This window comes from Halichoeres trimaculatus, unplaced genomic scaffold (genome assembly GCF_033239565.1).
Source record: "Halichoeres trimaculatus isolate MK-OKI-2021-1 unplaced genomic scaffold, fHalTri1.1 fHalTri1_scaffold_15, whole genome shotgun sequence".
Taxonomy (NCBI): Eukaryota; Metazoa; Chordata; class Actinopteri; order Labriformes; family Labridae; genus Halichoeres; species Halichoeres trimaculatus.
The window spans coordinates 22,460,937-22,566,317 of NW_027437193.1; the positions used below are offsets into that span (position 1 = coordinate 22,460,937).

At 40.0% G+C, this 105,381-nt stretch overlaps 4 protein-coding genes across 11 annotated transcripts; 2 read left to right on the top strand and 2 right to left on the bottom strand.

Annotated features, from left to right (window-relative positions):
* Positions 1-23,958: 23,958 nt before the first annotated feature.
* On the bottom strand, positions 23,959-32,781 carry LOC141803923 (acyl-CoA-binding domain-containing protein 5A-like). Of its 5 annotated transcripts, none has more exons than XM_074688011.1 (14): positions 32,354-32,781; positions 31,956-32,038; positions 31,519-31,642; positions 31,147-31,219; positions 30,641-30,791; positions 29,511-29,549; positions 28,915-29,133; positions 28,024-28,239; positions 26,173-26,270; positions 25,359-25,539; positions 25,025-25,224; positions 24,780-24,851; positions 24,564-24,676; positions 23,959-24,482 (listed from the first exon to the last, which is right to left on the bottom strand). In XM_074688011.1, the coding sequence occupies exons 1-14, from the start codon at positions 32,389-32,391 to the stop codon at positions 24,470-24,472; spliced, it is 1,620 nt and encodes a 539-aa protein (XP_074544112.1). In that variant the 5' UTR covers positions 32,392-32,781; the 3' UTR covers positions 23,959-24,469. The 5 variants fall into 5 exon arrangements, with proteins under 5 accessions (XP_074544112.1, XP_074544113.1, XP_074544114.1 ...); XM_074688012.1 differs by having other exon boundaries at positions 23,960-24,482; positions 24,780-24,830; positions 32,354-32,772; XM_074688013.1 differs by having other exon boundaries at positions 23,960-24,482; positions 31,956-32,085; positions 32,354-32,512.
* Positions 32,782-33,228: 447 nt separating this feature from the next.
* LOC141803925 (abl interactor 1-like) lies at positions 33,229-68,587 on the top strand. 4 transcript variants are annotated; one of them, XM_074688019.1, is made up of 11 exons: positions 33,229-33,478; positions 43,133-43,300; positions 50,559-50,735; positions 55,718-55,732; positions 56,228-56,331; positions 56,478-56,618; positions 57,503-57,603; positions 59,825-60,040; positions 61,567-61,656; positions 66,941-67,126; positions 67,227-68,587. In XM_074688019.1, the coding sequence occupies exons 1-11, from the start codon at positions 33,362-33,364 to the stop codon at positions 67,400-67,402; spliced, it is 1,491 nt and encodes a 496-aa protein (XP_074544120.1). In that variant the 5' UTR covers positions 33,229-33,361; the 3' UTR covers positions 67,403-68,587. The 4 variants fall into 4 exon arrangements, with proteins under 4 accessions (XP_074544120.1, XP_074544122.1, XP_074544121.1 ...); XM_074688021.1 differs by lacking the exon at positions 61,567-61,656; XM_074688020.1 differs by lacking the exon at positions 55,718-55,732.
* A 1,139-nt stretch (positions 68,588-69,726) lies between these two features.
* LOC141803926 (amyloid beta A4 precursor protein-binding family B member 1-interacting protein-like) lies at positions 69,727-92,884 on the bottom strand. Its single transcript, XM_074688023.1, has 13 exons — positions 92,829-92,884; positions 87,593-87,652; positions 82,602-82,674; positions 79,453-79,673; positions 79,305-79,367; positions 79,065-79,224; positions 78,782-78,903; positions 78,595-78,669; positions 78,214-78,357; positions 75,113-75,223; positions 71,567-71,665; positions 71,336-71,423; positions 69,727-70,315 (listed from the first exon to the last, which is right to left on the bottom strand). Exons 2-13 carry the CDS (start codon positions 87,650-87,652, stop codon positions 70,224-70,226), a joined length of 1,308 nt encoding a protein of 435 aa, XP_074544124.1. The 5' UTR covers positions 92,829-92,884; the 3' UTR covers positions 69,727-70,223.
* A 3,460-nt stretch (positions 92,885-96,344) lies between these two features.
* Positions 96,345-101,482, top strand: LOC141804574 (uncharacterized). The gene is made up of 6 exons (XM_074689058.1): positions 96,345-97,281; positions 97,408-97,613; positions 97,968-98,138; positions 98,366-98,518; positions 98,729-98,795; positions 99,507-101,482. Exons 1-6 carry the CDS (start codon positions 96,615-96,617, stop codon positions 101,087-101,089), a joined length of 2,847 nt encoding a protein of 948 aa, XP_074545159.1. The 5' UTR covers positions 96,345-96,614; the 3' UTR covers positions 101,090-101,482.
* The last annotated feature ends 3,899 nt before the right edge of the window (positions 101,483-105,381 follow it).

A 105,381-nucleotide genomic window follows, 5' to 3' on the forward strand; every position in this document is an offset into this window, starting at 1 on the left:
TCATTCAATGCTGCGAGTGTTCATTTCGCTGGGATTGCTTTTGATTTCGCTTTGGATGTATATTTCGCTGAAATTGCTTTGGATTTTGCTCTGATGGTGACTTATTCGTGCTGTGCTTGCGGCCTTGGAGGCTGGCGCGCGCGCGCTACGCGTAGAGGAAGCATCAATGTGGTTTTTCATTCATTCATTCATTCAATGCTGCGGATGTTCATTTCGCTAGGATTTCTTTTGATTTTGCTTTAAATGTGGATTTCGCTGAAATTGCTTTGGATTTTGCTCTGCGATTTATTTGTATGTGAAAAATACATGTTGAAATGCTGGGGGAAACCGGGAACACTGATCAGCACTGTCGCTCTCACAGGAGCGGGATGTGCGATGTTTGCGGCCTTGGAGACTCGCGCGCGCACTCCACTTGTTGAAAGAAATGTGTGTAATGTTTGTTTTCATTTTTTCATTGCTGTGGAAATTCATTTTGCTGGGATTGCTTCTAATTTTGCTTTGGATGTATATTTCGCTGAAATTGCTTTGGATTTTGCTCTGATGGTGACTTATTCTTGCTGTGTTTGCGGCCTTTGAGGGCTAGCGCGCGAGCGCGCTACGCGTTTTTGGAAGCAATGTGTTTAATGTGGTTTTTTATTCATTCAGTCAATGCTGTGGATGTTCATTTCGCTGGGATTGCTTTTGATTTCACTGAACTTGCTTTGGATTTTGCTCTGATTTATTTGTATGTGAAAAATACATGTTGAAATGCTGGGGGAAACCTGAAACACTGAATAGCACTGTTGCTCTCTCAGGAGCAGGGAGTGCTGTGTTTGCGGCCCTGCAAACTGGCGTGCGCACTCCGCTTATTGAGAGAAATGTGTATAATGTTTTTTTGTTTGTTTGTGTATTGCTGTGGATGTTTATTTGCTGTGATTGCTTTTAATTTTGCTTTGAATGTGGATTTATTCTCGGTGAAAAACGGAGGGGGAAACAAGAAACACTGAACAGCACTGTTGCTCTCACAGGAGCAGGGTGTGCTGTGTTTGCGGCCTTGGAGGCTTGCGCGCGCACTCCACTTGTTGCAAAAAATGTGTATAATGTTCGTTTTCATTTTTTCATTGCTTTGAATGTGGATTATGCTGAAAATGCTTTTGATTTTGCTCTGATTGTGATTAATTTTTATGTGAAAAATAAATGTTGAAATGCTGGGGGAAACCTGAAACACTGAACAGCACTGTGCTCTCACAGGAGCGGGGTGTGCTGTGTTTGCGGCCCTGCAAACCCGCGTGCGCACTCCGCTTATTGAGAGAAATGTGTAAAATGATTGTTTCCCCTTTTTTTGGTGCTGTAAATGCTCATTTTGCTGGGATTGCTTCTGATTTTGCTTTGAATGTGGATTTCGCTGAAATTGCTTTGGATTTTGCTCTGATGGTGATCTATTCATGTGTGAAAAATGAGAGTTAAAACGCAGGGGGGAAACCGGAAACAATGTCATTTTATCACGTAAAATGAAGCATTTAATAAAAATTGTTAATATGAATGAAAATAAGTAGAAAGGGGTTCTCATTAAAGGTCAAAGGTATCTTGATTGTTACCAATGGGAAATTTGCTTAGATTACCATATGAAGACTGTGTTTTTGAATGATGGCATATCTGTTCTAAAATACATCAGTGATGAAACTTCAACAAAGTCTTTGTTCAGGTAAATACCACAAATAACTACAAAGGTGTTAATTCTTGAGGAAAAAAATACAAACCTTTTTTCACTGTATACAAATGGGTATAAACATACAATAATCATTTACTCAATACAAAGACAGTTGCCATGGAAAATCTGGAGGTCACACTCTGCAAAAAAGACGATGCACTATGTCTTGCAAACTTTTTGAGTCAAACAATTAAACAAGGATGAACGCAACACGTGAACTGATAAAAAGAAATGCATGTTTTTTCATGAAAGGAGGGAAAAAAAACAAATGCCTGACCAAGTAAACTATGCACAGGGTCCTAAACTGTGACTGAGAAGCTTGTATGTAATGTGCTTTCTTGGGGTAAAGAAATACAAACATTATTACATTCATGGTTTCAGAAGGGTTCTTTTTTGAATAAAAAAACATCAATAAAACACTCCACAAACACTTCAAAACAATGTGGAGCTCACACTTTGTTGAAAAAACTACACACCATGTCTTGCAAACGTATTGGGTCAAACCATTAAACAGAGGGTTAACGCAACACATGTACTGATCAAAAGAAATGCATTTCTTCTCATAAAAAGAAAAAAAACAAAGGAAATCTGACAAATAATCTGCGCAGCCACAGCCACAGCCTTCTGGACAGGAATAACTCCTAAACTGTGACTGAGCAGCGTCTTTACAAACTGTCGCTGAGCAGCTTCTCTCAAAACGAAGAGAAAGCATCTATGCCAATGATGGATTCTATCTAACCCAGTGGATGAGCATCAGTCACAAGGTGCTGACAACAATACCTCAAAAGGAAAGAGCAAAGGAGATCTAAGACTTGGACAACAACATGCTACCTGTTGAGAGAGCACTGGGACTGCGATGTTGTGGACAGTCTGATACCTTCAGGTTACATAAATAACAAGAAGAAACTCCTGACACTAAAAGGAATCCTTTCAATGGTCAGCGTCTTCTATGAACTCTGGAATCTTTGCCTCTGTGAATTTTACAGCCAAAAGGATACTTCAGGACTTGTGCAGGAAAAGTCTCAGAAGGGATGACACTGAACATGCAACATCAGCTGGAGAGTTGATTGACTGATTGGAGGGAAAACACTGGATGGAAAACTTTTTTATCAGAAGATGCTTTGAACCACTCAACTTTGAGAGGACTGGGACTCTCTCTTAACCAATGTTTTGGCTGTCCTATTGAAGATTCTATGTTCCTTCCATGAAGGGTTTCTGCTATGAGACAAAGGTAGGTGTCACAAAGAATTCAAAAGTGTGCTTTATTGGGTAAAAGAAATACAAACTTTTCCATTCATGATTTAAGAAGGGTTTTTTTGAAAAAAACATCAATAAAACACTCCACAAACACTTCAAAAACAATGTGGAGCTCACACTATGTTTAAGAAACTACACACCATGTTTTGCAAACGTATTGGGTCAAACCATTACACAGAGGGTTAACGCAACACATGAACTGATCAAAAGAAATGCATTTCTTCTCATAAAAAGAGAGAAAAAAAACCAAAGGTAATCTGACCAAAAAATCAGCAGCCACAGCCACAGCCTTCTGGACATGAATAACTCCTAAACTGTAACTGAGCAGCGTCTCTTTACAAACTGTCACTGAGGAGCTTATCTCAAAACAAAGAGGAAGCATCTGTGCCAATGATGGATTCTATCTAACCCAGTGGATGAGCATCAGTCACAAGGTGCTGACACCAATACCTCGAAAGGAAAGAGCAAAGGAGATCAGAGACTTGGACTTGGACAACAACATGCTACCTGTTGAGAGAGCGCTGGGACTGCTATGTTGTGTACAGTCTGATACCTTCATGTTCTACATAGGTATCCAGGAGAAAGCCCTGACACTGGGAGGAATCCTTTCAACACTCAGCCCTTCTATGACTTCCTGATAATCCTTGTTTCTGAGGTTTTTACAGCTGAAAGGATACTGGACTGGACTTGCGCTGGAAAGGTCTCAGATGGGATGACACTGAACCTGAAACATCAGCTTGAGAGTGGATTGACTGATTGGAGGGAAAACACCTGGTGGATGGAAAACTTCTTTATCAGAAGATGCTTTAAACCACTCAACTTTGAGGCCACTGGGACTCTCTCTCAACCAATGTTACTGCTGTCCTATTGAAGATTCTATGTTCCTTCCATGAAGGGTTTCTGCTATGAGACAAAGGTAGGTGCCACAAAGAATTCAAAAGTGTGCTTTCTTGGGGTAAAGAAATACAAACATTATTACATTCATGGTTTCAGAAGGGTTCTTTTTTGAAAAATACATCAATAAAACACTCCACAAACACTTCAAAAACAATGTGGAGCTCACACTTTGTTGAAGAAACTACACACCATGTCTTGCAAACGTATTGGGTCAAACCATTACACAGAGGGTTAACGCAACACATGAACTGATCAAAAGAAATGCATTTCTTCTCATAAAAAGAAAAAAAAACAAAGGAAATCTGACCAAAAAATCAGCAGCTACAGCCACAGCCACAGCCTTCTGGACAGGAATAACTCCTAAACTGTGACTGAGCAGCGTCTCTTTACAAACTGTCGCTGAGGAGCTTCTCTCAAAACAAAGAGAAAGCATCTGTGTCAATGATGGATTCTATCTAACCCAACGGATGAGCATCAGTCACAAGGTGCTGACAACAATACCTCAAAAGGAAAGAGCAAAGGAGATCAATGACTTGGACAACAACATGCTACCTGTTGAGAGAGCACTGGGACTGCGATGTTGTGTACAGTCTGATACCTTCAGGTTACATAAATAACAAGAAGAAACTCCTGACACTAAAAGGAATCCCTTCAATGGTCAGCGTCTTCCATGAACTCTGGAATCTTTGCCTCTGTGGATTTTACAGCCAAAAGGATACTTCAGGACTTGTGCTGGAAAGGTCTCAGATGGGATGACACTGAACATGCAACATCAGCTGGAGAGTGGATTGACTGATTGGAGGGAATACACTGGATGGAAAACTTCTTTATCAGAAGATTCTAACAACCACTCATCTATGGAGAAGTACACGTTGCTAATCTTCATCATTTTGCAGATGCAAGGGAGCATCCTTATGGTGTTTTGTTACTTTCCTGAGGCTTCATAATGACCATTGCTAATGAGAAAATCCAGGGTTGCACCTTTGAAGCCTGTAACAATCCTTGCATGGAATTGACTGAAGCGTGGCAGCTCAAATGGAAAAACTACAGAAAAAAGCTTGGATTGCTGTAGGAAGACTCTGTGTTTTGGACTGATAGCATATCTGTTCTAAAATACATCAGGAATGAAACTTCAACAAAGTGTTTATCCAGGTAAGTGCCACAAATGAGTACAAAATGTGTACATTTGTGGAAAAACATAAACAAACCTTTTTTTCACTGTGTAAAAATGAGTATTCTAAAGATACAATGAAAATTAACTCACTACAAAGACAATTGCCATAAAAAATCTGGAGGTCAACCATTAAACAAAGGATAACCACAACACGTCTTCGGATAAAAAAAAATGCATATCCTTTCAAAAAGAGGAAGAAAAAAAACATTTTGTCCAAGTTAACTGGGCAGCCACAGCCTCCTGGACAGGAATAACTCCTAAAATGTGACTAAGGAGCATCTCTTTACAAACTGTCACTGAGCAGCTTCTCTAAAAACAAAGAGAAAGCATCTGTGCCAATGATGGATTCTATCTAACCCAGTGGATGAGCATCAGTCACAAGGTGCTGACAACAATACCTCGAAAGGAAAGAGCAAAGGAGATCAAAGACTTGGACAACAACATGCTACCTGTTGAGAGAGAGCTGGGACTGCGATGTTGTGGACAGTCTGATACCTTCATGTTCAACATAGGTATCCAGGAGAAAGCCCTGACACTAGGAGGAATCCTTTCAACACTCAGCCCTTCTATGACTTCTTGATAATCCTTGTTTCTGAGGTTTTTACAGCTGAAAGGATACTGGACTGGACTTGTGCTGGAAAGGTCTCAGATGGGAAGACACTGAACCTGAAACATCATCTGGAGAGTGGATTGACTGATTGGAGGGAATACACTGGATGGAAAACTTCTTTATCAGAAGATACTTTAAACCACTCAACTTTGAGGCGACTGGGACTCTCTCTCAACCAATGTTACTGCTGTCCTATTGAAGATTCTATGTTCCTTCCATGAAGGGTTTCAGCTATGAGACAAAGGTAGGTGCCACAAAGAATTCAAAAGTGTGCTTTCTTGGGGTAAAGAAATACAAACATTATTACATTCATGGTTTCAGAATGGTTCTTTTTTGAAAAAATACATCAATAAAACACTCCACAAACACTTCAAAAACAATGTGGAGCTCACACTTTGTTGAAGAAACAACACACCATGTCTTGCAAACGTATTGGGTCAAACCATTAAACAGAGGGTTAACGCAACACATGAACTGATCAAAAGAAATGCATTTCTTCTCATAAAAAGAAAAAAAACAAAGGAAATCTGGCCAAGTAAACTGGGCAGCCACAGCCTTCTGGACAGGAATAATCCTAAACTGTGACTGAGCAGCGTCTTTACAAACTGTCGCTGAGGAGCTTCTCTCAAGACAAAAAAAAAAGACTTCTGTGCCAATGATGGATTCTGTCTAACCCAGTGGATGAGCATCAGTCACAAGGTGCTGACAACAATACCTGAAAATAAAGGGCAAAGGAGATCAAAGACTTGGACTTGGACAACAACATGCTACCTGTTGAGAGAACACTGGGACTGCGTTGTTGTGTACAGTCTGATACCTTCATGTTCTACATAGTATCCAGGAGAAAGCCCTGACACAAGAAGGAATCCTTTCAACACTCAGCCCTTCCATGACTTCTTGATCATCCTTGTATGTGAGGTTTTTACAGCTGAAAGGATACTGGACTGGACTTGTGCTGGAAAGGTCTCAGATGGGAAGACACTGAACCTGAAACATCATCTGGAGAGTGGATTGACTGATTGGAGGGAATACACTGGATGGAAAACTTCTTTATCAGAAGATACTTTAAACCACTCAACTTTGAGACAACTGGGACTCTCTCTCAACCAATGTTTTGGCTGTCCTATTGAAGATTCTATGTTCCTTCCATGAAGGGTTTCTGCTATGAGACAAAGGTAGGTGCCACAAAGAATTCAAAAGTGTGTTTTCTTGGGGTAAAGAAATACAAACATTATTACATTCATGGTTTCAGAAGGGTTCTTTTTTGAAAAAAATACATCAATAAAACACTCCACAAACACTTCAAAAACAATGTGGAGCTCACACTTTGTTGAAGGAACTACAAACCATGTCTTGCAAACGTATTGGGTCAAACCATTAAAAACAGAGGGTTATCGCAAAACATGAACTGATCAAAAGAAATGCATTTCTTCTCATAAAAGGAGAAAAAGAAAACAAAGGAAATCTGACCAAATAATCTGGGCAGCCACAGCCACAGCCTTCTGGACAGGAATAACTCCTAAACTGTGACTGAGCAGCGTCTCTTTACAAACTGTCACTGAGGAACTTCTCTTAAAACAAAGAGAAAGCATCTGTGCCAATGATGGATTCTATCTAACCCAGTGGATGAGCATCAGTCACAAGGTGCTGACAACAATACCTCAAAAGGAAAGAGCAAAGGAGATCAAAGACTTTGACTTGGACAACAACATGCTACCTGTTGAGAGAGCGCTGGGACTGCGATGTTGTGTACAGTCTGATACCTTCATGTTCAACATAGGTATCCAGGAGAAAGCCCTGACATTGGGAGAAGCTACTTTCAACACTCAGCCCTTCTATGACTTCTTGATAATCCTTGTTTCTGAGGTTTTTACAGCTGAAAGGTTACTGGACTGGACTTGTGCTGGAAAGGTCTCAGATGTGATGACACTGAACCTGCAACATCATCTGGAGAGTGGATTGACTGGTTGGAGGGAAAACACCAGCTGGAAAACTTCAGTGTCAGAAGATGCTTTATACCACTCAACTTTGGTTTCTACAGCCAAAAGATTACTGGACTTGTGCTGGAAAGGTCTCAGATGGGAAGACACTGAACCTGAAACATCATCTGGAGAGTGGATTGACTGGTTGGAGGGAAAACACCAGCTGGATGGAAAACTTCTTTATCAGAAGATGCTTTAAACCACTCAACTTTGAGACCACTGGGACTCTCTCTCAACCAATGTTTTGGCTGTCCTATTGAAGATTCTATGTTCCTTCCATGAAGGGTTTCTGCTATGAGACAAAGGTAGGTGCCACAAAAAATTCAAAACTGTGTTTTCTTGGGGTAAAGAAATACAAACATTATTACATTCATGGTTTCAGAAGGGTTCTTTTTTGAAAAAAAAAATCATCAATAAAACACTCCACAAACACTTCAAAAACATTGTGGAGCTCACACTTTGTTAAAGAAACTACCCACCATGTCTTGCAAGCGTATTGGGTCAACCCATTAAACAGAGGGTTAACGCAACACATGTACTGATCAAAATAAATGCATTTCTTCTCATGAAGAGAGAGAAAAAAAAAAAAGGAAATCTGGCCAAGTAAACTGGGCAGCCACAGCCTTCTGGACAGGAATAACTCCTAAACTGTGACTGAGCAGTGTCTCTTTACAAACTGTCGCTGAGGAGCTTCTCTCAAAACAAAGAGAAAGCATCTGTGTCAATGATGGATTCTATCTAACCCAGTGGATAAGCAACAGTCATAAGGTGCTGACAACAATACCTGAAAAATAAAGGGCAAAGGAGATCAAAGACTTTGACTTGGACAACAACATGCTACCTGTTGAGAGAGCACTGGGACTGCGATGTTGTGTACAGTCTGATACCTTCATGTTCAACATAGGTATCCAGGAGAAAGCCCTGACATTGGGAGGAACTACTTTCAACACTCAGCCCTTCTATGACTTCTTGATAATCCTTGTTTCTGAGGTTTTTACAGCTGAAAGGATACTGAACTGGACTTGTGCTGGAAAGGTCTCAGATGGGATGACACTGAACCTGAAACATCATCTGGAGAGTGGATTGACTGATTGGAGGGAAAACACTGGATGGAAAACTTCTTTATCAGAAGATGCTTTGAACCACTCAACTTTGAGATGACTGGGACTCTCTCTCAACCAATGTTACTGCTGTCCTATTGAAGATTCTATGTTCCTTCCATGAAGGGTTTCTGCTATGAGACAAAGGTAGGTGCCACAAAAAATTCAAAACTGTGTTTTCTTGGGGTAAAGAAATACAAACATTATTACATTCATGGTTTCAGAAGGGTTCTTTTTTGAAAAATACATCAATAAAACACTTCACAAACACTTCAAAAACAATGTGGAGCTCACACTATGTTTAAGAAACTATACACCATGTCTTGCAAACGTATTGGGTCAAACCATTAAACAGAGGGTTATCGCAACACATGAACTGATCCAAAGAAATGCATTTCTTCTCATGAAGAGAGAGAGAAAAAAAAAAGGAAATCTGACCAAATAATCTGCGCAGCCACAGCCTTCTGGACAGGAATAATCTTAAACTGTGACTGAGCAGCGTCTTTACAAACTGTCGCTGAGGAGCTTCTCTCAAGACAAAAAAAAAAGACTTCTGTACCAATGATGGATTCTTTCTAACCCAGTGGATGAGCATCAGTCACAAGGTGCTGACAACAATACCTGAAAATAAAGGGCAAAGGAGATCAAAGACTTGGACTTGGACAACAACATGCTACCTGTTGAGAGAGCACTGGGACTGCGTTGTTGTGTACAGTCTGATACCTTCATGTTCTACATAGTATCCAGGAGAAAGCCCTGACACAAGAAGGAATCCTTTCAACACTCAGCCCTTCCATGACTTCTTGATCATCCTTGTATGTGAGGTTTTTACAGCTGAAAGGATACTGGACTGGACTTGTGCTGGAAAGGTCTCAGATGGGAAGACACTGAACCTGAAACATCATCTGGAGAGTGGATTGACTGATTGGAGGGAATACACTGGATGGAAAACTTCTTTATCAGAAGATACTTTAAACCACTCAACTTTGAGACGACTGGGACTCTCTCTCAACCAATGTTACTGCTGTCCTATTGAAGATTCTATGTTCCTTCCATGAAGGGTTTCTGCTATGAGACAAAGGTAGGTGCCACAAAGAATTCAAAAGTGTGTTTTCTTGGGGTAAAGAAATACAAACATTATTACATTCATGGTTTCAGAAGGGTTCTTTTTTGAAAAAAATACATCAATAAAACACTCCACAAACACTTCAAAAACAATGTGGAGCTCACACTTTGTTGAAGGAACTACAAACCATGTCTTGCAAACGTATTGGGTCAAACCATTAAACAGAGGGTTATCGCAACACATGAACTGATCAAAAGAAATGCATTTCTTCTCATAAAAAGAAAAAAAACAAAGGAAATCTGGCCAAGTAAACTGGGCAGCCACAGCCTTCTGGACAGGAATAATCCTAAACTGTGACTGAGCAGCGTCTTTACAAACTGTCGCTGAGGAGCTTCTCTCAAGACAAAAAAAAAAGACTTCTGTGCCAATGATGGATTCTATCTAACCCAGTGGATGAGCATCAGTCACAAGGTGCTGACAACAATACCTGAAAATAAAGGGCAAAGGAGATCAAAGACTTGGACTTGGACAACAACATGCTACCTGTTGAGAGAACACTGGGACTGCGTTGTTGTGTACAGTCTGATACCTTCATGTTCTACATAGTATCCAGGAGAAAGCCCTGACACAAGAAGGAATCCTTTCAACACTCAGCCCTTCCATGACTTCTTGATCATCCTTGTATGTGAGGTTTTTACAGCTGAAAGGATACTGGACTGGACTTGTGCTGGAAAGGTCTCAGATGGGAAGACACTGAACCTGAAACATCAGCTGGAGAGTGGATTGACTGATTGGAGGGAATACACTGGATGGAAACTTCTTTATCAGAAGATACTTTAAACCACTCAACTTTGAGACAACTGGGACTCTCTCTCAACCAATGTTTTGGCTGTCCTATTGAAGATTCTATGTTCCTTCCATGAAGGGTTTCTGCTATGAGACAAAGGTAGGTGCCACAAAGAATTCAAAAGTGTGTTTTCTTGGGGTAAAGAAATACAAACATTATTACATTCATGGTTTCAGAAGGGTTCTTTTTTGAAAAAAATACATCAATAAAACACTCCACAAACACTTCAAAAACAATGTGGAGCTCACACTTTGTTGAAGGAACTACAAACCATGTCTTGCAAACGTATTGGGTCAAACCATTAAAAACAGAGGGTTATCGCAAAACATGAACTGATCAAAAGAAATGCATTTCTTCTCATAAAAGGAGAAAAAGAAAACAAAGGAAATCTGACCAAATAATCTGGGCAGCCACAGCCACAGCCTTCTGGACAGGAATAACTCCTAAACTGTGACTGAGCAGCGTCTCTTTACAAACTGTCACTGAGGAACTTCTCTTAAAACAAAGAGAAAGCATCTGTGCCAATGATGGATTCTATCTAACCCAGTGGATGAGCATCAGTCACAAGGTGCTGACAACAATACCTCAAAAGGAAAGAGCAAAGGAGATCAAAGACTCTGACTTGGACAACAACATGCTACCTGTTGAGAGAGCGCTGGGACTGCGATGTTGTGTACAGTCTGATACCTTCATGTTCAACATAGGTATCCAGGAGAAAGCCCTGACATTGGGAGAAGCTACTTTCAACACTCAGCCCTTCTATGACTTCTTGATAATCCTTGTTTCTGAGGTTTTTACAGCTGAAAGGATACTGGACTGGACTTGTGCTGGAAAGGTCTCAGATGTGATGACACTGAACCTGCAACATCATCTGGAGAGTGGATTGACTGGTTGGAGGGAAAACACCAGCTGGAAAACTTCAGTGTCAGAAGATGCTTTATACCACTCAACTTTGGTTTCTACAGCCAAAAGGATACCGAACTGGACTTGTGCTGGAAAGGTCTCAGATGGGAAGACACTGAACCTGAAACATCATCTGGAGAGTGGATTGACTGGTTGGAGGGAAAACACCAGCTGGATGGAAAACTTCTTTATCAGAAGATGCTTTAAACCACTCAACTTTGAGACCACTGGGACTCTCTCTCAACCAATGTTTTGGCTGTCCTATTGAAGATTCTATGTTCCTTCCATGAAGGGTTTCTGCTATGAGACAAAGGTAGGTGCCACAAAAAATTCAAAAGTGTGCTTTCTTGGGGTAAAGAAATACAAACATTATTACATTCATGGTTTCAGAAGGGTTCTTTTTTGAAAAAAAAAATCATCAATAAAACACTTCACAAACACTTCAAAAACATTGTGGAGCTCACACTTTGTTAAAGAAACTACACACCATGTCTTGCAAGCGTATTGGGTCAACCCATTAAACAGAGGGTTAACGCAACACATGAACTGATCAAAAGAAATGCATTTCTTCTCATAAAAAGAGAGAAAAAAAAACAAAGGAAATCTGGCCAAGTAAACTGGGCAGCCACAGCCTTCTGGCAAGGAATAACTCCTAAACTGTGACTGAGCAGTGTCTCTTTACAAACTGTCGCTGAGGAGCTTCTCTCAAAACAAAGAGAAAGCATCTGTGTCAATGATGGATTCTATCTAACCCAGTGGATAAGCAACAGTCATAAGGTGCTGACAACAATACCTGAAAAATAAAGGGCAAAGGAGATCAAAGACTTGGACTTGGACAACAACATGCTACCTGTTGAGAGAGCACTGGGACTGCGATGTTGTGTACAGTCTGATACCTTCAGGTTACATAAATAACAAGAAGAAACTCCTGACACGAAAAGGAATCCTTTCAATGGTCAGCGTCTTCTATGAACCCTGGAATCTTTGCCTCTGTGGATTTTACAGCCAAAAGGATACTTCAGGACTTGTGCGGGAAAAGTCTCAGATGGGATAACACTGAACATGCAACATCAGCTGGAGAGTGGATTGACTGATTGGAGGGAAAACACTGGATGGAAAACTTCTTTATCAGAAGATGCTTTAAACCACTCATCTATGGAGAAGTACACTTTGCTAATCTTCATCATTTTGCAGATGCAAGGGAGCATCCTTATGGTGTTTTGTTACTTTCCTGAGGCTTCATAATGACCATTGCTAATGAGAAAATTCAGGGTTGCACCTTTGAAGCCTGTAACAATCCTTGCATGGAATTGACTGAAGCGTGGCAGCCCAAATGGAAAAACTACAGAAAAAAGCTTGGATTACTGTAGGAAGACTCTGTGTTTTGGACTGATAGCATATCTGTTCTAAAATACATCAGGAATGAAACTTCAACAAAGTGTTTATCCAGGTAAGTGCCACAAATGAGTACAAAATGTGTACATTTGTGGAAAAACATATACAAACCTTTTTTTTCACTGTGTAAAAATGAGTATTCTAAAGATACAATGAAAATTAACTCACTACAAATACAATTGCCATGAAAAATCTGGAGGTCAACCATTAAACAAAGGATAACCACAACACGTCTTTGGATAAAAAAAAATGCATATCTTCTCAAAAAGAGGAAGAAAAAAAACATTTTGACCAAGTTAACTGGGCAGCCACAGCCTCCTGGACAGGAATAACTCCTAAACTATGACTGAGCAGTGTCTTTACAAACTGTCACTGAGAAGCTTCTCTAAAAACAAAGAGAAAGCATCTGTGCCAATGATGGATTCTATCTAACCCAGTGGATGAGCATCAGTCACAAGGTGCTGACAACAATACCTCAAAAGGAAAGAGCAAAGGAGATCAAAGACTTGGACTTGGACAACAACATGCTACCTGTTGAGAGAGCACTGGGACTGCGATGTTGTGTACAGTTTGATACCTTCATGTTCTACATAGGTATCCAGGAGAAAGCCCTGACATTGGGAGGAACTACTTTCAACACTCAGCCCTTCTTTGACTTCTTAATAATCCTTGTTTGTGAGGTTTTTACAGCTGAAAGGATACTGGACTGGACTTGTGCTGGAAAGGTCTCAGATGCGATGACACTGAACCTTCAACATCAGCTGGAGAGTGGATTGACTGGTTGGAGGGAAAACACCAGCTGGAAAACTTCTTTATCAGAAGATGCTTTAAACCACTCAACTTTGAGACGACTGGGACTCTCTCTCAACCAATATTACGGCTGTCCTATTGAAGATTCAGTGTTTCTACCACGAAGGGTTTCTGCTATGAGACAAAGGTAGGTGCCACAAAGAATTCAAAAGTGTGTTTTCTTGGGTAAAAGAAATACAAACATTATTACATTCATGGTTTCAGAATGGTTCTTTTTTGAAAAATACATCAATAAAACACTCCACAAACACCTCAAAAACAATGTGGAGCTCACACTTTGTTAAAGAAACTACCCACCATGTCTTGCAAACATATTGGGTCAAACCATTAAACAGAGGGTTAACGCAACACATGAACTGATCAAAAGAAATGCATTTCTTCTCACAAAAAGAGAAAAAAAAACCAAAGAAAATCTGACCAAATAATCTGCGCAGCCACAGCCTTCTGGACAGGAATAATCCTAAACTGTGACTGAGCAGCGTCTTTACAAACTGTCACTGAGAAGCTTCTCTAAAAACAAAGAGAAAGCATCTGTGCCAATGATGGATTCTATCTAACCCAGTGGATGAGCAACAATCACAAGGTGCTGACACCAATACCTCAAAAGGAAAGAGCAAAGGAGATCAAAGACTTGGACTTGGACAACAACATGCTACCTGTTGAGAGAGCGCTGGGACTGCGATGTTGTGTACAGTCTGATACCTTCATGTTCTACATAGGTATCCAGGAGAAAGCCCTGACATTGGGAGCAGCTACTTTCAACACTCAGCCCTTCTATGACTTCTTGATCATCCTTGTTTGTGAGGTTTTTACAGCTGAAAGGATACTGGACTGGACTTGTGCTGGAAAGGTCTCAGATGCGATGACACTGAACCTGCAACATCATCTGGAGAGTGGATTGACTGGTTGGAGGGAAAACACCAGCTGGAAAACTTCAGTGTCAGAAGATGCTTTATACTACTCAACTTTGGTTTCTTCAGCCAAAAGGATACTGGACTGGACTTGTGCTGGAGAAGTCTCAGATGGGAAGACACTGAACCTGAAACATCATCTGGAGAGTGGATTGACTGATTGGAGGGAAAACACCAGCTGGATGGAAAACTTCTTAATCAGTAGATGCTTTAAACTACTCAACTTTGAGACGACTGGGACTCTCTCTCAACCAATGTTAAGGCTGTCCTATTGAAGATTCTATGTTCCTTACATGAAGTGTTTCAGCTATGAGACAAAGGTAGGTGCCACAAAGAATTCAAAACTGTGTTTTCTTGGGTAAAAGAAATACAAACATTTTCACATTCATGATTTCAGAAGGGTTTTTTGAAAAAAAAAATACATCAATCAAACACTCCACAAACACTTCAAAAACAATGTGGAGCTCACACTATGTTTAAGAAACTACACACCATGTCTTGCAAACGTATTGGGTCAAACCATTAAACAGAGGGTTAACGCAACACATGTACTGATCAAAAGAAATGCCTTTCTCCTCACAAAAAGAAAAAAAAACAAAGGAAATCTGACCAAATAATCTGCGCAGCCACATCCACAGCCTTCTGGACAGGAATAACTCCTAAACTGTGACTGAGCAGCGTCTTCACAAACTGTCACTGAGCAGCTTCTCTCAAAACAAAGAGAAAGCATCTGTGCCAATGATGGATTCTATCTAACCCAGTGGATGAGCAACAATCACAAGGTGCTGACAACAATACCTCAAAAGGAAAGAGCAAAGGAGATCAAAGACTTGGACTTGGACAACAACATGCTACCTGTTGAGAGAGCACTGGGACTGCGATGTTGTGTACAGTTTGATACCTTCATGTTCTACATAGGTATCCAGGAGAAAGCCCTGACACAAGGAGGAACTACTTTCAACACTCAGCCCTTCTATGACTTCTTGATAATCCTTGTTTGTGAGGTTTTTACAGCTGAAAGGATACTGGACTCGACTTGAGCTGGAAAGGTCTCAGATGGGATGACACTGACCCTTCAACATCAGCTGGAGAGTGGATTGACTGGTTGGAGGGAAAACACCAGCTGGAAAACTTCAGTGTCAGAAGATGCTTTATACTACTCAACTTTGGTTTCTTCAGCCAAAAGGATACTGGACTGGACTTGTGCTGGAGAAGTCTCAGATGGGAAGACACTGAACCTGAAACATCAACTGGAGAGTGGATTCACTGGTTGGAGGGAATACACCAGCTGGAAAACTTCTTTATCAGAAGATGCTTTAAACCACTCAACTTTGAGACGACTGGGACTCTCTCTCAACCAATATTACGGCTGTCCTATTGAAGATTCTATGTTCCTTCCATGAAGGGTTTCAGCTATGAGACAAAGGTAGGTGCCACAAAGAATTCAAAAGTGTGTTTTCTTGGGGTAAAGAAATACAAACATTATTACATTCATGGTTTCAGAATGGTTCTTTTTTGAAAAATACATCAATAAAACACTCCACAAACACTTCAAAAACAATGTGGAGCTCACACTTTGTTGAAGAAACTACACACCATGTCTTGCAACAAATTGGGTCACACCATTAAACAAGGGGTTAACGCAACACATGAACTGATCAAAATCAATGCATTTCTTCTCATAAAAAGAAAAAAAACAAAGGTAATGTGACCAAATAACCTGCGCAGCCACAGCCACAGCCACAGCCTTCTGGACAGGAATAATCCTAAACTGTGACTGAGCAGTGTCTTTACAAACTGTCACTGAGAAGCTTCTCTAAAAACAAAGAGAAAGCATCTGTGCCAATGATGGATTCTATCTAACCCAGTGGATGAGCATCAGTCACAAGGTGCTGACAACAATACCTGAAAATAAAGGGCAAAGGAGATCAAAGACTTGGACTTGGACAACAACATGCTACCTGTTGAGAGAGCGCTGGGACTGCGTTGTTGTGTACAGTTTGATACCTTCATGTTCTACATAGTATCCAGGAGAAAGCCCTGACACAAGGAGGAATCCTTTCAACACTCAGCCCTTCCATGACTTCTTGATCATCCTTGTATGTGAGGTTTTTACAGCTGAAAGGATACTGGACTGGACTTGTGCTGGAAAGGTCTCAGATGGGATGACACTGAACCTGCAACATCATCTGGAGAGTGGATTGACTGGTTGAATGGGAAAACACCAGCTGGAAAACTTCAGTGTCAGAAGATGCTTTATACCACTCAACTTTGGTTTCTACAGCCAAAAGGATACTGGACTTGTGCTGGAAAGGTCTCAGATGTGATGACACTGAACCTGCAACATCATCTGGAGAGTGGATTGACTGGTTGAATGGGAAAACACCAGCTGGATGGAAAACTTCTTTATCAGAAGATGCTTTAAACCACTCAACTTTGAGACCACTGGGACTCTCTCTCAACCAATATTACTGCTGTCCTATTGAGGATTCTATGTTCCTTCCATGAAGGGTTTCTGCTATGAGACAAAGGTAGGTGTCACAAAAGAATTCAAAAGTGTGTTTTCTTGGGTAAAAGAAATACAAACATTTTTACATTCATGATTTCAGAAGGGTTTTTTGAAAAAAAAAAATACATCAATCAAAAACTCCACAAACACTTAAAAAACAATGTGGAGCTCACACTATGTTTAAGAAACTACACACCATGTCTTGCAAACGTATTGGGTCAAACCATTAAACAGAGGGTTAACGCAACACATGTACTGATCAAAAGAAATGCATTTCATCTCATAAAAAGAAAAAAAATCAATGGAAATCTGACCAAATAATCTGCGCAGCCACAGCCACAGCCTTCTGGACAGGAATAACTCCTAAACTGTGACTGAGCAGCGTCTTCACAAACTGTCACTGAGCAGCTTCTCTCAAAACAAAGAGAAAGCATCTGTGCCAATGATGGATTCTATCTAACCCATTGGATGAGCAACAATCACAAGGTGCTGACAACAATACCTCAAAAGGAAAGAGCAAAGGAGATCAAAAGCTTGGACTTGGACAACAACATGCTACCTGTTGAGAGAGCACTGGGACTGCGATGTTGTGTACAGTCTGATACCTTCAGGTTCAATATTAATATCCAGGAATATGCCCTGTCTATAAGGAATCCTTTCAACACTCAGCTTCAACTATGACCCCTTGATAATCCTTGTTCCTGCGGATTCTTCAGATAAAATGATACTGGACTGGACTTGCCCGGGAAAGGTCTCAGATTGGAAGACACTGAACCTGAAACATCATCTGGAGAGTGGATTGACTGATTGAATGGGAAAACACCAGCTGGATGGAAAACTTCTTTATCAGAAGATGCTTTAAACCACTCAACTTTGAGACCACTGGGACTCTCTCTCAACCAATGTTACTGCTGTCCTATTGAAGATTCTATGTTCCTTCCATGAAGGGTTTCTGCTATGAGACAAAGGTAGGTGCCACAAAGAATTCAAAAGTGTGCTTTCTTGGGGTAAAGAAATACAAACATTACTACATTCATGGTTTCAGAAGGGTTCTTTTTTGAAAAAAATACATCAATAAAACACTTCACAAACACTTCAAAAACAATGTGGAGCTCACACTTTGTTGAAGAAACTACACACCATGTCTTGCAAACGTATTGGGTCAAACCATTAAACAGAGGGTTAACGCAACACATGTACTGATCAAAAGAAATGCATTTCTTCTCACAAAAAGAAAAAAAAAAACAAAGAAAATCTGACCAAATAATCTGCGCAGCCACAGCCACAGCCTTCTGGACAGGAATAACTCCTAAACTGTGACTGAGCAGCGTCTTTACAAACTGTCACTGAGCAGCTTCTCTCAAAACAAAGATAAAGCATCTGTGCCAATGATGGATTCTATCTAACCCAGTGGATGAGCATCAGTCACAAGGTGCTGACAACAATACCTGAAAAATAAAGAGCAAAGGAAATCAAAGACTTGGACTTGGACAACAACATGCTACCTGTTGAGAGAGCACTGGGACTGCGATGTTGTGGACAGTCTGATACCTTCAGGTTACATAAATAACAAGAAGAAACTCCTGACACTAAAAGGAATCCTTTCAATTGTCAGCGTCTTCTATGAACTCTGGAATCTTCGCCTCTGTGGATTTTACAGCCAAACGGATACTTCAGGACTTGTGCAGGAAAAGTCTCAGATGGGATGACACTGAACCTGAAACATCAGCTGGAGAGTGGATTGACTGATTGGAGGAAATACACTGGATGGAAAACTTCTTTATCAGAAGATTCTAACAACCACTCATCTATGGAGAACAACACTTTGCTAATCTTCATCATTTTGCAGATGCAAGGGAGCGTCCTTATGGTGTTTTGTTACTTTCCTGAGGCTTCATAATGACCATTGCTAATGAGAAAATCCAGGGTTGCACCTTTGAAGCCTGTAACAATCCTTGCATGGGATTGACTGAAGCGTGGCAGCTCAAATGGAAAAACTACAGAAAAAAGCTTGGATTACTGTAGGAAGACTCTGTGTTTTGGACTGATAGCATATCTGTTCTAAAATACATCAGGAATGAAACTTCAACAAAGTGTTTATCCAGGTAAGTGCCACAAATGAGTACAAAATGTGTACATTTGTGGAAAAACATATACAAACCTTTTTATTCACTGTGTAAAAATGAGTATTCTAAAGATACAATGAAAATTAACTCACTACAAAGACAATTGCCATGAAAAATCTGGAGGTCAACCATTAAACAGAGGATAACCACAACACGTCTTTGGATAAAAAAAAAAAAGCATATCTTTTCAAAAAGAGGAAGAAAAAAAAAATTTATGACCAAGTGAACTGGGCAGCCACAGCCTCCTGGACAGGAATTGCTCCTAAAATGTGACTAAGCAGCATCTCTTTACAAACTGTCACTGAGCAGCTTCTCTCAAAACAAAGAGAAAGCATCTGTGCCAATGATGGATTCTATCTAACCCAGTGGATGAGCATCAGTCACAAGGTGCTGACACCAATACCTCAAAAGGAAAGAGCAAAGGAGATCAAAAGCTTGGACTTGGACAACAACATGCTACCTGTTGAGAGAGCGCTTGGACTGCGATGTTGTGTACAGTCTGATACCTTCATGTTCTACATAGGTATCCAGGAGAAAGCCCTGACACTAGGAGGAACTACTTTCAACACTCCGCCCTTCCATGACTTCTTGATGATCCTTGTTTGTGAGGTTTTTACAGCTGAAAGGATACTTCAGGACTTGTGCAGGAAAAGTCTCAGATGGGAAGACACTGAACCTGCAAAATCAGCTGGAGAGTGGATTGCCTGGTTGGAGGGAAAACACCAGCTGGAAAACTTCTTTATCAGTAGATGCTTTATACCACTCAACTTTGAGACCACTGGGACTCTCTCTCAACCAATGTTATGGCTGTCCTATTGAAGATTCTATGTCACTTCCATGGAGGGTTTCTGCTATGAGACAAAGGTAGGTGCCACAAAGTATTCAAAAGTGTGCTTACGTGGGGTAAAAAATACAAACATTTTTACATTCATGATTTCAGAAGTTTTTTAGAAAAAAACAACAATAAAACACTCAATCAACAAACACGTCACAAACAATGTGGAGCTCACACTTTGTTTAAGAGACTACACACCATGTCTTGCAAACTTTTGGGTCAAACCATTAAACAAAGGATAAACACACACCTTGGCACCGACACGTAGGATAATTACTCCTAAACGGTTTATACAGTCGGAAAAATCCTAGCGGTTTGCGAAAGCTTGAATAGTAATTCCACTCAGGCATTTAAGGAATTCCGTTATTACACACGAGTGCCGAGCAGATTGATGACGAGCGCACAGAGAATGGAGACGAGTTTTCTTATAAAAGTCAAAATGAAGATCCTCCTGGGCGTCAAAACCACTGAGGTTCTTGCATGATTCTGAAACCAAAGGAACACCTGAAGAGCCCCTTTCATTAAAAAAGGTAACGTTAGATGGGATGAACTTCATGATGAATGAGGCTCTCTCTATCTAGCTTTTACTTAATATGTGTAATTATACCTTTTGATTGAGACTTGTATCGTGTGGTGACTTTTTTTGCTTAAGTTACTTAAGTATATGTTTGACTTTGTTCTCATGTTCAAAGTTTATTCACTTTCAGTAAAATGTTCTAAGTTTGTGCATTGCTTTAGTTGATATTTAATCATGTAAAAATGTTATTTCCTCTAACTCCATGTTTTATGTGTATTCTTCTCTTTCCAGGAAAGTTGTGTTTCCTTATATTTGTGTTTGTGTGTTTTTTGTTTCAATGTACTTTATTTGTATTTGTATGTTTGTCTCGTCAGAGTTTGTCCTGTTCGCCAAGTATGTCTTGTCCTGTGTCCCCACTCATGGCCTGCACCTTGTCGTGGTGAGTGGGCTTTCAACTAAGTCAGGCCACCTGTGTTGAAAAGCTTGTTACATGTGTTGTTAAAGGTAGGAGAAACCTCACACAGTATACATATTTCTAAATTTTATTTAAATAGCCTCATCAGAAACAAAGTCAGAACAAGACCAGTCAACTACAGTTATTCAAGTTGTTTGAAAACTGTTCTCACAAAAGCCTAGTTGTGATTTTTGTCAACTAGCCCAGGAGTCCATGAGGATTGAAGTCATTGTGTTTTGTTGCTTATGTTAAATTTTGGGCTTTGTCTCTCCTTTTCCTTTGGTTCCTGTTGTCTACCCTCCCTAGTGCGTCATGTTTGTCTCAGTCTGTCTCTGTGTTGCAGGACATGGACTCTGGATTCCCTCCTCCTGCCCGCTCATCTGATCTACTGTAGCTGCTGATTCTTCTCCCCTGCACCCAGTCTTCTTATCAAGCCCTGCAGGATATAACCCTGGCTCAGACATCCAGACTGCTAGATTGTTCAGTCTCCTTTGGCGTACAGACAAATAGGCCTTTTTTTCTCGCTTTGATATTTTGGATTTTTTGTGTTTTTTCCTGGATAAAAGTTTATTTTAATTTTTTTATCTCTATACCTTAGGTCCTCCACACCTGCTAAACCATAATTCAAGCTTCAATCTGCCTGGCTTCATTCTTCGGCAGCCAATTTGGTTCACCCACCTTCAACCCTTGAACCCTTGCTGTACCGGTCCATCTCAGCCAAACCACTGTAGCCAAGCCTCTGGCCTGCTTTCATCCACCAGAATAAATCGTCAAAACCATTCCAAGTTGTTTCTCCTAATATTGAACTATTATAACAGTTTCACTTTCTTTTGACAGCTTTAAATATAAATAAATGGCATTTTTGTCTTTGATTGGTATTCTGAGACAAATACTTTACTCTGACCTAATTCAGCATGCTGTTTCTTAGGCCCTTTTTACGCGACAATTTCATCTGTAAACACTAAAACGCAGAGAAAGTAGAATAGAACAGAATATTTTTTGGTGATTCCCCCATGGGGGATTTTTTTGCCACAGCAGCTCACAAAAAGTGCAATAATGCAGTAACAAGAAAAAAATAGAATAACAATACATGAAAATTAGAAATTTGAAGAAATAAAGAAAAGTACTGAAATATTACTATTTACATATTTACAAAGGAACAAGGTAAGTACAAAGATCAATGAAGAGTGAGTACCGGGATGATGTGCAAAAAGGCCTGTAGAACTAAAACTCTAAGTACGATACAAAAATTAAAAAGCTGAAAGTAACAGTGCAGTAAATAAGAAGATAAATAGTTAGGTTAAGACACGTGAAAAAAGATAGATTTATATTGAACTAAAAGTTAGGACTTTAAAAAAACGAAGATCCAAACATAATTAGATAAATAGATAAATAAGCAAAAGTAAAAATAAAACTCAGTTAAAGTCCAGACAAAAAAGGTTAGTTTCATAATATTTTAAAGCTGCCTCACCGTGGGTCTTTGTGTTAACTATAAGTATTTTCAAATTTCCTTGACCTGAAGACCTGAGGGCTCTCACAAGCACATATGATAAAAGCTAGTCAGATACATAGGAGGGTGCAAGGCCATTAAGACATTTAAAAACCAGTAAGACATTTAAAAACCAGTAAGAAAACCTTCAAATCAATCTCAATCCTTGATGGTGATCTTTGCTAAGGGTTTGTCAGAGCACCTCAAGAATGAGTTAGCATCTAGGGCCGAGCCATCCTCTCCAGGAGAGTTAATTTCTCTTACTGTAAAAATAGAGAACAGGTTTAAGGAGAGAGCCAGAGAGAAATGACAGAATCTGCAGAATAGCCCCCTCTGCAGGCCCATCCACCTCAGCTATTCCTAAACCTGCTCTACCTCCCTCAGCTTCCCCCTACACTACAAGAAAAACTGGGCAGGGCTCGTCTGGATCCCCAGGAGCGTCAGAGGTGCATGAATCACAAACTCTGTGTTTGCTGTGGCCAATCAGGACATTTCATCGCTCATTGCCCTTGCTAAAAGAGAGGGCTCACTGTTGATAGACAGTGCAACTGTGAGCCAGACAACTTCCCCACCCAGCTCTCCTCCATGCATGGCTGTCTTGTCCGGTATCCTGAGGCAGCAAAGCTCCTATTCCATCTCTGTAATGGTTTCCAACCCCCTCTGTTCTCAGACCAGGCTGTGGCAGTGCCTTCAGTGAGGGAGCACCTGGGATGGGTCAGTGAGGTCTGGAGGACAGTCTGGGCGGCTGTCACTCGGTCATCAAAAAAAACCCAAACATTTAGCTAATGGGCATCAAGCTACATCTTTTTTCTTTGTCGTCCTCACCCTTTATTTCCTTATAAATAAAGATCATAAAGATGTAGGGAAATAACAACAATGGTGTAACTGTGTTAGGTGCTGTTAACATAAATGTTTTACTTCCCTGGTGTGGTTGAACAGCCTGACACTGTTTGATGGTGTCAATTATTTTATACATTTGAGGCTCATCGTAAGATGCTTTTGACTGCCTTAAAGGGAATTAAACACATTATATTAATTTATTGTTTCCATTTCTTCAGTTCATGGTTTTTCATGCTGATAGTGTTGAACAAAGCAGAGAGGAAACATCCAGTAATTCTTAGTTTTTAATCTTTGAGTGTTTTTATTGCACACCATATATGTCTGTTGTAACTGTAGATCTAATAGCATGACATCCTGGATAAACAGATAGTTATTCAATTCACCATACACCTAAAGAGACAAAAGAATAAATATATGGATTGTCTTGTACTTTTCTTAAAATGAGAGTTCAGTCTTTGCAAGTTTTGCACAGTAACCATCAAATAAATACAAAGTTTCACACAGAAAACATAATCTTTGTTTTCTCACATATGTAAAAACTGTCAAACATTTCTATATATCAGACCATAAATATATAAATAATGATGCCCTTAGTTGAGGAGAATTTTTCTGACAAAAATGACAGAAGAAAGCTTAATAAACAAAATGTACAATGATTAAAACAACTGATTTGAAAGGTGTTGCTTAAGTGCTTAACAACTACTTTTGTATACTTATCTGTGAGATATTTCATAAGTAAGATCATCTTGTACAAAGCATACTGGGAAAAAGAAAATGTGCTAGCATTCACTATGCTAAATCTTCTTTTCACGAACATCTAAATATTGTCCGCTGTCAAAATGCTACATTTTACTGCAGAATCTCCCTTTAAACAACTCTCTGTCATCTACATACTTATCTAGAGTAGAAGAGAGCAACCTTTTACATTTCAGTCCAGGCCTCATTATCCCAAGAGTGATGGCGTTTGTCTTGAAGAAGCCGTTACAGCAACCAAAGCGCAAAGGTCTCATCCAGGTTCATTTCCTGCTGACCAAAATGCTGACAGCAGTCAGGCAGTTCAGGGGATTTTCCTGTAAAGAGATAATCAGATAATAAGTTTTAAACCCCTGTCTTTAAAACTAAAAACAAAGAGTCATAAACACTTTTCTCACCTTCTCCTGCGTTGTAAATACAGCTGGACAAGCCAATGAGAAATCAGAGGCCAGAGCGCCGTTAACACCACAGTGAGCGGACAGAAGTCAAAAGGCCACCAGGAGGGTCTGGACTACAAAAACACAAACCTGCTTTAAACTGTGTGTCTATGTTCTTCAAAACATATAAGTTACTTGGTTGTCAAAAAATGCTTTAAAAATGGAAAATTAAAAAACCTTTTGTGCAACTGGTAGCAAGTCTTCCTGCCTTGGTGTAGGTGTTCTTGACTGAAAAATGTGAAAGAATGCCTGTTTGGTAATGGATCACACATTTATTAAATTTTTTAAATACTTTTAGAAAGCAAAATAAGGTCTACATTTGCTCTGATGTTATGCAGTCAAAAAATTGTGGCAAAAGAGCATTTCGATACCTATGACCAAAATATCCACATTGTGGTTAGTGCCCTGTGTGCTTTTCTTACCTGTGACACAGTCAGCATCTCCAGAGCGTGCAGCCTGTGCAGCACAGCAGCCATGTCATGCTGCAGCCTGAGCAGAGCCGTAGCTATTTGTTCATCAACATTTCCCCTGACAGGATGTCTGCTCTGTGACACACAGCAGCACGCAGTATCTACACTGACACAGCGCTGAGAGCTGCACGTTGCTCTTGGTGACTGGACACCTGAAACAAAGTCAGAATGTATGTTTGTGATGCCTTTAAATTCTGGGAAGTGTTGGCTAAGTGTGCGTCTAGAAGGAAAGGTTAATCAGGGACACAGCGTCAGTTTGAATCAAACTTGAAGACTGCAGTCTCACCTCTCCCTCTTCTTGACAAGGAGCTGCTGTGTTGGCTAATCCCTTCTTTAAAGTAGGACTCTCCCATGAGCTCCTGATCCTCTCCTCCATTCAGGTCTGTGTTGCTCTCATACCAAAGCTCCCTTTGCCTCACTGAGGAGGCTCTTGATCCAGGCGGCAGAGGTTTGGACGAACTTAGGCCCTTGGCAGGAAGACAAGACAGTAGGCCTTAGATTAAATAGCTATGTGAGATGAATTCAGCTTTTGTGGTATTTTGTTTTACATAATTTCTACCTAGGTGGAATAATTAAAGGAAAAGTTCAACCATTTTTGGAACTACACTTTTTAAATTTGCTGACTTGGATTGAGAAAATTGATACAGCTCTTTGTGTGATGACATAAAGCTACAGCAGAGAGACAGTAAATTAGCTTTGAGTTAAGATAAAAACCAAGAGGAAACAGCTGGCTGCAGGGTTAAGAGATTAAAACCCACAGACATTCACTTCACAGAACCTGACCTTCCAGGCCACAGAGAAAAATCTACATGGATGAAAAGTTGTGTTTTTAAGGGTTCAATGATGAAGTCTGTAGTAGAGTGAGCTCAAAAGGTGCCTGTAGACCTATGTCATATTGCATCCTCTGTTTCCAGCCTTTATGCTATAAACTAAGCTGAATGTCTCAGGCTGTAGAAGGTGACTGATTTAAATTACAGCCATGAAGGTGGTGTTGAGCTTGTCATCCAGCTCACAGGAAACAAAGCAAATATTTTTTTAGAGACAAATCAGAACCAATAATCAAGTAGAAATACACTGTTCAAAAGGAAATAAAAAAATACCTCCTCCATGGCCAGATGCTCCATTGAGTCACAGAATTCTTCATTATCAGAGTCTGTGGATCGGCGCAGGTTCTTCTCATGAGCAACATCACTATGATCTAAAAATGGCAAACACCCATGGTAAACAGATGAGTACAGCACTTTGGAGCTTTTATAAAGTCACAGTAGGAAAGAAGAAACTTCTTTTCACCAGACAGATGTACTGAGCTGAACTAGACTAATGATAAACACCCACCATCTGAGACTGTGTTGGACTTGGACAATAGAACAGAGAGATATACAGAAAGAGAGACATGAATAGAGATGGATTTAAAAAGGCATTTCCATGTGGTGCAGATTTAGCTCAGTTGGTAGAGCAGGTGTCCCATGGAGAGAGGTTACAGTCCACATCGCTCTGTGTATAGGATCTTTTGTAGCACTGTCAGGATTTCGTGCATCCCCTACTCTCATCCCACATGTCCTGTCTCTTCCAAGCATTACTACAAAATAAGGGCTAAAAGCCCCAAAATTCTCAGTTCAATGAAGCAATGTTTTCCAACCCTTTTACTGACACAGAATATTCTGTAGTTTAAAATATTTTTAAAAATTGTTTCAAAACTTTCTGCAGTTTTGGTAAAGTCTTGTCTTAAAGGCAGGGTTGGCAGTCCTGAAAAACTAGCATGAATTTGAATGTAGCATCTCGTCAGGACTCCGCCTAGCCCCTCCTCCCCTTCCCCATGGAGCTCCTCCAAAGCAACGCCCCCGCTCACATGCTAGAGCGCCACTGATTCGCGACTGCTAGCATTATCCACTTTTATCAGGGACTCGATATCAGGAGTAGAGCTATAATACAAGTAGTACATATACATTTTCTCTACTTACTAAATATCACAATTTTTTTTGCTTGTCAGAGCCCCTGTGGTGAGAGTTTATTAGACTCTGATCCAGACTACAGCCCAGAGCCAAGTACCTCATCGGGTCAGAGGGAACAGGCCTGAGGTCGAGGGAGAGGGGCAGTAGTTAGAGGCAGAGGAACAGACAAAGAAAAGAAAGCCTCCATCTTTCTTTTCTTGCTCAGTTTAGCTGAAGGAGCAGTTACCAATAATTGGGGTATGGGTAGTTTCTCTGCCATTCTTCTGCTGAGTGCGAACCTGTACACCGCTAAACTCAGGACACGCATTGAATCAGGGGCAGTGCTCGCAGGTGATATGTTCGTGCAGGAGGAGGGCAAAACAGCAGGAGGGGATTTGAATGGTTTAACAGATTGGATCCTAATCAATGTGATTGGCTGATGTTTTCCTGGGTTTTCACCTGCTGTAGATAGCGGATATTATTCGCTCTTATTTAAGAACACATCATGTATTGCTTGTCACCGGGATATATAGATCGTTTTAACCAGTATAACAAAGAGTGTATCTAAATCAAACTGCTAATTATACCTTTAATGCAATGCTAGTTAAAAATGAAAGTCTTCCAAGCACCAGATACAAAAAGGACAAAGCCATACCACCTATACGTTAAACATATTGAATAATTTACCAAATAGACACATAGCTCGCTTTTGAGTTGGTGTAGACCAAAAATGAGGTAAGAGGAGGATGGATATAAAACCTTTAAAATATAAAACCAGGGGAAAGGAATCTTGGTTCTAATGTTGCTTAATAGATCATTGGAAGATACATTTTTGTTTCAAAAACTTCTGCATGAACTTAAACAAGAAAACCCGCAGAGGCATCTGGAAGAGCAGAGCAAATATCACAAACTAGTTTTGATGCATGTTGTCTGTGTTGTTAAATATTGCCTTTTTATGTTCATGTTTGATGTAATTTGAAATACAATCATACTAAATTTTGCATCACTATGTAACCTTACCACTCAGGTGTCCATTAAAGTTCATGTATGGATTATATTGCACGCTGGGCTCCACAGAACAGGCCAGCTCCTCTTCCTCCACCTCACTGTTGAGGGAACTGTGCGTCCCATTGGTGAAGGAGGACACGCTGGGCTCAATGCTGCTACTGGATCCCCTTGTGTCAGACCTCCATCTCTTGTCCTCCACCATCAGCAGCCTCGGGTTGGGGCTCCGGCCTGGAACGATGTGGAAGAGGAAGAAAGCAAAGCAAGGGAGTACAACACAGTGTTTAAATGAACCTGATGTACTGCATAATTACAAGTTTTCCTTTTCCTTTTAAGGTACTCTTTTTGTTTAGTTAAAACACTGTGAAGTAAAAACATCATATGAAATTGCTCCCCTGGGAAATAATAGTTTGCAATATTTCAATGAAACAAATGCAATACTGCAATCAACAATAATTAATGGTTCAAAGAAAAAAAAGCTGCCTGGTCTTTAGTTTACTACCCTTAAGTATGTAGTCAATATCCTCCATCCTCCCCCTGTGAACCTGGATTCAACAATCTATTTGTAAGGGACTATTTTCAGCTGTTGCCTGATATTTGTACACCAGTGACTATTTATAGCAGCATTTGTTGGACTGACTAAAAATATTTCAGAGCTTTTGTAGTATAAAAGGAACACATCACTCAGTGCAGCAGTAGGGTTTACTGATGTGTTTTTTAATGACACCATGCATTGGCTTCAAGTTTTTATGGAGTTTTATGCTGTTTTGAAAAGAGTTTTTTTTTTTTTTTTTTGCCAGACTTCCCTTTTTAAAAATGTAGCTCAGTCTTCAATACTGTTTGTGTGTAACTTCCACAATACATCAAACTGTGTAGCAAAAAAACAACCACAACTACTGATGGTACCTTTTTCCTCCTCCTTGTCTTCATCTTCTGTATTGTCTTCTTCATCCCCATTCTCCTCCTCCTCCTCACTTTTCCTCCAATCATCACTTTCCTCACTCCTCTCCATTTCACTACTGTTGCTTCCCTCTGCCTCCTCATTACTGACACTTCTCTCATGAACACTGCTGTCTTTGTCATGCTCTTGGAGGTTTTGAACATCGTCCCACAGATCCCCAAAGCCTGAGCAGCGAGGGGAAACACGCTCCATTAACTCTTCATCGTTCTAAATATAAATTTACATCAAGCAAAGATATACCTATGGATGGTTGACAGAACAATTTGCGTTTCACAGCTTCTACATACTACATCTCCACCACAAAGTGCAAATAACAGCACAAGCCAACAGCAAACAAACTGACTCACTAGAGCACATATATACATGACAGATCACACAAGAACATCTCATCCATCCGATAATAAATGCAGTTCCAGTACAGATAATGCATATTTACAAACCACAAGACATTTAATTTAAACAACAATAAATTGAAAATCAGCTGAAGCACTACAGCACTCATCTATGAACTCCTCGGCTACTGCCAACACCAAAGACTTGCCTTCCATTGTTGGTTTCTTAAACGGTTTGATCAGCTCATCTAGTGATGAAAGGAAATGTAAGACAGGCTCAGTTTTCTATTAAAACCATCTCTGTGACAAACTAAGACGATTAACAGCGGTACTACATCCAGCTCAAGCAGCCCTCCTCAGACTGAACTCCATTTTTTTCTTTGACAGGCTTTCCAATATAAAAATTTCCTGGTTCAGCTGGTCATGTACCCCATTGCTTCAAAGTATTTTGGCTTGAAATCTTGGCCCTGAGTTACATAAAATCCTCTACTTCTTTAATATTTGCAGTCTATAATGTATAACAGTCCGTTTTGTGATTTAATTTGAACATTCAATTTAAATATTTACAGGTTTTAGTTGCTGAAGCAGAATATCTGAAAAATAAGCCAGTTACTCAAGCCAAACAATTACATTAGGCCATGGCTTAGCTAGCATTTGTTTATGTGTTTGAACTGTCTGTCCAAAGATCTATCAGTTCAAATTTCAAATTCATTACATTAGCCAATTATCTGTTAGCCAAAAGTTAAAACTGTTAGCCTAAAGAATCAACAGTTACTCAATTTCTAGAGCTATTTTAATTGTTTATCTCTGGCCAAGCTAATTGAACCAATTAATTTAAGCTAATGTTTTTAACAGTTAGCCGTCTATTTTAACCAGTAATCGATAATCCTACATTAACCACTTAAACAATTATCTATGCAGTTATCAATCTATCCGCTCTGACTGATTTCTCATTTTTTGCTGTTTTAATCATTTTGCCTGTTCTTAACTTCAGCAGTTAAAAATAAAAAAATGTTGACAGAGTTGTTAAGAGTTGTTATTGCTTTCAATAGTTGTTTATTCAGTGGCTGTGATAACTCAGTATTTCCCTATTAGCTTTTAATTCCCCCAGTTTTTTGTTATACTGTACATATTACGGAAAACATTAGCTATCTCTTTAGCTGTTATGTTAAATTGTTGATGTTTAACTTCAACTTGACTACTAGATATTTATTTGAACTATTTGCTTTATCTGTGCTTCAAATAATGCCACTATGCATTTGTCTTAGTAAGACCTACTCCCTGATAACAGCCCTGAACATGTAAGTACCCCTGTGCAGGAACTGCTGATGTACTGTACCTGCATGTTTTGCAAAAGGCCTGGTGAAGGGTCTCCTGTCCACCTCATTTTCCTCACTTTCTCTCCCCTCTCCATCCACCTCAGCGTAGAAGGAGCCAAGCATTTGTACCAACTCTGACACTTCTTCTGAGATTGGCATTGTCTCTAAAATCTGACAACACGTGGATGATACAGTAAGTGTTAGAAAAAAACAAAGAAGGATAGAAGTCTAGTTTGTCTACTGGACCAGATCCGCAATGATTTAAGACAACTACATGCCGTCATAATGTGAACATTTCTCTATAAAACTGCTTGCCTACAAGACAATTTGAATTTATAAAAGGACTAGTCTGTCTAAAAGAACTTATAAAAATGCATTGTATGGGCAAAACGCAAGCTTATGGCTGTGTTTCATTAAGAATTATGGTATTTCTTTCAGGTTTGTGGAAAAAAAAAACATATAGTTTAGCTGCTTATTATTCTGTGGGCTGCTTCTGTTCAGCTCTATTTTTCCTTGAAAGACTTACCAGCTGGATGTCCTCAACATAATTCTTCATGGCTTCCTCTTTTGTCATATTTCCCAGAGAGCTCCATGCATCCCTGGCAACACAAAGTCACAGTTTAACACTGAGCAGAAACGGAGCATGAAATATATGAAAAGATGCAGTTCATGAGGTGGTGTAGGAATCTCACTTAATTTCATCTGCATTATTGTGAGATTATACCCCAGAATGAATTTAAGTATTCAGTAATAATCAGGTATTATTATGTCAAGGTATAGGAGACATAAATCTTCTGCTTATACAGCAGGTGCCCCCTGCGTGGCCCCTGACATCTCTGAATACTGTAGGGGAAAATAAGAATTATATTGCATTTAGTCGACAAACATCACTACTTACCATTTAGCCTTGCCTCGAGTGTCCCAAAAACCCATTGGTCTGGGAATGTTGCAGGGCCCTAAGGTGGCCTGCTTGAAGTAACTGTAGAACATTAGCATCATGTCATCAGACGGCTGGAAAGGACCTGAGAAATAATGGAAATGGACATCAAAGAGTTGAGCACACAGGCGCAGGGAATTAGTAAAAACATTTGAAGTAATGCTGAGGTAAAAAATGAGCTTCAATAGGGGTTACTGGACCTGAAAAACGGCCAGTCAATCATCACTTATCCTTATAGTAATCTATAGGTTAGGCAGGTCTTCAGTAGCTTAAAATGCTCAGCATGTAGGATAATCACCTGCAGCGTTTACCATCAACAAATGCAGATTTTATACTATCCTGCACATTGTTTAAGCTTACATATATTTAAGCAGAATAAAATGATGAACAGTTATCACCTTCATCAGGCAAACTCCGGATCACTCTAACTGCTGCAGCAAATTTCGCCTCCAGGCTGTGTTTGTCCTCCTCCTGCGCCATGCTGACTCCCAATAAGGATGACAGGAAGGAGTGAAGGAGTGCTCACATCTTCACAAGAACATGAAACAGTTTATGGAAAAAATCATGGCAGTTCAGGTGGTTGGCGAGGAACACTTGACCCGGTTATTCTTCAATGAAACCTGTCGGGCTATTTAAGGAGGCGGGCTTTTTTGGTTTTGTTTGGGTTATTTTTTTTTTTTAAGCTAAGATGTTACAAGTAGATAATTTGCACGAAATCCTCCTCTCTTTGATGTCAACAGGCTGTATAATTTTACTCAAATAATGCATATCTGTCACTGGTCTGTGAGACACTTACCATAAAGTTCCTGTTGGCCGGTGCGGTAATAATAACATTAGCCGTTATCTGTCTGCAATATGCAGCAGAAAGCCAATCTGGAGTCCGGTCAAGGATGAGCCAAACAGCCATCGGTAGTCGATTAAACATACCTGGGAAATGTAGTCCTTTTTTTGAAGCAAACCTCGGAAAACGCTTGCTTGGCTCCTTCAATCCCAGAATCCCCTCTCAGACGGTATTTAAACCGCGGTGGTGTGTGGGAGTTGTAGTGTCTTAAATTCCTTTAGAATGAGGCTCTTTATGTAGGACACTGCCAATCGACACATATCGTGTTGATCATTAATTGAAACTCTTAGACGTAAAGATACAAGTACATAATATGACTCTTTGCATCACCTTTTTAGCCCTCTCACAATATTTTTTTTTTGCCAACTGATTTACTTTTCATGATTGGAGTCCCATAGAACACTGGAATGCAATGATATTTGCATAAAGGTTAATTGTACAGCTACTTCCTCATTGAAGTGCTTTAATTTCCTTTGTTTTAATAAGGAACACATACAAACCGTTTGTATTGAACTAGAAACATGGAATCAAAGAGGACCGAAGATAATTTCGGTAAATAGGAAAAGACCCAAAAACACTTGAATGAGTTCTATATATTGTATAGGTCTCTAAGAACTAAAACACCCGATATTAAAAAACAGATAACATTTGCAAGCGGTAAATATGTAACATTTCTAACAGCTTCTTCTTTATCCATTATTTTTCTTTTTTTAATTCTGGACTGAAGCGTCATCATCACTACAAAATGTCATTGGTCGACTGTGCTTCTCCCTCAGCCTCTCAGCCAATCACAGGCCTCCGTTTATAATGTAGCTGCCGTTTGTCACAGGCTGTTGTGAATCGGAGGCCAGCGGCCCCACAATGCCAGGCGGGGGAGCCCCTCTCTCAGCTACTCAGCACAGCATCAGCGCCTCGCCTCAGTGAAAAGGACAGAGAGAGGAGAGACATGCAAAGGGATGTAAGATGGCAGAGCTACAAATGCTATTAGAGGAGGAAATCCCTGCCGGCAAAAGAGCTCTTGTGGAAAGCTACCAGAACCTATCCCGGGTTGCGGAATACTGTGAAAACAATTATGTTCAGGTAAGAAAAGCCTATCGGTCGTTAAATTTTGGGAATTCATCCGTTACCTCCGTCGTGTCTGCGGTGTGCTGTAGTAGAAGTGAGTGAAACCACAGCGGCAGGAAATGCTGGTCGTAACGAAAGGAAACCTGAAACCGCTAGCTACCACACGGATCAGCCTTTTATCCTGGTATTATGAGTTAGATGTGGATCTGTGGTCGTGTTTCGTGTTAACTCGAAACCGTGAGTCGGTCCCGGTAAACCGGAGCCGTGCTCACGTTTAAAAGGCTTCGCAGGCTCCGTAGAAAGCTGCTGGGGGGTTTAGAGGGTGTGTCGTTGTTATGACCACTCACTGCTTTCTCTGATAGCTAACAGTGGCATGTTACAATAACGGTCCACATTTTGACACGCAGTGAGTGTTAATTATCTTTTTAAAGGGCTATAATTCACACTGGTAGCCACATAATAGTGCTATAAACAGGGGCGTGACCACAGTTTTCAGACTGGGGTGGCCAAACATGGGGTCCTGACTCATGCAGGGGTGGCATGAAATATGCTTGTATTCACATGCGGAGTTAAATAATAACCCTATCACTGCTAATCATATTTTTATAAACACTAAGTGTTATAGAGGTGTGTATAATTTCTTTTAACTGAAAAGTAACAAGAGAATGGCAACTTAGGGCTCTTTGTGGCTAATTCTTCTGGGATTCAAGAAAAGATGGTTTAAGACCAATTTAGATCATACAAATTGAGGAAATGCTAACCGAAGTGTTAGCTGTGTGTAGCAAAATGACTCAAATGATTAATGCTAACATAAGTCCCACCTATGTCAAGGTGGGAATCCAATCACAGTGTTGGATTTTGAAATTTAACCAAGAGTGACCAATCACTGAATTTAAAACCGCAAGAGCTAAAGAGACCCAGCGTTACAAAATAATGGAAAGAAACAAAAGGAAAACAGAAATCTTTTTTTGAAGTGTGTAATTACATGAGTTAAAAACAAGAAGGATAAAACTAAATATTTGTTTATTTATTGTTTTATTATTATTATTATTATTATTATTATTATTCATTGTTTTTGTTTTTAATAACTATAGAAGCCAAAACATATTTAGGATAAAGTTAAGAGATATTGAATTGGAAAATACGTTTAAACCTAGAGGTGAATAAGATGCACACAAAGGTCATGTCAGGCCCATGTGTATATTCACAGTGTTCTGAGCCATATTTTCCTCATTTCCTTATTTAAATGCGTGGGCATGCTTATAATAGGTGTGTCTGCATGTTTTTGCATATAAACGCAGAATGTCAAATTAGGATTATGAGAAGTACGAATAAGAAGGAATCAGTTATGAAAAGCACACAGGCTTTGTCAAACACAACCTAGGCGTGATCATACCTGTTTCATTTATCATTTAAGATATAGAGTGGCATTTCCTTATCTGTATGACATTTAAAACGTAATTCAGCTGGGAAAGAGCCCCATTTTGAAATATAGAATCTGTTATTAACAATGATCCTACAGTTTAAGCCACAATGAAATTCTTTACTGTTCTTCAATATTTCTCTGCCTGGTTTATTTTATTTTCTCTTCTTTTTTAAGGAGTAAGATAAAGAAGGTATTTCTGCGCTAGAAATGGTTAAAGGTCAGAGCTCAGTAAGGGGAGTATGGTGTGAAGACATTCATAATTGGGGGTCTTCTTTTGAGAAAACCACAACGATCTCTGGCTCGAGGTGTATAAAATATTAAAACCTTAATGGGGGATTTCCACCCTTAATAGTCACTCATCACCAACCTGTTAAAATTTCACTGTGTGGGCCTTTTTTTGAGTGTGTGGGTGGCAGAGTTAGCCGGCAGTGTATACCACCATTGGGTTGGCCCGGTGTGAACAGCGGCGTCTGTTGACAGAGCAGCATGCACCAGAAACCCCACTGTGCTCTAATTTTTTTGACTGTGCCATTTTAATAACACGTCAGCTCACTTTGCCCTGCTTGTCATCAGAAATGCAATGTGGGTTTCACAGCCTGAACGCAGGCTTAGATTCTGACAAGCGTAAACGTCTCTTCACGGTAAATGTGCTGGAGTGTTCTGAATTCAGAAAGCTGTCTGAGAATTTGAACCGACATGCTTTAAAGATCTGCTGGATTTTATTTGAGGTCAGTGTAAGTGCAGTTTTATAATCTGAACTGAAATGACCCCAGGGGGCCTCTGTATGATTTAAACTTAAAGAAGCCATCACAGTTTCGAAATCACTGACAACAGTAACATCAGCAGCAACATCACTGAACACTTAGAGGTTTCATTGAAATGATGTTGCTACAAAGCTGTATGATAAAGTAATAAGTCTACAGGAAAGCCTGTTTTAACAAATCCCCTAAGTACCATGCATTATAATTACAGATGGGCATTTCAAGAAAAAATACTATTCGATAGTCACAGCTAGCTAATTGTTGATTAACCCAAAAAGTTTCTGCCCCTACCAAAAGACATGAAAAGATGGAGATTAGGGATGCACAGTATTATTGGCACAATATCGGTATCGGCCCATAAAAGCTTAAAAACACGTTTATCGGTATCGGCAGATATGAAAATTTCTGCCGATATGCACAGCTGATAAGGTGCTAATCAGTTAGGATTATTATTATTTTCCATCTGAAAAATAAGCTCCCTAAATAAAATGTAGCACTTCATTTATTTGCACTGCAGAGCTCTGTGTCTGTCACCAGGTTGTTACAGTAGCTCTAAAATAATCAAATGCAACTTGGTTATGTTTAAAAATGCATTGTACATTTAAAGTTAATGTGATCTAAAGAAATTATTTTTCTGTATTTCAATACTGAATGTCTCGAGTTTGAAAAAATAATACATTTCTTATTTATGATAAAATCAAATGTTTTTTGCCTTGTTTTATGTGTGTTTCTCAAACAAATAAGACCATCATAATAAGAGTAACATATAAATTCCAGTACAGGATAGACTTAGCTTTCTTTACAGTGAACAAAAACAAACAAACTTGTGATTATCGGTATCAGTATCGGTATCTGCCAAAAGGGGTTTCGATATATCGGCATATCGGATATCGGCAAAAATCCAATATCTTGCATCCCTAATGGAGATCAATTTCATTATTGTGCAAATTTGTTCGCGGTAGTTATAGATATAAGCTACACTTATCTTGCTGGTTCCCTTTCAGGTTACACTTAACCATGTTTTTTCCTTCTTTTTTGGTAGAAGTTTCTCCTAGTATTTATTGATTCTGCAGAAATGTCTGTTCTTCAGCTCTAAATCTCACAGTGTCACACCTGTTTTACCAGGATCTGACAGGAATGTTGGGGATGTTATTAATAAAGATTTTTATTATTTGACAGCCAAAAGAAAACAGCTTTCAGATGCCCTACACCATCTGTCTGACTATTATGTTACATCACAACCAGGGGCCAGTAAAAACTCTTCAAAAATACATTAAAGATTAAGATGAGATAATAGTCACATGAACTGTTTGATCATTTGGGCATAAATGATTACTCAAATATTTGAAAGTCAAAACTAATCTCTTACTATGATTCAATAATTTTGAATTCCATCGCAGTTTTAATATCTGTCAGAGAAACACAACTTCATACTCTGGGTGAAAACAAGTATGGATAAATGCTTTTTTCACCCAGCTCCTTCTTTGAATTCCTAAAAAATTTCACAATCCTGAGTTTTTCCTTTGGTTAAATTAGCCTGTAAATTTATGTGTTAGCTGGTTAGCCTGGGGCTTCTAACATGAGCTCCATAGACTACAGTCCTCGTCACAGAGGTTGCTGTCTTGACTCCAGGCCATAACCGTTTACTGCCTGTCACCTCCCTGTCTCTACTCCCCCCATTTTCTGTTTTATCTTCAGCTGTTCTGTCTATTGGAGGTGATAAAGCCCCACCTACAAGAAAAATTGCAGAAGAATGAAAATCCTCTGATTTTTATAGAAAACTGAAGTGAAATCCTGCACATGTGAGTTAACATACTAACATCTCAATGCCCATCAAGAAAGAATGTCGCTGTACCACAGAGCATGATGAAAGGAAGGAAATGTGAAGACGAATCAGGTGTTTATTTTTAGTCGACTCTTAAGAAGAAACTCTCAAGAAGAAATGTTTAGAAAATGCTTCTGGTTAGCTATTTTTACATTTATACTCATAACTCATGTGCATCATATTACTTCTTCCATTAACTCTTGTCTTTGTGAAACAAGTTAACCAGCGCAGATCGTCTCCTTTTTTGACTTCCCTTAAATAAGCCACATTTAAATCAAATTACCCTCATATGAACTCTTTCACACACCATGGACCAGAAGGCATGAGGTCGAGAGAGATTTGTCTGGTTTGGCATAAAAACATCTCATTATTAGTGCACTCTCTCTCTCTCACACACACACACACACACACGCAGCTTTCGTTACTTTGAGATTCTTATGCTACGTTGATACTACATTATTTACTACTGCTGTAGGTTATGTCTTCATTTATGTTGCAGAAGTGGATGCATGATCTCTTTCATCCTTCTCACTGCTGGTTTTCACAGCTGTACTGAGCCTCTCTCTGCTGCAGTATGGAATCTGAAGATGCATGTATGCGGCTTCTCCTGAATAATGATTTCTTCAGGGGCATTAAAAACATTAGCTGCATGCTTATAAACTCGACTATGAAAACAGAACAGGGAATTAAGAGGCTTTAGAGCTCATATTCAGATGTTGTGCTCTAGCCTCAGATGTACTGTATGTCCCTCTTGTTTAAAAAGAGGACCTTAATTAATGAAAACTCTTTAATCTCATACTGTCACGGTAGACCTAAAATAATACCTGCCTGTCATGAGGTGACACAGATCTACATAATCCTGTGGGGATAGCGTTTTATAATGCAGTTTTTGTATTCAAACAATCAACTGCTCAGTGAAATGTCACAAAAACACACTGGCAGTGCAGCTCTCAGTGTGTAAATCCACTCTGTGATGATGCAGAAAAAAGGGTTTTATTCTGGGATGAAATATTTGAAATGAGGCACTTGAATAAAACGTCACTTAAAGCCTGATAAGTTGTGTAAAAGTGTCTTTGTTGGCACCTTTCTCCAGGTTTATGTCCTAAAATAGCTTCTCCTTGCATGACACGAGTTGTAGTGTGTGTGAATGAACAGGAGGCTGTGTGGGGAGACAGATGGACCTTTGCTGCTCTTGCTTTGTGCTAGATCTTAAAATGAATACTATGCTCTTTATCTTCTTCCAGCATGTGGCTTGCTTATCTTTGAGAGCACATTGCTTTCATTTGAGAAGAAAATCTGTTCTGTATGTCTAAATTGATGAGATAATTGACTTGGAGTTACAAAATAAGTGTTTATAATAAAATTAAAATGCTTTCCTAAATTATCAAGATGCAGCATCTGAGGCAAAGGTGTCCAAGTTTTTTTCAAAGAGGGCCATATTTGATTTTGGGAAAATGTCAAAGGGTCAGCAGCTCTTACTTGCCTATTTATTAACAATGATAGTAACAAGGGCTCTATCTGTGAACATTTTCTTTAAGAAATTTTATTAAAAAAACAAAAAACAAAACAGTCACTAAGTGTGGTCAAACAAACTTGTGTCAGTATCACTAACTTATGAAATCAAGCCTGATCTGTCCCTTAATTGTCCCTTGATACCTAAGTTAAAGTGGTTAGTCAGCATTGTTTTTTTTTTATGGCAGGATCAAATCTGGATATTGTCATGATGGTTTTTCATGATGGTTTAAAGACTACTTGATCAACCAAAAATATTTGAATCCAAAATATTTCTTATTCTGCATTCTGAACATTTTACATGAAGCTATTTATCTTTTCTACATAATTTTATGACTTAAATATTGTCTTGTGTCCTCTAAGTTTGCTTTTTGAACTTTGGATGTTCATTAGGCACATTTTTACTTCATGATAAATACGGCACTTAAAGACATCAGATGTAAGAGTAGTTAAGTTTCTGCAGAATGTACAGAGCTTTAGCTTAATACAAGTTTCCTATGAACAGTCTGAATGTAGTTTTGTGAAATGTCACTAGATATACTTTGGTTTCATTTGTGCACTCAGTAGAAAATTGAATTTAGAATATGATTAATTTCATTAATACATTTTAAGATTAAAGCTGGGGACTGTAAGAAAAGGACCCCTGACCGGCTTCAATTGGCACCTGGGCCTGACTTTGGACATGCCCGTCCAAGGGTGTCTGCAAAACTAAAAGACATAAGAATTTCCCAGAGTCTAAAAAACAAACCTATATAAGACAGTATGCTTGTGAACCAATATACTTCTGTACATCACAAAGTCCAAATCAATAAGTCTGACTGGCCTTTTTTTAATCTGACCATCGTGTATTAAAGCATTTCCTTTTACAAATTCTTCTCCAAATGTCAGCAATTCTCTTCCTCTTTAAGTCTGCAGACTGTTTTACTGCCTCTTTACTGTTGAGTTTATAAAATTCATCACTATCTCAAACAGCCTGGTTTGGTGCTTTTACTATCCACCTCAGTCATCTCAACTAGATTTTAAAACGTGAGGAGAAATTATTGAGCTGGACCTGAAATCACAAAGCAGGACGTGCTCCAGGCAGGCAAAAAAAAAAAAAGGAAAGACTACAAATAGCCTAAAATACTTCAGTAAAACTACACCTTTAGACTACCTACCTACCTACCTATCATGAAACAAGCTTTGTACTTCTAATAGATCACTCCCGACGTATGATATGTCCACTTATTAAGAAACATGTGACTTCACAGTTTCCTTTTACTTGAACAGATAAATCTTTCAGTAGGTATATCTTGCGAAGTAAAGGTTCTTAAGTTAAAACCAATGAATTAGCTCAATGTTTCCCTCATGTTCCCTGACTGAAATTCCCCCTGGTAACTCACATGATACCCGTCTGAGTCATGGCTGTTTCATCCATGACTCATGAGGTTGATGATTTTTCACTGTCAGACCTTGGGCTCAGTATGAAAAGCTGTCAGAAGTTCCTTTATTTCACTGCTTTTTCAAGGTTGGGTCTGGAGCTTTGGAGAAAAAAAAGTCTAAATGAGACTCTTTTGATGAGCTTTTGTGAGCCCATGTTGAAACACGATACCGCAAAACAGAAGAATAGATGAGATGGAGGGAGATCCTTGATAAATAGTCTTTATTAGGGATGTGTAACTAAAACCAGTGTTGTTTTAAATAGTTTGATTTCATCTTTATATCATTTCACATGTTTATGTTCACTGGCGGCAGAGTACATATCTAACATTTCTGAATGTGTGATTTATCCTGTTATGTTTTGTGTGCTAAATGAATGAATGAGAACAGTACACGGTAAATCTACCAGGTGTTTTAGAAAAAGCTAGCATTCTTCAAGCTCAGGTGAGATGACCACTTATATTCGTCCTGATGCTAAAGGAGCCCACAGTGGTTCTTTGTCTGACCGTGTGTTTTACTAAGCTGCACTCCTGTCTTCTGACCAGACATCTGCATCAGATAAAGTGCTGCAGGTGGTTAGCAGAGAATCAGGTGGACAGCTGCTCCTGCTGTAAAGTGGTCTCATAGTCTGCTGGTGGTTAGCTTCCTGCTACCACTCTCACATAACAAATTATTGTTTAGTTACAGTTGTTTCATCCCAGCTGACTTCATTCAGGAATCCAGGACACCACATGTTCAAAAAGGCAAATATCTAAAATACAAGTCAGCACAAACAGATCAAACTTAACTGCAGTGAGCGGGTTCAAAAAAGCAAAAGTGTCACAATTTCAAAAACCACAGTTGTTCCTGTTTTTCAGAAGAGTTAGTGTCATTTGATTTCAGATCTGTGTGATAAGTATGAAGTTAAAGCCACAAGGGGATGCACTTGAATTGGGTGAAGACAGATGCGAGCTTCGCTTTCTGCAGGTTTTAGGATAAGTCATGTCTCTTATCGTCCAGTCTCTCACTTTGAAGTTAAAAGCCAAATCGAGATTCAGTGTTAATCATATTGCGTAAATAACATTAATGAATTTTTTCACAGAGTAACAGAAAACATCCAGAAATTACATGAACTACTGAAAAAATCTTCTAATCTTACTTAAATAGAAGGCAATTTGTGCCCTCGCAAAAATAATTTTGCAACTGCTCCAGCGGTTGTAGCCTGTATCCATTCATCAAATTATGTATGAGCATTTCAGTTTGAATATTTTGCAGTTAGTGCAGCCACTCTGTGCAATGGTTTTTGTAAATACTTCAAGCACAGTATGAAAGTTAAAGAGGGGATATTATGCTTTCCTTTATTTTCAACCTGGATATAAAGTAACGATTCTGGATGACCATTCTAAACATGTAGCAGATTTTCGAACTGCTACATGTTCAGTAGAAATGTAGAAATGCTTGAATCTGTAAACTGATCAAAGCAGTCTGTTCTACAAATAGCACGAGATGTTTGGGAGACTTTAGGATCTCCTAACTGCTTCATGAAATGTTAAAGGCGTAGGCCTCAAACACCAAGGTCTGCCTGTAGCTCTGCCCTTGACAGGCCTCCAGAGGACCAATCAGAGAGAAGGGGCTTTGTGCAGCAGGGAGCTAAAATTAAGCATTTCAGAGAGAGGCTTTTTCTGAAGCAGCAGTGAGAGAAAAATGGAGATTTCTTTTGAGCTGTAAATCATGTAAAGCTAGTATAGGAGTACTAGGGGAACAGTAAAAACAGAACAGTTAAAAAGCACAACATCCACTCTTTAAACTTGGGAAAAGACGTTCTAAAATGAGTTGTTGCATGATCAGAGAGCTGATTAGAAAAAAATGTAATTACATGTTTACACTTAAATTTCTTTATAAGTTGCTTTAAACAGACAACACACACCAGTTAAAAAAAACAAACATATGCAAGTCTTGGCATAATAGACAAAGTATTTACTACTTTTTTATTTCATGTGTATTAAATCTGCTATTTGGGGTGCTTTAGAGTTTGAGGTAAAACTTGGCTCTATCCAACTTCTGCTAAATTTATAGTTTTGTCATTATGTGTTTAATGAGAAATTTCTCACTAAAAGGAGAAAGTCAGAAGGACAGTTTGTATTGAGAATCAGTGCTATGAGCTCCTCTGCCTCCAGTTCCTCACATGAGGCTGTCAGTCTGGTGTTGGGGAGTTTCTCTGAGCAGCCCTATTGTTCCTGTTTTATTTCCAAACTATAAATATGTTCATTCAGTCTCTGCTATTTAAAGGCATCCAGAAACAGATGGTTTGAGCAGCCGGGTGGGAGATTTGGGAATCTATGAAATGTCTTGGCATTCCTGCTCACGGGGCCCAGCTCCCACCATGCACCTGTCCCCATGTCGTCCCTCGAAGTTATTCGGAAGTAATGTTATCCAGTTTCAGCCTGCTCTGAATGCACAAAGTCAGCCTCTCTGAGAATCTTTTCACTCCTTCACGAGCCTACAGATATTTGCAGTTTAGAAACAGAGGAGTACGAACGATCCTGTCAAATTCAGTTCACCCCTCGCTCACACTACTGAGAGGAGTAACAATGAGACTGCAGCATTTCCTCCTGAGTGTTCTGCTGCTTACCTTACTTCCCTCTGCCAACTTCTTCATTTCTCCACCCACACATCCTTCCTCTGATTTCTGGAGTGTTTTTTTCTCTCTTCCTCTCTGTGATTGTTTTGTTCTCTGTCGTTGCCAGGCTCAAGACAAGAAGAAGGCCTTGGAGGAGACCAAGGCCTACACCACCCAGTCTCTGGCCAGCGTGGCCTATCAGATCAATGCCTTAGCTAACAATGTGCTGCAGCTGCTGGACATCCAGGCGTCACAGCTACGACGCATGGAGTCCTCCATCAACCACATCTCCCAGGTACACACCAAAACCAGTGAAACATACAGATAACTAATGTTGGAATAAGTTCCTGTTAACACAACTGTTTTGTTTCATTTTATAGTTTATAGTTAATGCCAGCTAAATTTATCTCCCATCTTTACTGCTGTCAGATGCATTTTATTTTTGTACAGTTAGCACACCACAGCAGTCAGAGTCAGTGTGTATTCTCCTCATGTATGGCTATCTCTGGATTTTACAATTTTTTTTCCTGTTTGCTCTGATCTTGCCAAATCTACCATCCCACTCATGACCACTAAAACGGCATATGGTTCGCCATCTGCCTGAATCCATACGAATGCAATGCTGGACAGACATTGCTGCAGATGTTGCTTAATCTTGCTAAATGTCCTATGTAATCAGTAACACCAGTTCTGTCACAATTTTAACAACCAGTAGGAAAATTCCCACCTTGTGGCAGCCCCACTCGGCAGATGTTTCCAATTAAAAAAACCTCCTGGTCCCTCACAGGTCACAATCCATTTGCTGGAAGGCTTTTATTGTGAAACATGAGCAGGATTAGCAACAGTAGTCATGTCGCTTTTGGTAAACAATGCTGGAAATAAATTGGTGAGAACAATTTTAATAAGTGCTGAGTTGTATGTAGTTCTGTTGTGTGAAAAAGAGCAGTAATTGTTGGATCAGGGATATGACATTTAACAAATGAAGATCAAATGTATAGAACTGCAACCAAAAGCGAACCTTCTGATACTAGTCTGTGACATAAAGTCAATGTGGACGTCAGACAGACAGATATGGCACAGGGGGCATGGATCATGCCGGCGCTGCCAAACACCCCCCTCTCCACAGCCCCTCTTGCTTCATCAGCAGTCCTCTCTCTGTGTCTCGTTTCCTCTCTGCGCACGTCATGCGGCCACGCTGCCTGTCAGCCTCTGAATGTCCCCGGCCGTCCCCTCCCTCTGAGCTTCATTAAGCCTGTCAGGGATGGAGTGAAACCCTGACGCCAGCTCTTTTGCCTGGTTAGCATATCCAGCTCTTGCTTCACTCCACAGGCTGCAGAGCTGGGTGCAGTCTTTTGAAGATTCACAAATTTGATTATTGATCCTTGAGGGATAATCAGACATGCTTTAATCCCACACATACCGTCTGTATTGCTGCTTCAGGTGCAATAGCTCATCTGGTGCCCTCCAAGAGTCTACAATAAAAACATTGTCCAGGTGAACACATGGTTTGTGTTTTGTAAATCAAATATCTGTAATTTACATCTTTAGCTGGAACTTCATAGACATGCTGTGAACTTTGAAGGGCCTCTCAAAGTGCATTAAAATGGATTTTATCAGATGAAATCCCAGCAGTGGTGCCCTTTCTCTCCAGGACAAACAAAGCCTGATTTTAACAAGTCAAAGCATAGAGTTAACCAGTTTCTCTTGTAGCCTTTCATTCTGTTAACTAATGTTAAAATATACAAAATATTGAATTCTTCCAGAAATTTAATATTCCAAGACTTTCTTTCCCTCAGGTTGAAAGGCCGGTTGCTCAGAGCAATAAATTTACTGGTTTTCTTGTTTTGTATTCTTATCTTTGGATGGTAACGAGTATATTTTTTTAATTAGTTAATGACTGAAGTAGACATATTTTCACTGGTCCTGCTGCTTTTCTCCCCTTTTGTTAAATTACTCAGTGTTTTTCATGATGATGGCTCTTTACATGAAGAATTAAATTGGTCATGTGACAGAAGTGTTGTTGGCTCATCCTGGAATCACATGTGTTTCACAGGTTTGCAAATAGCTAATTTAGTGTTTCTATCACTTCCATTCGGTAAATCCACTATGAAACCTGTTGATGGTGCAAGAAAGCTGTCACCACATTCGCATAATAAATGTGCCAATTTAATGATTTTTACTTTTATTTGCCAAGACTGATTATTCATCCATTACCACTGTTACATCCTTGTTGAAATACTGAATATGGGAATTTGATAATGGGCTTTACGTCAAATGGGACAAGAGTCTTCATAATATGTCTCTTATCACAGAGGGTCAAACATGACATAATGAGGCTGATATGGGGCTTGGTACTCTGCTTACCAAAATAGATAAGAGGAACCTGATGTAAAAGCTTTACACTGATCAGCCAAATCTGATGTGACTGACAGAATTCAGAGCTGGATGCAGGTCTTGCTGTCGTAAAAAACACACAGATGTGAACACCTAACTCAGAAGAGGCTGCAGGTTGTATAGTATATGAACGTAGTGTCTATGATATCACTCATTTGCCTCTGATACAGAGTTTTGAAGGCATATTGGAAATTTAATCTAGCTTTGTTCAAGATAGGATGAGGTAAAAAGGTCGGCCTTTAGTCTCTTTGCAGACAGAGTACTCACCTGTCACTGAAGTCAACCATGCTTTGAAATTGGCAAAACTCTAATAGTAGCAAAACAAATCTAAATCATTTTTCAGCAGGCTGTAAACATTTTTATTTGTGCTAGGGATGGGCAATTATGGCAAAAATGAAAATCACAATAAATTGAACCCTCTACCTCAATTTTATTCATGATTATCCCACTCTCAACTCAGTTTATTCTGTAATTTTGAAATCAGTACCTGAAATTAACATAAAGGTGAACAATTAAGGGTTATTTATTGAAGCAATGGAACTGAAAACACATTAATATTGTTGTTGAAAAAAAAGTCAAATTTGGAGAGAAAATAAGGAGGGGTTACTCCAAATAAGCAACACAGCAATTTTTCCGTCGGTCAAAAGCTCAAATTGTCGGTTTCGATTATTTTTCAATTAATTAATCACCCAGCTCCAATTTGTTATGTAAAACAAATAATAGATTTTTGTTTGTTTGTTTCATTTAAAGTATTTGTAAAGTATCCTTTATTTAAATCCCATAAAGACAAGCTTGGGCAATGGATTTCAGAAAGTAGAAAAACAGTTTGTAGTACAACGAGTTGGCTTCATTATTTAAAAAAAAAAAAAAACAGCAAATCAGATCTGGCATAATATTGAATCTAATTACATGGTTTCATCAGGTGCTTACTACAAATTGTTCTGGGGCAAGAAGTGGAACCACCATATATTTTAATCTTGTGCAGCCAAAGACCAACATGAATCACGGTAAAGTAGCCCTTTATCCAAGCATCAAATGAACATCCTCAAAGCTCGACTAAGAGCCATCTCATAGATGTGAGTGAAACATAAAATAGATCTCATCATCATATGAAGAGGCTTACACGGTTCTCGGCAGGTACAGCATGTCTGCAAGGTTAGATTCATTAATCTGATGGCAATATGTCCAAGAAATGAAATTTACAATTACTTTGTTGTTGCCAAGTATTTCCTGGCCTGGACTGTGCAAATTGTCTCTACTTGAAAGAGTTAAAACAGGATTATAGAGCGAGAAGGTAGCCAAACGCTGCTGCCAAATCCCAGCCCCATCTCTGCAGGATTAAAAAGCCCACAGCAGAGGATGCTGTCACAAAATCGCACAAGAAATGCAGATTTCCAAACAGCAGAGTGTTTTATCAAAGCAGGGCTGCTGCAGCCTCTTTCTCTTGCATGTGAGAGTTAGCAGTTCAAAAGTGCAACCAGTGCAGAGGGTTGCTGTGATCCAAGCATGAGACTCATGAGGCTCTGTGCTGCTCTTTTCCATTTCCTCAATTCCTACCACATGCCAGTTTGCCCTCTGATTCATCTGTTCCTTTTTTCTGTCAGAGGATGTCTGTTATCATGAGTGAGCCACTTGTTTAACCTTTTACATCAGTGAAACCAAACAGACTGTATCAAAATAACATCTAAATATAGGTTGAGGAACTGATAAAGCTTCTGAAATGGACACCTGGGTTTGTTGTTTTTGCTAGGCAGCCATTAATGTGATCATTTTGAATGAAGTCACACATCTGCTGACACGCCTTTGCATCTCAGTGAGGCTACATCATAGCTACCTCTCGCCAGTTTTACTTCATCAAGGGAAAAAACAAGTTACTGCACTGCAGAGACTAATCATTGCTGAATGCAGACGTATGAGGCTGAAAAACCAGCTGAAAGACAGAGCAGTGAAACTCCAGCTGCTCCATCTGCTTCCAGAAACACACGGCAGAGGTTGAACAGACAGACAGACAGATGTTTAGTAATGAGATTACACAGAGAATGAGATTGAGAGCGTGCAGGAAGGGCAGACTGAGGTCTGTTAGATTTCTGTTATCATGTCTGGATGTTTCTCTCTGATAGCTTCATTTGCAGTTATGTGCTTGTAGAAAAGCTTGCATGAAACTGAAATGGTTCAGTTAGTATCTGCTGAAGGAGTGATACACTACCACATTTCAAGAGTAAGTCTGTATATTTCTTAAGTGGTGTAACAGTAGTTTATCTTCTTTAATCCCTTTGCTCATAAGAAGCATTTAAATCAGCCCACAGTCTGAAATGCAGCCTTCTCTTTATATTTTCCTCCTCTAACTGTGGCTGTGTCTGAGCTCTGTTGTTCGCAGTTTCTCTAATCTCCACCTCTGCTCAGCCATCACTGGCAGGAAATAGGCGGCGTCTTCGTTTCTTACTTCCCAGCTGAAGCCGGGTGTGTCGCCTCAGTTTCCTCTCTGGTGTGGTCTCTCTATATATATCTCACAAAGAGCAAGCAGACTGTGTCAGAGTATTCAGGAGGGAGTGACAGTCTTTGGGTCAACACCACAATGCCTGTCAGACCCTGAACCTCTCACACACGAGGCCTTGACCTCCAGCACCTCGTCTGCTGCAGCAGAGGGGCTGTGGGGTGGACTGGGCGAAGTGTCTAACTGGTGATTGATGCATGGCCTTGTTTCTGTGTGCGCACCCACATACAAGACTCACATATTCATGCAAACACATACTTTAAATGTTTATTCTATACAATCTAGTGTGCATGAATTCAGGTAGAAATACAGTCAGGGATTTATAAGAGCCTGTATAAGGCGCTGCTCTTTTCTCCCAAGAATGAGCTCATATTCCAGAGATGAAGCCTTCATCCTCCCCCATACCTTCACAGACATCCCCATCAGCTCCCCGACTCTAACCCGTGTCATCTATCATTCATAAAACGAAGGCCGGTACGTGGGGCACCTGCAGTGGATGGCTGCTGTGAGCGATGATGACTGTAATCGCAGTGGAGATGGAGGTCACAGTTGTTTTCGATCACTCCTCGTGCGAGGGGTCAAAGCGGGGCTTTGTCAAAGGGGCCCGAGGGTATGGGCCAGTGGAGCTGGGTAGTGGGTCAATAGGAGTTCAGTGAGGCTTGAAAGTTAAAAAAACAGGACTTTACAAAGAACATGTTTGAGTCTTTTTTACATGCTTGTTTTGTGACTTGTGTCATTAATTGAATTTTGACCTGCCTAACCGCTGGATAAACTCAGCACTTTAAAGGAAATATGCCACTATATATATTCCAAACATTTTTTGTTTTACAGTTTGAGATCAAGGAATAAAATTATGAAACCAAGAAACTATTTTGGACGCTGTGTAAAATGTTGTCTTTGCAAAGTAATTACCTACTATTTTCACAGTCTTTGAGGTCTCGCTGTGTTGCAAGAGGTAAAGGAAATTTAATGAATAAATCATTTATTAATTTTCCAAAAATATGATCATGATACTTTTAAGACTTTGCTTCCAACATGCCATATGTGTAAAAGATACACTTGCGACACACAAGTTGACAGAGATGTGCTTACACAATTTTCAGTTTGAAGCTGATAAAAACGTAGTGGACCACTACTGTGGCCCGGAAGCAGCTGTCAAGTGAATGGGATTTGAGTCATCTTTTACTAATGCTGACAAGTTCTTACAAAAATTCCAATATTACTACAAATATTGACTGCAACACCTATCGTGATCTAGCAACTAACCCACAATGCATTGTTCCATTGAGCAGGTGCGTTTGAAAAGCTAACATTAGCAGTCCTACACAGGTGAAAATAGCATGTCTCTTTCTACCCCCAAACAAAAAATCAGCGAGGAAAATCGTCAGTTAGATCCGGTGTGGACTGGAAAGTATTTATTAATTTTACCACCAAGTGCAAAAAACAAATCAATGCGTGAAAGATTATAATGACTGAAGCCACCACCCTGAAAAACATGCCACCGTTTCAAACTGTCCGGAAGAATCTCATGAGGGGGCCTGCTGTATTTCAGAGTTTGACTGTGTCTTACAACCAGAGCTGTACCACAATAAAGCAGTCTCAGTAGAGGACCACAGCAGCTTAACTTTGCTGCCAAAAATGTGTGGCCCAGCTGATGTCCTTGGTCTGAAAATACAACCCAACCAGATTTTTGATTAAATAGCCCTGTTATAGGGTAACAAAAAACTATCCATCCATCCATTTTCTAAACCGCTTATCCTGTTTAGGGTCGCGGGTGGCTGGAGCGTATCGCAGCAATCATTGGGCGAGAGGCAAGGTACACCCTGGACTGGTCGCCAGTCAATCGCAGGGCTGACATATAGACAGACAACCATGCATGCACACACTCACACCTAGGGATAATTTAGTGTGACCAATTAACCTGGTGAGCATGTTTTTGGACTGTGGGAGGAAGCCGGAGTACCTGGAGAGAACCCACGCATGCACTGGGAGAACATGCAAACTCCACACAGAAAGGCCCACCAGCCGGTGGGGATTTGAACCAGTGACCTTCTTGCTGTGAGGCTGTAGCGCTAACCGTTGCGCCACCATGCAGCCCCTAACTAAATAGAGTTATGTTGTAAAAAGGTGGACTGCACAGTGGAGCACTGCTATTGCCTTACAGCAGGAAGGTCCAAAATCCCAGTTTGGGTAAGGCGGGCCTTTGCTGTGTAGTTTGCTTGTTCTCCCGGTGCATGGGTTCATTTCAGGTACTCCAGCTTCCTCTCACAGTCCAAAAACATGGTCATCAGGTCAATAGATGGTTCTGAATTGCCCTCAGTGTTTCTTCTAACATTATATGGGCAGGGGGGTAATTTTAATTTTTCATATAGTGCTATATCACAGCAGAAGTAATTTAGATTCACCTCTCCCATAAATCAGGTCATCAGTCATCAATGTTATAAATGTTGTGAAACTGAGAACTTCTCACTGGTATTCTATGATAAACGCCCACCAGAAAAAGAAAAGGCGGTGATGCCCACCAGCTTTGGAGTTTTTAAAAATGGAAGTAGGTTCAGGTTTGCGTTAAGAGCAGTAAACTAAGCTTTAAGGAATAGGTTTAGGTTTTAGGACCCTCTTGTGCAATCCACCACTCACCGCCCTTCTTCCTTCCTCTCTTCTGCAGACTGTGGATATTCATAAGGAGAAAGTGGCTCGTCGAGAGATCGGCATCCTGACCACAAACAAGAACACCTCCCGCACTCACAAGATCATCGCCCCAGGCAACATGGAGAGACCAGTGCGCTACATCCGAAAGCCCATCGACTACACACTGCTGGATGATGTGGGGCATGGCGTCAAAGTAAGAAACATGACAAATGAAAGCACTCAGAATGAAACGGACTCACATGAAGACAAATGGCCTCACAGGGAAATGTATTATTTATCCATATCAAGATCTTTCCTTTCTCATTCACTAAACAACTGGTTTTAAAACCCACCATAATCAGACAGTTGCAGCTGAATCTTAAAGTCATTACTCTGACACATCAACTTGTTTTTTTAAGAGATAATCAATTTGGCTCAACATCAAAACACCTACTTAGTGGAGTTCACACCTTGCACCCTCTTGTGAACACAGCAACTGTCTGCTTTCATAACTCACTCCCACACAGCTCCTCAGACTTTAAGACGATCAATAAACAGAGCTTTTAGTTAATTAAGCACAGAAACACTTACACATGTACCACTCACAGAAAATGATGACAAGTCTTTGGCACACTGTGGCCAAAAAAGGCTTTCTGTGGCAGATGTTTGCTGCATGCACAGTAACAATTTTCTAAATGGGAAGGGAGTGAAAACTGCGCATATGTGAATCCAGGGTGTGAGTGAAAGAGAGAAACGTCTTGGCCAACTGCTTACCCACACCGTCACACCACCAATTGATGAGTGGCAAAATATTCTTCAGCGCTTTTCCGGCTCTTTCTTCACTTTCTCAGTCTCTCTCCACATGGTTCTTCCGCCACCCCCCCTTCTTCTTCTTCGCTCCACGCTCACCCTCTTGTGCATTGATTGCCGGTGTCACACACATTTCCGCACCACATTCGAGCCGGCCTCTTCATCCCTGTCTGTCTCAGCTGAGATAGTGGCTGTCTGCTGATTTTCAAACATCCGCTGATTCAAATTCAAAACGCCACAGTTTCCTCCTCTGAGAGCTGGCTCTCACCGAGGCAGATTTTGGCATGGCCCGCAATGCAAATGAAGCATCATTCATGGATGCTGCAGATGATGGATCTCTGCAGGAATCAGTGCAGATCAGAGAGGATGATGCAGGAAGAAAATGTGTGCAACCTTCTTTTCTGATCCAAGTCTACCTACAGAGGAGGATGGGAGCTTCTGCTGCTCGCCCAACAAAGACGATGACTCAGACGTGTGTAAAATGATGACTCATTTCAGGGTGCCTACATTTGGGAAACACTTTTGAATTAAGTTTAGTTATTTTAGATTAGATTGTACGCAGGAAACCTCAGAGGGAGGGAGATTCATGCTACAAGTTCATTTAAAATTCTCTCTTATTCCTGTGTGTTTGTGTGGTTTTTGTTCATGGATGTGCTCTTGTCTGGCTCGGTGCAGATGGAAAATTCTTATCAGATTCCATATTTTCTCCTCAGGACACAGCTTCTCTCACATGCCTTCAAATAATTTGAGAGTATAAGAATTATTTCATTCTCTACGATTTAGTTTCTAAAACATGTATTCTTAGAAGTCTTCTTAAGACTGGTACACACTACAGGATAAACAGGCTGATTTTCAATCAGCTCACGATCAAAGCCAACAAAGGCCTGATTGTCTGATGACATCATGTATGATTTTCCTGTGTCCTGTGGTCAGAGGCTCGGAGCTGCTCAGAAGCCCTCCGATTCAGTGATGGGAGATAATGAACATGTTTAATATTTGCGACTAAAAATCCTGTAGTGTGTGGGGCGCTCTGAGAGGAGCCAAGCAGGTACAGCGTGTAATGTCACGCGTACCGGAGCAAAGCCAATCAAGACACGAGATGACTCAGCTGACTGACCGAAGAGGAAGTAAGAAATCATTCTGTAATACTTAAAACGTTGTTATTCACACAGCCCATATCACTGCCGCCTCCACAACCTTTTCCATAATCCTCTTTCTTTTGTGTGTGTGTGTGTGTGTGTGTGTGTGTGTGTGTGTGTGTGTGTGTGTGTGTGTGTGTGTGTGTGTGTGTGTGTGTGTGTGTGTGTGTGTGTGTGTGTGTGTTTTTCAAAATTCTAGAGTCCAAAAATAACCATCCTTGTTTTTACTAGTGCTTCACGATTTTGGGGAAAAGGTGCAATTTGCGATTAGGTGGACAATATTGCGATTGCGATTGTGCTTGCGATTTAATAAAAAAGGTTGTGTCATGGTGAGTCTACAGACTTGCTTGGTTATCATGGAGAAAAATCTGAATTGCATGTTCTGACATTGAGATTGCCATTGCCATTGCCATTGCCATTGCCATTGCGATAATCGTGCAGCCCTAGTTTTTACCCGTACGTTCGTCATGTTTGTTTACACCAAAATCAAGTTTTACTACGCGAGATTTGGAATATTGAGCGTGAAGAAGCTGAAGCTCTACTGAAGAACCTGTTGCGTGGTGTAAGATCAGGAGAGAGAAATCTTGTGCGATCTGTCTTTTGTTATCATCAAGTGTGTGGTCTCTAAATGTGTTAAGTTTTGGAGAATCCTGTAATGTGTACCAGCCTTTAGGCATGTGCATTTGATGTCCTGCCTGTATGTTCAGTTAGTGTTAGAAAAGCTGGTTGGAACACAGTCCTGTTGGTGAACTTCTTCAAGCGCTGAAGGTGTGATCACTCCCCTGCGCTCCCCTCCAGAGGAACTCATCCATGGAAAGATGTGAAGTCAAACTGGAGCACGGACCGACCCATTCACACATTTACGGATGACTGTGCTCACCCTCTCTGCCATTACAGCCTTTTATTGGCATAACTGCCAGTAACCAGGGTGACATACTTTCAGCCGCTCGGACAGCCTGGACCCCTCACTGCACTTATTCATGACCTCAGCGTGCTTTAACGCCCTGTTTTATTTTGTGTTAGTGCAACACTTGGAATGTCTGCGCACACATACACGTAGCTCAGGCTCTGCTCATTATTTCTGCCACAGCTGCTAGTGGAAGTGAATCTCTTTCTGATTCCCTTTTTGTAACACTCGTCTAGACACTGCAGAGAGAAGACCCATATACAAACAAAGTGGGGTGAGGAAAAGTTTCAGTATGTATATTTGATAGAGATGGGGATTTCACTATGTGGAACACAGGGAAGTTATCTCCTCCCACGCTTTGTGTAAAAGCTAAATTGGGTTGTTTGGTGTGGGTTTTATTTGTCGGCAAGTGTCTGAATGTAACGAGGAGAGACTGATAGAAAAATTATTCACCTCCTGAACAGAAGTGTTGAATACACTCTGGCTCCAGATGGGTTGAAATTCTCATGTTTCTGAATTCATAATGGGTCAATGGAGTTAGTTAAATGAAATTACCAAACATATTGATAGTAGGTTAACCTTTAAGGTAATAATGTTTTGCTCTTCTCTCTCTCTCTTTGTTTATTCCTGGGCTTTTTAAATGATGAACTGCTTCATGGATGTCAGGATGTTTTTTTCTTTTCTCTCCTTTGTTTCTTTATTTTGTACTTTTTTGTCATTTTGCATCAAACAAACATCTCTGCGATACAGACTTGAAATTATGTGTAATTATCATCCCTATATTCTCAACACATCATTCCAAAGGCAAATATACACAGTGCTTAACAATTTTATTAGACCACCTTTCATAAAATGATAAACTCCCCAGCATCATAGGGCACTTATATATACAAGCATTAAATATAAAATTTTGAATAAAGAGATTTCTCATCCTGGTGGATTAACCATTAGAAACATTTAGAAAAAAAAATATATGCTGTTCTTTTAGGGAGGTGGTGGCAAACTCCTTAAATCGGGTGGTGGTCTGATGAATTTATTAACCACTGAGCAACAAATAACAACAAACACATAGTTTTTTTCTTCACAATAAAACAATGAAAATGAGCTCAGGTCTGAGACAGTGAATTTGACAGAGAGTAGGAGATGACACACACCAAATCAGCATGTTTCTGGGCTCATCTTAGCTTTTTTTAAATGTTGTATTAGCTTGTTTAGGGATATTGCAGTACGTCTTTCTCTCTCTGTTTGTGTGTTTCATAACGTTATATAATATGAAGGTTTTTAACTGTAATCACAGCTAAAATCTTTTCATGTCATAATAAAATATACACCTGACTCATTACTTCATTCCTAGAAAGACAGAGATGCTCATAGTGTAGTAAAGCATTTAACACAGTGTAAACTAGCAATGGGTACCTTTCATATTTGATACAATACAGTACCGATGCCGGGTACCTGGCAATTGGTATCGGTACTCAGCGGTACCAATTTTTGGTACTTTTTTGAATGTTTATATGATAATAAATTGTAATTTGTTTAATGATAAAATCTCAAAGTTCATCAATTTAACATATTTATTTCTCAATATATAAACTTGTAATGCATGTACAGCATTAAAAATCACCTACTCTTCCACTCTCACATCCACAAAGATGCGTTTAGGTACCGAAACACCGTCCTGTATGATTTTATGTGAATCAGAACTCAGTACTACAGACAGAATTTGTTCAGTACCCCATAAAAGTACCTAATTTGGTACCACCCCTAATGTAAACACATTATTTTTTATTACATATCTAGAATTAATCACTTAATTTAGGGGCTCAGTGTGTTAATCAAACAATTAAAATTAAAGAAAACTAAAGAAGATAATGTTATAATAGATTTTAAAACAAAGTTTAAACCAAAAGAGTAAAAATAAGAAAATAAATGAAATGCATAGAATTCAGCTAAATCTATTAAAGTAGAAACATTTGAGTAATACCAAATAAGTAACAGAAATTAAAACTGTTGTAAAATCGCTGATTGATACAGCAAAAGAAAATAGAATAATCCAATATTGTGGATGCTTCCCTCTTTCATGTTGGTGATGTCAAACCATGTGTTTTAATCCATCTTTGTCAACATGTGAGCTACCTTTCAGCAGGTGGATCCATCCACTCTTTTCTTTGTCTTTATGAAGCTCCCATGAACCGAGCATTGTAATCATGTATTAATGATAATCTAGTATTCAGGCTCCATGTGATGCTTGAATTTCACACCTGCTTTCACTAATCCCTCTTGTTCTGCCACTAACCAACCAACGTTCTTTGTCTTCTCTTTTTGCCTGCTTGCACTCAGTGGCTTAAGGCCAAGGTAAGATATGGTTGTCCTCTCATTTTTTTGTGCTTTAACAATTATAAAAATACAAACTCATCAAGGTCTGCATGCACCAGCTGAAACTGTCAGAAATACCTGCAGAGTAATTTAAATAGTGTCTTACATTTTGCCTTTCTGTTTCTGTAAATGTAGAGTACAGCTAAACAGAGACATTATGGTTTGTGTATTCATTTTTCTCTTGCAACATGTATGTCTCTGTCCTGTAGCTGTTTATCTCTGTACAAATGGCTGAGTGGGATTCTGTTTGACATGTTCAGATCTACAAGCCAGTCACAGCCAGTCGCCTACTCAGCCAAGCTGTCTGCACCCAGTCTCTCTTTTTTATGCTCATTTGAAAGAAACTGATCTTCTGCTCAGTCACAGTTTGTTGAAGTCACCTTTCAGCCTTCATGGTTATTGGCTGGGAAGACATTATAATGAGCCAATCGGATTATACAAAACTAACATTTTAACTTGTCTCTTCTCCTCTAGCAACATGGGAACAATGCAGCTGGACGGGGAGGCACGATTTCCAGGACGAACCCACCCACACAGAAACCTCCAAGCCCCCCCATGGCTGGTCGTGGTACCCTCGGGTGAGCAGTTTTTAAATTCTTCTCTTCTTCTGAAATATGGTTTCTGTTTCATTTCACTTTGATTTCATACAATGGTTGTTTGTGACACTGCGTCATGAAAAAATTCAGGCTTTAGTGCAGTTTCAAAGATGCGTCTGTGTTAACAGGCGTAACACTCCCTACAAGACCCTGGAGCCTGTGAAGCCACCAGTGGTGCCAAACGACTACATGACGAGCCCAGCACGACTGGGCAGCCAGCACAGCCCTGCACGCACAGCCTCCCTCAACCAGAGGCCCCGGACACACAGGTAGTGCACGCACCCTCTCCGCTCAATGTGAAGCAAACATCACACTATGATTGGACAGCTTCCTTTTGTCTTGCACATGCACACAGAGCTTACCAACATGATTGGCATGTCCTATCATGTTTCTCTTCATTCCATGTGAGACAGAGCACAAAATTAATTTCTCCCTGAACCAAAATCATCAGTTTCCTGACTTTAAAGTGAAGGAAGTTTAATTGTGGTCACATTCACATTAAACTCCCTGAAACCTTTTTGGTAGAAATCTCCAAATTTCAAACAGCACATCAGAACAAAGACATCAGTCCTGCTCGCTCAGACTGAATAAAAATCCCTGTTATTAAGTGAAGCTCCTGATAATCAGTCATTTTATTACAAAGCCATTAGCAGGAGAAAATCCATTTTACCTGTTCTACCAAAACAAAGGAGCGCGTCAGTATTCAAGAAATGAAAGTCTTATTTCTCATAAATTACACTCTGCTTTGCAAAGAAGATGTGTTTCCTAAAGCTTTCTCACTCTTTAGCTCTGTTCTATCCTCATGTGGATTTAATGACTGCACTAATATTTCACATTTAAAGTAGCAGTCATTTATCCATGGTTAAAATCTAATGACTTTCAGTCAAAGCTCTGAGATCGAACATGGTTTCCTCCTTGGCTCTTGTTTTGTTTTTCCTCACAGCAAATGTATCTGTGTGCTGCCAGATTTGTACCCACTGCTCATGTGTGAAGACACAGCACATTCAGAGCACTGTGAATCTGTCACCCGTGACAAGAATATTGTTACACTGAGTGACATATGACTGAGTAATGATGGGATGTCAAACACTGTCATGTAATTAGAATTGTCTCCCACATCCTCTAACGATCCCTCTGTCGGGGTTTTATGCAGTGGCAGCAGCGGGGGAAGTGGCGGCAGGGAGAACAGCGGAGGCAGCAGTGTCGGAGTCCCTCTGGCAGTTCCCACCCCCTCCCCTCCCAGCATGGGGCAAGGTGAGTCTCAGCAGCTGTAACCTTTACTGCTCGTCACAGGTGTCCACAGCAGGGTGTCACCGCTGTTTACAGTATTGAATGTTTGAAGCCTCTTCTCTCTACACACCTGAATGTAAGGCCCCGTTTACACAACAACGTTTCATCTGAAAACGCTAAAACGCAGTGAAAAAATCTGCGTTTGCACGGAAACGCTGAGGGACTGAAAAGTAAGCCTGCAGGTGGTGCTATAACTGTCTTGTCCAGAAGCAGCTTTTGGGAGATCTCCACCGAAGTAGAGTTCAGCCAGTCATCTGGTGTATTGGGGAATACTTAGTGCAAAAGTGGAGCAACAGATGCACATTTTGTATAAAGACAGTCAGCAGATACAACAGATTGAGCAGCACAAGCACAACACGGTAGTTTGCAACGATCATTACATCGGTACTGTTGTCCTGTGTATGCATGCGCCGGAGGCGGAGTGTGACGTCAGCGTTTCCACTGGAAACGTCGGATTACCGTTTACACAGCAACGTGTCGGCAGCATTTCAGAAAAATCTCACTCTGGAGGCTGTTTTCAAAAGTTTGTGTTTCAGGTCGGCTGAAATGCCGTTTCCGTGTAAACACTTGGCCGAAATGCTACAAAACTTTTGCGTTTTACCCTAAAACCATTGTCGTGTAAACGGGGCCTAGGTCTGTAGAGCCTAATGATTTGTTTCATCTTTCAAATGACATTTATCAGGTCAAAGAAAGGGTTAAAAATATGAATGACACTCAGGATGTTTCAAAGAATGGCAGATACTTCCAGCTAATTTTATTATACATATTATACATAAACGGTATAAATTTGGGTATCATCAGCATTTAGCTTGATCTGGTCCTCATTTTGATGTCTCTGCTTCAATATGAACCTATAAAATTCACCTTGTTCTGCAGTAACATTTAAAGCTACATTATATCCCATTAGCAGTGTTTGCCCAGACACACTTAATGCAGTAGATTAAAGAAGCTGCAGCACTGGAGGGTTTTCACCTCTTGCTGAAAGGAAAATGAAAATTAGATAAGCAAATGCTCTTTTATAATAAAAAAGTAATGACAAAGAGAATGACTTTTTGAAAGTAAAGGTATTGTCTAGATTTTGTTCATTTATTTTTACTCTTTTCCTTCTTTGTGAATCTGTAGTGACAAATAAGTTGACTGCATTTGAAATGTATCTATTCTCCTCAAAACAGCTGATAATTTCATCCCTACACTCATAGACAGTGCAGACATTCAGGTTGAACTAAGCAAATAAATTAAAAAACTGCTGTTTATGTTTTAATTAAATTTAAAAATAACACAAGAACCTGAAAGTGAACCCAAATGCTTGTTACTTACTTGCAGGTCCTGGGTCTTTGGTTTGATATAACATAAAGAGCAAGATGCAGAGTCACATAAAACGAAATAGTACAGACTTGGTAATTTCTGTTATTGTGAGTTACAGAAAATAACTTTTTAAATTCTTCCTGATGGTTTTCAGGATACTTGGGAATCTAAACACTGATTGGTTGTCACACCACAGCTTCTTTACCACTTGAGTTTTAATTTTTGGATTTGCATCCAGGTCACAGACAAAAAACAGCCCTACTGTTAAAGTAAATACTTAAAAAACAATAAAAACAGAAATGACCATTGAGGGAACAAAAAAATTTAAAAAAACATGAAAGCTCAGAACACGACTGGCCACTTATTCAAGTTAGCCAGAATAGCTAGCAGATAGCAGATACTACTCTGCATTGCATATTAAACAAAATAAAAGACTTCTGGCAAGATAATAATCAACATCTAACAGAAATGAAATAAAAACTGAGAAGAACGAACTGCAAACTGTACAAAGCAGGATTGGAGAAGCAGAAACAACACTGCAGGCTACGGCTTTGCAAATGAAAAGGCTAATACATGGCAAAGCTAACACAGAGGCTAGGCTAACTGACCAAGAAGGGAGAGCACATGGGGACAAGGTTTACAGCATACTTGAGTTTCATTTTTTGATCCAGATTGAACAGATTGTTAGCCACACTCACATGAACATATAAGTTAATATAGATAAATTAATCATTTTCATATAATGATTAATAAGATTCAGTGTGTTTGGCAGATTTCACATTCTGCATTTGCTCTGTACAGACTAGAGCCTGCTGATCTGAATCAGTGAACACCATGCCAGGCACTCCCTCTTCACATTTGTCTTTCTCCCCTCCTGCAGTGGCCACATCCTCAGCCTCTGTGCCTCAGGGCCCTGGCTTGGGCCCCATACCAATGTCCCAGTTTGGCACCATCTCCCGCCAGATCTCTCGTCACAACTCCTCCACCACCTCCTCGGCCTCCATGGTGTCAGCCACCGGCACATACCGCCGCGCTCCCTCTGTCTCCTCCCAGCAGCCCCACATCAACGGAGGCCCCGCCTACCAACAGAACTCAGGTAACGCATGGTCATTCATCAGTATCTGCGTTACAAACGGCTGTATTTTGTAAATGGTTGGTGTGTGTACATGAGTGCATCTGGGAGGATTTCAGCTTGTATTAGATGCAGTCAAATCAGAGAGGGAGCTTGTTTTGCATTATCGCACTGTCCACTTTTGGCAACTGTAAGTTTTTGTTCTCATAAATCCCTTATTGTATTAATCTGCTAAAGGCTGTCCTCTGGGTGTGAGAGATATGCAGGAGCCAGCTAATGAAAATGAATGATGAGCCGTAATTACTGGAGTCAGGGATGGTGAAAACCTTCCCACCTCAGCCCTGCTGAGCGCACTGTTTCATTAACATTCCTAATTGAGTTATGACATTATCACGTCAGTCAGCTGGAGGAGACAGGCAGGCAGGGAACGGTGAGAAACTGCTGCGAGACAAGGGGAAACCCAGGATGTATGCATGCTTTCTGCCAGCAGAGAAGAATTTATTTTGGCAGGCGTCACTCGGAGCCATTCTCCTCTAATAGCTTTCTCTCGAAGGACAAACTCTTGCGTTGGCGGAGGCAGAGAAAGCTGTCTGACTCGTCTGAAACGACAGACAATCATGTAGAGCTGCATCCACCAGGGACTTAAACTGGGACATCACATGGTATCTGTGTTGTCTCCTTAGTGAAATTTCATTGAAGATGGAGATACGTTTGGGTTTCTGGTGACCGTAGGAGAAGTTTCACAGCAGAGAAATCGGTTTCACAAGGGAGCTCATTGATCTGCGGCTCTGCAGTGAGAACAGGGTGGAATAATAACACATTACTGCCTCCTGAATGTACAGACGTCTCTCCTCACATGTAATTTATGAGTCAGAGTGGATGAAGAGTGTGTGTGACATCATGTCTGTGAGTGAGGACAGCTGGGCTTTCTCCTGTTCTTGTCTGTTGATTTTTGTTTCGCTTGAAGCCTCATTTTAGCAGCAGAAGATGGAGATGATATTAGCGTGTTGAAGCTGATGCACCTGATCCAGACATAGCTCCATAATTTTAGCATTCATTGAAACTCTTCTCAGATTATTAGACACAGATGCTGCAGCTCCACCTGTGTGAACACATCTCTGCTGTGTTTTCACCTCCCTACCGTGATGTTTTTTTGGTCTTCGTGGTGCTTTGCAGCTCTCTCACTGTAGCACAAACCTTTTTGCTGGCTTCATCCTTTGCTGCTCGGACTTAAAACAGATGCTGATGAGGTATATTCTCAGAGTGAGATGAGCTGAACGTCTCTTTAGCCCAGCTTAAAATAACGCAGCACACAAAGAACACTGATTGGAAATGTGTAAATGAGTTTTTCAGCGTTGCTTCCTGCGTCGTTTCGCTCACTCACAGGCTTTTTTTGTTTTTCTGCTTCTTTCCCTCTTTTTCCACACCCCGTATCTGGACTTTATCTACTCCATTATCTCTTCCTGCTCTTGTCTTTGTCATCTCCCCTTCTGTCCACCTCCTCTGCCTCTCTGCTGCTTTGTCTGCCTCTCTGGGTGTTGCTGCTCCAGTGTCTGTGGCTCCTCCGCCTCCTCCTCCAATGGTGCAGCTGACCCCACAGATCCCTCTGACCGGCTTTGTGGCCAGAATGCAGGAGAGCAGTAAGTAGAAATGCATGCAGAAATGCATTCATCTCTTTGTTCAACAGATATTAACCCATGTAAACAACAAAACACACTGGATACGAAAATGACCATTTTAAAAAAGCCACCTCCTCAGGGTTAAAAGATAATGCTGTGAAATACCTGTCTTATAAACCTCTAACTGACCCACATCGAAACACTGGAGAAAAGACGTTTTGATTATCACTCTACAAGAGTAAAGCTAAGTGGGAGAGAGATCAGAGGAAGCTGGAGTATGCTGAATCACATTTATTATATTTTCCTGCTCCATTTTATGTTAGGAAAATGTAACAAAGAACAAATCCAAAAATGTATATACGGAAGATCTGCTCTGTAATCTCTTATTTCTCCTGTGTAAGCACAGTGTCCATGCCCTGGAAACGCCTTCGCTGCCTCACATCTCTTTTCTGCAGCTCACTCACACAGCACACCTTTTCCATGTCTCAAACTAGAAAAGCACTCAGAGAGCGCAGACCTCCACCAAGCATATTGTGATTGTCACCAACACTATAATGTTATACTCCCTTTCATCTGACTGTCTGCTACAATTTGGTGTTAGTTGCAGGTTTATACGATAATTTTTTTCCTGACAGTGTTGAAAATTATGATGACCCAGTACATATTTCATATTCTGGATTAGTATCCAGAATATTCCCAGGATCTGGATTGAATTTTTACATCTGTCAGAAAGTATCGTTCGTGACCTTGTCTTGTATTGTTTTGCAAAGCAATCTGACCATTTTATCGTGGAGTTATATACACATATGGTGAAAACAGCCCTATCTCACAATGATAAAGAATCCTTTAAAAAAGTGTTAGATTCAGAAGGTGATCCGGATCACCTCCAAAATTTAATCAGTTCTTCCTTATCCCATTTTAAACATTTCCTGAAAATTTCATCCAAACCTGTTCAACACTTTTTGAGTTACATTGTTTGCAGACAAACAGACAAATTCTTCCAAAAACATAACCTCCTTGGCGGAGGTCAAAAATCATTTCCAACACATCGCTACAGAATGAGAAGAGACAAAAACCAATGAAGCGTGAGCACATCAGTTATCAACTAATCAGCTGCTAGCTCTGGGTGTAAGATATGAACATGTATAGAAAACCATTGATTGAATCATTTATCAGCATCAACTAATTTAACCAGATACTGTTTGGTCACACTACAGTGGAAGTAAAGTAGGGATGCACCAATCCAACTTTTCTGGCTCCAATACTGATACCGATCCCAGGCTTTAGGCATTGACTGAGTGTGTTTAATAACAATCAGTGTTTAATAATAACCTGCATTCCCTACAGTAGGATGAGACTGGTAATGTTTTATGTAAACAGCAAAAAGTGAGTAAATAGAATTACTGAAGTTTATATTTATTTAAACTATAAAATGTTTAAATGTTTACCAGCAGTTTGGTAAAAAAAAAAAAAAAACATGCTTCAGAATGTGCAGAAATTAATATTCAATTGTACTTCTTTTATCCCGGAGACTGGTAATTCAGCAAAAAACAAAAAAAAGTGCATCAGAGGTAAAATTCCAAATCAAGTATCCAAGAGTGCCAGTAAAAAAGAAAAGGGAGAAAGCTGGTTGCCTGGATCAGCCCCTTTCCACTGATACCGATCCAGCTTTGAGGGGCATGGATACACCAATACCCGACACCAGGATCGGTGTCGGTGTATCCCTAAAGTAAACTCTGTTTACAGTATAGAGTGTAAAAGACACCGATCAACAAACTGTTCCAGCGTCCTCACACTGCCTCACATCTCCTCTCTGATGCTCACACACTCCGCACACCTTTTCTTTCACTGTACTCGGGGTTGAAGGGAAGCACACACCCCTCGGATGTCCGTCTGTTGCCATGGTGACTGTTCACATCACAGAAAGCCTGCGACCTGCACTCTCTGTCCACTGAAGGGAGAAAATTTGACCTGATGATGTGGCCAGCCGTCTGGGTGAGGAGATGCAGCTGTGTAGAAATCGAACTGTCTGGGTTTGTCTGCTTCTGAGCAGTCCGGGGTTGGGACCATGCTTTAAAACATTCAGCTGATAATTAGCATGAAAGCTTCTTTTAATAGAGCTTCTCTCGCACACAGGGAGTGACGCATTAAACAATTTAATCAGCGGCAGAAAGAGGTTGGTATGAAAAAAGGAGAAGTGGGCGGTTGGTTTGATCAGAGGTGATTATCCTCAACAAAGAAAAGAGAAGAAAAGATGTCACTGCGCAGAACAAACTGTAGAAATAAGTCATCCTGCAGTGAAACCCTGTTTCAATGTCTGTCACTGAGATGTTTCACTCTTCTGTCTGTAAAATACTTTTCACAGACGGAGCTTTTAGACTTAGTTTGCTCACATGTTTCTTCAAACCTCATAAACTCAGAGCTAATGAGTGCTGTGTTTAGACACACCTCAAACGGATGATGGAGGTGAGTGTTAGACTCTGAGACAGCCATTATTAAACAGTGAGGTATTTCAGCTCTGACTGTGACTCTGAAGAAATTCTGACTCACTCGTTGGTCTAGCAGAAAGTAGACACATAAACAGATTGGAATTAAACAGCTGTATTAAATTCATCCCTCTCGTCTATTAACTCAGTTTGTTTAATTCAAGAGAGTGGATAAATTGCATAAGTGGCTGTGCCTTTTCTTTGAACTCTCAGAGATGTGCTCCTCAAGGATGCTTATAAGCAAAAAACTGGTTCAAAGACCAAAGATGAAGGCACCAGTAAAGGGGTGTCAAACGTTTTATCACACTTTGGTTAACACCAATCTGCTCGTGTCGTGTTTGTTTGAAAACAGATAAAAATGAAGGTTCATTTTTCTGCTTCAGGCTTCAGACACAGATGCACCTTGCCTCTGTGTGTGAATGAACACATCCTGTCACCTAAGGAAAGGGATAAGTTTCTGTCACATGTCACACAGTTTTTGTCTGTAATAAACCTGAAATACAACCTGTGGAACTTCAAGTAAATCATGAGAGGAGCCCATCGGCGTCTGCATGAAATATCAGACACCTTTTAAATTGTTGGGTTGATACCAAGCAGTAATCCCTGGATTAAAAATATGAATCCTAAACTGGAGTCTTATAAAATGTAAAAAACTGCTGTTCTTGTTGTGTTCACTTAGGCTGGCTGCAGAAACCACCAAGACACAAAGCCTAAAAAGACAATTCTTATAGAAAATTGACCTATTTACAGCCTGGTTCTAAAAAACGCTTGAGTCTGAATAGGTAATTTCTATAGAGCCACTCACTATACAGGGATAAGTTCTTACAAAACTTGTTATTCAACTTTTACCCATATTTCCGACTTAACTGGGCACTCTGTAGCTGTGTGCTAATGGCGTGTTTCCACCAGGTAGTCAACACTCTACTGCAGGGGTGGCCAACCTGCCATTCATTATTCATTATTGTTATGAGTAGTGGTGTACCAATCAATCTAACTTATTGATAAATTGATGTTGTGATCAGTATTGAACAATACTTGTGGTGATGAGATTGATACTTAAGTTTCAGTTTCTTTTCTCTACATCGCACATGTGCTCATAGCTATCTAGATAGATAGACGGACGAAACTTTGTCTGTTCTGCTGTAAAAACAAAAATTTGTCTTTGGCACGGCTCTTGGTACGAATTGAAACACACTTACAAACACAATAAATGTCACTTCAAAATTTGAAAATCTTTTGATTTTCATCTTATGTCCTTTCGTTTATGTGTGAGAGGAAGTGTGTATGTGGTGCAGCTCTTTGTAGTACCATGGTAATTTTTGTGGCTCTTGGTCTCTGACTGGTTGGCCACCCCTGGTCTACAGTGTTGTTGCTCCACCTTCCGAGATCGGATTCAGTCTGGCACCCATACGAAAGAGTCCCAAAAAGTGGGACGGCTCGTCTCGGTTATTTGGAGATCTGTCCTGGGATAAATCAGTGGAGACGCCTCAAAATGCACCATACCGAGACGAACTGAACCGGTATGGGAACACGGTTTAAGACATTAAAGACCCACCATTTTACCTCATCCTAACTCAGACAAAGCGAGATTAGACTCAGCTTTTACAAAACAGCCCCTATCCATGATGGATTTTAAAACTCTGTCTCAAAAATAAATTGTGAGATTTCACAGTGACTTCATCTAAATACTTCACAGTCTATGGTAGAAATAGTTTTCCTACCATGTAATGTATGGATGTTTATGCACTTCTCCACGGTGTGCAGAAATAATGCTTTGGGTCATTTTGGAAATCTAGTTATGACGCAGTTTATAAAAAAACATAAACACAAGTTATTTCACGTCCAGTGAATAATGGTCCAGCAGTGCAGCAGTAGTTAAAGCTCCTTTGTTTGTCATATTGAGATCAACTGAAGCACAATCCACAAAGGAAACACTTATTTTATCTTTTCTGAACATTTTTCACACTTCAAACCACAATAGTAATAGTGATTTTTCAGTCTTCTTAATGTGTTTTTGTGTCTTTTATTTGTTGTTAGTGGATTTTTGAAGGTTACTCAAACAGATGCATGTAGTGGATTTAAATCTATTTTTTGTCCATTCAAGTATTTTAGGGCCAAAAGCTAATTCAAAATTGTCACCATTAGCATTGGACTTGATTAATGTTAAAGGCTATGAAAATAATGATCTCCACGTTATCAGACATGAAAAAAATGATGCAAATTTATTACATACTAGATTTTAACGCTGAATATATAACCTTAGTGTGTGTAAGAACTTCAAAATGGAATCAGAATGATACATGTTGATTTTATGTGGCAAAAAAAAAAAAAAAAAATTTGGAGTTAAACCTCTTTTTGTACTTTTAAACACATAAAAACCAAACTAAGACAAATACTTATTCAGCAGAACTTGTTACAAATAAATATTAAAGAAAAGTAAATTAAATAATTCCAAAGCCCAGTGTAACTTTAAAAAGCATTGTCATTAGCAGCAGGTAAGTTATTGTTGTAACTACTCTTACTAAAACAAAGGTATTACTAATGTGCTAATATTAGCAGAGAAAAGGAGCCCTGAGCTGCCCCCCAGTGGACATTTAAATCACTGCACATCAACTCCGGCCAATTCTCTCTGCTCAAGTCTTCACAATTATGTTTTACAAAAGGTCTCTGTTGATCCAAGACAAACACACACTGAGTTTTGGAATGGAAAACGTACAGTTTTAAAGGAAACACTGAGAATTAGTCCAAGGATTCCCATCAGCAGAATAAACTCAATCTGATGCATTTCTGACTTTGTCCTCCATCCTGTCTTTATCCAGTAACAGACAGTCCTGCCCCACCTCCTCCACCCCCGCCAGAGGACATTAATGTGTTTGAGGAGCCGTCTCCCCCGCCCCCTCCTCCACCTGTAGACTACGAGGAAGAGGAAGCTGCTATGGTCCATTACAGTGATCCATACTCAGATGGAGACCCCCAGTGGGCCCCCAAGGCCTATTTAGAGAAAGGTCAGTGTCAGCAGACCGTTTCTTCTTCTCACCCTTTATCCATCGTTCTTCTGTTTGTATTTCTGGGAGGTTAACCTTTATGTGGTATTATTTATTCCAGTCGTAGCCATCTATGACTACAGCAAAGACAAGGAAGACGAGCTGTCCTTCATGGAAGGAGCCATCATCTACATCATCAAGAAGAACGATGACGGCTGGTTTGAAGGCGTCTGTAACGGCGTCACCGGACTCTTCCCGGGAAACTACGTCGAGTCCATCATGCACTATGCTGACTAAAACAAACAAACAAACAAACAAACAAAAAAGTAAAACAGTAGAAAACACACCCAAAAACAGCCCTGCAGTTTTAACCAGAGTGATGATGTACAGACAGGTGTATGCAGTTCATACAGCTCCCTCTCTGAATGAAGTGCCATGGTGATTTTACAAACTTTTCTTTGGGGAGGGGGGCTTGTGCTTGCACGGTTTTGTTGTGCTCTGAAAAAAAAGAAACTGTTGCACAAAGGAGGAGGGGTTTAAAGCTTTGCAACTGGGGGAGTCTGTAAGTTTACACTGTGGAGCAAAGGGAGGAGAGAACAACCTTTTTGTTATTAACAATGCGTGATCGGTAGCACTTTCCAAACTTTAAAATGCCTCACAAGACATTAAATACAAGAAGTCCAGGTGAATCTAGAGATAGTTAGTTTGTGTACATGCTACCAACATTTCAAGTATTTCCAGTGCTGTAGATGTAGTGTTACAATAATATGATAGATAGATTGAGCTGTGCAGCATTTCTTTGACTATAAAATGCTGCACTAAAGCTCCTCCCCCTTTTATTTGCACTGCAAACTTGCAGACCAACCCATCTCTCCTTTTATTAAACAGCTTACCTTATCATAAAAAAGCATAAAAAGGACAAAGTATAGGCTGTTTATAAGACGTGGACGCTTGTTTCAAAAGTGACACAATTGCAGAATTGCCTTAAAGCTGCATTCTCTCTAACGGCCAGCAGGGGGTGACTGCAGAACAGAACTCCAGTTACATGAAACTCGATTGGAGAGTGATGTTTTATTTTGTATACCGTGGACACATTTTAAGTGAAATAGACATTTTAGCATGCTGTGATTGACAAGTCCTCAAAAGTTCAAGTCCTGAAAGCCCCGTGTTCAGAGCTGTCCACCTCTTATACTCAGTCTACAGTACAAACAGACAACAAGTGCATTAGGACACGACTGAATGTTGGATGACGTCGATGTCCGAACCACACAATGTTTAAAAAAAGGGGAACAAACAACCTGGAGTTGTGTATTTACTATGCTCTGTGACAGTGGGGATGTTGTTTAAAAGGGTGAAATGAGTGTACAGAACACAGTACAAGAAAAAAAAAAAAAAAAGACAACAGCTTCTTCTTTCCCGTGAAGTTTCTTTCTGTCCTCTGACTTGTATATAAAGTGTAACGTGAGAAGCTGCCAGTACAGTTACATTTGTCAGTTTAGTGTGTGTCACCTGTGACTCTCCATCAGCGTCAGTGGAGGTGATGCCAAGATTGGATGTTTTTGGTTTCAATCGTGTTTATTTTTACTTGAATATTAATTTTAATCATCACTCACAGTGCCATTTGAACTCAAACCAGGCAAAGTGGACGCATGTAAGCATTTATTTTTCTATGTTCAGCCACAGTTGTATCATTTCAATCGTTGTCACTGTGTTTGGTGATGCTGTCCAGCCACTGTAGCAGAGCTCTGAGGTGTTTGCTGCTTCTGAATGTGAAGCAGAGGAAGGACTAACCTGCGTGTGTGTCTTTATGTTGTTTTTCATTGTGCACTGATTTGTTTTCTATGACTGTGAGGACTTTATTATAACCATCACTGCTTTGATTTGTTCACATGCAGAAGTACCGACTTCACCTTTCTCCACATGTCGTCTGTTCTTTTTCAGTGGTTGCTGGTGTGGTGCTTAACATTGGTGCTCAAATACCATCATCACCAACGTAACAACCTCAAAATATGACCGCTGTTGATACTGTTGGAGGGAAACAAGGGATTTAATCACCTCACTCTGTTCCAGAGGGTGAACAAACATCAGATTTGATTGTAACCGTTTTGAAACACCTCTGCATTTTTAGTGAATGTAGGAAACTGATCAGTAATGTACTAAAGATAGATTCAGCTCCTAACAGTTTGTTTTTGTCTTTATCCCGCTAACTGCAGGGACAGAATGAATTTCAAACCCAAGGTCTTAAAAACAGCGCTGGTATGAAGAATCCTGTTCTGATTTTTATTACTCGTTCAATATAACATACCTGCCTTCAAACTGATTGTTGGTGCAAGATAAAAAACGACACAAACCGTGAAACAGAATTTTAGAGGACAGGACAGACAGAAGAGGACGTTTTCAGGTTTCCACACAGACAACAAAAGACTGAAACGAGCAGTATTCATTCAGGCTTTGTGCATGAAAGTATCCAATCTGCCACTACATCCCATTCTTGATTGTATTTTTTCCATCATGAGCTCATTTCTGAAAACAACTTTTTCTACTTAACGCGTTTCTAGCTTTGCATTCAGCTCGTTTCTTTGTGTCAGAGACTGCCGAGGAAGGCTCGCTAGCAGTTTGTTTGTAAAGGATTTATTTATACTTTTTTTCATGAGACGACCACTGACGTGCAGAACTTTGTAATGTTTACCACTTTAACGTCGAGCATTTCAGGGCATCACAGGTCCAGGCGCCTTTCTTCGGTGTGTGTTTTCTTAATAAGGAAAAAGATCAGTAACTTAAATGTCCATGGGAACATATTCCAATATTTGTCTTCTCCTCTCAGTTTGTACATAGGATGTGTTCATTGAAATTTATGTACAGTCTTTTTGTAATAAACAGCTCAATGAAACAATGAACACAGCCGTCTGTTTTTGTGTCCTTCAGTCAGTCAGTGGGACAGGTACAGAAAAACATGAAAGCAACAAAACTCAAACAACCTTCAGGATAAGTCAGAGAATAAATAAGATGAATGCATTAAAAGGTGTTACTAAAACATTTCATCAGCCACAGGTTTGATGTGTTTGCTGAGGGAAGACTGAAGTCTACCCTGACGCAAAGACGGAGGCCAAGCTGCATCTCAAACGTGGTTGTTTCCTGCAGGAGGAGGAGGAGGCATGAAGTCAGGTGGTGACTCGTGCATGTAGTTCTCAACATGGCTGTTAGATTTGCCTGAATAAAAAAATAGGAAACAGAATTTAAAGTGAATAGCACTTGGTTTATTTCAACTAATATAGTTATGAATACTATTCCATCAGTACGACATAAGTGATTATGTATCAAGTGACAAATTGGCATGCAGATCAGAATCCACCAGCTCTCTATCCATCATCCTGTAAATAACCCAAACTGACAACAATGATTCAGATATGTTTGTATTGATTTACAAACCCAGCTCCACGTTGAATGGATTAATGTTCTACAATTCTAAATTTTCATTTAGCAGACGTTTTTTTCCAATGCAACTTACAACACAAGTAAGAATTGAAACAAGAAGGAAAACCTTGACAAGTGCGATGCAGAGCTTCAGGTTATTAGACCAAAGATGCTGCTATCTAGTGCCAGAAGAAGTGTATTGTTTTGTTTTTGTTATCTAAAACAATGCATTCACAGCTTACCACAATCCAATATTAACATAACCATTCCAGTTCATGGCCAAGTTAGAACATCAGCTTGCTTATTTGTTAACATTAAAATTAAACTGAATGAGAACTTCTATCAAACACAAATTGGAGAAATTGGAGTAAGAATATCTGACAATGGGGTAAGAAAGGCAACTTAGTTGTTGTTAAGTTTCTTATTACTAGATTTCCATGAGCATTTCAGCCATATGTGGCTAATATTAAGTCTAAACGACCATTTTTACAAAATAAAAGACATAAAGACTTGCTTATGTTGCAGTTTTTGCAGTGGGTGAGGTGAACAAGACTACTACAGGATTAATGTGTTGACGTGTCTGTCAACATGCAAAAGAACAAGTGTGATCAGATTATCTCTGCCATTACATTTGTGAGGAGAATTACTCACTGATGTTAATGAACAATCAGAATCAAGTATCTAGCCCAGCTCAACAATGATGGTTGTTTGCATTTCTATGCGATACTTCCATGTCCAACTTCTATTTCAAAACTGCAGTTTTAGTGAATTACTTTTCTTAGACCAGCTGTATTAGATTATGCTGCTTATTCTCACCTGTGTGTGCAGCAGAGTGAAGAGTTTGCAGAGTGGGGGAGGCTTTCTTCAAAGCAATCTGGTAGTTTTCATACAGAACAGTCCCATACTACACACACACACACACACACACACACACACACACACACACACACACACACACACACACACAGATGTTCATGTTAAACTCTCACGCTGAGGCTGAATTGCATTTACATTTCTGATTCGGCAGTAACTCAGGATGAGTCTGACCTTTGCTATTCTGATGGAGTTGACCCACAGCAGCAGAGTGTGTTCGTCCTCACAGCAGAGAAACTTGATGTAGTCTGACTCCTTCTGGATGCATGGATGCTGGGAAATAAAGGACAGGTGATATTAAAAGGACATTTCAATGACTTCGATCCACAGCCTGAGGAAGACTTTGAAACTCGACAAGTCTTACACAAACATGAAGGTTAATGTGGGAAGAGACATTTACAATTTTGTTATCTGATATGTCAAGCTCCGCTTACACTGTAGCCTACACTATCCATAAAACAGCTTCACTGTGTTTTTTTCTTAACATTGCCTCCCACATTCTTCACTAACATAAAACCAGTTTACAAACATATGATCTCCAAGCTAAAGCTAAGATGACCCCGATGGCATCATGACATCATTGCTCAAATGCTTTAAGTAACAAATCCTGACACAGTCAAAGGAATCATCATCTGATTTAACAGGCTGAACTTTAACCTCCATGACCACTTGGTGTTTAAAAATGGTGAAGTGCTCCTTAAAATACTAAACTGTGGAGTTGTAGTTCAGAGTGCATCCAGCAGAGGGCTGCCAACACCAGAAGAGGAAACTCCATGAAAGGTGGAAAGTGGTTAAACAGAACAAACTTCTGTCCCTCATGCACCCTCTGACTGCTGTCATGAATTAGTAAAACAAGACTGAATCAGGAAACTTATGGTGTGGAGGTGATTTTGTTATCAGTAAAAAGCAGTGTGTTTTCATCATGGGGCTACAAAACTCCATAATGTTGGGTTATGATAGTATTAAGACACTTTTCAGAGCTCACAGTTCACAGAGGTCAAAGCTGATGGAAAAAGAGAGAAAAAAGAAAAAAAGTGATCCACATCTCACTCCTGTCAGCATAACTCCACACCCAGCTGAAGTGTGAACAGCGTCACCAACACAGTCAAACATAGACTTCTGGTGTTATCATGTAGTGTTTAGTTGTCTTCTTTGAAACGTCTATGTTTGATGTGAGGGTACAGACAGTATGCAGTAGATGTGATGATAATAGAAACCACACATAAAAACAGGCATTCATAACCACTCAGACATTGTATTGGATGTACTTCAGTGTTTCTCCTATACGATGAATAATATAATAATATGATCAAATCATTTACAGAGGGGTGTCCAGGAGCTGGCTTTGCACTTCTCTTGCACAATGTCCATAGGCCTACATCTTACTGAATATAATCTATTTGTCCTACCTGTCTCCATAGTTTTTTTTTCTCCATTTAGTTTTTGTTACTTATTGCATATATTATATATTTTTCTGCCTTTCTATCTGTCTTTTATACCTAACTGTATGTTCTTCACTGTGGATAGCAAAGGAAGCTTCTCAATGTACAGTGACAACAATAAACACATGGGGTCTTTTGAATCTTTAAACCCCTTGACATCTGATTGGTCCAGGTGCCACTCCAGAATCCTTGACCTTGATTGGTTAGATTTCTTGTCCAAGACAGGACTCGTGTTGAAATCCACTTATCAAGCAGTGTTGGAAAAGACTTGTGGTTTTTTTTTATTAGTTTTAAAAGACCAAGCATGTTTTGTTTTTGTTTTTTTTTTGTTTTTTTTTTTAATTGTAAAGGAACTTTAAAATGTATAAAAAGAGTGAAGGACACTTTCTCCTACTGATCCACAATCAGTTTGGGTCCAAAAGGGTCCCCCAAATCTAAATCTATGAAATTTAACTTCAAAGTTGACTTTGTTTTTGACAGATTAGTATCAACAGCATAACTGGGTTATGCTTTTTTAGAAGGCCTCGTGAGTGTCTGTTGCAGTGTATTGCTTCATTGCGAAGCTGAAACTTCCCCCATCTGTTTCAAAATAAAAGCTTTCAAGGAGCTCATGTTATGAAACACGTTTCATAAGATTAGGGGTTAGTGTGTCCATTGATAGTTAGGGGGGAAAGGACTCCTGCAGACTGCGCAACAGAGAAAAGTTACAAATAACTGAGTATTAATGATCAGGGTGAAGAGTTCATTTGTGACTGACTCAGCATTTCAACATATTGTACTCCTGCTTCATTCTTAAACTTCTTCAATATGCTCTGTTTTCACAGCCTTCAAATTTTCAACGATTTCCCCGTTCAACTTTTAAACTATTCAGCTTGTTAAGGACATGTGTTCTATATCTTTTCACTTTTCTAACTATTAAACTTTTTGACTTATTTTACTTTTTTCCAAAAAAATTCCCCATCTGAAATGCATAGGAAACTTCAGCTTCTCCCTCAAAATATCCTTCAGCTATGAGAAGCTCTAACTTCAGCTTACTTCCACTTACAGACTTTATTTTTGCTTAAAATGTTCACTGATCTTTCAGCTCTTCATGAATGGTTCAACTTTTAAGATATCTTTAAAAGTTTCTGGGATGTAACTCTTAAAGCAACATAAACTTTTCAGGTTTTTCACTCAAACCTCAGCTCCTAGAGTGTGGAACTTCTTCAGTTAGAGTGGAAGAGCCTGCTGCCGAGACATTTTAACTTTTTCAAACAAATTGTCATAACTCCCAGAATCTTCACTGTAAAATAATAAAAAAAATACATTAAAACATTCCCTGACTTCTCCTGCTTCTTACAAAGAGAGTATTTTAGCAAAAGGTGTACTGTTTTGCCCCCAAAAAATGCCCCAATGTGAGAGAAGCTCTTTTTTTTCTGTAACTTTTAGCTATGTTAAATTTGATCTACTTCATCACCTCAGCTCCATTTGTGACTTCATCTCTATCTTTCTCTCATGTGCTCATTTTTTGGCCTTGAGAACTTTTAAAACACATTGTTGTGTTCATCAGAGTCTCCAGATTCTTACAATGTTATCGATTTTCTGATAGCCCTCACGGTTGCGCCATAGCTTCAGGAAATTCGGGCCCCATGTTTCGCTTGTTCATCCTCTGTCTCAGATAGAAGTTATCAAGCAGGTGCAGCTCTCCACAGCCTAACCAGCAGGTTACCATGGAAACCTTTCATCTCACACAGGTGTTTATACTAACTAATCAAAACATTCAGTAACAAAGACACACATGTGTGTGCTCTTTCTGTCACTCACACATTCCAGACCTTTACATGCACTCACATACTGATATTCCCATCACTACTTCAGTTACTTTTAACACCAAACCTCCCTCTTTGACTTAATCTACATGCTCCACTATTCATACAACTTTTTCCCACAGCTTATACTCCTCAAACTACTACTTCTTCTATTACTACTGCTACTTTGACCTCTGTACTTTTTTTTTTTCCTATTTCTGCTACTTCTTCTTTTCTCCATTCCACATTTTAAGATCTGGTTCACTGCTTGTAGCATTTGTTTTTCATTTTTATTCTTCAGCTTCAGCATTTCAACGCATTTGCTGCAAGGAAATTCAACTTCTCTAGTTTTCATTGTTATCTTTATCTCAAAGTGTTAAAAAGAAAAAGAGGGGGAAAAAAAATCCCAAATGAAGAATCCTTCACCATTTCTCTGCCATGGCATAACGTCTTCTGAAAAGCGTCTTGGATGAAACATGTGTTGAACTCACCTTCAGCATGAAGCAGAAGTTGGTAGGAGCTCTGTACATCTGTTTGTAGTCGATGCAGGTGTAAATGTCAACTTTTTCAAAATGGACGAAGCAGACAAGGTCACTGGAAGACTGTGAGAGAAAAAAAATAATGAAGAATAAATGAGACAGTCAAGGCCGAGTCCTGCATACCAGAGCTCTGGATGTTTGAAGACAGAAGTAAATAAAACGCATATTGACTTAAGAGTGAAATATGTTTGTGAGTCAGAGAAGCTGAGCAGAGATATTCACCAAGGAAGCATGAGTTTAATCAGTTTCTACACAGTTGTTGATTACTGAGTCTCTGGTGGTTGTTTTAACACACTGTGAGGATGAAACTGACTGTATGGTAAATATTAAGATGAAGACACTTCAAAGAAAAACAGCTTCACAAAAAGCTGTTTGTCTTTATTCAGTTTTTAATAAAACGCCAAACGGAGTTTAAGAGAAAGGTTTTGTTTTTCTTATTAAAGTGTTTCTTCCTTTGATTTCATTTTAATATCGAGCAGAAACACATCATGGTCACACATTTAACCGCAATAACAAAGACTTTCTGTGTGCCAGACCAAACAAACTGTTCAGTCTCGATGTGGAGGCCGCTCTGCTTTTCTTTCTTTTTGCATGTTTAGTCCTCATCCTCCTCTTCCGCCACTTTTCTCCATCAATGTCTGGCTTGTGATTTCTTGTACAACACCTCCATGTGTGTCCATTTCACACTCCTGTACAACATCGGTTATGCCCTCTCCTTGTCTGATTTGGCCGTTTCTCTTCCTCTCAAATGAACTCTCCTTTCCAGATCTCCACCAGGTCATCCGTGTGTCTTTGGCCCCAGATGATTCCTGCTGCTCTGTTATGTTAGCCATTTGCACATCTGCCTCGCAGTTTCTTCTCCATCTATCTGAGGATTTTTGTTGGGGAGTGTTTTTCTCCTCTGTCTCTGTGACAGAGCAACATGTTTTTTTTTTCTAAAACTGCTGCAATGACTATTCACACCGTCAATCTTCATTTTCCTGGCACTTTCTCTTGGCTGTCTGCCTCTGAGACACTCAAGTGCTCAAGCAAGGACAAGCCATGGGGACAAATATCATTTTTAATGTCAGACTTGTCTCATCCAATATTTCTTTCAGTTTCATCCCTAACGCAACATTTCTCAACATAGCGCATTGAAAAAAAAAAAAAAAAATCATCATTTTACAAAGGACTGCTGCTGCTGCTTCACAGTCCAACTGTTGTGTCTCAGGCTGCTAGTCTAAATCTAATAAATCATCACTTTATCAGTATCAGGCTTCCAGTCTGATCTGCAGGAAGTAGATCACTTCACACCATGTTTCAAAGTGACAACTCCTTGTTAAGATGTGTCACTGCTGTTAGATAGAAGCTAATGCAGCTTTAACACAGTTCTTAAGACGGAAACAGTTTTTAGCAATTAGTTTGTTAGTGCTACACAACACAATGGGAAGGGCAAAAGTCTTCTAGTAAGGTTTACTGAGAAGTGGTTAGATGCGCCCCCAAAAAGTAGCAGCTTAAAGATATTTTGCTTTAATGGCTCATGAAAGAATATATGGGTATAATTATATAAAGGTATATAAAGGTATAATTGGTAGTTTGATTTAGATACACCTTTTGTTTTACTGGTTAAAATGATGGCAAGCAAGAGAAAATGTACATGTACTATTTGTGTTATAGCTTTACTCCTGATGTCATGTCACAGGTAAAAGTGGATAATGCTAGAATGACAGTTGCGAGTACTAACAAAAGTCTTGTTTGTTTATTTGTTTTTTAGCTTTACGTTTTGGTGTTTCCTTACCTCTAAATGAGACATGACTCTTCGTAGTGCAAAACATAAAATGATGTGCTCAGTCCGTCTTTCAGTCATTTACAATCGCCCATGCATGTTAACAGGGGCGTTGCTTTGGAGGAGCTCCAAGGGGAGGGGGAGGAGGGGCTAGGCAGAGTCCTGACGAGATGTGATATTCAAATTCATGCTAGTTTTTCAGGACTTCCATCCCTGTCTTTAAAAAGTTGTTTATAATGGACATTGGATAGAGCAGGAAACATGTTGAGAGTAGGGAGTGCCAGCTAGCAGCACAGGGCGTGTGACCTAACTGAGGCCCTGTTTACATGAAAATGTTTCAACCGGGTACGGTAAATCAGTAAAAAAAAATAAAAATCTGCATTTCATGCACTCTGAACAAAAACTCCACAGACATGGAAATGCTGAAGGATTAAAAATATTGTAGTAAGCATGCCTGCAGTCGACGATATAACTGTAAAGACTCAACCTTCCACAGGCCAGAAGTAGCCGGCCACTAATACACAAAACAGGAGAAGTGCAGAAGTGGTGCAACAAATGCACATTTTGCTGAAAGGCTGTTAACAGATTCAGCAGCACAAGCATAGCACCGTAATCTGCCGTTTTTCCTGTTGTTGTCCGGTTTTGGCATGGCAGTTAAAGTTGCCACAACAAAGGAATGGTGGGTGAAGCAGAACGTGATATCAGCGTTTCCACTGAAAACTCTGGATTGCTGTTTGCATGGTAATGGTGGCCATGGCGTCTCTGAAAAAATCACTCAGGAGGTCATTTTCAAAAGTTTTTGTTTTAGGTGAGCTAAAACGCAATTTTCATGTGAGTGAGAGGCCAAAAATCTAAAACTTACCACAAAAAAAATATAAAAGGACACACAGTTTCCTTAAAGGTCACCTAAAGAGTCTTTTAAGTATTAAAGTGAAAACAAACTTACTTGAATTTTTTTTGTGAATTTAAATCCCACCAGATTTTTATGACCACAAATGATAAAGATTTACATCAGAACTCAAAACAAAGTCATAATAAAAACTCTCCATACGGCTTTCATCTTCCTACTCTAATAACTGAATCCCTTTTACTGTTTCTCTGTTTGTTTGAATTGTTGATGCCTCATTGCAGAGACTTAACGGTGCGAATGAAATGCCAAATGGCTGGTTATAAAAAAATGTTAATTATTTTCATTGTCAAGAAACAGAACTTTCAGAGGAGGCAGAAGCATATGTAGCCTCTCACCAATAAACATACATTTAAAGTGCTAACAGTCTTAGTTTCAAACCTTGGTCTTTCCTTTGGGTACATAGTAGAGGCCCGAGGCTCTGAGAACAAAGTAGCGAGGCTTCCAAACTTTTTTCCCGTCTTCCTTTAAAAGCAGGGTGCCCTCAAGATCAGGAACAATCATGGTACAACCTCCAAAATTCTCCTGCAGGACCAGAGATCACAAACAATGGGAAATGACAACAGGATTTCTTTTCACATTTAGAACCTGACAGCTGAGAGGCATGACTGGAAGTCTCTTTAAAAATACCGAACAAAGGGTTTGAATTGGAAACAAAACAGGACCTATCACAGAGCCTTGTGGCACCCCACAGATGGTTGGTCTAACGTCCATGTTTAGATCATGTATATTTCTGCTTATTTACAGTGAAGTGAAGCTGACCTTAAGTAAGAGCTGCTTGGCTTGCTCGTTAATCCCAGTCAGAGATGCTGCCTTCTTTTTCCACATGTAAAATAACTTCAGGATGAGAGACACATGGTTTGGTTTAGTGACTGAGCTTTACTGGTAAATGTGTAATCAGTCTATGATGAGAAGAAAAAGCATCCTCAGCTGACTTATCCATACTCACCTGGGGGTCTTTGAACATCACATATTTCTGAGGTCTCGACAAAAAATGGATTTTGTTCTGATTCTCAGACGTCCACGTAGACAGTGAGTCTGCGAAGCATTCGTGGTCTTCAAAGCCGCGTTCTGAAATGATGAGACACTTTCAAAATAAACACTCTGTGCATCTTCAGACCTGGACCATGTGCAGCAGCCTCTCATGCCTCTGTCCAGGAGTTTGTTTGCAGATGACGTATGTTCACACAGTGATAATTGCCAGCATATGTGTATGTGTGTTTCCATCTTACCAATCTGCAGCTCAGGGCCGGTCTCACACAGGCTCCAGTCGACGCTGCAGTCACAGTACGTCTTCTCAAACAGCATGTCCAAAACCTCCCTGACTGTCTGTTTCTTATCCACCATCAGCACCTTGTAGCTGCCGTCAGTCATCAGCACCTTAACGATCAGCTTTGACAGGAAGAATTTATTTTAACTGCAGCTGCATGATGAAGAAACACATGACGTCCTTCTATATTTACATTCCTTACTTTAGCTTCGGTCAGATTCTCTAAGGCCAGTTTAATTTTGTCCGCCTTTGTCTGGGGTTCATGCTGAAATTAATACAAGGAAGTCATTTATTATAATCATGTTGTTGTTTTTTTATAGCTGTGGAATTTTAATTATTCGTGTGGGTACCGTCTGCAGCTCGGCTGGAGATCCAGCAGCGTTTGATGATGATGATGATGGAGGGGGGGCAGCTGCAGGCTCAGATTCCTGAGTTGTGGATGGCCCATCAGTTTTGATACTGGTTTGTGTGCAGGACTGTGGATCTGCAGGAACCCCTGAGGTAGTGGAGTCCGCTCTGAGGTCAGCCACAAGAGCATCCAGGTCCTGGTCTTCAAGCTCATTCAGAGACTCTGCAAAGAAGAAAAATGGTCCTGAGGGGTGCAGAAGTTGCCCAGATCTAATCCCTGCTCTGACGACAGGAGTCTGTTTTAATGCATAAACAATAAATATTATTGTCAATATAAATAAAGTAATGAATAAAACATTCAATGCTGTTTATGTTACAAAGAGTAAGCCTCTATGTAGCACCCTCTGCAGCTAGTCAGCATATTGGGTGGTGGCCAGACTGTGGTTTTCCTGTGATACTCTCATGGAAACTTCAGTGTCTTAGATAAGACTTCAAAGATGTTTAAAACTTTCAATGACTTGTGTGGGGCTATAACACTTTTTAATTTTGCAGAACAGTCATTCATGTGATTTTTACCCTAAAAATGGTTTAAAAGATAATTTCAACATTAGATTTTTTTTTCTTATTTAAAGGTCCCATATTATGCAAAAATCACTTTATTAAGTCTTTAAGTGAAGTTTGTGGGTCTCTGGCTTTCCTCCCAGCCCACAAAATGTGATATTTGATGACAGAACCTGTACTTAGTAGTGCTGTGAATGTAAAATCCTGACCTAAAATGAACTCTTTGGATTTTGGGGATTTGCCGACATCAGCGATTCCCTTTTTCGACCAATCAGGAACAAGTCTGACCTGATTGGTCCACTGGAGCAGATAACCCCGAACCCCCTCCCCACCCACTCCCTGCTGCTGGAGAGAAATCTCTCCAGCAGCGGGGAGGAGAATGCCAAAGGTGAAGAGCCATCACTGCTCTGTTTTTGGCTGTAAACAGCCACATAGTTCCATGCACAAGCTTCCCATCTCAGAAGAAGACAAGACTAAGTGGCTAGAGTTCATTATCAAGGAAAGGTGCCAGCTACACTCAGTAAAACTGTGCATGGGTGTGCTACTCACTACATGGCCGACAGAGGGCTAGCAAATAGACTGGTCCTGAATCCAGGCACATTACCAACCATCCACCAACAAACCTCTGACCCTGGAAATTTGAGTATTATAAATGCTGTGTGCTGTGGAGCAGATGTAAGAGCTTTTCCTCAGTGTCCCCCCTGTCTCTGTGTTAGCTTCAGGATGCTAACTTTAGCTGTGGTTAGCCTGTCGTTTTAGCCTGTAATGTTATAGTAAACGAGCTTCTCTGTTTTCTAAACATTGTGCACTCGGAGCTCGTGGCGCCGCTCTCGGTGACGCTGAAGAGAGAGGCGGTATCAGCGGTGGCTCATTTACATATGAAGGTCACGCCCACTAAATCAGAGCGTTCTGAACAGAGGAGCTATGAGAGCCTGGAAACAATGCTGCTGTTCTTGATTTATTGGCTTTTTGGACCAAAACAAGTTACTACCATTTCATGAGGACATCAGTGATCCATATTAAACTGCAGAAAAGGAGCAGAATATGACACCTTTTACAAAAAAGGAGTTTAACCCCTTACTGCCTGAATTAATAAACAGTTATAGATTGTTTTTATGTGTTTTTGCATTCTTACAGATGTTGAATTAAGTGGAAATTGTACATTTGAGCATAGTACAGACACAAAAGTTATAACTAAGTTACATAATATGTTTAGACATGAGAAGTTCATCCCTTGACTAATATATTGTGACATAATGGATCTGATACGATCCTTGGTTTGTGTAGAATATGAATCAAAATGTAATAATGAGAAACAAAGGTCATTTCAGCGGCAACAAGACCTGACAGGGTACATACGTGAAGGGGTTAATTTTGAGGTTATTAATTTATAGATCCATTTTACTCAGAATCTGAAATGGAAAAGTTTTTGGAAGAGCTCATCACACACACGGTGCAAGCTAACACGTTTGCAGCTACTGCTGTTTCTGAGGAACAAATACACTGAAGAATCTCTCTAATAAGGAAGTGGTCAAACCAATCTGCCCTTTGTACACACAGATCTGAAGTTCAGTGTCACATTGTTCATCTCCTTCTGCGTCGTCGCTCAGACAAAAATATCCAAGCTGTTACCCACGACTTCCAGAGTCCAAACTGAGTTAGGCTCACAAAATTTAGTTTGTACAGCTGACAGACGACGGCAGTTATGAGCGCTAAGTTGTTCTCTTTATCTCAGTCTAAACAAGAAGGAAAGAAACAGATGTAAAAAAAAAAAAAAATGCCAAACCTTGCCTGTCAGGTATATTTTTTCACTTTTTGTTGAATCAAAAGTCAACAGCTTTTATTAAAACATCAGTTTCCTCTTATACTGATGTTTTGTTTTCTATGTTTCTATGTAAGCTTTTGTTTTGCATGTTTTAGAGACAGAGTGATTGATGCAAAGTTTCAAGTCTCCTCAACAATTGTAAGTTCATTTTAACAAAAATAAAGTCTTCATTTTAAAGAATCTGAGGTGTTTTTAAGTTCTTTAAAATGAATTTGATATTCTTTTCGGTCAGGTCTTCTTCTATCTTTACTTCTGCTGATGGTTTTTAAATATTTCATTTTCCCTTATGTTCTGTTGACCTTTTTAACTGTTATTATATATGTCTTGTGTAAAGTACTTTGAATTGCCTTGTTGCTGTAAACTGCTATATAAATAGACTTGCCTTGTCTAACGAGTTGATAATCTGCACGTTTATTTTTCGGCCTCTAAGAAACACTTTTTGATGTGGATCATGAAAACTGCTTTTTAAGGAGGATTTTTATAAGGCATGAACCCCAATCATAAAAAAAAAACACTTGAAACCAAAGACTTAAGTTTTTCAGCTTTTATGCCACAACTTTCTGTTCATCTTGTGTTTGAACTCACTCCTCACTTTCATTAGAGGTTAGTTTGACTTTCTGGCCAAAGTAATAACAGTCACTCCTCATTCTCCTGCAGAAGTCTTATCTCCGTCAAACTTGTGTCTTATCTCCCCCTTAGGGCGGTGTGACTTTTGGTTTTTGAAGCTTACCTGCTGCTCTTAGTATTGTTGAGGCAGACTCTTACCATTTATGTCTGTGAAGCCAAAGGTGTTCTGTCTTCTTAAGGGGGGTTTCGCCGCTGTCGTCTCTGTTAAACTCTGAAATAAATGATACGGTTCATCAGCAACATCCCACATCACCCAGATCTTACTGTGAACACATGAGAAAATGACAGCTGTGTGGTATCTTGTCATGTACCACGGTGAAGTTAGTTTTAGGTTGGATATTCGACAGACATTGAACAGAGTCCAAATTTTGCTTGAAATTCAACAGAATTTTTTTTGCAGGATCAATTAGGATTAGGAATGGGTGTGTCTCACTGTTAAAATATACAACTTTTTTTAAGATTGATTTCAGAATAATTAGTCACTTGTCATGGAAGCTATTGACCAAATGGGTCCAAATTTTGCTTGAAATTCAAAAAAAAAAAAAAAAAAAAAAAATCAGGACCAACTGGAAATAAAAATGGGTGTGTCTTGTTGTTTCAGTACACCTCAATTTTTTAAGATTTATTTCAAGATAATTCTTACTTAACATTGAAGCTATTGAAGAAGAGTCCAAATTTGGCTTGAAAATTCAACGGAAAATTTTCGGAGGACTTTTTAGAATTAAAAAGGGGTGTGTCTTATTATTCTAGTACACCTTAAATTTCAGGATTGTTTTTAGGATAATTGATAATACCACACAGGAGCTATTGAAGAAAGCATCCAAATTTGGCTCAAAATTCAACAAAAACAATTTTTGGAGGACTTGTTTGAAATAAGAAAGGGTGTGTCTTATTGCTTAAATATACATATACTTTTTTAAATTGATTTTAGGATAATTGGTCACTTGATATTGAAGCTATTGAAGAAAAAAGTCAAAATTTGGCTCAAAAATTCAATAGAATTTGTTTTGCAGTACCACTTCGAAAAAAGAAGGGATCTGTTTTATTCTAAATCTATTTTTCAAGATTGATTTCAGGATAATTGGTCACACAACATGGAAGGTTTTTAAGAAAAGAGTTCACAATTGACTTTGGATTTAACCAAAAAAATTTAAAGGATAAATTTTGGCTAAAAAGAGGTGTGTCTTGTTGTTCAAAATCACTACTTCTGTTCAAGATTGTAATTTAGTCACTTTGACAAATGACATGTAAGATATTGAAGAAAACCTGCCTTATTGGGAATTTTAATTGGTAATTTTTTGATGGTCCCTTATTTTCAAAACCCGATGATAACAGCGATGTACTGAGTAACGGCATTGCTGCTGCCATTCCTGGATATAAAGAGTGGGAAGGCACTGATTGGTCGGTAGTGAAAGTCTGTCAAATATCCAGCCTAAAACTAACTTCACCACGGTATTTCATGTAACTTTTTAAACACATTTTGTGCAAAAGTTGTGTCATTCAGAAGTGAAACTCCTTCAAGCTTTCAGATACTTTTTAAATAGCAGTAAAGAAAGTAAAAGATGTGTTTTGTTTTGTGACATTATGTAACAGGAGCTCGTCACTTGTGAAATTTCTGCCCTGCTTTTTATCAAGCTGTGTTTACGAGGAGCAGTAATAGAAAACACATTGCGCCCTGTTTACTGTATGCATCGACAATAAATCAAAAGTCAGGTCATAAAGAAACTAATTTGTCAGACCTGTGATGTTAAAGTTTCTACAAGCTGTACATCCGGTACTCTAATGAGTGTGAGTATAAGAAAGGAGCTGTTACATTATAATCATGAACACATGTGTCTGCTGGCTCAATCATATTTTATCAACATGCTAGGCAGAGAGCCAGCCTGTACACAACACGACGCCTGCCAGCTCGCAGCTCAACCATGACGGCTGTGCTGAAAACACATGTCGTCATTCTGGAGCTGCAGCTGCTGCTTAAACAACACCTCCGAGCTCTCAGGACAGATATTTGAGTTTAGTCCTCTGGCTTCAAGGCAGCACAGCAAAGAATGAACCAAATGAGGGCAATAAGTGGAGTTCATTTTAATCCTTTGTGTCTCAGCCTCTCGCTTTAATCAGAGAGCCTGTGCTGCTCACCCAGTGACAGTCTGTGGACGGGTGTTTGTCACTGTGATGGCGTTCCAGGAGGACTCATGCCAAAGTGACATATACGCAGCTTCTCTATGTGCTATGTCTGATGTAATGTAGAGTATTGAGCCCACTCTCAGCTTAACTGTGGGGATTTGAAAAGGACAATCGTGGATGTGGCCTCAGGCTGAGGTTGCATCAGTTGGAAATGTGTAATGTTTTTCTTGGCGTGCTGCAGTTTTATGATGAGCAGATTATGTGAGCTTAAGCAAATCTGCAGCTCTTGCCTGAGGTCAAATCCAGATGCAGTGACTTCACATCTCAGTTTCACCTTTCATCATTCTGTCTGATGATAAGATTCAAAACAAAGGCTGCCAAAGGTAATTAGATAACGTGAAGATTAGTAAAGTAAACGCCAGGTCATTTGTCTGCTTCACTTAGTGACCTGTTCAATCTTCAAAGGAGCTGAAGGGAATGCTCAGAGTGACACACTCCGCTCATCTGGTCGTGTTTTTAGAAAGAATGCAACCAAAGATGTTTGACATCACGCTGTTTTCTTCTCCACATTTCCAGATGAAAATCAGTAACTCAATATGGCAAACGTCGCTTGATGTGTTTTCAGGCACGTTAACAACACGGCTGTAAAGATGGCAGCAGAGATCAGCTGGTTCTTCTGTTAAGTCCATCTGTAGACTCTCACATTGCTCACCAAGCCACGTCACATTCATCATTAAGTGGGTCAGCTTTTGTTGACGTCTGATTTGTTGAAACTGAAAACAAACTTAGCTTCAGTTAGCAGCAGCTCAACTCCCAGTCAATGGAGCCCAACTTATCGTTAAACTGCATTTCTCTGTATTTTCAACCCCATATTCGTTCTCTATGGTTCATAAAACAGTTGTGAGGATTAAAGTTAAAGAGTAAAGATTTTAATTAGAGAACATCTTATTACACTTCAAATAAGTCAAACTTCACGGATAAATCCAGAAAATGTCTTCTTCCTCGATATTAAAAGAAAAAATAAAACCTAAATTGCTTAAAAATCTACCAAAAATGAAATCTTACCAAGTGTTTTTGTCTTTTTTTTTTCCAGTAAAAATGTCTTTTTTGACTTAGTATGGGCCACATTCACCTGACCAGTCCAGAAAAATGTCTTGTAAATTTTGCTTTTTTGTAATATTTGCATTTGGAGTGGATCATTACTTTGTATGGCTCATTTGTTGGTCATGGACACCAAACTTTTTGTGGCTTCAGTGATATTTTTACTACTTTCCTCCTGTGTTTGTCTGGAGATCCTACATGTAACCATGGCTGCATTGTTTACATGTAAACTCAGCTGTTAGCAGCCTGTAGCATGTCAATGCTAACTGGTGCAAGGCCTGATGTCTTCCCACAAGGTGAGGAGAAGGAGGTGAGGATGACGTGCTGGTTCTCAGGTGTGAGCTAAGAAGTGACGACATCGACCTGTTCTTCCATCCATCGTTATTGGGAACGTAAGATCTATCTCCAATAAGATGGACAAGCTAGCTGTGCTAACCCAGCAACAGAGGGAATACCAGAGGGTAGAGTAGCATCATGCTATTCACAGACATGGCTAACGGAGCTAACACCAGACACCAACGCCACATTGGAAGAGCTTCACCTGCTGTGAGCAGACAGGATCCAGGAGACAGAGACTGAACAGACTGCTGAAGAAGCTCAGTCCTGGACCCTGTGGAGGTGGAGGCTGGCTGAACTGGACAATGATGGACAAGCTGTCATCATCTATTCTCGTATGGACCTTTTTTTCCTCTTTCTATACACTTTCTTACTTTTATAATAATATTTTAAATTCTATTTCTATTTTATTTTTGTCATTAAATAACTTAAAATAAGATCTTTTGAAAGGGACTCATATCAAGTCTAAAAAGACATTTAGGACGCGGTCACACTGGCCATCCAAACGTGCCGTACTTGAGCACGATTGCCCCCCTGCAGCGTTGCTCCCCAGCTGGACAGTGCGGCCGGCGGTCACACTACCCCAATATGAACTAAACTTTAGCAGGTATCAGACAGGCCCACAGCCCGCCTACGTCATCGTGAAGCATTTGTTTACATGAAGCGCGATCTCATCAGAGTCAGCACGATGAGACACAGAGAGCACTGCTACAACTATGAAGACTTTTGGACTTATATTAAGTCGTTTTCGACCGACACAGCCCTCTAACACCCCCGCTTTGTTTAAAATGACTGTCGAGAGATGCGCTCGCGGTGATTTTACGTAATGGATCACACGCGCTGTCCGCGTGCTTGTGCCCATGCATGAAGTAAACCTTGCCGAAGTCCACCTCTTCGAAGCGTGCCGAAGCACGGAAGGGAATCGTGCTTGAGCACGGCACAGTTGCGGTCACACTGGCCATTCCAAACGTGCATTACGGCTGAAGCGTGCTTAGGCACGGCACGATTGGCCAGTGTGACCGCGTCCTTAGACTGGAAACAAGAGAAAAACACTTGATAAGATTTCAATTTTTTTGCAATGTATGAGGTCAGATTTTGAACTCAGTTTTTTTTTTTTTTTTTTTTTTGGGGGGGGGGGGGGGGGGGGGGGGGGGGGCTTTTGTGGATACCATATCTAAAACACCAGTTTGAGAATAGTTTTTGTTTGTTTGTTCTTTTTAGTTGTATATCATGTAAAACAGCTATGGGGTTACCACAAAAACAGTTTGAAGCCGTAAAAAAGAAAGATAATATCCAGTGTCGAGCCTGGTAAATATATTATCTGCTCAGATATTAACATGCTGGAGCCAAAACCAGTAGCAGAATTTAGCATACAAAAAGGTGAACTACATGCAATGAATCTAAATCTGCTTGAACAGCATGTTTGAACATCGGCAGTGTTCTTTACTGCAGGATAAAACAAAGCTGACCCTTGCAAAAACCAACCAGTTTTTTAGCTTTGTCATTTTTAGCATATACATATTACGAAGTTAGAAGAAGTTAGCTTACAGCATCATCACACAACTCACCTGAGAGAGATGATCCATCTCCCCGAGGAGGTGACTGAACATGGCATCTATGTCATCCATCTGTAGAGGGTAGAACAAACACTTTAGCTTCTTGGCATTACGAGGATTAACTTAATACAGGAAGAAGATCATTGGAGACCACTGAGCATCAGGAACAGAGAGAGTCTGGATGATTTCAGTTCACCATAAAGTCAGTTCCTGTGAACTCACAGTCACAAAGAAGCAGAAAGCTGGGTAATGACCTCTACTGAAAGACCTCAACCAGCTTCTTTACAACAGAGGACATTTTTGTGGTGAAGAATTGCAAACACTCTTGTTCACAAGCACGCACTTTTGGATGTGTGTACCAAATCTGCAAATACAGACAAACAGTATGCAGAGTGTTCAGTCAGTCAGTCAGTCTGCAGGGAAAACAGGACTGAAAATCATTCAAAGTCACAAACACTGCAGTGAAACTGGCTCTCATGGAGTCAAGCATGTTTTTGTCCCCTCAAACTGAGGAACTTTGTCTACAGTAAACAGCACGACACTGAAGATCAGATTACACACCCTGTACACAACCCAGAAATACTTCACATACACTGCAAATGATTTACATTCATTCCTTCGTCTCATTTGGCTGAAAAACATGTGCATTGACAGGAGGCAGTGAGTCTTTTCCCAGGAAACATCTTAATATAAACTGTCCTCACTCAAGGTCTCACTACTTAGAAATAAATATAATACTATCTGAGAGTCCTCCAGGGGGTAACTTGAGTCTCTAAAAGTGCTTCAAATCATGGGTGATAACTCAAAGCAAAGCACATTTCATTTGCACTGATAACTTATACTTTCTGAAAGATGAGCCTGACTGAGATCAAAGATTTTCATCAGGAGAAACTTTGTGCGATTCTGAGCGTCTGGGTTTGTCCATATGGAGGCGGCGCCTTGCCAGCTTTAGGGTCAGAAATACATTTCCCATGTGGAGCGGCTTAGAAAGCAAACAGAAAAATGAGCTGTGTGTGTTTCTGGCCAACTCTTGGAGATCGTTGCTATGAGCAGTTATCGATAACATAAGCTGTAAATCTATTGTAGCAGCTTTTTAGGGGAATGGAAAGACAGAAATGGAAACATCTGAATACAACAACTTCTGTATCATAGAACTGCTTGTTTGCATGTTAGTTGTTCATTTAACAATGTTTCTGTACGATTAAGCTGCATTAAGATACTTTAATCTAAAGCAACATGCTTTCAAAGAAGAAAACTAGACCATGACTAAACAGGACCCTGCATCTTTGTGCATTTAAGGGAAGCCGCTAACAGTCGTTGCTCTGCACCACTTTAGAGCTAACTGCAGTGTTCAAACAGCTCTCATTACATATGATATTATGGTAAAATTAAACATCATATATCAGCCAGGAATCCTATTATTAACACTGAAGTTAGAGAAGATGACACATTACGTACCCTCCTAATTCATGATCATATATGTGAGATCTGGAGAAGATAAAAATTTGTTCCAAAATCAAAAACTGCTCACAGTTGCATATTGCACCATTATTGTAAAGCTATGAATAAGAAGAAGAGTTCAAACTCTACAAAACCATGCAAGAAAACGTTTGACCTGTTTTCCATATTTCCCTTTGTCACAAGACCCTGAGTTGACTAATCTAAGTAATTTGTGTACATACCAATCCACTTAATGAAGTATCTCAGGCCTTTTTGTTTGATTGTTTCTGTCTGCTTTAGAAATGTCCTTTTTGTGTATTCACTCAAACAAAGGTTGTCAGCCTCCAGCACTGCTGGTCGAAGGCTGAAAAGTTTAGGAACTCCTGGTCTAAAAGACTTTAAGATGTTTTTTTAAGGCTGTGGTTGACCACTAGACTCATGCATTAAAGGTCCCATATTCGGCTCCTTTTCTGCAGTTTAATACAGATCATTGATGTCTTCATGAAATATTAGTAACATGTTTTGGTCCAAAAAGCCAATAAATCAAGCACAGCAGCATTGTTTCCAGGCTCTCATAGCCCCTCTGTTCAGAACGCTCTGATTTAGTGGGCGTGACCTTCATATGTAATTGAGCCACCGCTGATACCGCCCTGCTCTTACACGTCAATGAGAGCAGCGTCATGAGCTCCAAGAGCACAATGTTTAGAAAATAGCAAAGCTCGTTTACCGTAACATTATAGGCTAAAACAACAGGCTAACCACAGCTAAAGTTAGCATCCTGAAGCTAACACAGAGACAGGGGGGACACTGAGGAAAAGCTCTTACATCTGCTCCACAGCACACAGCATTTAAAATACTCACATTTCCAGGGTCAGAGGTTTGTTTGCGGATGGTTGGTAATGTGCCTGGATTCAGGACCAGTCTATTTGCTAGCCCTCTGTTGTACTGTCCAAAGTTGGAAAAACCAATCGGCCGTGAAGTGACTAGCACACACATGCACAGTTTTACTGAGTGTAGCTGGCACATTTCCTTGATAAATGAACTCTAGCCACTTAGTCTTGTTTTCTTCTGAGATGGGAAGCTTGTGCATGGAACTATGTGGCTGTTTACAGCCCAAAACAAAGCAGTGATGGCTCTTCAACTTTGGCATTCTCCTCTCCGCAGCTGGAGAGATTTCTCTTCAGCAGTAGGGAGAGGAGTGGGCGGGGAGGGAGTTGGGGGGTATCTGTTCCGGTGGACCAATCAGGTCAGTTTTCTCCTGATTGGACAAAAAAAGGGAATCGCTGACATCAGCAAATCCCTTAAATCCAAACAGCTCGTTTTAGGTCAGGATTTTACATTCACAAGCACTACTAAGTACAGGTTTTGTCATTAAATATCACATTTTGTGGGCTGGGAGGAAAGCCACAGACCCACACATTTCACTAAAAGACTTAATAAAGTGATTTTTGCATAATGTGGGACCTTTAATTAGTTATTTCTACATCAAAATTTGTTTTGTTGGTCTGGTACTCCTTTGAGCGTTCATGTAATCATATTTTCTCTTCTCTTTGCTCTGCCTCCCCCGGTGTGTTTTTTCTTTCAGAGGCATGGATACATGTGCTGGCGTTTCTTGCATGCAAACCTGAATTTCATCTCACAGTCTCCAGCTGTGCTACTTTTACTCTGGGTTTTCTCATCCTCACTGCCAGATGATTTCAGCCTTCACAGTGGTACAGTGGCCTCAATCTCTAGTGTTTCCCTTTTTGAAAACATTTCTCTGGGCTTTTTGATCTCTAGTGTTTTTCCTCCATGCCTTACTTCTGGCGTCCTCTCCTTACCTGCTGCCACTGAGCTCCTCCACCCAGCCTGTCACTACTTAAGCAATAAGTCATATCTCATTTTGAGTAACTCACCTGTATCATTTACCTCAACTCTCACCCGGCACCTGCCACACACTTCACCAACAAGAGTAATGCTGTGTCCCAAATCCCCTATTTCTGTTCTTATACTTACTATTTTAAGTGCATAAGTGCATTCACACTGGCATTATGGAAATATGTAGTGCACTTTGATTTCTTAGCATGAACACTCAAAACAGTCAAAGACACAGGTGTGTGCCACACTGGGCCTTCACGGCTCTAGCTCTGCTGTCAGCCTCAAAACAAACCTGCTCATCTTTCTTTTGCCTGCTTCCTTGCTCCTAATTTGAAATCTGTTATTAATGAAGTAGCCTAAATGTGTATTTGTTAGGGTTGGAAAGGGATCGAAAATTTCCAGAAACTTTCCATGGAAAGTTGAGCTTGGAAAAATTCATATTAAATTGTTTTATCAAAAATTTATTCACTTTATGTAATCCTCAGGTGGTGCCTTTAATGACATTGTTCTGTGGGCATCATGCTCAGCGTGGCCTCAATAGCCCTGGAGTCAACAAAGTGCTACTATATGGTCAAATAATATAGATATTCATGTGAACTTAGTTAAACATGGTCCTAAGTTGTGGGCTACCTGAGCAGAGACACCCTCATAAGAGTGCTTTTAATGACTGTAGTCTGAGAAGCATGAACACTGCACAACAGGTCACTGATATCCTATGCATGGCTAACAATAAAAGATTAAAAAACAAAGTGAAAAGTTCAGACAGTTATGATCTTTTCTTTAATTCAGACAATGCTGCTGCAAAGCTTTAAATAGCATCTGAGACTGAGTCGTTATTTCACAAACACACCGCAGACGTTGTTTGACTTTCCTCTGATGTATTGCATACGTGAAAGCTGCAGCTTGAGGCGAACACAGTTCCTTTTTTGTCCTGTTTACAGTAATTCATATGGGTTGTTTGAGACTCTAATAAATTTAGACCATCTGATCTGTTCTATAATGCTCTCTGCCCTGATGCTATATTTATTTTCACACACACACACCATCGTGCACAGACATATAGCTCACAGTACTGCCTGAGCTGCTCAGTCTCCTGCAGTGTTTACGCTGCACAGTAAACAGACCATCCATTAAACTGTGAGGAGGTAGAGGAGGAACAGTAAATCGGATAGGAGGGGATAAAGTATTGTTTCCATATGAAAGTGAAATTTCTGGGTCAAGAACCTCACCTTTGAGGCCTCTCTGAGCTCCTGTCTCACATATGTGTAAGTAGAGCCTCACTCCTGTTCCTGTAAGCACTTACTGTTGTACTTTAAAACACACACACACACACACACACACACACACACACACACACACACACACACACACACACACACACACACACACACACACACACACACATACATTTACTGTAAATGTGTGTCTCTATTGTCTCTATATTACACGTGTTTGTCAGTGATGATGAATTTGGAAACATTACAAAACCACTTTTGTTTGTGGAATTTGGTGCTCATGTCAGTCAGCTGCCTTCTCTCTCTGTGGTCTCTCAGAGTGAGGAGACAGACAGACAGGCAGACAAACAGACAGACAGACAGACAGACCAATGAGTACCCAGAGTGATTTATTAGGTCTCATACAAATGGAGGGAATCTGAGAGCACTACCTAGTGACAGCACTCAAACATGCTCACTCTTCTTCTGTGGTCCAGAGCTTTTACTGTTTTCTAATTAGTTGCACAACCAGCCATTGGCTGCCGAGAGAGGACATGTGTTTGTCCTAAACAAAGCTGATGTGGCTGTGCAAGAATTTAACTCCTCATGGGACCAACAGAAGAAAAAGCAGGTAAATATATTTCACATGATAATTTTAGAAAGTTGCTTTAACCCACCCCTGTCACTCAAACAAGTCTTTACAGAAAAGATTTAGTTGAGTTTGTTCAAGATCTTACCTTTTTCTGTCTCTGTCTCTCTGGGAGTCAAGAAGTTTGTACTGATGCTCAAACACTTGTGGGTGAGTGTCAAAGTAACCACTCACACGTGACTTTGCAGATATTAGCTGAACTTCCTGTAAAGGAGGAAGTACTTTTTACACGTCATGTGGTGACCCAAAGCGGAATGTTTCTAATTGAGTTGCTTATTTTTTTCTTCACATTTCTTCTTGTATCTTCTTTTATTTCTTGTAAATCTTCACATTAGAAGTAAAGAAATATTTTGTCAGAATCAAACACAGACTGAAAAGATTGTCAGACATAGAAACATTAACTCACAACTAAACAGAAAGATGCAGCTTTATGTTTGTCCTTTAACAAAGTCAACCAAACAGAAATGCTTTGACTCTGTTGTTTTATATTTTGGTTACAAATTTCAAATACTCGTGTTTTTAAAAAATAAACTAAAAAAACATGGACTGTCATGAACTCATTGATTGCTCTATCATCATGTGTATCTTTATATCACCCTGAACTTTTTAATATCTTGCAGGAAAGCCTTTTAAATGTTTACTACGATTGCTAAACCCTACTCTGCCAGAGATGTGCTTTCTAAATAAACCAGCCTGTTCTTAACGAGCTCTAATCAATCAGCATAAGTGGAAACACCTGTGAGTGTGCAGGGCCGTTAAAACACATGGGTCAGCTGAGGTAATGCTGCACAGAACCCAATTAGTACCAAACAGGGTTGGAAGACAGTTTTGTGAAGTGAAACCTGGATATGATGCACTGTTAGTGTAGAGGTTGCATCTATAGAGTATGACCAGACAAACCAATAAAGAGAACTAGTGGCACAGTTAGCCCATCAGCCACCACATTATGCCCACTGACGAGTGAAGTGATTGCTGATTATCAGAATGTGGGATATAAAAATTTAATCTTTAAGGATAATGATGGGGAAAAAATGCCCTGGTCTTTTGGTGTGAATAACAAGTATGTAACTATGATGTAAAGTTCCTGATCTGCAGAAGTTAGCTCCGACCAAAAATGGTCCAAGAAAGGAAAACTGGTGAGCTACAAATCAATAGAGTCGATCAGTTCTGGATCTGCTGCCTACATTTCAGGACCAGAAACTGCAGTATAACATCAAGGATCCTGTGGAGTCCATTCAAAACTGCCCATGACATACTAACACTGAACTTAGTATGTATTTATGAGCATGGTATGCCCTCATGAACAAAGTGTGTACTTATGAATGGAGTGTGTACTAATGAATGCAGTGGGTACTTAGAATGTAGTATGTACTTATAAATGCAGTATGTATTTATGGACATAGCAAGTACTTCTGAAATAAATGTAGTGTGTACTTATGAACTTAGTATGTATTCATGAATGTATTATTAACTTATCATGTGTACTTATTTTCTTGTATGTACTTATGAACCTGATTTGTGCTAAGGAATGTATTTGGTGGAACAAGTTGTGTTTCATTTGTTTTTTTGTCAAAGCTTTGCTGTAGTTTAGTTGTGGAAAGTGGAAAAGTGGAAGTTGAGATGTAAGCAAAATTTCTTTCATATCCTGAATTTATGGTTTGAAAAAAAGTTGATATATATATATATATATATATATATATATATATATATATATATATATATATATATATATATATATATATATATATATATATATATATATATATATATATATATAACACAAACATATAGACATAAGTCTATTAAAAAGCAACTTTTTTTCAATCCATAAATTCAGAATATGAAAGAAATTTAGCTTACATCTCAACTTCCACTTTTCCACTTTGCACAACTAAACTACAGCAAAGCTTAAACAAAAAACAAATGAAACACAACTTGTTCCACCAAATTCCTTAGTACAAATCAGGTTCATAAGTACATCCGAGAAAATAAGTACATATGATAAGTTAATAATACATTCATGAATACATACTAAGTTCATAGGTAAGTTGTGGAAAGTGGAAGTTGAGATGTAAGCAAAATTTCTAATTTCTGTCATGTCCTGAATTTATGGTTTGAAAAAGGTTGCTTTTTTTGATAGACTTTTGTCCTTATGTATATATATATATATATATATATATATATATATATATATATATATATATATATATATATATATATATATATATATATATATATATATATATATATATATATATATGTTCGTGTGTGTGTGTGTGTGTGTGTGTGTGTGTGTGTGTGTGTGTGTGTGTGTGTGTGTGTGTGTACATATATATAAAGACAGAGAGAGAGAGAGAGATTGAAACACTTTACTCTGATACATTTTCTTCTTTGCAAAACTTCACTTGTACAGAAAATCTATTCCCATACCTTTATTGAAAAGAAGAAGTAAACAATATGGATCAATGTTTCTTTTTTCAAACACTGTATCTATAATCCTGTTTAATCTCAAAGCTGTTCAAAATTCCATCAGTACACAAAGACAGGAACATTATTTTTTGAAGAAATCTGGTTTAAAACCAACCTGATGATTTTTCACAAGAATCTAGTCAGTGCTGTTTTGTATCTCATAATACTGATACTTTGAAATATTTGTATGTTGACTATGTCTTTATAACCTTAATGAGGTCAAACAGTCTTAAGCTGTCTACCTGTGACGTGGCAGCAGATGGAAACTGATGATAAAAGTAGCACTAATGATGTAGACAGGAGCTACATTCAGACTCGTGTGTGGTCTCACTTAAACCTCAGAGGGTAAATTAGTAACTGTGTAAATACAACCATGCTATCACCTACCGTGGGCAGTCAGGGCATCAACTCATTTTAGAAGTCCAGATCATTTACCTTTTGACTGTCTTTGAACTTTCTGACTAGTACATAACAAATACTGCTAAAGGTGAATGATTAAGTGCGTTGTGTTAGTGTATCTTTGACCTCCCCTCTCTGTGTGCATATCTTCCATTCAATAATGAAGATGACAAGAGGGGGAAACGTTTAAGTGTTTTTAATGTGGTTTATGGCTCTAATCAAAGCCATGTGGCAGAGGGAGGGGAAATGAGAGTGGTGATAAACTGTAATAAAGTTTACATTTTACAGGAAAAGCGGTTTTGGCTCCAACTTTACAACATCACAGAGTTGTGTTTTGAAGCCCTATCATTGCACCCTAATCCAGTTATGTGGAAGACATCAAAGCTGTGGCGCCACATAAAGTAGTGATTTTAATTCCACTTTGTTGAAAGCTCATGAAGCTGATGCAGTCTTGGAAATGCATGACAGAAGGAAAAGAAACGAGTTAGAAAAATTTATTTGTGCTCATAAAAATGTTATAAGCCAAATGTATAGATCCCACTGAACCATTCAGAGCTCGACATGAAATTCCAGTGCACTTTCAAAACCATGAATGACCCTGTGCAGTGTGAAAAACATTAGAAAAGTCCAAACATCCACCACATGCACTGCTTCTCTGAGCGCAGTGACTTTGCAGAGTGGTATGTCCGGGAAAACTACGGGTTAATTTAAGACTAGGAGCAAAGCCTGTTGCCAATTAGGAGCAGTGAGCGCCACATGTGGGCTAGACGCAGCTCGCTCCAGAAGGGGCAAAGGGGGCAGAAACCACGAAGAGCGCGATGGAGACAAGCCGAATGTCTCAGCTATCACCAGTTTAAGATTAATATCAGTAACATCGGTGGACGATTACTAGGTTGATTTTTCCTCCTGACGAGATGATCAAACACGATCTTCTGGGCTAAAGGATTAATGAGCAGAGGAGGCCACTCTTCAACTCGTGGCCTGTTTCCACTTTCAGCATTTCAACATGGCACACACTTCTACATTATTCTTACTCTGTGCAGCATCTATTTTCAACAGAGCAAGCAGCGTATCTGAACTCTGCAGGGGTACGCGCTGCCTCCCTGCCCAGGACTGGAGCAGACCGTGCGTCGGAGCGCACTGTCCAGTACGCACGGAAGCAGTAGCGTCCAGGCGGCAATTTGCCCACTCTGCACAGCCTAGACAAGGACAAGTCTACCCCAATTACCAACAGGACGGTCGTTTCACCCATCATCAAGCGCAAAGTGCGCCGTTAGCACCCTACACTATAGTCCAACCTCACACCGGAGGCTTTAACCAACAAGTGGATACAGATGGCACCAGGAGGACAAACTCGAGAACCATTACAGCAGAGGTTTTCCATCCAGGATGCGCCGGAGGGACCTGTCCTACTACAATGTCCCATCACCAGACTGGTGATGATAGTGCAACGCGGGAGTGCAAAGGGATTGGGTGTAAACTTCCCTCCAGGATGCGCCAGAAGCCCAAGTCGTGCGTCGGAGAGGGCTGCGGTGGGTTCGGAGGAGACTACGGGAGAGAAAACCCTTCCCCGGTTCGTGTGACTGACAGAGCTGCGCAGTTTCTGGACGAGTTTCCAGACTTTGGGTCGGAGCGTGGCGCGTGGATACAGCTGACATGTGATATGAAACCAGGTCAGTATCAGCCTGTGAATTATCCGCCACAGCGTAGAAACACAAATCACTCCTTTAAAGACTGCAGCCTTCCACTGACTAAATAACCATGGACTGCTTCTTAACTCTTTTCTTTCTTTGCTGCAGGGACCAATGAGGTTCCCTCTGAGGACGCTCTGGTGCTGCAGCTGCAGCTGTCAAAAAGCCAGGAGAAGCTGGTAGAGGCCCTCAGGGGCCAGCAGGACGAGGTCAGAGAGCTGCAGAGGCTTCTGAGTGAGCAGCAGGGGGCGCTGGTCAACCAGCAGAGAGAAATCCTGGAGCAGCAGAGGCGGATGTATGAGCAGATGGAACAAGTAAGGCTGCAGTGATTGATGATGAGGATTAATAATGAGGGAGATGATTAGGATTTTAATGGACCAGTTAACAGCTGATGGTTTTGTTACTGGCTGGTGATTGGAGAATCATCAAACATTTACTCAGTAGAGAAGAATGGAAAACACATGACCTGAAGGAGTTTTATAACATAAGATGATGCTGAATGCTGACCTCCATATGGAGCATCTGTTCCACATGACACGGACCTCAAAAGAAGACTCTGACATGAAGATAGTTCAATACAAAAATGAAAAGCATGAGCAAAATAGGTTTGTATTTTGTTTTGTGTATTTTTTTGCTGCGATTCTATGATTTATGTCTTTAATCTCCAGGTTAAAGCCCAGTACAACATACTAATGGACGGCATCAAACAGACGACCCTCCAGAACCTGCAGGGGGACCTGGACAGTCACATGGAGAGAATGAATGGGCAGGTCGGGACCCACAGAGCACAGCAGGCACTGTCTTTGCACAAGGTGGACATGGATGCTACGGTGATGGAGGTGAGCCGCAGCCAGGAGTGTGAAAGGAAAATAAAATCATTATACTTTATACTAACCTTTCTAAATAATTAACTCTATTGTTATTAATTTAAAGAAAACTGTGTTTTGTTACATTCAACTGATAAGATGTCTCAAATATCTAGTCAGTGGTTTCCCTGATGTATGACAGGATCATGACACTCATTAAATCTCTGTAACCACACTGGTCTGGTCTTGGCTACCCTCAGGTGGGTCGCCCCATGTTGGCCTGTGGGACTTGTAATCCTGATGAGTACTGTGACTTCAGCGGAGGTCAGCCTCGCTGTGAGAAATGTACCGTCTGTCCTGCTGGCTTCTTCCTGGTCGCTCAGTGCTCAGTCCACGCAGACCGAATCTGCCAGGTTGTTACCAACTTCTCTTTCGTGAAAAACGCAAACATCTATCATATAGCATCCACATGCCCCCTTTATACATTCTGCTGTTTGAGTCAAGCTCTACCTGTTTTGGGGATAGGGCAGGTAGTGCGCACAGCTTTTTTAGAGGTATCTGATGTTAATGAAAACCTTGCAGGAGCCAGTCAGAGCCTTGAGTGTATTTATTCATCATTACAGGACCGAGACGAATGCCTTGAAATATCTGATCTGTGTGGAGATCAACAGAGGTGTCAAAATACTCCAGGTAAAGTAGCAAATCCCATCCAACACTCGACACTCAAACACTTCTCTGATCATCTAACCTCTAACCCTGCAATTAAATAATTCCCCCCTGGGGATCAATAAAGTCTTTTCTTATGGTAGTATTTTCAAGAAACCGTCTCTAACTGAGTCTGTCATGAATATAGGCATAAATATTTGTCATAAGCAAACATACAGATATGCTTGATACAACATTTATAAATGTCACTTATCAATTTTTAGAACTGTAGAACTTTTGTGTGTTTTTTTCACAGAATAGAACCATGAATAGTTAAAATTCAAAGGCGATTCTGGTATTTACAATAGACTAATCGATTCCTCATGTCCTCTCAGCACCGCCCAAAGAAGGCCCGTTCAAAAATATTTACTTTAGCTTCTCTTCAGGCCTTGCTGTCTAGTCATCAAGGACCTGGACCTCATCAATGTCATGAAAAGGTTTCTTTCTCAGAAGAATAAAAACCATAAATGGTGAAAAGTAAAGATTATTTTAGAAATTAGATCTTTTGATAAATAAGTCTAAGTTGATGGCGACAAAACCTTGAAAATTTCCAATGATCCTGAGCCAAAACTGCCATGGGAATTTTTGGGAAACTTCTAAAATTTGCCAGAAATTTCCATCCCTTCGTAATCATACCAGCTTTGACTGTTGACTGAGAGATTAATAAGCTTCTAACACTCACTTCCCTCTTCTCAGGTGGATTCAGGTGTCATGGAATGACAGAGCGAGACGCCAATTCAGGAATGTGCGGCCACGGCTACTTCTTTAACTCAGACATGGACGAGTGTCAGGCCTGCAGTGAGTGTGATGGGGAGCCAGTGGCCTCACCTTGTACCTTCACCACGGACACCCTCTGCTCCGGCCTCGCTGCTGCTGCTGCTGGTGATAGCAGCCTCTCTTTGTCCTGGGCTGGAGATGTGAGTCTGCCTGGTACAAAAGGCCAAGTTCTGGCCCATGCCTTCCCTGGCGTCCAGCTCCAGATCCAGGGAAGAGGTGACCCAGGTCTAGTGTCAGCTGAAAGCGGGCGGCTGGTGCTTCGTCAGCACGGTCTGGTCTGGTTAGATGAGAATCTCTCAGTGAGCCACGGCTGTCGAAGCTTCATCCAGGTGTGTCTTCGTATGAACAACACAGACGGCTCTGAAGGCCGAGATCTAAGTGGCGTACGGATCGAGCAGCGTGAGGGGAGGACGCTCCAGAGCACCAGTGTGAGCGGGGTTGCAGAAGTTGCCCCTGGCAACATGATCTCCCTCTTCCTCAAGAGCAGCAGCCACCACTGCAACCAAAGTGGTGAAGGTCTGCATCTGTACGACCCCTCAGCATCTCCATTCAGTCTCTTCTGGCTCTCTCACGACACCGGGGCTGTAGCCATGACTGCACAAGCCACAGTAGCTGCTCACTACCATACAAATTATCGACCAACTTTCCGCACCACCTCCACCTCTGATCCTTACGTCGTTGGGCTGACTCATGATGGTCGTGGGATCCGTTTCGCAGAAAGTGGTACTGTCCGTTTTGTGTTCCAGCAGGCCTTATACTCAATGGGCCAGGCATGTGTGAGTGAGGGGTTCCAACTCTTGGCTTACCTAAACCGCAATGGGACCGGCATGGAGCTCTGCCGTTCCTTCAAATCAGGAGTCCACTATCGAGACACCTCCATATCTCTATCTGGAGCAGCTAAAGTGGAACCTGGGGATGCACTTGGCTTTGAGATCCTCTCTCCTGCTCAGTGCAATGCACGTTTCTTTGGGGATGAGACCGGTATCAGCATCATTAGTCTAGTCTGGGTCCCTGCTGCGATCTCGTCCTCTCTGTCAGCTTCCGTGGCTCACAGTGGACTTCCTACAGGAGCAGTAAGAAACAAGCCACTGTTCTTCCGCCAGACCAGTGCTCAAGTGTCTCAGATGGGGCTGTTAGCAAAAGGATCCACCGATCAGAGACGAGATTTTGTCTTCAAAGAGAGCGGCACAGCTAATCTCGCTCTGGATCTTAAACTTATTCATTCCTGCAACCTGGTCAAGGTGACTCTCCTCAGGCGAGGTGATACACAGGGGTCAGAGGGTGGTCGGGACACAGAGGTGGTGCGTCCCGTGCCCCTGGCTCAGCAGGTGGGTGGTCAAATGCCTGAAGGTAGTCATTGGGCCAGTGTGAGCCTGCGGGCGTCCTTTAAGGTTCATAACGGCACAGCAGTGTTCTTCACATTAGACTGTGTACGCGGACGGGTCAACCAGATCAGCCACCTAACAGGAAGTGCAGTGTCAATCCTCTGGGTGGCAGAATAACAGACCAAGAACAAAATCTTTCCAAGTTGTTTGTTTGCTGTTTTTGTTTCCAATTGGAAACCAAGTGAAACCATTTGTTCTCCTAGTTTCAGTGATTTGATTTCGAAGGGAACTTTCAACAGTTTGTAAAAATTCATGTTGCTATTTTGTCAAGAGTTACACTAAATCGCACCTCAATGTCACAAAATCAACCCTAGCCATCATTATGTGTGGAAGATGAGAAGTGTAATAAAAGACTAAACATCTTCCTGTCATATATTAAGCTAATGCTACTAGCATATTAATTTAGCTCTACATAGAGAATGACAGCTCATACGGTACTGTCAGGCAGCATAGAAATAAATCTATTAGCAATTTTAGAGCTAACCAACACATTATACCGATTTGATGTGAACAAAAGCGTGCTTAGCTAAACTAAGCAGCACATGAAGTGGTATTAATCTTCCTGTATTCAAGGAAACTGTATGATCAAATATAAAGCTTTACAGTTTTTCTTCTGTAGCAGCTTCAGTTTGTAGTCCTAAGTGTACTATATTGAAAGTTATTTTATTAAACAAGTGAAAAAAATACCTTTTATTCTAAGATGTAGCATTATAAATTACTGTATTTATACCTAAATAAATATAATTATTTTACAGAGATTTCTTCTGAGTTATATCTGATAGTGTTTCTTTACAACAGTAGTCAACATCTTGTTTTTAATGAGACAGCATTTTTTTTTTATTGTTTCAAATTTCTACAATTGTTCATTCATTTCCTGTGCTTGTCTTTATTTTATTTATGTAGTTTAGTTTCTCAGCTTACATCAGAAGACTTTCAGGTCACTCCCACTGTGGCATCTTCTGCCATCACTAAACACTCCTCACTCTTTACTTCACTAGTGCTGGATTCAATTCATCTGCCCGTTTCTTTCAAAAGAGCATGTGTTTCATGTTAGCCGCCATTTTATAATGTGAATATTTACTGCATGCTGTGTTTAAGGACCACTTCCTGCATATAATGGCCTTTTAGTAGTGTGTACCATTTAGATCCTGTTTAAGTTAAAGTTTAGTGAAAAAACAGCATGACATTATAGACATTAACACCTTTACATACTGTAAACGTTTAGTGTTACTTTACCACAATAAGATGTAAATTTGATGTTTTTCATTAAATCCAATAAAAACAATTTTCTTACAGCTGCCTGTATTTAAGAATAACTTTTGAAAAAAAAAAACACCTTAATGCAGTGGATGTTTTTAAAAAGGAAAGACTTTGTTTGTTTTTTTAATCTCTCATTTATTCAAACACACCCTGGACTCCACCTCAACATGCTTCACCAGAGGTAAGCTAGTTTTAGCTAACGTGGATGTGGGCAAACCTCTGGACTGTTCTTTAGAAGAAATCCCTGAGTAAACTGAATTCATGTCTTTTTCTATGTTTGGTGCTGGTATTGTTTTAACATTTACTGGGAACTTTATGATTCATAACATTTGAAATAATAAACTACCTTTTTTTTTTTTTTGGCTAACTTTGGCATGTTTACAGAAATGTTAATTAATACACTTCATGTCAGTAGTCCCTTGAGTGATTGAGTTTTAATGTGAGATGCTGTCATATATGGTGTTTTCTTTTTCTTTCTTTCTTTTTTAACCTTTGATTTGTTCTGATGCTGCCAAATTGGGTGTTTTAGCTCTTTTAAGAGGTATATCAAACTGGAATTAGCATTATGTTTTTAATTTACTCAATGTAACACATCATTTCAATTATATTTTTTTACAAATACAAGATTGCTTTATTTTCAGATAAGCTAATATAATGGCTTTAGCCGCCATTAGAGAACATTTGTGTTAGCATTCAGTGACTAAGGGGCCGTTTACACGACAACGGTTTTAGGGTGACACGCAAAAGTTTTGTTGCATTTCAGCCTCGCGTTTACACAGAAACGGCGTTTCACCCGACACAAAACGCAAACTTTTGAAAACGGCCTCCAGAGTGGGATTTTTCAAGCAGGTGTTTTCAGTGGAGACGCTGACGTCACACTCCGAGTACAGTACCGTTGTTATGATCCTCGCGAGCTACCACGTTGTGCTTGTGCTGCTCAACCTGCTGTATCTGCTGACTGTCTTCATACAAAATGTGCATCTGTTGCTCCACTTTTTATCTAAGTATTCCCCAATACACCAGATGATCAGCTCAACTCTACTTCAGTGGAGACCTCCCAAAAGCGGCTTCTGGACAAGACAGTTATAGCACCACCTGCAGGCCTGGCATGCATACTATAGTGTTTTCAGTCCCTCAGCGTTTCTGTGTAAACGCAGATTTTTTTCACTGTGTTTAGCGTTTTCAGATGAAATGTTGTCGTGTAAATAGGGCCTCATTCCACTTAACTAGCACATTATGCTCAATTATTATTGGACGCTAACATTCGCTCTGTCCCAAGTTTGGCTATCAAATATTTTTGTTTAAGACACTGTTTTGACATATTTTCATCATTTTCTTTCAATCAGGGATAGTTCAAATGGGATTTTTTTTTCAGAGCCCTCACATTTATGTAACTTATGAACTTGAATACAGCTATCAAATTTCTTCTTTTTTTTTACTTTTTTTTTTTTTTGATAAAACCTTAACCTTAACCAGCTTAACTTTTATCATATATTCTAGCATATATCAACCACAACCAGTGAACATAAGGAGCTCAATCTGAAAGTCTTTTTATTCTTGTAGTATTTACTTCAAAGAAGTGTAACTTAAACTCACACTGGAAGATTCCAGTGTCCCCAAACTGTTAAACACGGAGTATTTGGAGATCTATCATCTTGGATGTACACACAGTATCAAAGCTCCACCACTGTGCTGTAAGCAGAGGCTTTGAGTCCAAACTGAATGAGCTAGCACTTGGCAGAAGCTGCCAGGTGTTTTCTGTTAACCATCAAAGGACAGGGGCCTTTATCACAAATTTAAACAGTTTGAAGTATATTAGTCGAGTAGTTAACCTTTTGATGGCCTTCCCATAGAGGTCCAGTGACACGCCTCTCATTCCCCGACTGTTGCTCTGCTTTGGAGCCAGATCAAAAAGCAGGTTACGATTGTGGGCATATGAAAACCAGTGGACCAGTCGGTGTTATTACGTCAGCCTTTGAAGCTGTGACCTCCAGCTCGGTCTGTGCTATAGATTATTCAATAAATCACATCTCTTAGGAGATTAGTGCCATTAATATGCAGGTTTTTTCTCTTAAAGGTGCTGGTAGGGAGTCTCTGGGATCAAAAGAGTGCCGACTCAGACATTTCTTGCTTCAGTCATTAAATCCTGCACTGCTCGGGGTTACTTAACCAGGGTTAAACCATGAATAAACATGTGCAGCACAGTTCATGAACTAATCCTACGTGTTGTGTGAAACCTTTGTCAGGGACTAGCCAGAGGGGCACAGGCAGTAATCAGACCTGAGCTGGCCAACAGAGCAGAAAAAAACGCAGATTGGGACAAATTGAAACCACCTCCTGGCTGGTGGATTGGCTCGCTGGGTGAGTTATGGTGGTCTGAGGATGATAAACGTTTTAGGAAAGAGGTCATAGCCCCACAGTGTGGAAAGTGGAGCTGTGTCTGGAAGTACTACCTGCCCTCATACATTAGCACTCTGGATAATGGAGTACAGATGGAGAGAAAGACATCTGTGTGTAGGTATGGGTGTGTGTTTACCCAACGTTCATTGTTGTACATGCAGGCTGGCCTCCAGAATTTACCCACTGAACTTTCAAGATTATTTAATTAGAAAGCAATTTTAAAAAAAGGCCAGGAAACCTAAGTTGACTGATCATTCTTGTTTTTTTTTTATCTTTGAAATACTTGATTCTGATTCGTCGAAGCCCAATAAACTCTTTAACTGCTCAAAATGGTCCCTTCTAAAAGACAGCACAAGTCCTATAAGAGATCTTCACAAGATCTTCATAATTCTTGCTGAATCGATAAGATCATTGCATTAAGATCTACCCACTGGTTCTTAACGGGTTAGAGTGGAAAGGCTTTAGACCAATGTCTGCTTGCAGCTCTGCCCCGAACATGCCTGTTTATGGGCTGGCCAGTCAGAGGTTTTTTCTTAACCAGGGAGCTTTAAAGAGACAGCAGCTAAAATGAGGCTGTCAGAGACTGAAACACCAGTGTGGGGGGACAAAACAATATTGGTTTTCTTGGGTTTTGTACGATTTTTAGTTTAGTTTTATTTTTTTTAACAGCATACCATGTGAAATTTTTAAATGATGATGATGACGTCTACAAACAACATCAGGAGCCATATTTTCCCCCAAACTGCACA

What these genes read in the sequence shown, in the direction of transcription:
- LOC141803923 (XM_074688011.1), bottom strand. Translation starts at nt 32,391, where the DNA reads ATGTTATTATTACCGCACCGGCCAACAGGAACTTTATG. An exon ending in CTTTAATGGACACCTGAGTG is followed by an intron (nt 26,271 to 28,023) that starts GTAAGGTTACAT and finishes TGCCATTTTTAG; the next exon opens with ATCATAGTGATGTTGCTCAT. An exon ending in AGATGCTGACTGTGTCACAG is followed by an intron (nt 24,852 to 25,024) that starts GTAAGAAAAGCA and finishes ATTACCAAACAG; the next exon opens with GCATTCTTTCACATTTTTCA.
- LOC141803925 (XM_074688019.1), top strand. Translation starts at nt 33,362, where the DNA reads ATGGCAGAGCTACAAATGCTATTAGAGGAGGAAATCCCTGCCGGCAAA. An exon ending in CGCCTACCAACAGAACTCAG is followed by an intron (nt 60,041 to 61,566) that starts GTAACGCATGGT and finishes TTGCTGCTCCAG; the next exon opens with TGTCTGTGGCTCCTCCGCCT. An exon ending in GGCCAGAATGCAGGAGAGCA is followed by an intron (nt 61,657 to 66,940) that starts GTAAGTAGAAAT and finishes GTCTTTATCCAG; the next exon opens with TAACAGACAGTCCTGCCCCA.
- LOC141804574 (XM_074689058.1), top strand. Translation starts at nt 96,615, where the DNA reads ATGGCACACACTTCTACATTATTCTTACTCTGTGCAGCATCTATTTTC. An exon ending in TGGATGCTACGGTGATGGAG is followed by an intron (nt 98,139 to 98,365) that starts GTGAGCCGCAGC and finishes GGCTACCCTCAG; the next exon opens with GTGGGTCGCCCCATGTTGGC. An exon ending in ACGCAGACCGAATCTGCCAG is followed by an intron (nt 98,519 to 98,728) that starts GTTGTTACCAAC and finishes TCATCATTACAG; the next exon opens with GACCGAGACGAATGCCTTGA.
- LOC141803926 (XM_074688023.1), bottom strand. Translation starts at nt 87,652, where the DNA reads ATGGATGACATAGATGCCATGTTCAGTCACCTCCTCGGGGAGATGGAT. An exon ending in CCAAGCAGCTCTTACTTAAG is followed by an intron (nt 78,358 to 78,594) that starts GTCAGCTTCACT and finishes CTGGTCCTGCAG; the next exon opens with GAGAATTTTGGAGGTTGTAC. An exon ending in TACCCAAAGGAAAGACCAAG is followed by an intron (nt 75,224 to 78,213) that starts GTTTGAAACTAA and finishes TTTCTCTCACAG; the next exon opens with TCTTCCAGTGACCTTGTCTG.